This window comes from Sturnira hondurensis, unplaced genomic scaffold (genome assembly GCF_014824575.4).
Source record: "Sturnira hondurensis isolate 20B ecotype Veracruz unplaced genomic scaffold, ASM1482457v3 Scaffold0020237, whole genome shotgun sequence".
NCBI lineage: Eukaryota > Metazoa > Chordata > Mammalia > Chiroptera > Phyllostomidae > Sturnira > Sturnira hondurensis.
The window spans coordinates 5,915,495-6,059,673 of NW_028092868.1; the positions used below are offsets into that span (position 1 = coordinate 5,915,495).

Genomic DNA, 144,179 nt, shown 5'->3' on the forward strand with positions numbered 1-144,179 from the left:
AGGGCACTTCCCCTCAGTACTTCTGTAATTTGGAGAAATAACAAAACAATACAAGGAATCTGCTGGATATTTTCATTCAGTTGCTTTAGTTTGGGAATTGAAATTTTCTAAAAAGAAAAATGTAGACAAATTCTGTAATTGTCAAAAGCTCTAAATAAAAAAAAGTATGCTGAAATTTTTTCTAAAAGAAAAGCAACTGCTCATGCATTTTTTAAAAAACAAAACATCTAAAGACTAGATATTACATTTCTGTTTAGCCTATGCAAACAAGATGAGAATTTAAAATTTAAATTCTGGGTAATATTTTCATTTAAAAACATGTCTCATATATGTACATCTATGTATATGTATAGAAAAGCTACATATGCACACATGTACACATGTACATGTATACATACAAATAGATATACAGATTCATACATATATTTTTTAATATGGAAAGATATAGTGAAGAAAAAAGAAAATAATGAAGAAAGATGCTAAGATGTTGCTGGAATTTGATAGTCTGCTAGTCAACTAAGGTTCAATATTAGTTTTCTTCCTTTGGAAATTAGTTATTTTTCGAGAGGTTGTTTTTTCCTGGTCTTGGAGCTACTACTCCTAAAATATACTTCCCGCTGCATGCAGAGTGGCGGTAGTCTTTTCAGATAAGACATTCTGTATTTCATGTATTGTCAGGGTGTATCCTTTGATAGTGTTGTGGTCGATTAACAAGCAACGGAACATACAGTATTTTCTAGTGGAAAAACAGGTTGCCTGAATCAGGGATACATCGTTTTACGTAGCTAAATTGGCCTGAGCCCAAGGTGAGAGAGCTTGCTTTGCTCTGTGTAGCATCACTCCACCTAGTTCAAGTTCAGGCAGCTTCCCACATTTTGAAATTCTCCTGGGAAGTGAGACCCTGCTTTAGCCTGAGGCTAGCTCATGACTGTCACCTTTCACCTACTTAACGAAATGTTTTGCTTCCCAGAGTCGAGATTTACTATTCAAAGTCGCTATGTCTAGCCCCAACACTACTTAAAAAAAAAATTCAAAACCCTCCAAATCTGTTTTACTTCCTGTGCTACCAAATCTGGTTTAATGTTACAGTTTGGATCATAGACTAACTAAATCATATGTTGGATTGAAAAAAAAAAAGCCAAAACCTACTGCTACTAAGGTAATGAAGGTGGTCTTTCTTACAGAGCACTGCAGTTATGGTTTTACTTGTTCGTGATTTGGTTTCTGCTTTTTCGTTTGAGGCAGTCTACCTGCCTTCCACGTCTTTATTCCTTTCTGTAGTGTCTAAAATATGATAGAAAGGCAAACTCTTAATCGGAAACACTTTTAGATTCCTAAGAACATCCAAAAACAATAATTTGGAGAGTAAACTTTATCCTTTGAAAACAAGTGCCAACCTTGCATAAATAGTGAGTGCATTTAGGGGAAATGGGTTATTTGCTTGGTTAGACGAAGCCAAAACAAAAGAAATAATAAAGCAACATGCTTTGAATTTTTTAGCCCCTTTCGCTTATGGCATTTCCAAAAAGTCATTTTATTTCACAAAAATGACAGAAATTTGTGCAAAAAACAGGATACCGACTCTAGTTTAAAGTTTGAAAATAATATGCATATTACTTCACGATCTGGACGAATTTATATATACATAAAAGTGTATTTTCCGTTCTGCTTTTTTTTGCGGGGGGCCGTGTGCGAGTTGGTTCCCGCAGGAGGGACGGCCCTTTCCGCAGACTCCGCGAGACCCGCCTACCCTCACTCCCAGTACCGGCCGCAGAGCCCGACTCCCTTCTCTCTGTCGCGGTTCAGTCCCTCTCAGCCAACCCCGTCCACGCCCGGTGGCGGCCGCAGCCGGATCCTCTCCGTGGCTGCTCCGGCAAATGACCCGTAGTAACCCCGCTCCACCCCCGGCCGCCCGCGCCGCCGGAATTCGATAGGCCCAGTCCTGCACGCGCCACCGCCCGCGGGCCAATGGGCGACGGCCGCTTTGCATATGCAACGAGCGCCGGCCCGGGAAGCGCGTCCCGGGCGGTTCGGCTTAACAGACGCTGGTGTGCCGGCGCTGTAGAGAGTCGCTGTAGTTGTCGCCGCGGCCGGGGCTGGGACGAGGCAGCGACAGCGGACCGGACCGACGACGGTCGCCCGCTCTCTGTGCGGCCGCTGCGGCTGCGCCCGGGTCTCCAGGAGACAGCGCGGGGCGTGAGGGCGCTGGTGCGCTGCCAGGCCTGCGGGGGCCGGAGGCCGCGGGAACCGGAGCCCCGGTGCCGCGGTGAGTGCGGCGCCCATTGTGGAAATGGCAGGGGCCGGTTGGCTGTGCGGCCTCCGCGTGCGACTGGGGTGGGCCCCAGGGCGGCCCCGGCGTGGGGGATGAACGTGGCCGCCCTGGGGGGCCCCGACTCCCCGATGGGCCCGCGGAGCCCGGCTCCGGGGACGTGCGCGCAGGCAGCCGCGGAGTCCGGAGCCGGCTAGCGGCGTGGGGACTAGCCGCGGGCAGAGTGGGAGGCACCGCGGTCGGGTCTGGGAAGTGGGTGACGTGGGGCCTCGGCCGAAGCGCCCACGTGAGCCGGGGAGGGGTGGGGGGACACCTCGGACGGAGGGGCGCCGCTGTCCGGGGGTGGGAGGATGCACGGGGTCTCCCGGCGCTTTGGGGGCGGGGCGGAGTAGGGTGGGCGCCGGCAACTCGGATTGGTCGGGCTCTGACGCGGTCCTTGGGAGAAACTGAGTCCTACGAGTAGGAGAACCCTGTGGGAGGGATGGGTGGGGATGTCTTGCTGCAGGGTGTGAGGAGAAATTGGGTGTGTGAGGTGGGTCGACCTTGATATTTGTTTCGGCCAGAGTCTGTGGTGATGGGACGGGGGTTAAAACCGACTCACGTTTTGGGGTTGACAGAGAGTTGGTTTATTTTTCTCTAAATGCGTTTTAATTACAAGCCAGTAATAGAATGTGCTGCACGGAGGGCGTGCTTACTACCAGCAGTCCTGGGGGTAGGTATTATCAGGCCCGTTTCAGAGATGAGGAACCCGAGGCAGTGAGTCTTTGAACAGGTTTGCCCAGTCAGGTTTTAAAAAATGTGCTCTCAGCTACTGTATATATGGTCCCTCAAAAATTAGAAAGGTTGGAACAGTGTCTGTAAAATTATATGTAAGCAGGTGGTGATGGAAGGAGATTTGACTTGAGGGGTCGAACACACAATACATTGTACACATGATGCATTGTGGAATTGTGCACCAGAAACCTGTATAATTTTGTTAACCAGTGTCCCCCCAATATATTCAATAAAAAGAAAAATTTATATAGAAGCTAGAGAGGGACTAGGCCTTGTGAAAGTGATTGCAACTGAGTAAAATGACAAATAGTTAACATTTATTGAGCCTTTATTACATGCCAGGCACTGTACTAAGAGCTTTTTTGTATGGTGTCTTTGTACTGTTAACAACCGTCTAGGGCAGTGGTTATTCCAGAACAGCCGGAGGAACTGTAGTCTGGACATGGACACATTAACTTGTCTCAGATCAGAGCAAGTGAGAAGAGAAGGTGGGATTCCAAACATCTGTCTAAAAATCCGCAGCGCTCAGAGTATTCTGCTGACTCTCCGTGGTAGCGGTTGAGTTTTTTTTTTGTTTGGGGGGCCAGGAGAACTGTGGTTTGGTGATACAGCCCTTCATATCCCCACTAGCTTTCATTCTGTGGGGATAGCTTCCAGAGTTGGAGGGCGCTGCTGAGTTGCTCCTGCAGCGTTTCGGGTTATCACTGGAAGGGGTTGTGAGTCTGTGGCAGAGACTTTATTCCTTTGTTTATGTATCTTCCTGTGCAGGTCGAACCCTTAGGGATGAGTAAGGCTTCTGCAGTCATTCTGGCCTTTTTTCATCAGACTTTTCCTGGTTTCTCTCTACTACAAAAAGGGTTGGTTCTGCGGGATGGCATTGTTAATGGATGCAGGGCAGAGAGGTGGAGGGAACAAGTCACCTAGTGTCTTTTGGTTTCAGTTACTGGATTTATAAGACACTTGGACTGGATGATTTAAAGATGGGCTATTCTGAGTCTAAAAAGGTCCTCCTTTCAGGAGAAAAGCATGGGAGAAATGAAGGATGGGTATATTATGGAGAAGATCATGCCCTGTCAGATTTGGGAGAGTCAGATCTTAAAGCTCTTTCTCATTGTGTATGTGCTTTCCTGCTGTCTGGTTCTGCTTAAATGGTTAGTTCACCCCTCATTCAATTAATTGCTCAGTTAGAGCCTTTTGCCTCCTGGTGTATGTCAGGCACCATGTCAGGTGCTGGGGTATAGCAGTGAACAGAATTGGTGTGATCCTTGACCTCATTGAGGAAACCACAAAACCAACATGAAGCAGATCATCATATGAATAAATTGTAAGTTAGGTTATTCAGTGAAGGAAAAGCGAATGAAGATTATAATGAGGATTGCGATTTAGATGGGAATGTAGTCTAGGCAGTTTTTTGAACTGATATGGTGAGATTTTACTAGAATGACAATCGTGCATTCTGAGGCTGTAATGAAATGTACCTAGTGGGTCTGAGAACTTTTGAGCAACATTTCATTTCACAATATCTGTTCCTAATCAGAATATCACTCATTGCAAGATATGAAAATGAGATAGAGAACTTTTTCAAGTAGTTATTCTGTCTGCCTTCAGGGTACTTAAAACTTAAATATTCCTGTAATGCTTAAGTTTTCCTCTCTCAAAATTCACCATTGGGAAGGAAGCAAGAATCTTTATGTGATTCGGACTTGAGGAGGGGATTTGGATATTTTCAGCAAAGCAAGGCCCAAAAAGGTGACAGGATTTTCTGACTTTAGATAATAAGCATCATAATTATCAAAAGTATCCAGCATAGTTTACAGTTACAGAGTAATTCTCACTTCAAAGGAGATAAAAATGATGACATGATTTGAGAAATATAAGCTGTTAAATATGTGAATATTTCAGTTGAATATGTATTAAAGCAGTACAAACGATCATTGCAATATATTTACTGAAGGTCATTTCCATACAAATTACTGTGTTAGGTGTGCCATATGGAATAAATAAAAAATGAACTTGAGAAAGTTCTTCAAGGCTTCTATTAAAAAATACTAATACTCAGACTAAGTGTTTTTCCCCCCTTTTTCAGAGTACTATCATGTTGGCTCATTTGATTCTCCTTAATAGCCTTATATCGTGAGCAAGAAGATGGAGATTTGGAGGTAAAGTCTCAGACATGGGGATTAGCAGGATAGGGAAGGGAGAAGGAGATGTTATTACTACGTTGCCATTTTGGTGCCATCAGTGTAGAGGTGATGGCTGAAACCCGGCATGGGTGAGATTGTCTATGGAGAGACTAGAAAAAGAACAGGAGGAGGCCTGGCATGGAGCTAGGGAGAAGAGGCTGAGCTTGCGAAGGAGCCCAGAGGAGTGGCCAGGGAAGTGAGTGGGCAGCCAGCAGCAGGTGCCCCTGTAGCTAGGGGGAAGCGGTTAGTACTGTGGAATGCTCCTGTGAGAGGAAAATTGAATCCAGTCCGTTGGATTTAGTGACTGGGAAGGTGTGAGTTGAGTGGGAGAGGTTGAATATGGATGAGAAAAGTGTTAGTCATTGATACTAAGTTCCTGAGAGGCTGGGAGGGGATGAGATCCAAAGCACAGGCTGGGGGGAGGGACACTTCTGCAGTAACAGGAGACAGGCCTGTCGTTGAACTGATAGAAATCAGTATGTTATCATGAAGCCCTAAGCAATTTCCATAAAGTTGCCAAGAATTGTTAAATTCTCATGGAAAGCAGCCCACTGTTAGTTCACTGATGACAGTCTTTTTGAACACCTTTCTACAGAATCACTTCTCTCTTCTTCCTTCATTCTTTCTCCTTTCTCTGTCCTTTAACTGATACATTAAAATGTGCACATATTTAATGTGTACAATTTGATGAGTTTGGACATGCATACACCTGTGCAGCCATTACCACCATCAAGGTGTAATAGACAGGGTCATCACCTCCAAGTTACCTTGTGCCTCTTGTTTGTTTTTGTTTGTTTTGTTTTTCTCTGACCCTCAGAAGTAGTGTTTTGGTAAGTGGTAAATTCTGAATCTGGTGTATGAGTAAAGCCATTATATAAATAAAAGCATACATCACTTAAAGGAGGCTGAGAAATAGTAACCATTTAAGGACAAGTAGTGAAGCTGTAGGAAGATGCATACAAGATGTGGATAATGAGAGCAGTACAGAGGACAGAGTAGAGTAGCCAGGGAAAGGCCAGTTGAGCAAAACGAGACAGGTTGAATTTCAAGAAAAAGTTGAGTTTGAGGAAGGTAGTCAAATGGAGATGTCCAGGGCAGTTGGGGAAGAACAGGATTAATGGGTAAAAGTGAGGCATCAGCTTTTTGGGAGGACCAGGGAAGCTGTGAGGATAAATCACATCCCAGGAGGGAAGCGAAACACGAAGCTTGGTTTGGAGGACAGAGTTAAGTCCTGGCATAAACTCATGTATTTATTGATTCCTTTGAGTCAGAAAGTAATTGTTGAGTGGATGAAAGGTCCTAGTCTGAGCAGCCAGCAAGTGAAGACAACCGTATGGGCTCTGAGTTGTTAGAGAAAGGGCACAGGGGTCTGGCCCAAGCTCTTTCCAATCCTGCCGCTGTGACTGCGGGTGTGGCCCCGCCTTGTGGCGCTGCGCACAGCAGGCCTGGCAGTTGGCGTTGTCTGGCTGTTTAGCTTGCCTGGAGCCCTGTTCCCTTGTCCGTAACACTTTCTTGCTCAACAAAATTAGGATCTGCTTCTCCATCAGTGTTTTTGTCTTCACCTCCCATTCTACCTTTTCATTTTACTTGGTTGAGGCTTTTTGTTTTCTGTGCCACATTTCCGTCTTAGGTTTCTTTGAAATTTTATTAGTTAGCTTTGTGCATTTCGCCCTGTGTGTTCACTGATGTGTTTGTTACTGGAATTCACTGGGGTACTTGCATAGGTTTTATTGGATACTAACTACCCTGCTGCAGAGATGGTCTTAGCTTTTTAAATATTATTTTAGTTCTAAATTGGTTTTGTAGATATGTAACCTTTTCTGCATTGCTCTTTCTGGGTTTTTAACTATTCAGTATCATTTTGGCTAAAATTATAAAGAGTGCCCACTTTAACTACAAAAGTTTGTTATTTTTAGTTATTTTACTTTTATTGGGATTTCAGTACTCTCGTTGTGGACTTTCACTTTGGTGTTTTTACTGTAAGAATGAAACAACTGGAAACCTTCTCCCCTTGGAGACTGACTTGATCTCTGGACTTGATAACCTCTTGTTTGGGGGAAGGGTGGGATAGTTACCTCTTTCTAAGGTGAAGCAAGGACTTTATTTTAGTTCCATAGAAAACCAGAATGAATTAATCTTAGAACTTAACAATTTTAATATAAACAGAATTAACACTAATTGAAACTATACCAGATGAAGCATAATACATGGACTCATTTTTTACATACTCACAATTACTATTTTTCTAAGTCATTTTCCTTTTGTATTATAATTTTCCATATTGTTTATATGTTAGAGTCTAAGAATTTGTATTCATCATTTACTCTGAAACTTGGTCTGACTAATAGGCTGATGCCCACTTATACAGCATAGTACCTTCATTAGAAATTTAAAATGTTTAGCCTGTATATCATTTTCCTTTTTTTCAGTTAATTAAAAAATTTTGATTAGAGAGGTTGATTTGTTCTTGCACTGATTTATGCATTTATTGATTGATTTTTGTGTGCACCCTGACTTGGGATCGAACCCATAACCTTGGCATATCATCAGGATGATGCTCTAACCAACTGAGCTACCTGACCAGGGCCTGTGTATTATTTTCTGAGGCATAGAAAAAACACCTGCTCTCTCCAGCAGCACCTGGAGTGGGTGGGTTGTGGGAGGCAGTGGCTGGCGGGTAGTGAGGTCAGAGAGGCAGTGTAGGGAGAGATTGGCGCAGTCCAGAGGAGTGACAGGGGGCTTGTGCTTTCTGACCACAGAGTTGTTTGAATCCCCAGATCACCTGGTTCTACCTCATTCTAGTTTTGTGACCACGCAAATCACATAACCCCAGAGCTTCAGTTTTTAGGATAAGGATGATGTCTGCTTGTAGGGTACCTGTGCTCTGGGGCATGCGTTCAACCCATCTCTGGGTGCTGGAAGAAAATGGTAGAACTTTTATTTCTTATTTTAAAAACTTTCTCTATTTTGTGCACAATCTGGTGGAACATTAGCATGTATGCACAGTATTGAAGGCTCACATGTTTGGAATGCCAGTGGTTTTTACCAACAGGGTTTCGTGATCTTAGAGTTTTGAGATGGTGAGCTACCGGATGAAAGCTAGGCCCGTGCTTGGAGGCTTATTAGCTTGGGGACAGCTTTAGAGATGAGCTGAATTTGGGATGGAACTGAAGGGCTTGGGTTACTTGGCTCTGGGGAATCAACTGAGGGGTGTTGGATTTAGGGAGCGTGTCTCTGCAAGTTTGTTTGAAAAATGGTGGGCCTAGTAAAACTGGCATGTATAATGATTTGAATTCTTTTGTGAAAGTCTTAAACTGTGTATTCTTGCACTGTATCATGTATTATCACACAGTAGAAGTTTGGATGGGGCGTAACCCAGAAACATGAATCAGTATTAGGGAATTGCTCTTGATGTATGGCTACTTTATCCACAGATGTCTGAGAGCTGTCTGTATGATAAGTTAATAATGTTTATATATATAGTATGATGCCAAAGGACAGGCATGTTAACTGTAGGTGACTAGTTTTGTGCTTCTTGTTGATTCCAAATAGCTTTATAAATTACTAATTGTGTTTGCTATTTTTCTTTTAAGGTAAGTCTAAAATATGGTGTGTTTCTTTTGGGCTCCTTCTGGGAAGAGTAGCTGGTGTAAGGAATTCCTCCAGTGCAAAGGTGGCTCTGTGGGGACAGGGACTTTGTGCTTTCATCACAGGTGCCCACCCAGGGCCCAGCGCACAGAAGATGTGAATCAGTCGTTGCATCTCTGCCACCTACAACCTGACATCAAAATGACCAGTATGTGCTTACTAGTGGGAACTCAGGAATTCTCTCAGGGTAGACTTACTGTTGATACAATATGTATTTGAATAGCTAGCAGGTTGAGTAACATGTGGAGATAAATTTAAAAATTATGTGATCATGAATGCAAAAAGAATGATGGATTGTCTCAGGCCAGACCAACTGCTTGGGCTTTCATGTCATACCCACTCGTCGTCTTCTCTGTAGCCTCTGACACTCTCGACAGTGTCCTCATCCATCCTCCTGTCTGTCTTTGGCTTCTAGGACACTGCTCTTGGCTTCTTTACTTCTCTTAGCTGGCTTTTGTAGTTTGTCCTTAATCCTTTTATGTTGCAAGTGGGTATACAGTTGACTCTTGAACAACTTGGCAAGAACCCTGCTGCATAGTTGAAAAGCCTCATATCACTTTTGACTTCCCCCAAACGTAACTATGAATAGCCTACCTCTGACAAGAAGTCAAGAAGTCTTACCAGTAACATCAACAGTTGATTAACGCATATTTTGTTATATGTATTATATATGGTATTCTTACAAGAAAGTAAGCTAGACAAAAGAAAATGTTAATAAGAAAGAGAAAATAAGTTTACAGTACTATATGTATTTATTGAAAAAAATCCATGTGTAAGTGGACCCACGCAGCTCACTTCCCTGTTGTTGTTGCGGGATTCGGTGGTTTTGACTTTCATATGGATAGAGTCCGTGATGACTCCAAAAGCTACAGCTGTGGCTCTGAAGCCCCAGTCCTGTATTTGTGCCAGCATCCTAACCACCTCTTCTGGCCGTTCCTCACACTTCATAGCCAGCCCTCTGCACGTGCTCTCTCATGTGTATCTGCTCTTTCTCCCGTTCCCTCATATCTGTGTAAGAAGTGTTGGCACTGATCTTCAAAGATTAGTATTCACACGTCCCCGTGTCCTGTTGTTGGTTGTACCTCGGAAGAGTCTCTGCAGTGGGTCCTGCTGCGTCTCTGAGTACCTCCATAAACTCGGGCCTTCACCTGCACTCCTCTCTGGTTTGCTTTCTGTGCTGACCCAACCAATCATTCTGAAAGAACAAATTTGGTCAAATACCTCACTTAAAAACCTGTCTCATTCTATTTACAACATGCTACTGTATTCCATTTGTATTTCTGACTTCCCCCATATTTCCTGCATTCCAGTTATCTCAGGGTACTTGCGGTTTCTCCCTCTGTGCTTTTCTGTGGCACTGTGTGTGAGGCAGGAGTGGAGCGGGGTGTCATGGCACACTGGGGCCCTTCAGAGCCGTCTGTGGGACCCAGGAGGACTTCACATAAAGGCTTCGGCTGAACCTTGAAGTTTGAGTTTACTTTGGCAGTCTTTGTACCTTCTGGGCAAATATGCACTAAGTATTCTAGTGCATATTTTAGTATTCTAGTGCATATTCTAGTGAGATTTTAGCTGATCTTTGGATGTCTTCTTCTAGGGAAACTTTGGGATTGATGTATCAAGTAACCGTACAAAATAAGTAACCAAATCCTAGTAGGATTTTGTGGTTGGGATTGTATTTGGTTTGGAGGTTAGTTTTGGTGGGGTTGTAATAATCCTTTCTACCCCGCAACTAGCCTGTTTTTCCATGTATGCAGATCTTTTAATATCTTTTTGTAGCACTTTTAATACATATGCAAAACACACGTGTATATGTACATGTGTGTAATACATAGCACATTATCTATGCACACGTTTAAAGTGCTGTGTACATTAAGTGTTTTAAAGTTGCTTTTGCTAGTGTGACTAAGATCTTTTCCCTTTTCATTTTCAACTGGTTGTTAGTATATAGGACAACTGCCAGTTTTGAATATGTACCTAATATTGAGATATCTTAGTGATTCTCCCCCTGGTTAGATAGTTTTCAGATGGCTTTTTAAAAAATTTTTTGTCAGCCAGTTAGCTGCCAGCAGTGACGATTTTGTGTCTTCTTTTCCAGTATTCATACCCCTCGTTTCTGTTTCTCATTATTGCATTGGCTAGACTGTGGTGCTCTCCAAAAGAAATGCAGCGAGAGCCACAAATGTGGGCCATATACGTAAGCTTAGATATTTAGTGAGCATTGACAAGGAGAAAATTCTGAGATGTCCTAAATTAAATTACAGTAGGCCAGAGGGTGGAAGGAAGAGTTGAGAGGGGGTAATCAATTAACAACTCTAAGCCAAAGCCAACAAAAGACTGCTCAGCTCCTGAGTGTCTGTCGGAATTTTAGATTAACTTGCAGGCGACTGTTTCCACAGGGAACTAAAGAGGGAATGACCGGGCTCCGTGGAACCCCAGGAGCCCCCTGTTCACTCCCCAGGTCACTGACTGCTGCATACAGCTGATGCAAACTTCTGCGTGCGCCCTGCTGCGCCCGTCCCAGAACTACCCCATCTCACTGTTTCCTGTCTCTTTGTCAGTAGCTAATGTAAATTTCTTCAGAGCGGCCTGCATTTTTCTTCCCCCTCCTTGATGTATAAGAAACACTTGCCAACTCCGAGAGGGGAGACATGCTAGCCTTTCCCACTTAGCCATGCTGCTGGTGCTTTAGACTTCCTGCCCCACAAACTTGTCTTTTTCTTACTAGCAGTGGCCTAATAAACCCTTCCTTTTGATAGACTTCTAGCCATGGTAGTTAAAATTTCAGTTTAAGAGCCTATGAAATAAAGTAAAAAGAAACAGCAATTTTAATATATTTTATTTAATTCAGTATATCCCAAATTTTATTTCAGCATATAATCAATATAAAAATTATTAATCAGATGTTTTACATCTTTTTTATTCATACCATGTTTTTGCAATTCTGTGTATATCTTATCAGGGGTGTCCAAACTTTTGGCATCTCCGGGCCACACTGGAAGAAGAGGAGTTGTCTTGGGCCACACATTAAATATACAAACACTAATGCAAACAAAAAAATCCCATAATGTTTTAAATAAATTTACGATTTTGTGTTGGGCTGCATTCACAGCCATCCTGTGCTGCAGGTTGGACGTCCCTGTTACATTTAGAGCACATTGTAATGCGGACAGACCTCACTAAAAAGTGTTCAGTAGCTACATGTGGCTAGTGGTTGTAGGGCTGGAGTTTTCCTTACGGTCATAGCCAAATTGCTTGTGTTGTTCCTGACTTTAATGGAAAGTACCTTTGAGTATGACATTTGCTGTTGGCTTCTGATAAATATGTATACTTTTATGAAGTTCAAGGAGTTTTTTTTTCTTAGTAAGATGATCCTTTTAAAGTTAATTGATATTTACTGTTTTTAAATACTTAAAAAAAACTAACATGATCACATTACACCTTTCCTTTCCACTTAAACTACTAAAATATGGAGAATGATAGCACTAGAGTCCTGTGGTATTCAAAAATATATTTGGTCTCCATCCCCGTTTTGGGAACAGAGTCCCTAAGTCCTCTGAATTTCCTGATAGGCTTGTCTTTAGTCCGATCGAAGGTGTCACCCCCTTTCCTCCAAAAGTTCCCGCAGGAAGCGGGGTCTCTGTGGCTGCTGTCTGTGAACTGGACTCTTCAAACTATTCTTTTCTGTTAATACCTTGCCTTTGTGTGAGCTAAACAGACAAATGGAAGAACTCCTTTTGACCACATCTGAGTTTGTGCTAATGAAGGGGTGTCGGTTGGGGCTCCTGAACAGCCTCAGGATGGGGTGGTTTCCCCTAGACTCCCTAAGGAGTGAAGAGGCTGGAGGCGGAGCTCTGCACCCAGAGGCAGAGGCGGAGGCTGTAGGGAGGTGGGGCGTGGCAGAGAGTTGGAAGCTCAGCTGTGACCCCCTTTCCTCCATCCCTTGCCTTATGCATCTCTTCTACTAGTCCGTGCCTAAGTTGTATTCTTTATAGTAATTTGGTTAAAACGCTTAGAAAGGCCAAAGCTCGCAATGTCAGAGTTTGGAGTGAGGAAAGGTTTATTGATCGCGAAGATGCCGACAAAGGAAATGGGAGACTTCCTGGTGGTTCAGATCCATCCATCTTAACAGAGTACAGAGTTCAGGTTTTTTTATGTCCAGGGAAGGGAAAATGGGAGGGGCTAGAGGTGAATGATCAACTGTAGATAATCGGCATGCCTGCAAGGGTCCGAGAAAGATTGTGCTATATGACGTGAGTTCAGTCCAAGGTTCCTGCAAATCTTTGATAAACGGGACTTGCTTATCTCCTCAAGCTGCAAGCAGAATTCCTCTAATGTTTAGTGTGTCTACGTGCAGGACTCAGCAGAAGCTACTAGCCTGAAGGCCCTGGGAGCAAGAAGACTCAAACAGGATGCCGAGAGGCCGAGCATGTCACGTCATCCTTTTCAGTAGAGTTGTGGGTTAAAATTCATTTCTGTCAGAACTTTAAAGGCACGGTGGCCCTCTGGCTTCCAGTGTTGCTGAGACGTCTGATGCCAGCATGGTTCTTATTCCTCACAGAAAGGGCGACTGTGGATCCTGGTTTTCTGGAACACGCTCAAATTAGGTTTTCCAGCATGTGCTCTTAAAAAGTATCATTATTTGTTGATGAGTTACAGAATCACCGTATTTGTAGGTGACCTGATTTTTGTGTTTTGGAAGCTTTTATGAGATTCTTACACCTGAGAATTAATTCACAGGCTGTGTCTAGAGGGCAGTTTCTATTTCCCCCTTTCCCTGCTCAGCTGGCCCTTTCATTCTGAAGTCCATAGGCTCTGGGATATTTTAGTGCAGAGTGCTTCAGGAGTTTCTGACTCTTCATTCTCTTGTTCTTTCTAGACCTTCTTTTAGTGGAACTTGGTCTTTTGGATTAATTTGACATGTTATTTTTAAAAATCTTTTTGACTCCTGTTTTTATTTTTTGCATTCCTTTCTGGGAAAATATCCTCAACCTTATTTTCTAATATGTTTATTGGCTTTTTAATTTCAAGTGCTATTATTGATTTCCTAGAGCTTTTTCTTATTTTCAGTCCTTAGCATAGCATAGCCCATAGCATCCTTGTTTCATCCATATAATAGCCTCTCATATTTTGAGAATATTAATTATATATACATATTTAAAGCATGTTGCTTTTATTTCCTACATTGTCTATTTCCATTGAGTTTTCTCCTTCCCCCTTTAAATTTTTTAAAAATTGTACTNAATTTCAAGTGCTATTATTGATTTCCTAGAGCTTTTTCTTATTTTCAGTCCTTAGCATAGCATAGCCCATAGCATCCTTGTTTCATCCATATAATAGCCTCTCATATTTTGAGAATATTAATTATATATACATATTTAAAGCATGTTGCTTTTATTTCCTACATTGTCTATTTCCATTGAGTTTTCTCCTTCCCCCTTTTTCTTTAAATTTTTAAAAAATTGTACTGGTACTAGAGAGAGGGGAAAGGAGAGAGATATTGATTTTTTTCCACTTATTTAAGCATTTATTGGTTGTTTCTTATATGTGCTCTGATGGGGGATTGAACCCACAACCTCGATGTATCAGGACAGTGTTCTAACCAACTGAGCTGCCTGGCCAGGACCTTCTCTCCTTTCTCCTTTTTGTTTTTGTCTTTGTCTTTGTCTATCAGTTGGATGGGCTTTTCCTCAAATATCTGCTGATCAAGAACTACATTTTCTGTCTGGACTTTTGGTTTGGATACATCCTCTTGTTTCTAATGTCTTTTTCCGTTAATGAATTCCCAATATTGGCACTAGGTTTAACATTGTGAAACAGATGGGGTTATGCTGTTCTCCTGTGTAAAAAACCTGAGTTGGTTCTTCAGAGACCTGGGCGATGCTTGACCCCCTCAGCACTGAACTCAGCCCGGCGTGCAGGGCAGTGAGACACTGTGTTTGTTTCCTGGAGCTGTTGTAACGCCTTAGGTTTGGTGGCTTGAAACAACGGAAATTTACTCTCTCACAATTACAAAGGCCAAATGTCGAATCAGCATTAGTGGGCTGAAACTGAGGTATTGGCAGAGCTGTGGTCCTTCCAGAGGCTCTGGAGGAGGAGCTGTTCTTGCCTGTTGAGCCTCCGTGAGGGCCGCATCCGTGCAGACCCGGTCTTCCAGGCCAGCATCTTCAGGTCCCTCTGTTCCGTCTTCACCTCTTCTTCTCTCTGTGTGTCAGATCGCCCTCTGCCTGCCTCTTAGAAGGACACTGGTGATGGTGTTTCAGGCCCACCAAGAAATCCAGAGTTGCCTGCTCATCTCCAAATCAATCATACGGGCAAAGACCCTTTTCCCATTTTGGCAACACTTACAGTTCCAAGGATTGGGCCTCTGATACCTTTGGGTTAATTTATCAGCCTACTACAAGGACTTATGGTTGTCTTAAATGCCCCCTTTTTTTGATAATATCTCTGTACGTTTACAGATACTGTTACTACTGCCTCCAGTTCTTTCACGAGATTGACTCCTTGGCCAAAAACGTATGGATCCAGTCAACTCTTCATAGTCACTCCTTTTGACTTTCTCTTCCCCTCCTAGACAGAGGACTGTGTTTGCCTTTTTAAATATAGTCTATGCGCTTCTCCAGAAGCTTTTGACATGTCAAAATCCTGTCTGTCTCTACCACTGGAGTAGGAACTTTTCGAGTACCATGGAATGAAAATCATTAGGTATGGAGCTGAGTAGGGTAGGCATTTAGCAAATATTTGTCCGGGAGCTGCAACGTTTATTGAGGGCCAGTTAAATACTAGGGCCTGTCATGTTTCGTCACTGCTGAAGTTTCTCCACGGCCCACTTCTTAGAAGGGATTTGCTAGGTCATAGGAATTTACATTTTCAGCTTTTGGTAGGTGCTGCCAACTTGCTTTTCAAAGTGGTTGCACTTTCCCAATGATGGCAATAGCTGTCTTGTTTTGTCTTGTTTTGTTTTGTTTGAGTTATTTATTTTTTACTTATGGAAGTTCTGCAGATGTTACGGATATGAATTTTTGTGTATGTTCTAATTTCTGTAAGATCCTTGCCCCTCCCCCCCCATGGACAAATTGATAGATAAATAAATGAATGAACTTGTCTAGAGCAAAGCTAGATGGATAAATCAATGAACTTGTCTAGAGTCATAGCTACTAAGAAACAACAGGGATTAAGGCCTAAGAAACAGCAGGGATTAAGGCTTGTTTTTATTTTATTTTTTTAAAGTATATCTGGCTGCCTTCCAAGGGATGAGGAAATTAACTCTACTTACTAGCTCTGTGAGTTTAGGCTGATGTCAATACGTTTTTAGGATAACTGTGTTGACAGCTATCTGCTTCCCACTTGACTGAGAAAATCATCAAGATAACATGTGAAAGTGTTGTGTATACAGTGAAATAACTGTTTATAAATATTGGTAATTCTTTTGACCGTCATCCTAGTGAGTGAAAAAACTTGATACACTTAAAAAGTTTTGGACGTACATTTAAAAAAATAGACTTTTTTGAGAGCAGTTTCAGGTTCACAGAATGATTGAGCAGATACAGAGATTTCACCTATACCCCCTGCCCTCACATATGCGTGGTCTCCTCCATTATCATCGTCCCGCACCAGAGTGGTCCATTTATTATGACTGATGAATCTACACTGAACCAACGTCAATGTGTCTTTATCACCCAGAGTCCTTGGTTTACATTAGGGTTGACTCTCGGTATTATATATCCCATGGATTTGGACAGACATGTCATGACATATATCTACCCTACATAGTAGTTCCACTACCTTAAAAATCCTCTGTGCTCTGCCTTTATTTGCTTCTTCCCCAACCCATGGCAACCCTGAACTCTCCATATCGTCTCTACAGCTTTGCCTTTTTAAAAATGTCATATAGTTGGAGTCATACAGTATGTGGCCTTTTCAGACTGACTTTCACTTAGTAAAATGCATTTAAGGCTCTTCCATGTCTTTTCCTGACTTGGTTGCTTGTTTCTTTTTGGCACTGAATAGTATCCCATCGTCTGCATGTACCACAGTGTGTCCTGTCACCCACTGAAGGACATCTGGGTTAGTTTTACATTTAGGCACTTATGAATAAAGCCACTGTAAATATTTGTGTGCAGTGTTTTCTGTGGGCATCAATTTTCAGCTCCTTTGGGTAAACATCAAGGAGCTTGATGGCTGGATCCTACGGTAAGGGTATGTTGAGTCTGTCAGAGACGGCCAGCTGCCTTCCAAAGTGGGCGAGCCTTTTCGCATTTCCCCAGGGGTGGATGGGAGTTCCCAGTGCTCCGCCTGCTTGTCAGCATTTGGCGATGTTAGTGCTTTGTGTTTTGGCCATTCTGCTAGGTGTGTATTGGTCCATGGTATGCTTTTTGGTCAAAATTGTGTGATAAAATGTCATTTGCTAATATGATGTGTCCAGAAAAACTCAGCAGAAATTCTTTGTTGAGGTTTGGAAGTAGAAATGTCTCCAGGAAAAGGCTCTAATTCACCAGACTGCGAGCAGGGATGCTTATCTCGTGTGTTTGTTTTCGAAGGTGTCGAAACCAGGGTGCCTATCGTGAAGACGCTGCCAGTACCTCCTGCCATTGTCAACTGGTAAAATGTTTTAATTACAAAATATCTCTACTAGGCATAAAATAATATCAAGTTCAAGTGTGACTGAACTCAAAGTTAATTATTCCCATTTTGTGATAATAGAATTATGAAGGTACGAGATGGTAGCTTTCATACCAATTTTAACTCTGACCCCATTGGGACATTAAGCCATGTTATTCAGCAACATAATTTACCTTCCTTTCCTCAGTTTGATTTCATTATGCATCTGTGTTCCGTTAGAACTCAGCAGCCTCTTTATTTTGCAAAGGTTAGTGCTCACTGGGCTGGTATTACTGATTCAGCATGTGATGGTCATTTTAAATTTATGTATTATTTTAAGTTTCTAACTGGACATTTTAATGGAAGCGGGTTCAAGGCCAGGAAAAGGACTGTGGGCTTTTTGTTAACCTATAGCAAATTCTGCATGTTAATTATAGTTGCACGGTTTTATTCTTTCCTTGTGAAGTGAATTATAGCTTGTGAGATTTGGGGGCAAGAATTTAAGGATCAAGCAGCTTGAAAGATTTTTAGGATTCTGAGAAGCAAAAGAAATTGGAAAGAACTGTTACCAGGAGCAGTGTTGGTAAAGCTCTTTGAAACTGTAAAACAATAAATGTAATTGTACCTACTTTTTATCTAATTTTATCTATTAGGATCAGGATTGTTGATATTTGTCTTGTTTCAGAAAATCATTTCAAAATCTTTGCACATGTTAGTTGAATTTATTAATCCTTATATTTTCTACTGATTTTAAAAAGAAACTACTCAAGAGTGTATTTATTATTAAAAACTATAAATAGTATCAAAGTGTAAACAAAAGGGTAACCTTGCCTTTCCCCCAATTCTTTTGCTAGGTACTACCCCCTACCAATTTGGAGTGGGTTCTTCCGGGCCTTTCCCCCAATTCTTTTGCTAGGTACTACCCCCTACCAATTTGGAGTGGGTTCTTCCGGGCCTTTTGTGTACATATCCAAGGTTACCATCTTTAAATGAAGCGCGTGTAACCCTAACCTTGCCCATTGGCATGCTGTCACTTTATTTTAGACAGTTCTTTCCTATGTCTTGGGTGATGTCCTTGGCCAACGGAAAAGTGCTTTGAAGTGACTGAGTACATCCACTGGGACACAGTACTTTCCTTGCGAATTCCACTTGTGATTCGTGGGTTATGGAAATCCCAGACTTCAAATTTCTACCCAAGAATGAATCAGCAGAGTTTAGATTTACATGAAACTGATATTGCAAATATAATTCACTGCATATTAAACAGTAGGTATGGCATTTATGAAAGTGACTGCAATTAGTATTACTTTATAGAGGGTCGGCTAGATTGGGATAGATGGAGAAGTGGTTTTGGAGTTGAGTACCTCTGCCTGGGGGCTGGGCTGGGAGGCGGTGTCTGAGAATCAAGTGACAGAGCTACCTGTCTCGGGATTCTGCCTAGACTGGAGTGGGCAGCCAAAAAGGGAAAAGAGGTTTGTGAGTTTTATACAGGGTAACAGTATTAGGAAGCAGAGTGAATTTCATGGACTGTTTGAGGAACCCCATGACTTGAATTCTAAAATGTAGCATCCCTTCTCTTCGCATCCGTGAACTGCCCATATTCCGAGTCTTGTGACTAAAGAAATGGGTGAAAAATGGAACCGATTCACTTGTGTGCGTGTCCTTGGTGTAATTGTTAAAAGGGAACCGTTTAAATTCCTTAAACATCTGGAGAAGGGGATTTTGATACAGTTTATTTTAAAGCTCCTGGTAGTTCATCTAAAAATGTAGAATTAGAAGGGGAGGACATTAACAAATGGAATTGTATATGAATAAATTTAAACCAATATCATAGATACTATGTAGTGTTTTAAGTCTGTTACAGATTTATAGCAAGTTCAATATTCTACTTTTTTCTTAATTATTTTGACTAAAAAAGTGTGTTCTGGTATCTGACTTTCCCTGACTGGCTTATTTCCCTTAGCATAATAATCTCCAGGTCCATCCATGCTGTTGCAAAGGGTAAGAGTTCCAATGCCGTATGATCTCATGTACATGTGGAATCTAAATGAAGAAAATAAACTGATGAACAAAGTCATGGAGACATGGAATAGGCTGACAGCTGTCGAGGGGGTGGGGGAGCGGAAGAAATTAGTCAAAGAACATTTGTACGGAGCCTGTGGATGTAGTCCGCAGTGCGTTGGAGGTGCTGGTGGGGACAGGCTGGCTGGAGGAGGGCAGAGGAGGGGAAATTGGGGGCATCTGTAATAGAGCCAGCAGTTTGTTTTAGGAAGCACATTCTGTCCGTGATACTAGGAACTCATATTTAAATACAAAGTTGACAAGATTTGACGGCCTCAGGACTTAACGTCACTCTTCGCGAAGGTCCGCATGCAGGTGGCCGTGCGGTAGCGGGAGACTCCTCAGAGGGTTTTCATTTGCCTGTGGTCATGGTCTGTATTAGAAGCTTGGGGGGAGGGGCAGCAGCCTGCTTGCTTGGTTAACAGAAACAGGTTTCTCAGAGTTGTGCCAAGTATTCTCTTAGCTTTTGAAGAAGGATTTCTTTCTTTCTTTTTTTTTGTGCCTTCTATTTTTAAAACACAATCTAATTTCTGAACTTTTAATGGAAAAGCTGCAGAGGCTGTAAAACTGGGCACACTGGAGAATGGAGGACAAGAGAGACATGACAAGTTTTTATCATGATAGCTTTGATTTTGATTTTGAAACCTGTTTCTTCAAAGAAGCCTTATTAGTGGTAAAATAATTGCGAGTTTATGGGAAGAAGAAAGTATTTAATGTAAAGAATTTAAAAGAAAAATAAAATTATTAAGATTATATGAATAAGATATAGTAGAAGACTAAGTATTGACTAAAGGGAACAATCACAAGTTTAAACCTTACTCTTAACTGTTTAATATTTGGGTAGTACAAATAATATGTTCGTTGTGAGGTAGGTTATTTATTCTGTAGTTACATGTATTTCCACGATATACTTAAACTTCGAATTAGGTATGTATTTGCTTTTTTTAACCTTTGTTGTGACTGACAGGGCAGATACAGTGAGATGGGCTGAGGAAAAGATAGGGAAGCATCCCAGGCCTCCTACTGAACAACTTGTAAGTCCTTTGAATTGAAAGAAAAGGTATGGCCTTAGATTGGATGGTCTCTGATGGACTCAGACTGCAAAATTATCCTAAGCGCTTGTAGCTCTTACTTATAAATGGAATAAGCATTTTTGAAGTTATCTTGAAAATTATAAATAAGATAACTTCAATCTCTTTACATCCTCAAAGGCTAAGTTTACCTGAAGAACTATTTTTTTCCTTCAAACACAGATACGATGCTCTCATTATAGGCACATTTACGTTGGCTGACAATATTTTGTATGTTTAAAACAATTATATTCAGCCTCTTTTTTTTTAAGATTTTATTTATCTTTAGAGGGGAAGGGAAGGGAAGGGGCGAGGCAGAGAAACATTAGTGTGGGGTTGCCTCTCTTGTGTCCCTTCTGGGACCTGGCCTGCAACCCAGGCATGTGCCCTGACTGGGAATCGAACCGCAATCCTTTGGTACACAGGCCTGCACTCAATCCACTGAGCTACACCAGCCAGGGATAGCCTCTGGTTTTTGAATTTTCTTTAATTTTTTTTAAATTTTAATATGGGAAAGAAAATAGGCAAATTTGAAAGTAAAATTGTTAATTCAACGAAAACAACCTTCACTTAAAAATTAGGCTGCCTGTTCAGTCTCCTAGGTATAGGTTCATTCTGTATTAATTACAGTACTTGGCTGGACTGAGTTGGAATTACTAAGACCCTCAGTACCAACTAGCCAGGAGGATGTCATTGTGCAATCTAATAGTTCATGAAATGTTTATGTAGTTAACTCTCATTAACCATTTTTAGGGGCTCATTGGAATACATAAACAGTACTAAGGGGGTGAGTAGTCTAGTTCACATTGTCTTGGTACAGTAAAGCCATTCAGTGGTTGGCTGGTTAGTATGAACTGATACACATGTCAGATGGTTGCACCAAGTAGGGCTCCTGTTCCACCGTTTGGCTAACGTTGTGGGTAGTGGTGACTGAACGTGCCATTCCCCTGTTCTTCAGTGAGTCAGCCCTGAGTAAAAAGCTCAACTCTGGCTTGGGAAGGTAAGTAGAGAGTAGAGTAGCATTAGGTTTTTCCATAGATGAGGAAGCTGAGGCACAGTGGCTCAGCACTTGAACTCAGTGTTGGGGGATGTGGGGGGGAGGGGTTTCCCTGGGAGGGGGTGGTTGGGGATACACCACGTGACTAGGTAGGTGAATGGACTGTGGAGCCACCTCTGAGTGCTTCCCTGTGTGGCACTAGGTCTTGGTGTGGGGTTGTTAAGGGTGGACACAAGACTAAAAACCCTGAGAGTTAGGAAGCCTGTGGTGGGTCATCTGTTTTAGATGTGTGGAGTCTGTAAGTTGAACTGGTTAAGTAGACTTGGTTCTGAGTTATGTTCCACATGTATTCTCTACCTTTGGGACAGGAATGGGATTTGGAAAGTGGGGTTCAACAGTTCTGTATCATAAAATCCCAGGACATGTAAATTTTACCCTGGGGTAAGGGACATGAGAAACAAAGATGCTTACTATATGAATTTTCTTAAAAATCAATTTGGAATCATCTGACTGAAGCTTATGGAGAAATACCCGGTAAACTGACTAGTTAAGTAGAGATGCTAAATGGAACAGTCCCAGATTCATATACAAGATGTGTTAAGTATCATTCTTTAATATTTTCCTTACTGTTACTGTATGAGGGACTTCATGGGTAGGTGTATGCTTTCAGCCTCCTGTGGCCTCTGAAGTCGTAAATGTATTAAACGTGAATAATAATGGTAGTGGGGAGATTTGAGTTTATTATTATAAGGCAAGAATTACATTCTGTATTAACTGTTTAATCCTCTTAATAATCTTATGATGTGGATATTATGCTCCACATTTTACAGATACGGAAGTTGAGGTTAGAAAGGTAATTTGTCTAAGGTGACATTCAGTAAGCAGTAGAGCTAAGTGTCAGACTCAGTCTGTTTGGCTCTAGGGCCTGAGCTCTCAGGAAGAGTCCACTTAAATTGACTTTGGTATCAGCAGGATATAAGAAATACAGGAAAACAAAATATTAGTATACATAGTTTTATATACACAACAAAATTTTAAGTATCGTTAAAGCATACATTGTGTTTATATAGAGTGCTTTCACCTACCTTCCTTATTTGTCCCTAACGGGGGTTTTATGAGGTACTCACTGTTATTACCCAAGTGTTACAGTGGACCTGAAGCTGGGGTGTTCAGGGACTAGTCCTGCGTGACATGGTGAGTAAGTGGAGGGGGCGCGTCAAACCCAGCGCTTATTGCTGTAGTTCTAAAAGGAGCAAGTTTATTGAGCATTTTTTATATGCAGTCAAACCAGTGTTGCAAGTAAAGAGGACCTTCAGTAGATCACATAAAGTACCTAAGCAAAGTAAGTACCTGTCAGCTTTGAAACTGTGCTCGAAACAGAACTTTGTACTCATTCCAGCTATACTAACTTGCATTTATAATGCTTTTGCATTTTTCCAAAGTCCTTTATATCTACTGCATTCCATTTTATCCTCACAGCAAATTTTGTGCATTAGATAAATGATGACAGATATGTGAAAATAAAGTACAGGAATGCCATTTCAAAGGAAAAGAGCAAACTTAACCACTGGTGGGGTTCAGGCTACAGTTTGCTTGCTTCCTCCGTGAGATTATTGACTGTAGGGTGATCAGGTTGTCCTAGTTTGGGACTTTCCTGGGTTTTGTAGTGAAAGTTCTGTGTCCTGGGGAGTCCCTCGGTCCCAGACAAACTGGAGTGGTTGTTCATTCTAATAACTTGCCACATGTGCTGATGGACTGGGTGTGGGAGTAGGGTAACCATATGGAAAATACAAAGCACTCATGCAAATCTGCGTCCCAGTCAGCATTGACTAATTTTTTGCTGTATGTCCCAAATATTGCATAGGACATGCATACTTTGAAATTTGTTCATTATTAGAAATTTACATTAAACTAGGCACCCTGTATTTTTATTTGTTAAATCTGGCGGCCCTAAGTAAGAGCAAAGGGAAATTCTGGTGTGTAAAAGTCCACGCTTTTTTGGTGAACACATTTATCTTTGTAAGGAAGCTCCACCTGCAGTTTACTTCTGTGGGGTCCGACTCTTGTCCTTTCAGCCACGTGGGCAGGATAGCTACCTGAGGTCAGAATGAATATGTGAAGCCACACTTTGCCTGGTATGTCAGATCTGGTCTCAGTGTGTTGGTTTGAAGCTGTTCTCCTTTACTTGTCAAACCGAATGCAGATCTGAGCCCATTTCATCTTTGTGGGACCAGTCTGTCAAAAACCAGCACATTCTCACAGACCACCCATATACTGTCTTCAGATCATATGTTGAAAAGTAATTTTGTTGTTGTTAAGATTCGAAGTGAAAAGGAAGTAAAGGCTTTACCCATTTGGTTCTTGAACCCATTATTCAGTTACCTTCTGTGAAGGTCACCTCGTCTGATTGGAAGATGTTTCAGGTTTTGAAATGGACCTTAGGAGTCTTTTCGTTGAATGCTTTTTTCTTTTTTAGAAGTAGGGGAGCTCTTCCTACCTCCCTACCTCCTAAAAGAGAGAGTGTATGTGTGTGTGAGGAAAAGTACTTTATACAGAAGAAAGAAGTGGGTTCTTTGGTTTATTTAAATCCTTATTCTCTGATGATTGTCGCTACTTTTAAATTGATCTGGGAGTCGTCCAAAGTGTTAGTAGAATAGATTTAGTTGAATTGCATCAACATTAATGGAGAGCAAATTATGAGGGAGTGACTTGGACAAGGTCTCATGGTAACTAGTGGCGCGGCAGAGACTAATGTCTCCGTGTGCGTGTGTGTTTGTGCACATACACATTAAAATTTCTGTTGTGTGTCAACCTGAAAGGGGTATAAATTTCCCTGTTTAATTTTCTGTTTTCTATTTGATTTTATGTAAACACCTAGCATTTGTGTGTGTGTGCTTTCTTTTGTTGTTTTAAGAACATCTGTCTTGGAAGTAGATTTTAAAAAAAAGGTGCCTGGATCAAGGGAGTCCGGGGACCATACTCGTGGTTCAAGGAGAATACTCTAGAGTTGTACTGTCATTTCAGCTATTATAATAAAAGGACTAAAAGGGGTTTAAAAGTTACAGTAGACAGCTGAAGATTACAGGAAGTTATTTAGCTCTGTTCAGTTGATTTTCAGTTTTTAATTTAAAATATTCATGGCAAGAACTTTCTGGCTTTTCTTCCTTCCTCCTCCATTTCTCTGTCCCAATATATGTCTTTATGGCCCAAACTTTATTTTCTGAGGTTAGAATAAATACAAGCTTCATATATAGTTTTCTTTAAAAAAAAAAAAGACCAAACTTATATCTTTATCAGATTTTCCAGTTGTGAATTGAAAATTTATCTAATCCAGATGGCACTATGACCCAGTCCTGTAATAGTGTCTTTAATTGATGTTCTGGTCCAGCATCTCTGGACCGTTTTTTTTTTTAAAGATTTTATTTATTTATCTTTAGAGGGGAAGGGAAGGAGAGAGGGAGAAAAATATCAATGCATGGTTGTCTCTCGTGCTGGGAACTGGCCTGCAACCCAGGCATGTGCCCTGACTGGGAATCAAACTGTGATCCTTTGGTTTGCTGTCCTGTGCTCAGTCCACTGAGCTACACCAGCCAGGGCTCTGGACCATGTTATTTGTTGTACAAAGGAAGAACTTACATGGATTAGTGGTCTTGATTTTCCAGCCGTGTACTCTAATTTTTATTCATAGAGAATTGATAGCTGTGGGATCAGAGTTGAAATCTTCAAGATTTTATAGATTGTATTAGTACTTAGGGTTTTAAAAAGGAAAAATTCTTTTTCTTTTTTTCAGTAAAAGGGAGAGTGAGAACCACTCCATTACATAGTACTGAGTTCTTATTAAACCCAGGCAAATAAAAATATTGCAGTGAAAATAAGAATATTCACTGAGAGTTTTCAAATTCTGGAGGGATTAAGTGGGGTAAAAAGATAAGTTTCAGTTGTGCTTATAAAGATATATCAATAATTCACCAGATTGCTCTAAGTCATACCTGGCTTAAGAGAAAAGGTTTCCTAATATCTGGAAAATAAAATATTAAAGAACCAGTACTATTTCAAATAAAAAGTCATAAAATTGTGATCATCCTTAAATTCAGTCTCAGTACGTCTTATTGATCTTAATCTTTTTATTCTATGAATCCAATTTTTCAGTTCTGCAAATCCTTACCCAGTTCAAAGGTATGATCTTAAAATTTGTCAGAAACCTGTTTTTAGCATATCAGAATCCTCTTCATGAATCTCTGAAGATAATATGTATTTGCAAAAAAGTACAAGTAATACAATGACTCTGTAAATGAGAGGCTTAAAATGACATGGTTCGAGATCTCTGATTGCATTGCAGTTGACAAAGAAATTTGCTTTTTTCTGCAACACAGCATTTTCAGATAACAACTAGAATTACATTCTGTAATTAATATTACATTCTGTCAAGATACTGTAGAGTATTAGAAATTTTATATAATTTCTGGAACCTTCATTTTTAACAATGTATTCTTACAAATACAATATTTATTCATTCATTTATTTATGTATGTATTTATTTTAGAGAGAGAGGAAGGTAGGGAGAAAGGGAGAGAAACATCGATGTGCCAGAGAAACACTGATGGGTTGCCTCTTGTGTGCCTACTACTGGGGACCTTTCCTGCAACTCAGGCATGTGCCCTGACTGGGAATCGAACCAGGTACCCTTTGATCCGCAGGCTGGCACTTGATCCACTGAGCCACACCAGCCAAGGCCAATTATTTCTTATTTGACAAAAATTTCCATGTAATTTAGCACATCAAATAGGCCTAATTAATTTTATTTTCCCTTTTATAAAGACAGAAGTGTCCTTTGAAATTTTTCAGAGATGTTTTAAAAGACATTTTTATTTATTGATTTTAGAGAAGGGGAGAAGGTGGGGGGAACACTGATTGGTGCTTCACCCATTTATGTGTTTGTTCATTGGCGGTTTCCTGTATGCGCTGCGTGGTTGGGGGAGTGAACCCCAAGTATCCGGATGGTGCTTTCACCGAGGGAACTCCCTGGCCAGGGCCAGGCATCTTCCTGAAAAATTTCAAAGTTATTTTCAGGCTAAAAACACAGTTTAATTTTTTATGGGGAGTTTGTCAAATATATCAGACTTTTAAAAATATTTGGTAAGATAGGATAGTAGGTCACTCTCACTGTGAATACTTAGTTCTTAATCATGGTGACAAAGACTTCACAGGCAAACACAGAAAGTTGAATAGTTATAAGTAAAATTTAGCTTTTTAAATATTAGGACGACTTGATTGACCAAAGTAATCAAAGACCTGATGATATATAGAGCACAGGAAATCGTTTTAATAAAGCACAGAATCTTTACTTTTTCTTTATGACGTCTTACTAAGAGCAAACCGAAAGGTAGCTCAGCTTCTCTGCTGGACTCTCCCTGAAAAGGACGACCATTCAGTGCTTGGCTGCTCACCACAGGTCGCATGACCCAGCTCCAGGTGAGGAAAGGCACCCAAGACAGGGCTGTAAACACCATCGGAACGCTGAGAACCCCCAAAGTTACCTTTCACAAAGTTGAACTCTTCTTTCCCAAAACCCGTTTCTCCCCGTCTTTCTCAGTAAATGACAGCCCTTTTTTTTTCTTTCAGTGTCTGAAGCCAAAATCCTTAGTCCCTTAGACTCTTCTTTCTCTCTTGCTGCACGTGAAGCTGCACTTTCAAAAACAGTCAGAATTGGGTCATTTCTCACTACTTCCTTTGTCCTTGCTCTGGTCCAAGCTGCTGTCACCTCCCATCCAATCCCGGCTCAGGCTCCCAACCAGTCTCCTTGCTTCCTCGGCACCCAGAGGCACCCTTTCCGTGGTAGGTCAGATGAGTTCATCCCTGTCAGCACAGTTCTCACGGCGGGCGGGGGGACCTTCAGCATTTGGCCCCCTCTTCCCGTACGCTCTCGGACCTTATCTCCTTTCTCTGTCTCCCGTCCTTCCCGGGCTCTGCTAGAATGGTCTTCTCCGAGATGCCCATGCCGGCCCTCTCTCACTGTCTGCTCCTAACATGCAAGATGCCTTTGCCTGATGCCCTACAAAGCGGCAGCCTCTCCCCTGTGGTATTCATTCTCTTTAGCCTGCTCTGTTAGGGCGCGTTGGTCTGTTTACCTCTCATGTTTGGGTCATGGCTGTGACTTGTTCTCTGGAAGAGTGCCTGGTGTGAAGTCTGTGTTTAGTGTTTGGGGAGTAAATGAATAGTTGAATTCTAGTTCATATGTGCTTAATATGTGCTTGCTTTTCTGCAGACAAGGATTCGGAACGTGGGTTTGCTGAGTGTGAGTGTGTTTTAAATATTGCCAGGTTGCTTCAGTGGATTTGGGGTATTGCAGTCTTTTACATGTCTGTGAAACTGTTGGATGGAAATTGGCAGGACTTCGGTTTAATCTCAGTTGCAAGTTAGGGAGAACAAATTGTCAGTATGTAGTAACCATCTGCATTTCCTCTTTTTTGGCTTCTCTGTACACAAGTCTTTGCCCAGTTTTCTGTTAATGAATTTTTTAATTTTTAGGAGCTTTTGTAGATTTTCTTACTTTTTTCCTGAATATTGTTTTCCTTTTGATATTTTAATTGTTTAATCACAAAAATGTTAAGGTTCAAAATTAATGTGGAAGAATAAATCTTTAAAGATTGATAGGGAAATTTTGAAAAGTGGATAGTGAGAGTCTTACCAGATATGTAAAGCAGTAACTTCTTAGGCATTAGTATACATAAAAATCACATGGATGCCATTTAAAAGTGAGCCTGCCACTTGAGTTTTTAACTTATAAGTATTGGGGAGGTGAGAGGAGGGGGTAAGACATGTCTGAGGGATCATCATTTTAAAGATTCTCTACTATGATTCTGATGCAATCGGTTCACGGTCGCAGCCGAGAAACACTGCTGCAGACCTGCCTGGTGCGGCATTAGCGCAGCAGTAGACCAAGGGACCCGAGAAACTAAGAGCATCCAGGAAACAGATCCAGGTGTGAGGGAGACCTTATTGAGGGTGACATTTTGGTTGAGAAAAGTGAGGCTTATTTAATAAATGGTTTCAGACAGTTCCTTTGAAAGATGAGCTTACACTGCATAGATAAATAAACTCCATGTGGTTAAAAAATATGCAAAGCCTATGAACAATATAGGTGACTATTAGTTTAGCTTGGGATGGAGGAGGCCTTCTTCACTATGGGAACCTAGAAGCTGTGAGAGAAAAGATTAGCAGCAGATTTAATTGTCCGACTTTACTTTCTGAAAGGTGATACTCATTCTAAGGTGTGACAACATCATAAAGTGCCTATGACTGGTTTCCTCCTTCTCCAGATTTTCCATACCCACTCCAGAAAGTAGGATGCAAAGATTTATTTAACTTAGTTTACGTAAGACGTGTTAGATGCACAAATGCCTTACGTGCATGTGTGGCTAGTGCACCTAAGTTGCATCTGATGCCGCTGAACATTTACTCCTTGGCTCTCCTTTCCTGTAGCGTTTGTGGCCCTGTCCTCTCAGGTTCTTACTGTCTTGTCTGGTCAGTGGGGTTTGCCTCCTCTCAGTCTTGGCAGTGATTTCCCTTTAAAGTTTTCTTTTTCTTTTTTCTTTTTTGGTCTTTTAATCACTGTGCTAAGACTATTCACATTTATTTACTTATTATTTTTATTCCTAATCCAAAAATATGTTTACTGATCTGAGAGAGAGACATCAGTTGGTTGTCTTGTGTACATGCCCTTACTGGGGATCAGACTGCAACCTACTTAGGTATGTGCCTTGACCAGGAATCGAACCCACAACCTTTTGGTGTACGAGTCTATGCTCTAGCTAACTGAACCACCTAGTCAGGGCCCCTTTAACGTTTTTCTGCCCTTGAACTTGATCTTGGAGATGTCCTAAAGGTTGTCACTGGGCACTCTCATTTTCCATCTCATTGTGACTCCAATATGTGTACTTCTAGCTCTGACCCCTTTTTAAATTTCAAACTTTATGTATTTGAATGACTCACTGGCATCTTAAACCCATTATTTTCAAGAGTTATATTCATCTCCTTTTTACCAACCATCTAACCACTGACCAAATGTTCTGTCTTGGTTGAAGGCACCACAGTATTTTTGTGTCTGTCACTGCCATTGTGGTCATTCGTGACTGGATTCCATCCAGGACTCAGGTATGTACAGAAGGCCCTGTGTATCACACAGGACGATTCCAGTCGTGGGGAAGGGCTGGAGCAATAGCTGCTGTAGGTGCCCTGCTCTGGGCCATTAGGCGTCGGGGAGTCCCCGCTGCTGGCTCCACGCCTCGCCCCTCCAGCTTCCTCACTGATCTAGGAGTGAAAGGTTTTTCACTTTTTTAAAAATCGAATTTCCTTTCCTTCAGTTTCTGCTGCTTTCAGGTTAGTTTTCCTCTGTATACAGTATTTTCTAAAACTATGCATCTGTGTACATTAGAGTCCGAATTAAGTTCCTTCCCCAGCCTCAAAGCCACAGCAATTGGACCTTTTCCGTTTGGGGCCTTAAACACCTGCCCTCATCTCCTCACCCCGACCCTGCTCTGCTGGGTGGCTGAGGACTTCCTGAGGCCCTCCTGCTTCTGGTCCGGGTCAGACTGTGCGGTGCCGTTTAGTCAAAATCTCTGTTCTTCTCTCCTCTTCCCCCTCAGCCTTAAAGATCCTAAGTTGCTAAGACTCAAAATTGTGGAACTAGCCTCTGCCTTTTCCTATACTGTTCCTCAAGTGCTGTTTATGCTCAGTGATCAGTACCTAGTTTGATTAGTTTTATAGTTTTAGCCCCTGTATGGTCCACTTGGAGTTAATTTTTTTGTGTGGTATAAAAAAGGGGTCTGTTGTTGTTGTTTTGCATCTGGATATGCAGTCGTTCAGCGTCATCTGTTGGAAATGCGAAGACCATTCTTTCACTGTTGAATTCTCGTGTCACGTTGCTGCAGGCCGGGTGTCCGCAGTGCGAGGGTTCGCTTCCAGGCCCTCAGCTCTGTGGTGCTGATCTGCACCAGTGCGGTCTGTTCTTCTGCCCGTGCCAGGTGGTTCTGGTCACTGCTGCTTTACAGTGAGTTTGGAATTCAACTTTGTTGTTTCTCAAGATGAAATTTTGTCCTTGCTACTGGAATTGTCATATGAATTTTAGTATTAGCTTATAGATTTCTGTACAAAGGCCAGCAAAATTTTGATAGGAGTTGTGTTGAATTTATGTATCAATTAGGGGAATGTTGACATTTTAACAATATTGTTTTACAAGCCACAAACAGGACACTTTTTTGTTTATTTACATCTTAGTATCTTTAAACAGTTTTCTGTGGTTTTTACAATACAAATTTGTACTGCTTATTGTAGCTAATCTTAAGTGTGGTAAATATTCTTTTCCTAACTTCATATTCTGAATATTCATTGCTAGTGCATAGAAATACAATGTATTTTTGTACACTCACCTTACATCCTGCAGCCTTTGTTGAATTCTTTGTTGTATTCGTTTTTTAGTGGGTTACTTAGGATTTTCTTTCTTTGTTTTTTTTTAGGGACATTTGAAAACCTTTTTTATTATGAAGAAAATTAACCATATAGAAAAGTAGAGAGAATAATATGACTCTCCACTTACTTGCTCCTGAGGTTTAACAATTATTAATATTTTGCCATATTTGATCTACATATTTTAACTGATGTGCCGTGATATAAAATTATAGACATCATGTGATGTTACCCCAAAGTAGTTCAGTGTGCATCTCTACTCTGCCATCTTGACTGGAGGGCCCCTAGGGTTTTCTGTATGTATAATACCATCTGTAGGTGAAGATACATTTCTGTGAAACGTCTTTCCCCTGGATCATTAAGGTGCATCTGTTCTTGCAGCTCCAACTTCCTGGAGGTGGCAGGGCCCTTTGTTTTCATTGTGCCCTTTTCCTCTACAGAAACCTTCAGTGGCTCCCCATGTCCTTCCTGGTAGAAACCCAGACTCTTCTGGACTCATCCTCCTGAGCACCACTCAACACACCGGCAGGACGCAGCGTGGTGGTGAACAGGGAGCAGTCGGGAGTCTGGGCTTCTCACCTGCTGTGCATGGGCAGATTTGCAGCTGTTTTTATCTTATGAAACTGTGGAGCTGGACTTTTAATTTTTTAAGCCTTATTTTAGTTCTTTGAACATATTATAATAGCCGTTCTGATGTTTTGTCTGTTAAATTTGACATTTGGGACCTCTGAAGGATGATTTCTGTTGCCTTTTCTCCCTATGTATATATGGGTCAAACTTTCCTGTATTTCCCTGCCTTGTAATTTTTTGGTTTAAGCTGGATATTCAGATGTTTTATAGCAATATGGAATTCTGATTCTGAATTCTGATTCTTTCCTCCCCTTTTCCACAGCCTGTCATCTTGCTGGTGTTTGCTTGCTTGTTTGTTTAGTAGTTATTGGCTGGCCTGTTGCAGTGAAGTTTATCTGTTCAGAGTGTGCATCCTCCGTTGCTCTGCAGAGGGCACAGCCTACTCTGCGTGCTATGCACAGTGGATTTGTCTACCTCTCTCAGTGACTGTGTGGGTTTCACGAGGGAAAGGACTTAGACTTTTGTTCACTGTTAAATTCCTTGTGCTTCCAGTTGTAGCTAACACATAGTAGACTCTCAGAAAATCTGAGAATGCAGTGTAAGATGACTGAAGTTGACTGCCTTCTTGCTTCACAGTTTAACAGCTTAAATTGAAGAATACCCAAAACCACTATGGGAAGTGAAGTTCACATTTGCTTACTCCAGTTGACTTGTTGCTGCCTAGAGCGAGGGAGTGGGGGCTCATGGGAAAGAACACAGAGATGGGCAGTAGCTGCTCTGGGCACGGGAGCGGGGAGCTTGGTGGGTATGCCAGGTGCTGCCGTCCTTAATGTAAAGAGACTGAAGAACTGGAAGTGGGCACAGTTTTGGTCTGCATTCTTCTGCAGGTCTTCCGGCTTGTTCTCTCCTCACCCCTGGGAAATGTTTGTGGGTACTGGGGGTTAGTTTGGAAAAGCTGCCTGTTCACAGAATGATGTGGAAACATTCTGTGGCGACTCCATTGTTAATAGGTGTGGTGCAAGTGAGCCTCTTAGAAACACCAGGCATTGACAGACTGCACTGGGGCCGGTATGCTAGCTGCTGCTTGATGGGAAAAAAGAGATTGCATCTGCCTGCCTAATAGGAAGAATCTTTCAGTAAAATGGTTTTGAACTAATATCTTTCCTTTTCTTCCTTCTAGATTCTTATGGAATTCTGTTAATCCTACTTTTTGAGCGCTTATGAATAACCACATATCTTCAACACCATCTACCATGAAGCTAAAACAGACCATCAACCCCATTCTTTTATATTTCATACATTTTGTAGTATTACTTTATACTATTATAACATATATTCCATGTTATTTTTTGTCCGAGTCAAGACAAGAAAAATCAAACCGAATTAAAGCAAAGCCTGTCAATTCGAAACCCGGATCTGCATACAGATCTGTTAACAGTTTGAGTGGCTTGGCCTCAGTGTTATACCCTGGATGTGATACTCTAGATAAAGTTTTTATGTATGCAAAAAACAAATTTAAGGACAAAAGACTCTTGGGAACCCGAGAAGTTTTAAATGAGGAAGATGAAGTACAGCCAAATGGAAAAATTTTTAAAAAGGTAAGGTGATGTTTCATTGTCTTTGAATTGTTTCTGTAAAATGTACTTTTAGAAGTGGCGGCAAGGGACAGGCCTGGCCTGCTTCTGCTGGATTTGATGCCGTGACAGGAGAAACAGAGTGGGATGGGATAGACTGTGTTCTTACCTCTTTTGTACTTTCCAGCACTGAATTGTCCTGAATTTTCACAAAGATGTTGAGAACACCCCCTGGTGTGGGGCACTTCTGAATCTGAATGTCCGGCAGGGCTTGGAAGAGAATGTCTAGGGCAGTTTGGGGTATATAACCCAGAACTCCTGGCAGTTACAAAAGCACCTGTGTGTGCTTGAGATCTCTCTGGCTTTTAGGGTGGGTGGGAACCCCCGTTTCTGATTGTGATGTAGTCTCCTTTGGAACTTACAGTGTCTTGGTTCCTTGGTTGTGGCAGTTGCGGGAGTTTTCAGAATGTCTTTTCACAAACACGAAGCACCTGCCCTTGCCGATTTGAAGTCAGGTCCGACATCCTCTGGGGCAGCGCGACGCAGTGGGTGGGAGCCCAGACTCCGCAGCCAGACTGCATATGGGTTTGCATCTTGGCTGGTTTACTTAGTAGCTGTGTGACAGTTAAAAATTTGCCTGTTTTTTTTTACTGGTAATGTAGGGATAATGATCGTTGCTGATGTTCATTAGCACTTCTTCTAGCCAGGCTGTTGTAAGAGCTTTGCATATATCAACTTAGTTAAGACTTACAATAGCTGAATGAGTCCTTACCATTATAGACGACCACAGGGAGGTACAGGCAGGCTGGGTAACCTATCCAAGGACATTATAGTTGCAGGTGGTGAAGCTGGAAGTGGAACCCAGGCTGTCTCCCTCCATCCCCTTTAAACTAATCCCCACTCTCACAGTGCTGGAGAGGATTAAGTGAATGTGTCACACATGCACGCACACAGTGTGCTTACAGCAGTTTGTGGCATCTAGTGTAAAGGCTCTGTGTTTTACTATAGCTGGGATTTGGAAAAACTGAGTGAATACAGACTAACATAATGGGGTACTGCAGCACTGTGAAGGGTAAGTATAGAAATGGCATGAAAATGCTGCTTTTGAACTTGGATATGTGACTTTGTTACAAGCCGTTCTTGAAGTCCCTGTAGGTAAAAAACTGAAGATAAAATTTTTTTAGAGGCAGTAAGGTGATCTGTAGTAGGTTGATGATTTGATCAGGTTATAGGTTCAGTACCTGTTTGGCCAAGTTACCTTCTACCCCTTTTCCACAACTACATCCTGGCTTCAGTGGCTTTTTTTAACTCAGTCATGAAGGAGTGCTCAGGTCTTGGAGGAAAGTCCAAGTAATCACACTAGGGAATAAAATACTCAAGAGTTCTTCCTGTTACTGCAGGACCAAGGGAATGTTGTCTAACCTAATTCATGGTTCTTTAAACTTGGCACTTATCATATGAATTCCATCGTCCTTCTAAACATAAGGGGCGACGACAAGCAGGTTAATGTCAGTAACTCCTAGAAACTGCAAACATTGCTTAACTCTAGACAGGAGTCTGTGAATATTCCTCAGCTTTAAATACAGTGATCTTTTCTCTCCTGCTGGAGCAGGCCTGGTTCATGCTCATTCTTCTGATGTTGTTAGTTCCCCTTACAGTGGAAGTGGTTTGGATAATTTTGCAGTCAATCCACTTTTAAGACGTATTACCCGTTTCTTTTACTGACTTAATTTTGACTCACTTAAATGAATTTTTTCTACTAAATTAACCCAAGATCTAGCTGGAGTTTATAGCACATTTCTACAAATTGAAGTCATGTGGTTAAGCGTGCTTGATTATTCTGTAGCCTATAGGTTATAATTTGCAAAATGTATTTTATCATAATGATATCTGCTTTTTGTCATATTTAGTTGCCACGTTTTATGGTATATTAGCCTTGACTCTGTCTCTGAGAGATCTGGAAGTTATAAGTGCTGTTTGAATTCAAAGATTCGGTTCTTTTATTTTTAATCTAAGCATGTTATAACAGAAGTCATATTAAGTAGGAAGCTTATTCCACACATTATAGGCTTGTATGAAGCTAGTACCATTTTTTTAGTCATCAGTCAATACTTAAATACTTATAACAGCAAAGTATTTTCCAAATTTATAAAAAGGAGAAAAATACCGAGTATGAAATTTCTTCGTAGTTCAGATAACAGTATCATTAGGACAAAATAAAATCCCAGCGCTGTCCTACTTATTCATAAATGTTGACAGAGAGTACACCAGACACAGAGGAGTCCTCCCCCGAGTGGGTTTGTTTACGTCTGTGTGTGTGTGTGTGTGTGTCTCCTTCTGCCTGCTCTCCACCCTGTGCTTTCGTAGTCGTCGTTTATTTGGTGAAAAAGGATTTGAACTCAAATAGAAGAGTTAAAAGGGGAGGAAAACTTCCTAGTCAGCAATGTTTTCTTTTTGTATCACATTACTCTCAGGTCTGCCTACCTGCTGTTGACATTTGCTATCAGGTTCAGAAGTCGATATAAACAGATGCAGAAAACATCACCATACTATACCAAAACATACTGTATTTTCCTTGTTTGAAATTAGGCTCATGAGACGAGATCAGGCTGGTTCAGGGTTGTATGGCTATAGATACGCATCATTAGAAAGTGAATTAAGTTAGGGTTCAAGTGTACAAAATGAGGCAGGTATTTTTGGTTAGACTTCCTCGGTGGGAAAGGGTGCAGTCACCGGTCCACTGAGGCTGGCGTCCGTTGGTCTGTGTGGCAGTCCATTGGTCTGCAGACCGGACCATGGTGTGTGTCTCCACTGGGTGTTAAACAGCGAGGCTTTTGTGTCCCTCTGGGCTTCTTCCTCCCACCCATGGTGCTGCAGCAGCAACGGCCTCTGCTCCAGCAGGCTGACGGAGAGGGGACCATTCACGGCTGATGTGAGAGAAGGGTCGCCTGGGTGGTGCCAGTGTGGAGTGCAGATGTATTTGGGACAGAGTGTCTTCATTTCATAGTTTCCCTATTTGAAGACAGTCCTTAATTGGGAAAGAAAGCTAATGTAGCAGTATCTCAGAGTTTCCACCCTGTTTTGAGGGGCTGAACTTTGGGAATCAACCCTAGAATGTATCTGATATGGTTGTTGCACAGTTACTCACACCTTTATTTCCAATTAATAATTCTGAAGCCTTCTGTCCATCTTATTTTACAAGTCTATTTTGAGCTACCAGGGGAAGGAAAGTGGAAGAAAAAAGGCAGTGTGAGGATTCTCGTCTTTCCCATCTGTCTCCAGGGGGCACAGATAAAAAGACAGAAGGCGGAGAAGCAGTGGCCGCAGCGTTTGTTCGAGGCTCAGCAAGCTTTTTCAGGTCTATTGTCATATTATTTTAAGTGTCATCTGGCTTTGTAAGACTGGCAGAGTTAAGCACCTGGACTGTGTGTCGGTACCTCCTGATCGCAGCCTCCCCCCCAGCGGCAACTGCTCTGTCCAGCGTCTGTGGAAATGAGGAGCAGTGAAGCTGTCGCTTCCAGAGCCGCTTGGAAGTGCCTGTACCTGAAATAGAACAGAATGGCAAGGAGTAAAATAACTTTACAGAGGAGCGGAAAAGAGCACAAGGCCGGTTCAAACATTGTGTTCTAGCTACCAGCAACACTGTCAATTTTTTCATACATTTTATACACATTAGATAGGAGAAAACAGAAGCAGTTATGTAATGAGTGCTTAAAAAGAGATTTACCTGACATTCCTTCTAGACTGATCCCAAAAGGTAACAGAAATCCTTAATTCTTTGCTTTCTTTCTGCTTCTTAAATGTCTGCTTTTTTATCATTTCTTACTGTAGCATCACATTTCTTATCCTGTTTGCATGCGTTTATAATGTTCTTGGTCTGACTTACTAGGACACTGACGTTGTAATTAACGTGTACAGTGGTTGGTCTCTTCGCTGGGCTCTGTGTGGTCATTACGTTCCTCTCCCCTTGTTCTCCCCAACCAGAACGGTGGGTTTGTCTTTCCCTCCTGTTCGTCTCTGTCAGCCCCTTTGTTAGAGGCTCCATCTGCACCCAGCGGCTCGATTCAGATAATCAGGAGTCTGTTTTCCCCTTACAGCCACCCCCGCCCCTCCTTTGAAAACAGGTCTCGTGTTTCCACTCTTGTCCCTATTCCAACCTACACACACCAAGCCACTGAAGCACTCTGTCGCCGCCAGGCCACTGCCCCCCACTGACATCTCAGCTCCCTTCCCCAGTGCAGGTGGAGCAGTGTGAGTTAGTCTTTAGTTCCTGGAATGAGTCTGCCCGGGTCGTATTCTTAATATGTCACTTGTAATAGCTGTGTGATTTCAAGAAGTTAACAGTTTTTCTGTGCCGTAGTATTCTCGTATGTAAAATAGGCATAGTACTAGTGGCTGTCTCTTCGAGTCACCGTGAGAGTCGAGGGAGCTAATTCTTGCAGCACACGGAACACAGCAAACGCTCGTGCAGGCTACCTTGCCTTCGTCATTACCGTCACCATGACAGTTACCAACCATCCAGATTTCTTGAATATTTGCACATTCTGTGCCTCCCTCGTAATAATTTCATTATAATCTTTATTTGCAGAGAGAAAGGTTATATGGAGCCTGCTGTATTTTGCTAAAGAACACAGAAAAGTATATGATTTTGAATTATTTCTCAGGTTAGGCTCTCAGAACTCGATCTTAATAGACTGTCTCATTCTTCAGAATCCTAAATTGTGAAGTATGTGTGCTTTTATAGAATGTTCTATATGTTATCTTTATTTATTTTTATAGTTTTTTTTGAGATAACAGACATCAGTGTTATCAGATGTGTAATTTCACATGTTCTTGAACAAAGTAAACTAAGTTTTTGTGTCCCAGGCAGTGATAGTCTGAATGGTAACATCGGTGTTACACACCTGTGTGTCACACCTGTCATGGAATAAAAATCCAGCCAGTTAAATGGGAGATAGGAAAGTGGCCGGAGGGACCATCCCAGACCGCCCCTTAAGTTTACAGACAAGGAAACCTCTCAGAGACTCCGCCCCCGGCATGTGTTTTCCCGACTCTCAGGAAAATCCAGCATACTGCTGTCTCAAGTGAGTCACGGGTGAGAATATTCAGGAAGTCATAGGTGAAGGAAGTGTGTGATTGAGTGGTGTCAGAACAAAAGTAGCTAAATAATCCGATGGATATGGCTGGTTTTTAAAGCATTTTTAAAAAAAATGTGGCTGCTGAAGCAGAGAGCAGTCGAAGACTCCCTCCAGGCTCGAAGTGAACTGAAGTCCTGTTTGACTACACCACCCATTCCGCACACTTAGCAGATAATCGCCAAGCGCCTGCTGTGTGCCAGGTACTACTGTGGGCACCGGGGACGGTGGTGAACGAGGCACACAGGCTGCTCCTCGTGCATCTTACTTGTATGGGAGGGAGAGAGTGTGTTTATAGACTTACCGAGTGACCGTGAAGAAATGAAGCTGACTGGAGATTGGATGTAGCCTCTCTCTGTAGGCCATGGAGGGCTAGGTGGAGGCCTGAGTGATGGGGAGGGTCCTGGCAGTGACCCTGTGTGCAGTGGGACAGGGTCGTGCCGTGGCTCAGAAGCAGGAGTGGGCCCAGATGGCTGTGGCACTTGGTGGGCAGAGTCTAGGAGGCACTCAGACGTGGGGAGAGGGGGCCTGCTCCAGTTCTGTGCCCTGGCTGCCTTTCTTGTCTCCTCGCACTCTTGCCCTGGCCCATCCAATTTGAAAGACAGAAAGGACAAAGTTGAATTCACAGGAAGTGAGTCCGGGCAGAGGGCTTGAGATGAGCACGAGGACACCTGCAGCACTGGGTCCCCCGGGGCCTTACGGGCGAGGGTGAGGTTTGTGGACTCCACGCTAATGGACAGGGAAAGCACCACAGAGTATTCGGCAGAGCAGTAAGTTCACGTGTACATATTTTTAAAGAAACCACTTACAAATTTAGTGACAATGGGTTGTAGGGGAATAAGAATGAAAGCAGGTTGGCCAGTCACATTCATCAGTTCAGCGGAGAGATGGCCTAGGGTGGCCAGGACTGGAGATAGAAATTTGGGATACTTTTCAAGGCACCGTCCTTGTGAATCTGTCTTTTGTCCGGGAAGCCTCCGCCGTTGTAACACCAGAGGGACTCTGAGAAGAGTGCGTGTGAGTTACCGAACTTGGTGGCAGGAAGTTGAGGGACTTTGTGTGGAATTTCTGATTTCCTGGTGGAGTGTGAAACATTATCATCACCTGAAAGTGGAGAAGGGAGGTGGGGCGTAGAGCATGTTTGAGAGAGAGCAGGTTTCGAAATTGCATTTCAGAGAGTGAGAAAATGGATGTGCCAGGAAGTGTGGCGGGGTTGCTGGCTGGTGGGGTCTGTGATTCTGGGTTTGAGGCGGTTGGCGCTCTTCAGCAGTGCTCGGAGGTTCAGGGCAGGGGTCAGTGAGTTTAACCTCAGACTGGGCTTGCCACAGGGACAAAATCAGGGTGAAAAACCTTTACAGCACAAGTCAGAAAAATTATGGGAGTCCTCTAACTGTACTGTGTATGGGAAAGATCACTACCAGGAGATTCAGTGTTTTAAGGAATTAAAGTCAGACTTTGGTGATACTTGAATTAAACTCATGATTTGATTTCTTAGCCACAAGGTGGCACCATCACATGGCTTTACATATTTGGACAGTGTCTAATGCCTTTTAGAAGCATGTATATTCTCAGAAACTTATAAAGCCAGTCATCTAGATTTTAGAATCTAAGAGGAAGCTCATGCTTACCTTTGGAGTGTAAAATTCTTAATGATTGTAATCCAGTGCCTGCACACTTCAGCCAAATTCTCATCTGTCTTCCCACCCTCACAGAGCTCCTTTTGAAGTCATTGGAGCTCCCCGTGCTGAGCATTTCGTGGGGGTGCAGAGCAAGGTGAGAGTTTGGGACCACTGAGTTAAATATAAGTATATTAAATACAGGGGCATTGTACATCAAGTAAGTATTTGTTTGTTACGAAATAAAACACTAGAGGGCAGCATTTACCCCTTTTTCATTTTTATCTTAATCCAGGCTCTGGAAATCTCTTCAATGTTCTATGCAGTTTTGAAAATGAATATGGTTAGATAGTTTTAAGGCACGGGACATATATTGATGATAAAGCCATGTTTGGGAACTGTCCATATTTTTTCAGTGAGAGGATCTTGAATTCAGTTTGTGTATAGTTGGGGACTTACAGTCTGATCTCAGTTGGAGAAAATTCCTAAAGACAAAAATACGTTAACCTGCTTTAAAAGGAGATTGTTAGTCATGTAGAGTCGATGTTACCTGAACTTCTGGTAAGCACAAATAGAATGTTAAAATCTAGCAGTGCCGGTGAGTATTTAAGGCTTTGACAGAGGGACTTAGAAATACACAACTGGTCCCCTCCTGGTCATAGAAATAGACTGGTTTACTTCGCTTCGATTGAAATCGAACAGTTACAAACATTTCTGTCGGCCTGGGTCTGGCCAGTTCTCTGTTTGTGAATCATGTTTTACTATCTGATACTGAAATCCAGAAATTCATAAGTAAAGGGAAAGTAAAATTTTGTATCAGTAGTGCTTGATACTAGGCTACACTTTCAGCTAACTGACAAATCCTTTAAGTAAATAAAATCTATACATGGATTATTAGCATATGACCCTAGGGTCAAAAGGGTGACTTTTACAATCCTATCAAACACAGAGTGTTTTTTAAAACAACAACAAAAAAACCCCTCAACTCCCTCAAAAAACTGTTTTTGAAGATTTAGCATAAAATTTGAATTGTTGTAGAAGATACCACAAAATAGCTAATTTTCAAAATAGAATTTTCACTTGAAAGCCACTTTCTGGCTTTTTGTTAAAAATAGTTTAATTATTTGCAAACATAACTTCCTGATTTGTCAAAATTTGGAACACATCCTGGCTTTCTAGAAATTGGTATTTTGGTTATACTGAAAGCTATTTGTATGTTATTGTTTACTTTATCAGGTTATTCTCGGACACTACAATTGGCTCTCCTATGAAGACGTCTTTATTAGCGCTCTCCATTTTGGAAATGGCTTACAGATGCTGGGTCAGAAGCCAAAGACCAACATTGCCATCCTCTGTGAGACCAGGGCCGAGTGGATGATCGCTGCGCAGGCCTGCTTCATGTACAACTTCCAGCGTACGTGCGCCGCCGGCTCCCCCCGCTCCCCCGGCTCCCCCCGGCTCCCCTGGCTCCCCTGGCTCCCCCCGGCTCCCCTGGCTCCCCTGGCTCCCCTGGCTCCCCCTGGCTCCCCTGGCTCCCCTGGCTCCCCCCCCACTCCCCCCGCCTCCCCCCGGCTCCCCCCGGCTCCCCCTGGCTCCCCTGGCTCCCCTGGCTCCCCCGGCTCCCCCCGGCTCCCCCCGGCTCCCCCCGGCTCCCCTGGCTCCCCCCGGCTCCCCCCGCTCCCCCCGGCTCCCCCCGGCTCCCCCCGGCTCCCCTGGCTCCCCTGGCTCCCCTGGCTCCCCCCGGCTCCCTTTCTGGAGGAGCGGACCCACCCACACTGTGGTAGAAGATATGATGCTGACTTTTGTTAGAAATATTTCACTCTTACCAGATTAAAGCTCCCATGTTATTTTTCACCTTGCATTCAGTCAGTGAAGAACTTGTTATAACCTAGAGTTAATGATGTGTTTTGGAAAAGCAGCCAGTTGAGGAAAAAGTGAAGTGGTACAGTCACTGGTAAGGGGACTTCCTGGGTATAGGGAGCCAAGCCTACACATTGGTGCCATCTCCCAGGGTTTCCCCTCTGAAGGAAGGTAGTGGCATTTTGTTAGGCCACCTCTGTCAGGAGTGACAGCTGGCCTTGAAACACTTTCAGTCCTCAGACCCAGGTGTTCGGCCAGGTGGTGGAGAATTTTTGTGTCGTCGCTGTGTGAGTGGTGTCCACGGTGCTGCAGTCTGGGAGGTGGTCCTGTGAGTGGCGCTGAGAGGTCTCGGGGCCAAAACGTGGTGCCGGCTGCGGACAGTGTCTTGTCCATGAGATGAAGCAGAAAGGGCAGTTTACCAGACTTCTTGGTGTAAATGCCTTCACTGGGTTTTTTAAAATTGGCACACCTTTTAATTTTCAAAGGTTTAGGTTTACAAAGTGTTTTTTTTTAGAAGCTTTAAAATAATTAACTCAAAGCCACTTTAAGTCTGAACTCTTGAGTTAGGCAGAAAGCAAAAAACCCCCAAAACCTCACCCATTTAATTTCAACATTTCTAAGAATGTTTTTCTTTAGATTTTCTGCTTTAGAATAAGCAGCAAGACTCTTGTTCATGCTATTTCTATAATGTGTAATATATTAAATGTGATTTCCAATGACTTTATCTTATTGCTTTATGTTTTTCTCATATTTTAGTGCCAAGTCGTTAACAACTAAAATTTAACATTTAAGAAGTTGTATGTAATTCCGATATGACAGTCCTACAGAAACATCTGTAGGTGAAACAAAACGAAATTAAATTTTTTTTTAATTTTAAAATACTGGGAATCTTGAGGGAAATTAGGGAAGGGTGAGTTGGCATAATGTTAGTTAGCATATTAAAATAATTTGGGAAAACACAGCACAGTTAGATCGTAAACTGTGGACCTAATGACGTAGGATGCAGTAAGCTCCGCTATTCCTGTCCGCTTCCAAAGGCCTTGCCTACGTGTAGCAGGCCCGTGCGAGAGTGTTTGACCTGCCCTTCTTTCCCTACAGTCGTCACTTTGTATGCGACTCTAGGAGGTCCGGCAATTGTCCATGGACTGAATGAGACGGAGGTGACGAACATCATCACTAGCAAAGAACTCCTGCAAACAAAGTTGAAGGTGAGGACAGGAGGGTTTGTTTTTTTTAAAAACTGTTAAAACAAACTGTTTTAAAACAAACTGTTCCATACTTTAGAATTTTCAGTGTCATGAGCTCTATTATTGATACTTATTTTTTTTATGATGTTTAACATCCTTAATGTCTTTGAAAACTGATGGGACTATCATAATTTTATTCCTTTAGAAAAGGGAAAGTAGGTCTCATATACACATACAACTAGTGTAGAGAGTCAACAAATTAATTGTTAATAGGCCCATTTCTAAGGTGAAGGGATTATAACTTTACTGTACTCAAGCATTTTCTAGTCTATTTTTAGTAAACTTGTAATTTTGACAGGTTGTTTTTAAACTGGTACTTTTATTTCTGAAGCATTGAGTCCTTATGAGTTCTCAGGATTTTTTTAAATGGGGAAAAATAAAGACTTCATGAAGCTACAGGGAAAATGGGTTTCTTTAATATCTAGACATCTCCTTGTGAAAACAGTAATCTCTGATGTTTTTTTTTTAACATGCAAGTCTGTAAGTGCATTCTGTCCCCTTTCCCTATATCTTTATTACCCCCTTACTCCCTAGGGGAGTTTGGCTTCCCTGCAGTGCTTACATGCCTGTTCCTGAGAAAGTAACTTCGTTGATTAAGGTTTTACCAAAGAGCAGGGATACAAACAGTAAATCTAATGCTGTAAAACTGGCATTTAAATTTCAGACCAATATTTCTCTATCTGAAAAAGTGGTGTGCATGCCAGTGTGCTCCCTTCCTCCTTTTTTGAGGCAAGAAGCTAGTAATGCACCGAATAGGGTGAACTGCTTTTCTTGTGTCTCGGACCATTTGCTAAGCTGTGTCATGAAGAATAGTGACTATGATGAACACTGTTGTTTTTCCAGGATATAGTCTCTTTAGTCCCTCGCCTGCGGCACATCATCACAGTCAATGGCAAGCCGCCCACCTGGACCGAGTTCCCCAAGGGCGTCATCGTGCACACCATGGCTGCAGTGCAGGCTCTGGGAGCCAAGGCGAGCTCGGGTAGGTGGCAGCCCCCCCGGGCCCTGTGTGTTCTGCAGTGACCCAGTTCTCCAGAATCATTTCTCCACTTCCGCTTTGGGAAGTTCTTGAGAGAGGTTTAGGAAGTGTGCAAACGTTAATTTATGAATGTTCTAACAGTAGTATTTATTTGAAATTACTTTAAAACACGTTTTACTTTATACAGCTTTTCCGTTTCCTTTTTCTGATAGTTTTGGATGGTTTAAAGTTAGTTTTATAAATAATGGCATGAAACTTGTCCTGTGAATTATCTGTAAGTATTAAAAGACAGCTGAACCTAGATCCCTCCTTTACTCGCTTTTCCAACTGCACCTCTTCCGGAGGGGGCATCTTTTTACCCCACAGCGAGCGGGCACACCTGGGCACGGTGACCCTGGAAGTTCCTCCCCTCACAGCATCAGAAAATGTTAGCACACTGCCGTTTGTGGATATCTCAGCCGCTGGGGTGCTGCGGTTGTATTTCCTTTCTAGTTGGAAATTAGTGACTAATTTACTGTATGCATTGACATCGGCTCTGGGGTGGGGTTATGCTGACGATGATTCTGGGTAGGTTGAGGTGCTGGTGGGACATTCAGAGGTGGATGTCTAGTGGGCAGTGGCCTGTACAAGTGTAGTACTCTGGACTTGAGTTTGGAGTTGAGATTTAGAAGCCAGGAGCAGTTTTTTTTTTTCTTTTTTCCACCTCCCAATTTTCTTCAAGACACATAGCCACAGCCCCCAGAGGTGACACAATCCCCTTGCTGTCAACCCCTCTGTTTAAACTGCTGCTGCGGCAAACAGCTTAGGGACCGGCAGTTAGATTATCACTGTAGCTGTGACACAGGCGAGGTCACCCACAGAGAATGGTACATTCAGACGCCACCCAGAACTTGGCAGAGGGGAAGGAAGAAAAATGTGTGTCAGCGAGGCAAGGCCAGGCGTGCTGGCGGAGTCAGGTGGCACAGGGACTGCAGGTCCATCTGACTTGGCGCATCTCACCTCTGAGACAGCCATTTCCGAGAATTGGGGGGATGGAGGAGGGAGTGCACATTAGGAGGGAAGGGCTTGAATGAGGACCGCTGTGAGGAGGTGTGTCTGGGCAGGCTGGAGAGAAAGGGCTCACCAGGGAACATGTCGAACATCTGCCCCCACTCATTCTAGAAGTCCGCATTTGGGTAGGTCCAGGATACTCCAGGCAGATCATCGGTGCCATCCTCGACCCACTTCCCGGGGTCTCCTGTGTCTGCTCTGTGGGACGTGGCTGCTGGCCACAGGCTTGTGCACACAGAGGCCACTATCTTTTAATCCAGGGTTCCGAGTGTAGCCAGGTCCACTTGACCACTAAAGCAGAGAACATTTTCAGCGAATGTTTAGGTACCCTTCTTTGTCCAGCCATGCTACATTTTATTTGAATTGCTAGAATAGCTGCTTGTCTTTGTGCCTCTTTTCTTCCCCTTTTTAAGTTATGTAGCCATTCATAGCCAAAGCGATCCTGTCCGGGATGATGACGATTCCCTGTTGAAAACAGCATTGCTTTGCACCGCAAAGTACAGTCCTAAGTCCTTGGTGTGGCCCCGAGGGCTCTGTGTGACGTGGGCCTGGGCGCTGCTCCACCCTCGTCCCCTGCCACCTTGCTCTTGCTCACTGGACCCCACCGCACTTCCTGCTGCTCCTCACGCTGCCAAGCACATTCCTCCTCGGGGCCTTTGCATGTGCCCGTGTTCTGCTTGAAACAGTCTCCCCGTCTCAGGGTGTTCCTGGCTCCCTCTCACGCTTTCTTCAGATCCTTACTAAAATATCAGTGCCGCAGAAAGGCCTTTCCTGACCTTTGCAGCTACGTAGCTTCTACTATATCATCTTTGCACCTTGTCTTGCTTTATTTTTCTTCACAGCTCTTATTGTATTATAGATTTATGTGTTTGTCCCAATGGACTAATATGCAGGAACTTGATCTGTCTGGTTGACCTCTGCGTGATTACAAGGAATAGTTGTTGAATTGAGTTAATAAACAAGTGACATGAAAAAATTGGTGCTTTGGCTAAATTTCTTAGAAATGTGTGTGTTTTTCCCCCTCCAATATAGAAAACAAACCCGAGAGCACCCCAGCACCCTCGGACATCGCCGTCATCATGTACACGAGTGGGTCCACGGGGCTGCCCAAGGGGGTCATGATCTCTCACAGCAACATCGTCGCCGGGGTCACTGGGATGGCGGAGAGAATCCCACACCTGGGGTATGTCGTAGTGGATAAATAGCAGTGCTTGCGTCGTTTAGTCACGAATGGTTAAATTAGTCCTGCAGAGTCTGTTTATGGTAGGCATTTCCTTAAAATAAGAAAGGACATTAAAATGAGAAAATAGTCATAGTCATGAAGTTTTACAGTATAGTTTATAGATATTCTTGACAGTTAACTTTTTTACTTTAAAAGTGTGAGTTTTAACTGTGGTCATTTTTATACCTAGATATGTTCTAGCTCAGGTGAGCAAATACCTTACTCTGTCCAGTTAGTGTTTATTGATGTCTGAAGACAAATTCCCGTAGTAGCGGGCGGGGCGGGTGCACTGCAGCGGGAAGACTGGTGGAGGGGCCAGATGGGGCTGCCAGGGACTGACTGTGAAGGAGTCATTCCCAGAGATGGAATCAGCTTTCTGACGACTGATCTGGGCAGTGGCGGGATATTTTTGGAGCCCTGTGCACAGAAATTGCACACACATGCACTCAATTCTGTGGAAGTGAGTTTGGCCATGGGGAGGGAAACTTCTGTTAGGCATGCATCATTTTCAGAAAAGAATTAAGAGGAACACTTTCTCGTTTGCCTCAGTTGCCTTTCCTAGTTTGGAGAGGGGGCAGTTCTTGAAATTTTAAATGTGTACTCTCAGATGCCCATATACATTTTCTTATGCAAGGCATAATTTATTATGTATAATTTAATGCAGCTCTCAGAACAGGAATCTCGTCTGTAAGATTTCTGGCAGACTGTGGATTCCCTTTGAACTCTGTGTGGCAGCCCACTAGCATTAGAGAGCGTTTTCTCCTGGGATTTCTTCTGTCTTTCTGAACAACCCTTTCGTTTTCTCACCCGTCTTTTATTTCTTCTGCCTGGTGCTGCACTTCTGCAGCACTTAGAATTGATCGGCCAGCGCCCTCCAGCAGGACTGCGCTCAGAGCAGCTTACCTAGGTGTCTGCCTCCTCGGTTTTCGGTTGAGCTGGACTCACCCGTCCCCGACACCCCCCAGTGTCTGTCTGTCCCTGTGTCTCTGTGTCTGCCGCTCTCCTCTCATACCCCACCAGCTCAAGCAGAGTCACTTGAATGCCCCGAGGGCCCTTCCTGTGCCCTCTCAGGCTTGGTCCCACGGGTACCACTTTCGGCAGAGAGAGCTCCTGACAGTCTCTTCTGCTCTTTCCCTTTTCTTCCAGGGAGGAAGACGTTTACATTGGGTACTTGCCTCTGGCCCACGTTTTAGAGTTAAGTGCTGAGCTCGTTTGCCTTTCTCACGGGTGTCGCATAGGCTACTCTTCACCACAGACGTTAGCAGACCAGGTAAATTAAATGTCTGGGGCTTCCGATACTGAAAAAAAACCACAGTCATTTTTAACATATTTCCCCCATCAGTTTGACAGTATGTTTTGAAGATGATGGTTAATCATCTTAAAATAATCACTTGCCTTTGAATTGCTTTATAGAAGTAAATTAAAATGATGAATTTATAATAGGCTTTTTTTATTCCACTGAATTTTTAAAATAAGAATCACTTTATATAGTTCCCTTTTTTCTCTCTGTAGTCTTCAAAAATAAAAAAAGGAAGTAAAGGGGATACATCCACACTGAAGCCAACACTGATGGCCGCAGTTCCGGTAAGAACTGACCACTGATTAATACTGCGTTTCAGAGAAGGGTCCTCGCAGAGCACGGTGCGAGTGGGAGAGATGCTGTTGTCAAGGGGGTTTATGTAGGGTTTAGTGCTTACTGATTTTCTGTATTGCTCTAAGCTCTACGGGTTTATTCCGTGTTGTTTTACCTTTTGTTATATTTTCAGTCTCTGTATGTATTATATTCTCAACTGTTTCCTCTAAATAGCTTTTGCTCAAATTATTTTCATGCAGTTCCTTTGCGATTAGTAGAAACCTGAAGCTCAGCAAGAGATAGAGAGGGTTCAGGAGCAGCACTGCCTTCTAAGCAGAGTGTAGTTACCTCCCGAGTCCTCAGGGAATGTCTGGCCTGGACACGAACAAGAGTGGGGAGCAGTCAGTGCCGCCTGGCCGACCTGCGCATCCTAGTGTAACGCCAGGTGTGGGGAGGGGCCCGGGTGTGAGGGCAGCAGGGATGAGCCTGGTGGCTTTCGCTTTTTACAGCGAGTCGTGTGTGGCTTTCTGATGAGGTTTGAAAGTGTTGGGAGTGGTGATCGGATACCTGAGCACTCACATCTAAGCATACTTACATGGTTATTCCAAAATCAATGTAAATGACCAGCAGTTCTCTAGCTACATAGTGTTCTTAGTAGTACCTTATTTTAAATTTTCAGTTCCTATAAAGTTTATTATTTAAAGTTGCAGAGGAAAAATCGTGTGAAATCATCGGAGTATACTTCATAGTAGTCATAGGCCAAGCAGGCAAATGCAGCACAAACACAATTTCCCTGGCGCAGCCCTGAGAGACAAGCACCACCCGAAAGAACCCCGAAGAGTGTCATACTCTGTAACTAAAACCTTTTCATATAGTTGTTTGTTTGTTTATTTAGTGAGTTTAGTTTTTAATTCAGAGTAAATGAAGAAAAGTAACATAAGAAATCTGTATTGTAATGACATGTTACTGCCCCAATGTTACGTCTTTTTTTTTTTTTTTACTGCTGAGCATCTAGATACATTTTTGCTATTAAAAATTTTTACAGATCCTTCGTTTTTGAACTAATTTTTTGGCTGTAGTTTAAAAATGTGTTCCTGATAAAATGTCTTTTAAAATGTCCCAGTGTTGATAGAAATGTTAATCTGATATGGCGCTTTTAATGGGTGTAAGGCAGCTGGTAGCATTATTAACTGCATTAACTCGTTTTTATACATGCAGGAAATCATGGACCGAATCTACAAAAATGTCATGAATAAAGTGAATGAAATGAGTAGTTTTCAACGTAACCTGTTTATTCTGGCCTATAATTATAAAATGGAACAGATTTCAAAAGGACGAAGCACTCCGCTATGTGATAGGTGAGTCAGGGCTGTCCCTCCTGGTCATTTAGTCATCTTTGTTCACATTAACAGCCCTGTTAAGTGAGGTAGTTGTAGGAAATAAATTTATTTTAAAAGTCAGAGGGACTCTTTAAAAAACCCATCTTGCATAAGAATATGAGCAATTTAAAAATATTGCCATTTTAGTTGAAAAAAATTTGCACTTACAATTTTACTTGATTTGTGTGCTTATATTTTATATAGACCCGTATATGATTTTAATTATTTTGAGCAATAGTTTCTCTTTGCTTTTAGACTTATTTCATATTAAGTGGCAATCAAGTATGATTAAGTGTCTTCTGTTTAAACAGACCTATTAATTTTTTGTTTTTGTAGTACTAATAGAGTAAGTAGATGTAATTATAAAATAGTTTAGAATTTAGAAAATGAAAGTATGGCATTCACATTATTTTTCTGGGAATATTAATAGATGGTAGTTTTCAAATGCTTCATTTTATTTAAAACTTTATGTTTTTTCTACTTTCTAGTTATCTCTTTAGCGACATATATAAACTGTTTTGTAAAATGTTTAATATATATTTTTTTAATGATTGTCATTTGGTCTTTGCCTTTTTCAAAGTTACTTAACAAGAAAATCTGTTCCTTCTTTTGATTGAGGTAGTGAGTAAACTTTTTAAATTATATTTTCAGAAACGTTTCAATTCAATATTTAAATTTTTTAATTCACCAGATAATTTGTAAAAAATAAACACATTGGAACTTGAATTAGTGTAATTTTTTTCAAAAGTTAGATTGCTGTGTATAAATGTGTAGGTATTTCTAATGAAGTAAGCTAAAGCAAATAATTTGCTTTTAATACCCAGTTTTATAAAGATATAATAGGGTTATTCATTGTTAGTATAATATGTATTATAATGATGTAAAAGAAATTGCTGTGCCCATTAGTAAGCATTTTCCATTATTCTGTAATATTAATCCAGACAATTTTGAATTCAGCTATTAGTTGAAAACTTTTAAAGAGAAGATCATTTCTTTACTTGGTTGAACTTTTAAAAATTAAGACTTCAGTAGTGGTTCAAGAGAATCTCTTGAATTAGGTGTATGGCCTTGGGTAAGTCACTAAATATCAAAACTAGGAGATTAATGTTAATGATTTGGGAAATCCCATTCAGCTTTACAGTCCTGTGATTCTCTGATTATTTTATTTTATTGTTTTAGATTTATTTTCCGGAAAGTTCGAAGCTTGTTAGGTGGGAATATTCGGCTTCTGCTGTGTGGGGGTGCTCCGCTTTCTGCAGCCACACAACGCTTCATGAATATCTGTTTTTGCTGCTCCGTTGGTCAGGGCTACGGGCTCACCGAGTCTGCTGGGGCCGGGACGATTACAGAAGGTCAGTGCCACCCAGAGTGGAGCGTCCAGCCCAGGCCGAGTGCGGCTTTGTGCACTTTTTGGTATGGGTGGTTTTCTACAAATATGTAGGAGAACAGGGGTCAAGATACTTGTCTGACACAATAATGGTAAATTTCATGTTCTGTGATTACTTATTAAGGTTTTAGAATGTATTAAGTAATTAAATATGTCTAATAGTAATTCATCTAGAAGAGCATTTCATATTAAATTAGGTAATATTAAAAACTCGCATTTTGGAAAAGAAAGTAAAAAGTAGTGGCTGTATTGTATACATTTGTTACATCAGTTATTAAGTTCTGCTTAGGTAGAAAATGAACGTATTTTGTTTAGTTTGTGTGTTACATCTCAAATTCAGATACGCTTCTTGGGGAAGGGGGTGTTTGCAGAACTATGGAATGAGAAAGGTATGTAGAGAGAGAGGTCTGGACAGTACCATTTTCAGAGTTTAGCACGATGACGTGGTTGGGGATTGCTCTGCTCCCCGGGTGGTGCCCAGATAAATCGCATAGCACCTCATGTGCCTCTTCTGTGGGACGCAGTCACTTTGCTTTCTAGTTTCTAGTCCTAGGAAAAGCTGTGTTTCTGCTCTGTATTTTCTAGATACTGACAGATATTAAACCCCTTCATGGCTGATTTTTTCTTATTTGCCTTGAGTGTCTCTGTGTACTATTTACCTCTGTGTGTGTTTTTAGGCATTGCTCCTGTATTTTTCTGTTTTCAGTTATGTTCTCTGTATTTTATATATTTCTGGAAGCTACTTCTAAGTTTTGTAGGAAATAAACAAGTAGTCTTTAAGTACATGCATGTATGGTTCCTTTTTTCCTGAAGATCTTAATTTCTTCTGTATTTAAGATTCACCTTGAAAGTGTGATGAATCAGTTACAGTTTGTTGTAACTAGAACTCTCTACAGTGTTAAATTGTGGCAACGGCCTTTGAAGAGGAAACGGTGCAGTTTCTAATGCTGGGTTCTTTTCCCAGGTTCTTGGACATTAGCAATCTTAATCTCCAGCCTGGTCTTCGAGCCCTTGTGGCAGGAATTTAAATGGGGCATGATAGGATAACTGATGTGAGGGAGGCTTCTGAGGTCTCATGTGGAAATAGTGACACATGGGAGAAAATTGGAGCGCCCGTTTCTGCTGCAAAGTTGTCGTGTCTGATAGACAGTGGAATGAGGTGTAAACCATTCTGCTCCATCATTTCGTAAGACGGGGGCAGGTACTTAAGTGAGAGGAGCAGGCCCTGATGTAAGGAGATGAAATGGGCAAGGAGCCCGGGGAACTGGGGCAGCAGGCCTGTCCGTCTAATGAGGACCCCAGTTGTTGCTGAGCTGGGAAAGGGGTTCCTGGAGATTCCACCCTGTGGGAAGTAGCTTGATGTTTTCAGTGTCAGTAATCAATTCAGATCAAAAACAAAACAAAAGAAAAACTCAGGGTGGGCCACACAGCCCATGGTTCACTAGGGTGTGACTTCTGCTTTTAAGGATTCTCTGGGGATAGCTAAGATTTAGGATGAATTACTGTTTCTGGTAGTTTACAAAGACGAAGCAGTTTATTTCCTACTGTAATCAAAGACTTCTCCTTTGCCTCTTAGTGTGGGACTACAAAACTGGCAGAGTGGGGGCGCCGCTGGTGTGCTGCGAGATCAAGTTAAAGAACTGGGAAGAAGGTGATGGCGTACTCTAGTCACGGCCTTCGCGTGTCTAGTGTTAAATTGTGAAAATAGCATTGTGCTTCATCTTCGCCTTTATTTTACAATATAAGATAAATGCAACTGCTCACTCTGGTCCCTTATAATACATACATTTTATCTGCCTTGAGAGCCATATGAATGCATTCACTCTGCTGGTTTCAAAGATGATTGTGAAGAATTACAGTTGTTTTTATTTTGCTAAAAAATACAAGTGAGTAAATTATGTCACTTAATTAGGAATTATAACTTTTATTTTGTAGAAGCAAACTTGCAAGGTTTGTTCTATAAATCCAAAGATTATTACTTTTTTTTTTCCTGAGGGCTTCAACGAAGAATTAACAGGAGGAAATTTTTATTGTAATTTCATAAAAATCTGTTGTTATATATGCCACTTAAATACTAATTACTCTTAAATTTAATTTTATCTTGTTAACATGTACATATTATCAACGATTTGTTTGGATGCCCTTTCATACATAGTAAAGATTCTAAGGCTAAGATACAATTTTTCAGCTATTAGCAGAATTAGTGAAAATGTTTAATAAATTTAAACTTGGACTATTCTGAAATTATCTGTAAAAAATAAATCTTAAATATATAGTAACCTGATTTTTACACTTACTGTTCATTTACTGAATATATGATTTAATGCTTTAACTAGTTCTATTAGCATAATATTTAAGAATCTCTACAGAATTCTTAGAGGGGTTTACTTATGAATATGTGTAATTATTTTATACGATAGATGTTGGATTTTTGAGTGGAATTTTTTTAATTGTAGTTTAAAAGCATAAATTCTGTAGTTAAGTAGTTGAAGTTTTGTACCTGTTTTATGTTGATAAGTTTTGTTAATTTATAGCATCTGCCTTATTTCCTTTGGGAAACCAGAACCGGATTGAAGTTAGGTGTCCCTGTTTAGAAAGTTAGAAACCAACAGTTCTGAATCTTCACATGGTGCGTATGGGGGTAAAAACACTGGGTTAACTCTAAGTTCCTCTGTTGTTAGGTGGGTACTTCAATACGGATAAGCCACATCCCAGGGGTGAAATCCTTATTGGTGGCCAGAATGTGACGATGGGATACTACAAAAATGAAGCAAAAACAAAAGCTGACTTCTTTGAAGACGAAAATGGGCAGAGGTGGCTCTGTACTGGGGACATTGGAGAGTTTGACCCCGATGGTTGTTTGAAGATTATTGGTGAGCTGGCTAATGTCCTCTTTTGAACGTGGGTGTTTGTGAAATCGTTTTACAGAAGGGGTACTGTGTATTTAGAGGGGCTATTCAGTCATGTCCAGATCTCTCTTCATGTGATGTTGGCGTGGTCTGTTGAATCATCCCTGGAATATAAAAGTTTACAGTAGGGATGGTGCAGAATTGTTGGTGCAACAGATATCTATGGAGGTCTCAAAATCTGTTAAACAGCTGTATACTATTGTACTTACTACTGGCTAACCTTTAAAGAGTCATATATTTTTTAAAGATTTCATTTATTTATTTTTAGAGAGAAGGGAAGGAGAAAGAGAGGGAGAGAAACATCAGTGTGTGGTTGCCTCTCACATACCCCTTACTGGGAACCTGGTCCACAACCCAGGCAGGTGCCCTGACTGGGAATTGAACTGGTGACTTTTTGGTTTGCAGGTTGGCACTCAAGCCACTGAGACACGCCAGCCAGGGCGAGAGTCATATTCTTAATAAAGGAACATTCATTTGTGTGAATTCTTTGATGTCTTGAGGTTATAAGACAGGGCTCTCTCCTGTCGGAGCCCTGTCCTTGCTTTGCCTGTGAGAACTAAGGAAGGCCTGGTGCTCTGTGGGGTGGCAGGCACCTTCCCCTGCTCCTCCTCAAGGTTCCCTTTCTCAGTTAATGTCATTTCTGTCCCAGTCAGGACAGAGACCTGGGAAGAGATGCCTCTGTCAGTTCCCCATATCTAACCCACAGTCCATAATTCACTGTACGAAGTAGGCCTTGAGGTCCTGCTCCTCCCCCTCTCTCGCTCGCTCTCTCTCTCTCTCGCTCTCTCGCTCTCTCTCTTACTGTGTCCTTGGGTTCGGCTGCACCTTCTGTCACTCTGTCACAGGAAATTCCTCTCAGTTGCCACAGCTGCTCCCTTTGCACACTTTCATGCTGCCACTGTGTGCTTCTAAACACTGATCGCATTGGGCCACTTTCCTGCTGAAACCTGTTAGTAGCTCTTAGAGGCTCAGTTCAGTGCTCCTCTGTTGTGTGGCCTGACGCACCTTCACCCTTACGTCTGGTTGGTGCTTTCTTCTGTGCTGCCGGAGTTTGCTAGTTGGAGCTGGCCTGTGTCTGCGGCTCCGCTCTCAGCAAGCGCTGGTGCACGAATCACTCAGTCTTCCTCCAAGACTCAGCTCAGGCCTTGCTTGTAGGAATTCTTCCCAAAACAGTAGGTTGATAGTCTTGACACTTAGCACTACCATAGTGTATTGCAGCCACGTGGTTTCGCATGATGCACCTCTCCAGGTAGAATGTCATCTCTCTGGCGGCACTGAGTATGTTCTTCACCTTCCTGGATAACGTATACCAGGGACACACCTGTTGAGAAGAACAGAACTAAAGCTCTGATGAGGGGGGAGGTCCCTTCATCAGAAGCTAGTTAAAAAAATGTATTTAATACTATTGAAATTAGGGCTTATTTGTATTACGTACTTGTAATTTTAGCATAACCATTACAGTGATCCCAGCTGATAGAAGATTGCTTAGAGAATGGCCGATATTTTTGTGTATTAAAGGTGTTACTAGTGTTATCCACTAATGTAGTCCCCTCCTGGCCTTTGTCTTGCACAGATCGTAAAAAGGACCTTGTAAAGCTTCAGGCTGGAGAATATGTTTCTCTTGGGAAAGTAGAGGCAGCTTTGAAGAATCTTCCATTAATAGACAATATTTGTGCATATGCAAACAGGTAAGAAAGTAGAACTCATGCAACTTTTACTTAAACCATTTAGTGTGCTATTATTAGCATTTCCTTCCTGTATGGGTCTTCTTTGGGAAATTATACCAAGAACCCTTCCTTCTTATCTGTTGTCTCATTACAGCCATGAACTGATTCTTTCCCTGTCATGACCCCCCCCAACCTCCATCTTCCTGTGTCAACTTTCTGCTTTCTGTCTCACTGCAGTGCCCTTGGCAGTGGGGAGGTGAAGACAGGAAAGCCCTCCTTCCTGCAGCCTTGGTAGCCCTAGCTGCCTGCCCTCTGCCCGGGGACACTTCCCAGAACCAGTCCAGAGAAGCTTGAGTCAGGAAAGAAGTTGGGTTCGGGGGAGGGTCCCTGCTCTAAAAGGGAGCCTGCTTGGGACCCTGGCCAAGGCCAAGGGCTTCTTCCTTAAGCTGTTAAGCCCATGATGACTTAGAGGCAGTCGAGAAGGAGAATTTAAAGTTAAAATCCGAGAAATGCATTCTTGGGAAGTGAGTTAGAATTTTAGATTGGCACTCTGATACCTTTTCCCAACAGTACTGCGTGGGATGGAGCTGGTCTCCAGGGTTGCTGGTCAGATGTGTTGTGGTCAGTCCAGCAACCTCACCACAGCAGTTGATATGATAATTTTGGGGGAAAAATAGGCCCTGCTTTCAGAAGAACCGATTTAGAAACAGACCTTGAGGTGCAGCCTCAGTTAAAGATTGATTACATTTATGTGTATAAATGATTCGGCTCTTTAATGACATATTTTTGTTAGTGATGCCACGGTTCTGGGTTTTATAAACTGTGATGTTAACCAGAACGGCCCTTCCGTTCCTGCTGCCGCCGCGTCCGGAGGCTCCTGCCTTCAGCAGCAACACAGCTCCTCTCCTGACCCAGATTCTCATGAGAGCGAAAGGAGCGAATCAGATCCCACTGCTTTGGTTTGCTGCCAGATTTCTTTAGATACAGCTTTTTATTTGTATTAGACTTTGTTTCTGTTTAACCTGTTGAAATGAATTACTGATTTTTTAAAGGTGAGTTTTCTGATATTTGTGATTTTCTTTTTAAAAATGTGTGCCTGACACTATTCCTGTGTATATTTGAAATCGATCATGACATGTCAGATTAAGGTTTGTGTCACAGTGAGCAAAGCATCGGCACCTGCTGTGATCAGACAGCAGAGTGGCTGCGGCGTGAACTCGGCGGCCGGCACCCCGTCTGCCTCCCACAGTTCCTGGGAGGCAGTGCAGGGCCGCCCACTGAGGTGTCAGTGTGCTTAGAGCTGCGGGGACCGGTGGGCCTTTCCGTTCTGTTGCTGAGCTGCCCTCTGACTCTTCCAGCCACCACTCTTACGTCATTGGGTTTGTTGTGCCAAACCAAAAGGAGCTGACCGAACTGGCTCGAAAGAAAGGGCTGAACGGGACGTGGGAGGAGCTGTGCAACAGTTGTGAGATGGAAAACGAGGTCCTCAAAGTGCTGTCCGAAGCTGCTGTTTCAGGTGAGCGGTTCTTACACGGGTTCTGGGAACCGAGATGGGAAGAGAGTCCGTAAGTCCTGTCATGTTGCAGGGCTCAGGTTACATGGTTTCCCGCTCAGAAACCAGTCGACTCTCCCTACTGTTAGCAGGAGAACATTCCAGTCCCCCGTCGAGCCCTGCCATGGGGCACGTGGGTCATCGGAGTGCTCTCACCCCTGCCGTCGCCGCCTTCTGAGCCGGCCCTCTCTCTGTGTTTCTCAGCCGTTTCCAAGACCCTGCTCAGTGTGCCGGTCACCCCAGCCCTCATGTCGTCTGTGGTTCTTTTCTGTACTCTCTGTACTGCGTTGTCCTGGGCACTGGTTGTACTGATGTGTCCTGTGCCCGCTCTGTGTGTTTGGGGAGGGAGACAAGGAGACTAGATTAACGTGTTAGTTTGGAATCATCAGCGTTAAGTATAATACAGGTTTGCCCTTTTTTCTCCTTGCATATGTTATTCAAGTGTGAAAAATGTAAATTGCACTTAACCTGATGGAATCATTGTTCTGACCCTTTATTTCAACAGTAATATTTATTAGTGTGTCAGCTTGTGGATCATTTCCAGTAGTTTTTTAGGAACTTAAAACTTTGGACCAATGCTAAATTGAGTTAATAGATATTCACTAGAAACCAACATAATTTCTAAGTAAGAGAATACTGAAATGATAATCAAGCATAATTTTAGACTTACACACTTCTTTGCTTATTAATTTTATTTATAAATTCACAGCTTTATTGGGATGTATTCCTATACCAAACAACTCACTCAGCGTGTACTATTTAAGCAGTTTGTCATGCACTCATGGAACTGTGCAGTTGTCGCCACAGTCAGCTCGTGAACATTGTCATCACCCCCAGAAGGAACCCGTGCCCACTCGCCCTCACTCCGCAGCGCACCGCAGAGCTCCTAGCCCTTGGCGGCTGCTAATCTACTTTATTTCTATGGATTTGCTTCTTGGGGCAGTTTTGTATAAGTAGAATCATATAATGTATGATTTCTGGAACTTGTTTCTGTCACTTAGCATGATGTTCACCCGTGTATTAACACTTCATCCCCCTTTTATTGCCAAATAATGTTTCACCATATGGATGTGTGTATCGCATGTTGTTCCTCCATTCATCCTTTGATGGGCATTTGGGGAGTTTCACTTGGGGCTGTAACCGAGTCATGAACTCTGCCACGAGCATTCACACATGAGTTTGTGTGTGGACGTGTTTACTTCTCCTGGGTAAAAACGCCTAGGAGTGCAATGCTGAGCCTGTGCTATCTTGATATTGGACCTTTTCAGGAACCGCCAGACTGTTTTCTAGAACATTTTTTCCCAAGTATTTTCTAGAATGGTGGCCCTGTGTTACATTCAGTTCTCCTGCCTTCCTGCCGACTTTCGTCGTCGTCCATCGTTTTGCTTCTGGCCGTCCTAGTGGGTGTGGAGTGGCACCTCATTGTGGTTTGGCTTTGTGGATTGCTGGTGGCTGATGGTACTGAGCATCTTTTCACACACTTTACTGCCCATTGTATAGCTTCCCTGGGGAACTGTCTACTCAGGTGCTTTGCCCATTTTTTAAAATGAGGCTGTCTTTGTATCACTGAGTTTTATGAGTTCCTTATGTAGTCTAGATATGAGTCCATTGTAAGATCTGTGACTTGTAAATATTTTCTCCTGTCCTAGTTTTTACTTTTTAATGGTGTCCTTTGAGGCACAACAGTTTTGATTGGATAAGATGCAGTTTATTTAAAATATTTTTCTTTTGGTGCTCATGCTTTTGGTGCCACACCCGAGGAACTATTATTGCCTAACCCCAGTCTCAAAGCCGTTGCCCCTGGGTTTTCTGGTTTTCACGCTTACACCGTGGTCTTTGATACATTTGGAGTTCATTTTTCTATGTGACGTGAAGAATGCTTTCAAGTTCATTCTTACCCCAAATCTCCATCAGTCAGGCTCACAGCACGGGGAGAACCAGCAGGTTCTGTAGATGATGAAGAAACTTACTGCGTGGAGCTGGTGTGTGTGAATCTCGGGCTGGCTGGGCGGGGCTGGGGATCTGTGGGTGGGCTGCTGGGGGGCGGGCCGGACCTCTCAGGTGGGAGCTGATGCTCCTGTCCCTGTCCATGGTGGAGCTGTTTTGCGGGGGGCGCCTCAGCTCTGCCCTTAAGGGCTTTAACTGACTGAATCAGAGCCACTAAGATGATCTAGGATAATTTTCTTATGTAAAAATAAACTGACTGTGGACTTAATTGCATCTACAAAACACCTTCCAAGCCACGCCTACACTGGTGTTTGAATAGCTAGGAACTCTAGCCTAGCCCAGGTAACACATAAAGCTGACCAGTGCAGTCCACCCCTTACCAGCTCGGCGTCGTTGTCCACCTCCTGAGACGACAGTTAATTTCCAGGTGAGGGCAGTGGGCAAGTCAGACGCCTGCCTGACGGGATACAGCTGTCCTGTCTGCGACTGCAAGGAGTGATTTGTACTCTCCCCTTGGGTAGGCTGTGACTTAATATGGTGGTACCAGGTAAACTTACTCATACATATTACGGTAAAGGGGGAAGAGAACAAAATGAGGAAGAAGTAGTTATTACAGCCCTCATTCCTGCGTTTATTTTTCTAAAGCAAACATAGTTTAGATCATGTCACCGAGTAAGGCCTTGGAGTGCAGTGCCAAGCAGTTTGAACTCTAAAACTTAGCTGGTCTCCCCCGCATCTCAGGAACGTCAGACTCCTCCCGCCCCGTAAGTCCTGTGGTCCCAGCCTTGCCGCTCGACTCGTGGGGGGTTTCCTCTTGGACGTCGCTCCTGGCATTCTCTGTCTCTGAATAAAACCTCGCTCATCATCTCTGCTTATATTTTGATGTGTTAATAAATCATTGGTTCTAAGACACTTGAACCTTCCATTTGGCACATTATAGATTCGTACCTTATTGTGGCTGGTGTTTACCTATTCTCCCTGGTCAGACTGTGTGCCACTTGAGAGTAGGAACTGCTCATTTTTGTGATTTTAAAGCCTGCTTGGCCAAGTGCTTTACACAGTATGTTTCATTAACTATTTGTTGAATGAATGCTGGACAAGGCAGTCGGTCTCACCAAGGAAGTGTGTTTCTGCCAAGCTCGGCCTCCCTGTTCTCTCTGCTTTCCTCTGCTGGTGAAGTTCTTCCCAGTGTCTGTGTCGGGGACACCGCAGTGGGCAAGCATCCTGTCCTGTGTTCTGGTCCAGCGACAGATTCTCTTTAAACTTGACACGTTTTAGTTTCTGACATGGTTATGCCTTTATAATGAGTTTAGAGAAAACAAATAGGTGTAAAGTAGAAAGTGACCATTCCTGTCTTCTTCGCCCGGGGTCCCAACCCCCAGCGCTGTATACAGGTTACAGTTCACTGTGCATCCTCCTTGTCCTCCACGTCTAGCTGCGTTCAAGTTTATCTAACATTACAAGAAACTTGCCCTGTTTTTAACCTAGTAATATGTTGCAAAAATTTCACACATCTATACCATGTAGATGTAACTCACTCTTGATGACCGAATTGCATTCTTTTTTATGCCCATAGTATAATTTTTGTACTCCTTCTACTGTTGGACATGAATTTAAAGGTTTTTTTTGCTGTTCTTATTCATATATATTGAACTTATATAGCATTTCTGAGGGAAAGATTGCTTGGCAGTGAGAATCTTGGGCTGTGGGCTCTGCATTTTTATGGGTATTCGAAGACTGTTTGCTAAGAACTTCACTTGTACATTTTTCATGACTTTGCATTTTTATTTTTTCCCACACCACCTCAGCAAGCCTGGAAAAGTTTGAAATTCCAGTGAAAATTCGTTTGAGTCCTGAACCATGGACCCCGGAAACTGGTCTGGTGACAGATGCCTTCAAGCTGAAGCGCAAAGAACTCAAAACACACTACCAGGCGGACATTGAGCGGATGTATGGAAGAAAATAGCGATTCTCTTCTGCATCCGTCTGCTGCAGGGGGCTCGGATCAAATAGGGAAATACTTGAAATGCGTGTCTCAAACAGTGAGGCGAACTCCATTCCTCATGTTAGACCTGAACTGTCGTTTCTCGTGACGTCGCCACTTCGGACAGGGCGGGTGAAAGACCGAGACGGCTGACGTGTGTCTGTCTCGCCTCCCCGTCTGCAGGTCGCGTGCGCCGGACTGCGCCTGTCCACCTAGGGCTCCTCTCCCACACCGCGCTGGGGAGCGGCGGTTTTAAAGCCTCGCGTTTTTAAACACGATTTGTATGTTCTGTATAATGTTCGGTTTGTAACTTTTTAAAGTTTGGATGTATAGAGGGTTAAATAGGAAATATAAGAATTGGTTATTTGGGGGGCATTTTTACTCACAGTATTTAAAAATGTAAGGTTATGTATGATGTGAAATTATGTAAATTTCAAATGCTTATGAATCAAATCATTGTTGAGCAAAAGCTTTGTTGCTGTGTAATTATTGTCCTGTATGCATTCGAGAGAAATAAATACACCCATACTTACGTTTTAAGAAATTGAGACTTTGTGAATATATGCCTGACAATATCTTCTTTTATACACTTGTTTTTATTGTGTAAAAATGAAGTTGGGTTGGTGCTGCATGGAACGAAGTCCCAGTAGAGGTTGTGATTTAACAGTAAGGAGCACACAGCACAAGCAGCTTCAGGGGCTGGCTGGTCTCCGGTGGCTCACCACCGAGGTGCTCGGTCTTGTTAGCCGTCGAAACCAGGAAAACTTGCAAACTCTTAGAATTGAAGGCACTTCTAAAAGTTAGATGGGGCAGAACTTAAAAAACAAAGGGTAGAAAGTTAGTTATTCTTTATTTCATTGATCGTGTGCACATTGAATTGTCTGTATTTATGACACATTAATTATGGAAATGTATTCTCTGCCACTCTCCTCCTTTTCATCTACACGTTTAACCTATTTCTCTTCCAAGTTAGGATTGTTTCCCGATGGGTTGCACTTGTGTGTGTGCGTGTCTCTATTTGTAGCTTATTGAAAAAGCACCTTGCTCTTTCTATCTTAAGCTTTCTGTACTAGAAAATTAAACAACTTGGAATGCTTCAGATAATAGTATTCTTACTGATTTCATGAGAACCTAATTTAATAAGTTTTAATTTGTGGATTTTCATGTCATATTTTCATATTTGTGATTCTAAAAGCTTTGCTTGTATGATACACAGTCTTTTCACGTGTGTTTCTGGTCTACTGTTTGAGCATTAAGAGTGATACTGTACCAATTCAGATGTGTTCAAATCAAGACTTTAAGGAAACATAGGTACCGTGTTTTTATGTCATGTTGGTTATTTTCTTGATTCTCACTTTAGGCATCAAAAGGCAAAAAGCACCCTGAAACACAACCTGGACGTGGGTGTATGTGGGGGGGTGGTGTTGAGGGCCCCGGTGGCGGGGGTGGGGGTTGTTTCTGGTCGCGCCAAAAACGTCATCTTTAGCTACATTGCAAACGGTGTTTTGTTTGGTTTTGAACTTGACTTGTATTTTTTTATATTTGTATTATGTTTTGAATGCTTTTCTCTTCATAGTTAATCATAAATTTTGGAAAAACTGCTAAGAATTTAAAATATGAGGAAAATTAAGTGGAAACTCCATCAGGATGTTGTGATCCAAAAGTTAAAACAGGGTGGGTGGTGTTTCTGATGCTTTATCTTCAGAGTACTTGTTGGCTTTCGAATGATTTTTTAAAACTTGTTCTTAGAAAAAGAAGGTTCATTTCTTCGAAGGAGAGATGTTAGCGATACCACTGAATCAGAGCAAAAGTTGTTTCTTTTCAGAAACATCTCATAAGGCTGGTTTAATTCGTATCTAATTCCATTTTAATTGTTTCTTTGTAATTCCTTTCAGTCCTAAAATAATCAGATGCTGAGTGTCAGGTGTCACAGCAGAATCTGAAATTAAGTAGAATCTCTTTTCAAACAAATTACTTTCTAGACCAAACCACCCATACTGACTTGAAAAATAGTATCTCTTAATACTACCCTTTCAAAAAGAAAAAGGGGGTTGATGGGGGAAAAAAAAACTCCACCATAGAAACTGTGATTCTATTATAAGAAGTACTGCTTTAACTAGAAGATACCAGAGGAAAATGAGGAACTTCAGAGTAGATTGCCCTGTCTGACGCACGTCATTGTATGGCTCGCAGGTCCCGAGAGGATGCTTGCTGAGGGCTCCTGGAAAGAGCCCTGGAGCTCAGCAGCTCACCGCTCTGCGTGGGGGCTCCCCTCCCTCCACTCTCCCACATCTGCATTCCCCGATAGGAGTTTTTAGCTTAAACTTCATCAACAAGTTTTTGCCGATAATAACTAAACTTTCTAAGGTACTACCTTGTTTTTAAGGAATGGGTTTGCTATCCACAATTTCTCTAAAGTTTGCAATTTTTGCAACAGTGTTTAAAAACATGAACTTGGCCTATGCCCTTGAGGCTAAAATTCACAAGATTTTGTAGTTTTCAAACGATGAGTTTCTGTGATACGACTTGACAGCTTGAGCAGAACACGGATGTGTGGGTTCTTTTGTAAAGAAATTCTGTGCATCTGTGATGTGTTACCGGGGGACCCGCTGTTCAACCGTCCTATGAGGCGACTGAGACGGGACGCACTGCACTTGGTTGTTTACCGTGAGTTCCTCTTCCATGTTCTCTTGGTGATTGCTGTTTTCTGCCCGGGGAGTGTAGAAGCTACATGGTATAGACTACTTGTAATTTGACATGAAGTTTGAAAAATAAAGATACATAAAAACAATTCTGACATTAAAACTCAGTATTTGTCCTAGGAAAAGAAAAGGTCCCTCCCCCCCATTTTTTTTCCAACCCTCGATTGACATTCCTGAAATCCTTGTTGAAAAGGGAGTTTGGGGGAATTTTCTTCTTTGGCCTAGCTATCCACTTGAAGGGACATTTTTGTATTCCAGAAATTCTGTTCTTACTCTTCATTTCTCAGCTTTCTTCTTAATGTGGGGTATTTTGTGCCAAACTTTAATTGTTTGTGGGGGAAAGAGTTCTATGTGGTGTCTCAGAGATCAACTGTAACAACAGTTTTTAAGACCTAGCAGCTTCAGCATGGTTTCTTTTTTTTTTTTTAATCCTCATATTTAAGATTTTGATTTTAGAGGCAGGGGAAGGGCGAGAAAGAGAAACATCACACAGTTGCCTCTTTTCCGCCCCCTGAGTAGGGACTGAATTAGAAACCTAGGCATGTGCCCTGACCCTGAATCAAACTCGTGACCTTTTGGTTTACGGGAGGACCCTCCAACTGAGCCCCACCGGCCAGGGCCGTGTGGCTTTTCTTGTTATTTGTGCCTCATTTCTCTAACTTTCCTCAGTTATTCTAAACACTGGTAGCTCTTCCAACTACACCCAGCGCACCTATAGCTTGGGGTTGAGGCTGATCTGTGTTGTCATGGACCCCCAGCTTCCTCCTGGGGAAATTGGAGCTGTCAGGAAATCAACTTCGAAAGGTAGTGTCCTTTGATACTGCAAAGTTCCGTATTCTTCATCAAAATAGGAGGAAAAAACCTGCCCAGCTTTCCAAATTTTATTCAGCAACTCCTGTGGTGCCAATGCCCCTTCCTCACCATTAGGGTTAGTAATGCCCCCCCCCCATTTTGGAATTTGTCACCTCCCCCACCCCCACAAATACTCTGCAATCCGACAGTGGGGGCTGTTGCTAAACCCCTGAATGAGAGCAGAGAACGGCCTTAACAAGGAGGCCAGGACAGGCAGCAGGCTCAGTGTGGCTTCCAAGGAGGGCTGGGGTGGGAAGTGTTCGTGTATGAAATGCCCAGCTCTGATCTCAGCGGTTGCTGTCTTGGATGCCTGCATATCTGGTGCTGAGAGGTGGACCCTGTGACCCCTCAGCTGCCCCACCTTGCTGTGGGGCTGCTGCCGGCCAGCCCAGGACACTGCTGGGAGCTTCGCCCACCTTGCACAAGCTCCTGCTGAGCCTCAGTGCTGACACCATCATCACCAGCCTCTCTGGGTTTGGAGGATTTCTGCCTCAAGAGGAATGCAGCAAGACTGCTGAGAATAAAAAGAAGGCTCCACCAATGTCAGGAGACTTGGCTGTCTCACAGCTGTGTCACCGGGAGCCGCCAGAACCTGTCTGAAACCTTTTCGGGTGATCAGCAGCTCACCTCATTTGGGACAGCAGGGTGTGTCAGGCTGAAAAGGCGTTTGTGTGTGTTGCCCAGGAATTCCATTGCTGGGAGTCTAGGAAATCCCAGCAGATGTGGACGGAGATTTCTTGCACAAAGACCATTGTGAAGCTTCTACTAACCATCTGTTGGAAACAACCTACGAGCCCTAATATCTAAACAGTTAAATGCCCCACTTGATATGTAGGCAACAAATGTGTTTACACAAGTGTTTGTGTTATGAAAATGATTTAACATGAATTATTTGGAGGAAAATGGGAATCAAAATTGAGTAGACACTGAGGGTTATGGAGTGCGTGTATGTGTGTGTTGCGTGTAATTTACAGAGAAAAGCCTGGAAGGGAATTTACTGATGTGGTGGTTGGTGGTTATGAAATTGGGTCTGACTTTATACATTTCATGCTTTTCTTATAAATTATTTCAATAATGATAGCACTGCTGTTATAAAAATCCAGACTTCGGAGAGCAAGTTGTTGAAAGGTTTATTTTCTCACCCTGCCAAAATGAACAACTTTTTAAGAAAAAATGACCTTCCTATTGTCTCATGTTTTGGTAAAGAAGGAGCTGGAAAGAAAACCTTTCATTTTCTAATCACATTGCATTATATGGGCTTCCCAGGGCTGCCTAAGGTAACGCCACGGATTGAGTGACTTCAAGCAACAGGAATCTGTTCTCTCACAGTCCTCGGGGCCAGAATCCCTGAATCCCGCGGTCACTACGACGCGCTCCTCCGACACCTGTAGGGAAATCCTCATCGCCGCTTCAGTTCGGTGGTTTGCCAGGATCTTTGACTTTCCTTGGCGTGCGGACATATCTTTCCAACCCTCTGTCTCCGCATGGCATTCCTTGCCTGTCTTCACATCACCTTCCCTCTGGACAGATCTGTGCCTGAGCGTCCCCTTTTTATAAGGACACAGTCATCTCGGGTTAGGGTCCACCCCAATGATCTGCTCTGAATCTGACCATCCACCCTGTCTGCAAATCAGGTCACATTGTGAGGGGCTAGGAGTTAGGGTTTCAGCATCTTTTGGGGCGGGGGCACAATTCAGCCCCAAACTGAACTTGTATATTTTGGAGGCATTTTTCCTGTGTTAGTATACCAAGTTGATCTAACTAATTAATAAAGTGACTTTAGTGGCTACCTTGTGTCCCACAACACGGTGTATCGCCATGTATTTAATCATTCTTTCATTGCTGGGCATTTAGGTTATTCCAATCTTTGCTGCCAGAGTTTGTGTGATGACGAATAGCCCCTGTGAACATTTTTGTGCCTAAGAGGAAACTGGAACATCGATGGGACATTTCCCTAATAGTGGCCCAGCCAGAACACACCTTCAACATTATTCAGGCTAGGTAACTGACACTTTGTTTTGAATGTATGTATCTTAACTCCTGGGGTAAGTTTAAATTCCTGAGGCGTGCTTTAGCGATTCTTTGTATCCCCACGTTTAGTAGAATATGTCTTTCTCCTAAGAGATTCGGAGTGTTCGCTACAGTATCATTTTAATCCATCATCAATCATTTCATCCTTTAATCCAAGCTCGAATGCGGGGAACAGGAAGGTGTGCAGTGTGACCCAGGCAGGCTCCGTCCTGGGAGCTTATGTGGATTCCGTGTCAGGTGAGGGTTTTGTGTGTTTGTTTATTTTTTTGTTGCGTATTTTCCTCAGCTATCTCCATCCTCCCTCCCTCCTTTCCTTTTCTTTCTGATTATAAACAATAATTTCATATGCTTTTAAGTCCTCTGAGGAATTGTTTTGTTCCACCCCTTCCCAGGAATACGCAGACATGAATAAAAATGAGGACAGTGCCATCACTCAATCAGAAGCTTCTGCAGGCATTTGACGCACAACCTGGAGGCAGCTGTGCCTTTGTGGGTCTTTGTGTGTGCCCTCCTCCGCAGCCTTTAGAAGAAGTGGCAGGGACAGTGGGCATAATTGATGTTGTCTGCCCCCGTCGGCCACCCACGCCCCTTGGGTGACTCACCAGCCCCTGATGCTGCCCACCGTGCGCGCTGACGCTCACCGCTGCGTCTTCTCAAAGTGGCGCACAGAGCCTCTCTCACACAGCGTCGTGACAGGCTGGCATGGCAGGAGACCTGCTTTCTAGGCAGAGAGAAGGATGCACAGAGACTCGCCCCCGCCGCACATGCGTGATTGCGCATCACCTCCGTGCGCTTCATGTTGAAACAGATTTTGGATCACGGAAAAAAGGATGGCTTTTGCCCTGCAGGACTGGTAACAAGACCTGCCTTTTGAATTATATGACTGGTCTCTCCCTTTTTTTTTTTTCTGAGTCCTTCCTGCTTTTTCTTTTGCTTCAAAGATACAGAAAAATGACCTCAGTTTGATTGGGAAAACCTCCTGAGCAGCCCTGTTGTGTAAGACATGAACGATTCTCATGCTTGCGACTTGTGGAATACTAATAATTGTAACAGCTAACAGAATATTCCAAGTATTTGGTGCACATTGCCTCTGTTAATGCCCATGTCGGTGCCATGAAAACCCTTCTTTACCGACGAGGAAACTGAGGCCTGTGGAGGTTAAATGCGTGTGTGACCGAGCTGGGGGGAGGGGGGGTAGGCGGGGCAGAGGCAGCGCACAGCAGACCCAATGGTGGACTAGCGTCTCCTAGACCCTGGCCTTTCGGTACCACCCTGCGGGTCCTGACTTGTGGACTGGCTGTGAGCTCTCCGAGACCCTCCTCCCTGCACGCTGCCTGCTGACCAGCGATGCTGACCAGCGATGCTGACCGCACTCTGATGCTCACAGCATCCTCACTGCTCTGGGCCCACCCTGCATCCTGCCTGGCCTGGACCACCTGCCCTGAACAGTCCAGGAAGCACCACTCAGCTGAGGTGTGCCCAGCTGGTGCCAGGTGCTTACATATGACCAGGGATGAAGGAACACACGGACTGTGTACAAACAGGGCGATCGCTAAATTCTTAGAACAGAGTTTTGTAAACTGTGGCTTAGGGTGGGCAACCTGCTTAGTTACTGGCTCCTGGCCCGAGACCCGTGGTGGCAATTTCTGTTTTGGTTTGCAGACGACAATGGCACCACATTTTCCATTTGAATTTTCCATCTGGTGGTTTCCCTTCTCTTTTTGTAAACAGTTTTATTGAGGTATAATTTATATACCATAGAATTCCCCTGTGTTAAGTGTGTAATTCGATGATATTTAATGAATTTATAGAGTTGGCCAACCATCGCCGCAATCCAGTTTTAGAACATTTTCCTGGCTCCCAAAAGCTGACTCCAGCCCATCTGCAGTCACTCTGGGGGCTTCTTTGCCGCCCTCCGCACCCCCCGCCCCCGCCTGTTTCATACTTTCTCAGGGAGGGGGTGGGAAGGGATTGCCAGTCTGGGCTCCCTGGGTCTGTCTTCCTTCCCTGTCGTCAGCTCCAGCCATGGTGTTGGACACCAGTGCTCACAGCATGGCTGTTGGTTCCCTGCACCCAGGTAGCTCTCAACACTGGCTCCTCCCGGAGACCCCAGACACCTGCAGTCTCTCTCGGGGCAACTTCACCCAGAAGTTTGGGAGGCCTGTGGGGACACGGACACCCTCTGTAGCCCCGACAGGGTTCCCCTCAGTCTTTCTACGGGGCCTTTTCACTTCAGTGGGGAGGTTGTGCGGAGAAACCGAGAACTTCGTTTCCACCGGCAGCTTCCCGGCCCGAGGTTAGCTCTGACCTCCCCACTGAGCCCCCCAGCTGCTGGGGGAGAGGGTGGGGCTGGGTGGGGCTGCTTCCACGGATCCTCCTGACTCACGAGGCTGTGTTATTGTCTTCCCAAGGCCCTATGCCCTTAGGTTTCGATGACACTGGAGCAGCTTGCCAGTCCAGCTATTGAGCAGAGATGCTGATGAGGTATAAGCGCACCCCCACCTCGACTCAGGGGACAGTCCAATGACAGCCTACTGTGCTCCTACGCTCCTACATCCTCTCCCTCTGTCCCACTGTGTGTCTCTGCTTGTTTGCAAGACACGAATTGCTGTGTAGACTGAGATCCTTCGGCCAGGAACTGGGCTCCCTGAACTGAGCTGCACAGAACACAGAGTCCTTGCTGTCACCAAGCACTTCGTCCACAGGGGACCTTCCCTTGTGTTTGGGTACTTCATATACCAGTGTCACGTGTCCATGTACTACCCTAAGGTGAGGAGATTGAGGCTCAGAGACATTAAGTAAACTGGATGTCACACAGCATAGACGTACATAGACTGGGTCTGATCCAGGAGGAAACACAGTATCCAACCCCAGGGCAAGAGTCAGATTCCAGTGGTGGTACAGTCCCGGGATGGACTGTTCTGCAGCCGTGCAGAGATCCTTCCTTCCTTCCCTCTTTCCTTCCTTCCTTTCTTCCTTCCTTCCTTCCTTCCTCTCTCTCTCTTTTCCTCCCCCCTCCCTTCCTTTCCTCCCTCCATTCGTCNCAGTCCCGGGATGGACTGTTTTGCAGCCGTGCAGAGATCCTTCCTTCCTTCCTTCCTTCCTTCCTTCCTTCCTTCCTTCCTTCCTTCCTTCCTTCCTTCCTCTCTCTCTCTCTTCCTCCCTCCTCCCTTCCTTTCCTTCCTCCATTCGTCTCTCTCTCCCTCCCTCCTCTATCCACCCATGCACTCATCCATCCATCTCTGATTGGTATTTTCTTGGAGCATTTTAATCAATCACGTGCACTAGTGATCTTGTCCCAGAGTCTGCTTCTGGAGACCTAACCCCAGACACCCGATTTCCATCTCCGCCCCTCCCATCCACTGTTCACTCTCCAGCCCGTGCTGTCTGGCTCTGGCTGCATCACTCCGATGAAGGCGCTGTTACGCTGCAGCCCGATGCCACTCTGCCGCTAAACTCAATGCACACAGACTGGTTCTTGTCCTCCTTGACCTCACGGCGTCATCTGATGCCGTGGACTCGTCTTGAAAAATGACTCCTCTCTGGCACTATTCCCCTGGCTTTCCCCTTACATTTCTAGATCTTTCTTTGGCTCTCTTGGTGTGGGGGTGTCCGCCTCTAGTCAAGCCCCAGGTGATCTTCCTTCATTCCTGCAACATGCTGGTAATCCACACTTTACCATCCTTAGCTTGGTCTTCTCTGAGTGGTAATCCGGTGTCTCTTTCCTGAACATCTTTACTGAATGTCTCAACAGTGCCTGAACACTAGACCCATGATGACCCCGCCCATACAAGCAAGCTCAGTCCTCCTTCAGCTCCATCTCAGTGACCGTAGCCACTTACCCATCCAGCCAGGACCTGGGTGCCACCCTGGACTCCCTCGCCCCCCGCCCTTATTCCCAGGAGCCAACCAGGCTCCACCCGCTGTGTACCGTGCCTGCGAAAATCTCTCTTCCGTGGTCTGCTTCCCCCCTGTCTCCACCACGACCCCTGAGCCCACTCCGTTACCAGCACCCGCCTGGCCTGTGCTCACCTTTTACGCCCCTTTAACTTTTCCCACACTGCTACCAGACAGATTTTTCCACAACACAAATCTAATCATGCCTGAAAAAGCCTTCCTGACATATAATTCACATACTATACAATTTACCCATGTAAAGTGTAAAATTCATGCTTTTAGATATATTCTCAGGGTTGTGCAAACATCTTCACAATCTAATTTTAAGACTATTCCCATCACCCGCTAAAGAAACCCCGGACCCATAGCAGTCACCCCTCATCACCCCATTTTCCTACCCCTAGGCAATACCAATCTTTCTGTCTCTATGAGTTGGCCTATCCTGGACATTTTCTATAAATACAATCATATAGTATGTGGCCTTTTGGGACTAGCTTCTTTTTCTTAGCATAATGGTTTTGAGAGGCATCCATTTTGCAGCCTGGATCAGTGCCCCCTTTCCCTTCGGGGGGACCGAGTAGTGCCCCCTGTGGGTGTGTGTGCCGCTCACCACTCGCTAACCCACTTGCTGAAAACTGGGGCTGTGTCCCCTCTGGACTCTTATGGATGCTGCTTGCATGGCTGTTTGCATACGTTTGTGTGGACAGATTTCGCATTTTGCTTGGATATAGATCCGAGAATGAACTGGGTCGGATGGTGAGTCACACCTCTTTCATAAAATTTTCAGGGACTTCCTGTGGCTCTTAGATGAACGTGGTCGCCTCTCCTTGGTGCCCCAGCGCTCACCTGTCTTGCCAGACTCTCTCTCTGTGCCCCAGGATTCAGTCAGTGGGCTTTTTTTTTTTAGTCTTGTGTCTTCACCCCACTGTAGGTCTGGAAATCTCTCTGGACCTCCATCCATTCCTCCTTCACTTAGTCACCTTTCTGCAGCGTCAGATCCCAGTTTCATCGGCGTTTTCCTCAAGGGAAGCCGTTCCCAACCTCCCCGTTGAGACCACGCTTCCCTTTCTGCGCCGTAATCCCAACGAGTGTTTATTCCTGCTTTGGCGCTCTTGTCACAGGTGATTTGTGTTGTCTTTCTCTTGGAATGGTGTCATGGTCGTGGCCGGGTCAAGTTTTTGTCCCATCTTTGAGTCTCTAGCATCCGCACAGCACCTGGCTCGTATTTGCTGAGTGACCGGTTTGGTACATGACTTCAGGTGTGCTGGGGGAATTTTTAAACCACACAGTACCTGATTATTTGGTCAGGGACACTGACTTCCTTTCCTTTGGAGTACCCCCCGAAATGACAGCATCTGATACAACAATAGCCACCTAGTGTGGACGAATGAAAATGACACCTGTTTTTCTCGCCAGATTGACAGAAAGTATATTTTTCGCATGCCACAGAACTTGAGTAAAGAGTTTGTGTGTGCCCGGTGATGAAGAGGTTGAAAATGGCCGATGTGTTTTTTGACTCAGGGCTTTCTGACCTTCGTGTTATGAAAACAGGGTCATCAGCCCAGTGGCGGTCAGCACTGTTCTGGCTAAACGTGTCACACGTGTTAGCGGTGAAATGGAGTTGTCTTCTGCTGGAAGACCCCGGCCAGAGGCCACGTAGCGTCTCCTCGGTGGGGAGTGACTTCTCAACAACCTTTTTGGAAAAAGACCTCACCAGGGAGGAGAATATTGTTTCTCTTGGAACAAGGACCGCCCCTCCCTCCCCCCCCACCCCTCAAACCTACCAGCCCTCCAGCAACAGCAGATGGCGGCGTGGGGTGGAGACCCACCGACTTCCTGGCCGAGGCCCACGTGGGCCTTGTTAGAGGAGAAGGAGAGCTGAGCCCTCTGATGGGGGGAGCCCTTGTTAGAGGTGGGCCAGCTGATGGTCGCAGGAGGGCTCTCTGACCGTCAGCCCCCGGAGCAGAGTGGGTGGGGTGATGTCTGGCGCTGGTGCGCAGGGTGCGGGCAGTGGGGCCGGGTCGCCGTCTGCTGCCCACCACCCCAACCTCACTCCCTCCCTCGCTCCTGCGGAGCCCGCAGTCCGGACCTCACCAGGCTTGGGCCAAGCAGACGGCGATTCTTCTCCAACGCATTCCCTCCCCGCAGACTGCAGGCTGCCGTTCCCTCTGAGCTTCCCTTTGACGGGCCTTCCCCGGTCCTCCATCTTCAGGACGGTTGCTGAATTTCCATCCACAGCCTTGTTTTGTTTCCTTTACCACTGTGGGTTTCTGTGCATCAAGTCTTCTTACTGCCATTTTACGGGAACTCAGGAGGGGGAAGAGTTAAGCACACTTCCAGCAGGACTGAATTCCCGCTTCCTATCTACTTATTTAATAAACAATTCAAGTCAGGGTGGCTTTCTGTTTATGGAATTCGATTTTAAGCACGATCGAGAATGGGGAAGGAATCACGTTTTGGTCTTTATTTCTGGGAGCCTCGCCCCCTCCGTGGAATGCGGTGGGTGCTCAGTGGAGTCTGCGGCTGCGACATTTACGCTTCTTGACTTTTATCTGTTTCACATTTGTATCTGTTTTCGAAAGTATAGTTCCTCATAGCATGGACTCCGCATCGGGAGAGCCATTGAGATCCCCATTTTATGGCCTTTTCTATGTTCAGTCTTGACCGTGCACTTCTGCAGGATTTGAAAGAGGTGAGAAAATACGGTAAGTGCCCTGTGTGGACAGGTTTATGCTCTATAACTTATCTTCAAAGTTATAGTTCCCTCGACTTACTTTTCTTCCAGTGAAAAGTACAACGCGGGTATTTTTATAGCTCCTTGCTGCTTGTGTTCACTAAGAAGAGAAGGTTATTTCTTCGTGTAAGTTCCAGAGGTCCCTGAGTTAGGGGGACCCTTCCCTCCTCCTGCTGCCACATGGGGACCCGTGCCCCTGCCTGTCAGCTCCCACCCTCCTACTCCCTGAACATTTTTCCCCTCCACAGGAAAGCGGATTAGTGGTTTCATTTCATCCAGATAAAAACCACTGAGTGGGGCGGCATGACAGAGTCCTTAAATCCCACAGGTCACATTCTTGGGCAAATAGCTGTGTCCTGTGACTGTCATTCCCAGGATGTCTGGCCTACTCACCATCTGATGCATGACATTTTCCTGGTCCTGGAATGTTCCATCTCAATTAAATTTGGAGGGGAAAAGTTGCCTGCATTGCAAATGGAAAAAAACCCCAAAAAACCCTGTACCATAGAGCCTTTTCTCATCGCCCTGTACAAGGTCACCTGCCCTGCGGGGGTCTCCCTGGGGAGACAGCTGGTCCAGGCGGGATCTGCTCAGGAGGGAGCTGGAAGATCCCTTTCTGCTTTGAATTTTGTACTTGAAAAAGTTTACCGTCATATTTTTCCCTTTTGTGCTTTAGGAACTAAAGCTATCCCAATTAATTCACAGTGTCTGTTAGCATACTTTTTGCGTGTAGTAAAACTTAACAAAGCCACAATTCAACACTCTTGGAATTAGACAACGTCATAAAAAGACATAATGCTGGGTAACTGAGCATCCATCTATCTATCTATCTATCTATCATCTATCTATCTATGATTGCAGTAAAATATATCCAGGGCCATCCAGGAAGAATCTAGCCAGGTAATATGAAAAGCAGAGAAATTTATCGAAGAAGGTACAAGATACATGAGACATTGTACATAGGACAATGACACCTTAGTCCCCTTCAAAGTAGGCACCGTGGGACCTCACACAGTTCTCCCAATATCCATCAGCTACCCTGTCATATTTTCCTGAATCCTATTAATGGTCTGAAATCTCTTCCCTTTCAAAGGTGATTTTAGTTTTGAGAAAAGCCAGAAGTTGCAGGGAGCCAGATCTAGGCTGTAGGGGGGCTGAGTCCCCTGGGTGATTTGATGTTTCGCCAAAAATTGCACCAGATGTGAGGCATGGGGGGTGTGTTGTCACGTTGAAGCTGCCGATCACCAGTTGTCCATAGCTGTGGTCTTCTGAGTCATCCGAATAGTTTCTGTGGAGGAATGTTCAGGCTGAATGCAAAGTCTGATGCAGATTCGTTGCTCTCTTGCTCGGTCATTTTGAGTGTGAGGAGCACGCAGTGCACATGCTCCCTCAACAGTGTCTACCACCTCACTGACGAGTACAGTGAAGTCGTCATTGTTCACGCATGTGCATTCCAGTCCACTCTCCTTGGCTGCCGTGTTACATGGATGTTGTGCAAACCTTTCTCGTTTCATTGACAAAGGTTGGACTTTCTGCAGACAGACCTCATATTCACAGTTAACATAAAAGTTACCACTTTGACCATTTTCAAGTGTACAGCTCAGCTGGACCAAGCACATTCACAATGTTGTGCAACCATTCCCACGATCCATGTATACAACATTTCATCTTCCTGAACTGAATCTCCACCCAGTAACCCCAGCCCCTCATGTCCCCCTCCCCTGGCTCCTAATAACCTCCACTCTATTTTTTCATCTGTATATTGACATTGTTTATTCTCTGGACCTCGTATAAGTGGACCCATACAGCATTCGTCCTTTCGTGACAGCCTTATTTCACTGAGCAGAATGCTTTTGGGGTTCACACATTCTGTAGGACGTGTCCGAATTTCATGTCTTTTTTAAGGCTGGATCCATTGTGAGCAGGTACCACGTGCTTATTCATTCATCGGTTGATGGATATTTGGGCTGCTCCTGCCCTCTGACTGTGGTGAACCAGGCTGCCTTGAACATCGGTACATGAATATCTTTGTGAGCTCCTGTTTTTCCTTCTCTGGGGTTTATACCCAGAAGTGGAATCGCTGGATCACGTGGTAATTCTAATGCTCACCTTTTTGGGGATTTAGCGAATGGCTTTTCCTCTGCATGATTTCACAGATGAGAAAACGAGGCTCCAGAGAGGCTAAACTACTAGTTCAAGGTCGCATAGCTGGCCTCTAAAGAGAATTATTACATTTAGATAAATAAGTATGCAATATGCCTACTTGGTGCTTTCCATAAATAGACTCTCAAGGAATGTTTATTTTCCTCCATTCTGCTTCTGAGGATCCCTCAGATATACTGGCCTAACATTTACATTTAGTTCAGACTGCACATTCTCTCATTTTCTTTATAGATATCACAAAAACTAACAATTCTAATGTTGGCTAAAGTGATGTGAGCGACTTCTCACACCTCAGAAGTGCAAACTCCTTTCCAACAATCCATGTGCTGCTCACAAGTCCTGGACTTCTGTCTGCAGTCTTTTGCCAGGCACACTTTGGTGACTGTGGTTAATATTGTTTGGGGTTCCCCAGGGTAATAGAATTGCTTTATAAATTAGTTTAATGCAGAATTTTCACAGGAGATTGATCTGCCGCTTTTTTCTTCCCCATCCCAAACACACAGTCGTGACCACGGTGTGACCTGCGGCTAATCAGGCTTAACAGGAGGGACACTGCCAAGTGTGTGCAGTTGAATTCGGAGGCCCAGGTGGCCTATCTTTGTCACAGGCTCCGCCCTATAGTGTCCGCTGTTAGGCCCTCCTTCTGGGTGACAAGCTGCCTTTCTTTTCAGCCCTCACTCTCTGCCACCTGCCTGTAGGTCAGCTATGGGTTGTGTAAGTTGGTAGGACAGGAAATCAAGCTGTTACCTTTCCCAGGAATAAAAGGCACAGTACAGACTTCCCACCAGACTGGGGTATTAAGTTTTGGGAACAGCTTTTCATGATGCACTGAAAGCATGCCTCCTGGGATAGCCACTTCCCATGATTGGATGAAGCTGCTAAGCCAGGCGCAGCTTGAGGGAAGTCAAAGCCTCAAGCAGCCTTGGTTCTCTCCTTGCTGGGCCAGGAGGAAGTTATTTTTTCCTGAAGAAGAGTGAGAGTCACTACCCTAACACACTTGTAGTGAAGGTAAGTTATGGAAGTCAGGGACTGGGGAGGAGAGGAGGACTGGCCTTGACTTTGGGGTGGGGAGGAGAGGAACCAGCACTTCTTCGCACATACGCTGGGACGCAGGAAGACCACTTTCAGTAAGTGTAGTTCCCAAGACATCCACAAGATGGTGCAGGAACTCCGCTCACACCGGTCCTCCCAGGAGGACTGAGGCTTCGCCCCCTCTCCTGGTTAAGACGGTGTGATGAAGCCTTCACGGTGGCGAAGGTACCCGCGGACATCTTAAGCATTCAGACTGGGTGTTCCATTAAAAATGGAATGAGTTCCTAATGACTAAATGAAATTACTGATGTGAACCAAAGCTCCCTGTACAGTGTGTGCCTACACAAGAACGCATGTCAGGCAGGGAGTAGGAAAAGGAGACAAGAGCAAGACGCTGTGTGAGTGACGGGAAGCCTCCCCTGTCCCTAGAGGGTCTGGAAGTCCAGCTGGGACTGCGTGTGTCCGTCGCAGTGGGCACTCACGGTGCTCAGCGCTAGTCTGGGGGGCCAGACAGACCGCAATGAAAACGGTTTCCGGCCTCTAGAGGGCTGGTGTCCCATTGAGATGATTAGACAACAAATTAGATAGGAGTGGTCACATGACCTATGGAAAAAAATATTAAACTGGACACGTGGAGGAGCAGGGCTGAAGTTCCAAATAGTGTGGCCATGGAAGGCCTCTATGGAGAGATGGCATTTCAGTAAGACCAGAAGGACTAATAGGGGACGCCATGGGGATGTTGGGGGAAGATTCTAGGCAGAGGCCATACAGCAGAGGCAAGAGTCCGGAGGTGGGAGTGTGTTGGGCAGACTCCAGGAGGCGTAAGGGGCCCCGAGAAGACGTGGAGGGCAGGGCAGTGAAGACGGGGCGTGCAGGGCAGGGGCCATGTGGAGGGGAGGGTCGGGAGGATGCAAGTCAGGGGCGTGTTGTCCGGAGAACATCGAATTTTGAAGCAGGTGGTCGTATAAAATGCTCTAAGATGTTGTAAGAGCTTTGGCTTTTATTTTAATGAGAGTACCAAATATTAACTGCGAGACCATCCTGGAGACACAGGGCTTTTACTTTGGAATGCTAGGAACCGTTGTGGATTCTGAAAAGAAAAGGGACATGGTCTGACTTACATTTTATTTTACTTTATTTTAAAATCAAAGTTATTGCAGTGACACTGGTTAATAAGATTATATATGTTTCAGGTGCACAATTCCATGATACATCATCTGTGTACTTCACTGTGTACCCGCCACCCAAAGTCGGTCCCCTTCACCCTTTACTACTCCCAGCTCCCGAGCCACTATGGAAAGCAGTATGGAGGCCCCTCAAAAACTTAAGAATACATTTAACATGTGACCCAGCATCCCCTCTTCTAGGCATCTTCCTAAAAAACTTGACAAAGTGTATTCATACCCCTCTGTTCGCTGTAGCATCAGGTAGCGCAGCCAAGGCATGGAGACCACCAGAGTGACTTTGGTAGCCGAAGAACATGCGTGCCTGACCCGTGGGCACAGGTGTCAGTGGGGGGACTGCTCGAGGGAGCGAAGGGGTGCCTGAGTAGAGGGGCAAAAGGGGGAAAACTGGGACGACGGCGATAGCACAAACAACAAAATGTAATTTACATAAAAACAGAAATAAAAAAGAAGATGTGGTATACCACGGAATGCTACTCAGCCATAAGAACAGATGAAATATTGTCATTTGCGACAACATGGATGGATCTTGATGATATTGTGCTAAATGAAATAGGTCGGTCAGAAACAGGTGAAGAACCACGTGATTTCACCCCTATTAAAACTGAAAGTGACAAACGAACCAACAAGAAAAGCCACAAAGAGAAACTCGTAGACCCAGACAACAGTGTGGTGACTTGCATTTTCAGGGGCCGCTCTGGCTCCTGTGTTGTGACGGGGAGACGGGTAAGGCAGAGGGACCAGGTGGGACAATTGCCATGCTGTACATGAAGAGACGATGGTGGCGTGGGCCGGGGAGACAGCTATGGAAGTGGGGACAAGTGGTCAATGGTGGATAGGTTTTGAGTCAACAGATTCGATGGTAGATTGAATGAGTAGGAGAGAGAGAGGGGTCAAGGATGACTGCCAAGTTACTTCCTTGAGCGATGGAGCAGATGGAAGTGCCATGAACCAGGATGGACTGAAGGAGCAGGTTTTCTGGGGAAAGACCAGGAGCTCAGTCTTGCATATGCTGAGTTCAGGAAGCCCTGGAGACGTCCAAGGGGAGGTGTCTAACACCTATGAACCTGGAATTTTAGAGAGGGGTCGGGGCAGAGAATTTAGGGAATGGATTCTGGTGGGTCTAAACATATTTAAAGTCATAGACTGGAGTGAGAATGGTGGGGAGAGGGAGTCCAGGGACTAAACCCAGGCAGACTCTAGTGTTTAGAAGTTGGGGAGATGGGGGGGGAGATGAGGGGGATGGTGGGTGGCAGAAGTGACAAGAGGTTGGACCTGTGAGGCTGGAGGAAACTCAGAGTGTGGTGTCTTGGAGGCCAAGGAGGAGGGAGAGACCAGCTGTGTCACAGGCTGCCACGGAGCCAGCACACAGACCACTCTCAGCAGGATTTCCCAACCTCAGCACTGTGGACGTCTGGGGCTTATCTTCCTTCGTCGTGAGGACTGTTCTGTGCGGGGTAGCACCCTTGACCTCTACCTTGACCTCTACCTGCTAAGATGCCAGCAGCACCGCCCTCCCAGTGTGACAACCCAAAATGTCTCCAGAAATGGCCGCAAATCCCCCGACACACAAAATCTCCCTGGTCGGGAACTACTGCTCGAACTCAGGGTCCGAAGAGCTAACAGTCAGGGGAAGGAAGATCCCTTCTCACTGATGGGAGAGGAAGCACCTGGAGACATGGACACCTTTGAAAGAGGCTTTACAAACTCAGCTCAGATTGGAGGGAGAATGCAAAAGGGGAGATCATCGAGGGAGAGGAACGGGGCCGAGTGGCCGAAGGCATCTCGGCCAGGGCAGGATGCCTGACACTTGGAGATGGTCTCTGTGTGGAGACGGACATTGCCTTTTGGAGTCATGGAAACGAGGTATCTTCCTCATCACTCGCGTTCGGCACAGACAGGGTTTCCATGACATTTTCCTTCCCATTAATCAAGACGGGAGGTTAACAAATGTTTTTCTCTCTGAAATATGATTTGTGGGGGTTTAGGCGGGACAATACAATGTTATACCATTTAAATACTGTGACTAAAAACAAAACAAAAAAGCCCTCTTCTCTCACCCTTTTTACCTCTCCTGCCTCCTCGCTCCTGGCATTTTTTCAAAATGATAAAGGGGAAACTTGTCTTCCTTTCAGTTTCCAGACACTGGACCAGATTTTCCCCCTCCCATTGGGATATTTACAAGAATTGGAATATGAACAAGATGAACTTACTGCTGTGCTTGAATCTGACTCAAGATCTCTCCTCTACAACACACACAGAGTTAACATGCAACCCCCCCCCTTTTTTAAAACCGATACTCGCTCCATGGGCTCATTAGGAATTTTACTGAGTACCTATTGGAGTAATTATCTTTCTGGACATTTAGCCAATCTGTTCAGAGGGCAAACTCAGGTGGCACTGACAAAACTCTCAACAGAAAACATCTTCAGGGGGCAAAGAGGCAACTGGATTCCACTTTGGGGGGGCGAGTTCAGATATGGCTTAAGGTAAAGACCAATTTAAGTGGAAAGTTTTAGGACTTTGGAAGGAGGAAAAAACCCTGGGTAAGTAGACTTATCCAGTAGACCGACTGTTGACATCGTGTTATCCTCTTGGAACTTGCTGGGCAAGCTTCCCAATAAGGTTATAAGGAGGACCATTAACGAGGGCCGGTAATGACGTTCAGGTGCAGACTCTGTACAGCTGGGCGCACAAACGGCCTACTCCAGGAGTTTCCCACACTGGTCACCCACCACAGTCATCAGGGACGCTTAAAACAACGCGTTCCACTCCTGGAGGTTCCAGGTCAGTCCTTTCGGGATGAGCTCACAGCATCTGTCATTTGCAAATGTGCCTCAGTTGATTCTGCCCAGTCCTGGACTTGACATTGGCATTTCAGGGCTCATTTGCCCATTTAGAGATTAGGGAGTTCTACATCTTAGACAGAAAAAAAGTTCTGTGACTTAGTGAACTTGACTTCTCCATTTCAAAAAAGTTAACAAATTGGTATTTAAATGAAGATAAGATCAGAACAAATCTGTAGCTGAGAAAAATATTATTTTGACTTTTTGTTTTAAGGAGACTTGTGTTGAGCACATTGCAAACTTTTTCCTTCCTTTTTTTATTCTTTCACTTCATCTTGGTCATGAACACTGCCCTCTGTTTGTGCTTTTGTTCAATAATCCTGGTGCCCAGGTCAGATCGGTCATTGAGACTCAGCTAACCAAAGATATGTATGACTCTCCAGTGATAACAACATCTCAGGAGACTGACTTCACAGAGGCATGAAGGCATGAAGTCACATCACTTCAGGTGAGTGTGCCATTATATATATATATGTGGGGGGGAAATATATATTTAATATATGTGCACCCAGTATATATAATATATATAATATATAATGTATATAATATATAATATATATTATATATATAATGGGCACACACGCGCGCGCACACACACACACACACACACACACATATATATATATATATATATATAATATGTGTTAATTTAACAAGAACAGTTTGCACAACATCAGTGTAACCTGGAGGCCAAGAAGATTGCATGTGTGTGAACAGTGATGACTTCACTGTACTAGTCAGTGGGGGCAGTAGAAGCCATTGAGTGAGCATGCGTACTGTGCGCTGTCGCATTCAAAGTGACTGAGCAAGTAGAGCAATGGATCGGCATCCAACTTTGCATTCAGCTTGAACATTCCTCCACGGAAACTATTTGAATGACTCAGAAGGCTGCAGCTATGGGCAAATGGTGACTGTCACCCTCGTGACAATGTGCCTGCTCATGCATCACATCTTGTACAGGGTTTTTTTTGAAACATCAAATCACCCAGGTGACTTAGCTCCCTAATGGCCCAGATTTGGCTCCCTGTGACTTCTGGCTTTTCCCAAAATTAAAATCACCTTTGAGAGGGAGGAGATTTGAGACCATTGATAAGATTCAGGAAAATATGGAGGGTCAGCTGATGGTGATTGGGAGAACTGTGTGAGGCCCCGAGGTGCCCATTTTGAAGGGGACTCAGGCATCATTTTCCTATGTACAATGTTTCTTGTATCTTGTATCTTCTTCAATAAATGTCTCTATTTTTCATATTACCTGCTGGATACCTTCTAGACAGAGTAATATTTTTCAATGGGCATTTGTCATTCACCGGAAGTGATGTGACTTCATGCCTTCTCTCTCTCTTTTGAGGTCAAACAGCCTCAGAGAAATGCCCATCTTCCATATTGTCCTCTTCAGAGTATTCTTGGTAAATGAAGTTGAATAACTCCATTTATCACCAGTGGGGAAAGCCAATAGTTTCCCAATGAATGGCCAGTGCCCCTCCATCCCCCTTTTAGTAATAATTATGCAAACTCTGTCAGTCCCATTAAGCTCACAATATATTTCTTGAATGTCTTGTGTCTGTCATCTTTATTTTTATGGCAACATCCCAGCAACAATCCCAGAGACCCTTCTCACCAGCAGTAGAAAGAACAAGACTGACGAAGGACCACTCCTCAAAGATCTTGGTTTACCTTGGAACGATAAACACGCAGCGATGTGCATTATTTAAGGAGTGTCTCAGCTGCAGGATCTTACAGACTCTCTGTGAGGTCCTAACGAGCCTTGATCAAAGAGCTGTCTTCTAAGCGTGAAGGTAGAAATCTGTACACATGACTAGCTTTTTTGTGATTTTCATCTATTAGCGGGAATCCCTTCTTCTTTCCCTGGATGGTGTGAAGATTGCAAAGGGGTCAGACTCTGTAACAAAAGGTGGTTAAATTGTAAGACATTTTCAGAGAGTGATAAAAATAACAAGGGTTCTGTTAGCACTTGCCAGGAACTACATGCAATGATGACTTCACTGTACTAGTCAGTGGGCTGGGTAGAAGCCACTGACGGAGCATGTGTGCCCTGTGGCCCTTGCATTCAAAGTGACTGAGCGAGTAGAACAACACTTCACTGAGCCACGCGCATGTCCTATCCCACCAGTTCTCAAGACAGTCATTAGCTAGGTACCCTGGCTACTGCTGTTTTACTGATGAGTGGAACTCAGGCTCGGAGGGGGTGAAAGAGCTTGCTGGAAGTTGGTGAGGGACAGAGCTAGGAGCAAGCCAGGTCTACTGGACTTGACTCTGTGTCCATGCTCTCCAAACACCTTTGCTACACTGTGATTTTTGAGCTTTTGAATGAGGTCTGTACAGAGAAGGCCTCGGGTCCACAGACTGCCTGGCCAGGACGGATTCCTGCACTTCTTACTGAGAACACCCATCGGTGTGTGAAGACGGCTGACCGCGGCTTGCTTGCTGACCGGTGCGGGTGCAGGAAGAACTCATGAGGGTAAAGTTCTTTATTCTTCTGGTTTCACTGCATTTTCCGTATACTGTAATAAAGGGTCTACCAAAGGATAGCATGACCGGTCTCTCGGGGCATTGTCTGATCACCCCAGGAAGTCAAGTTAGAGATTCATTTCTTAATACACTGATATTATTAGTCATCACCCTCCAGAGTTTTAGCCCATTAGGTACCATTAAAAAACCCAACATGTCGTGGATTTCCTAATTAGCAGCTACAGAAGGGAAGAAAAGCTCCCGGGCCCTGCATTGTGCTAATTGCTGATGGAGTCAGGTTGACCTCAGAGGGCGCGCTTTGTGTATTGTGAAAACCTCATACCTGCACCGGCAATTTCACCAGTGCAGAAAACCTTCCAAATGTCTTTAAAAGATGTTACTTTCTTGTAAGTGTTATTTCCACTAATGAGCCCCGAGGCCAAGGCGACCGTGTCTCTCTCCTTCAGAACTCAGACTCCATTTTTCTGCCCGCTCTGTCTGCTGCCAGGAGGCTGTCTTCTCTTCTCGGAGGCTGGGTGTCTCTGAAATGCCTTCTTGAATTCTAAACAGTTTGTTTCTACTTCTCTCAGAGAAGCAGCAATGCCTCGGGCTCAAGGGGGTTTGTGCCAGTGTATCTGGGTTTCTGCAGGGTCTGTCTTCACAGGAAGGCGCTGCTCAGGCCCCACACACTGGCTGCCCGAAGGTCAGGGAGGTCCAGGCAGGTGCAGCCCTGGGGCAGGGGGAGGGAACACGATGAAAAGACTCAGTGTCTGGGCTCAGGGAGTTGACAGTCTAAGATGGAGGAGAAGAAAAGTATATAAATAAACGAGATCCGAGGAAGCACATAAAAGGTGTCTGGAAGCTTTTCACCAAAGGCTCCGGAAGTCAAGAGAATGGGGTGGTGTTTCAGACGCGTCCTTCAGGTGTGTTGCTGAAACCCCCCACTCTGCAAAGTTGCCTTCGGCACTGTGCTTAATACCCTCCGACCCTGAACTCAGCCTGACTCGGACGCTTTCCTGTGCGTGATCCTGGGGTGAGCACCTGAAGTGGTTCCACTGAATGACAGGTGTCTATCTGTGCAGCTTACTCTTCATCTGGCTCCCTTCCTCTCTGCATTTGTCTAGGTGCCCCTGGAGGCCACCCGGTGTCTGGGTCAGGGTGGCAAAGGGTCTTCTCTGGGGGCACATGGGCCATCCGTGGCCATTTCTGAGGGGGCTGGAAGAATAGGTCCCCAGCTTGCTCTGGATTCTGCCTGTGGCACCTGGATATGACTGTCACTTCCATTCAATGGAGACATGATGCTTCTCCAGCAAGATCTGAAGTCACTTCGATAACTTCTTTCTTTAAACTTTATTTAAAAATACTTTCAATGATAGTTTACATTCAGTATTATTTTATCCTAGCTTCAGCTGTATAGCAAAGTGGTTAGAAATCCGTGTACTTCACAGAGGGCTCCCAAAGCTTCACGCACCCACCTGGCCCCACGTATAACTATCACGATATTATCGACTAAGTGCCCTGTGCCGTGATCTGCGTCTCCAGGACCGTTCTGTGACCACCAACTGTGACTGCTGCTTCAGCCCTTTGCCTTCTCGTTCCTACCCTGCTGGAACACCACAAAGGTATGCACTTGATCAGAGAAGCACGTTTAAAACGCATGAGGTTATCGAACCTTCTGCCACACTCTGCAGAGGACTCTGCCAGTTCCCCAATCGACACCTTTTAGCACTGCCGCCTCCGGTGGGACACGCACACCTCAACAGCAGCGTTACTGTTTGCTAAATAAGCACACAGGGCAGGATCCCTGACCTTCACAGCTGCCCAACAGGTACCGAGAGTCCCTGTAACTGGTAAGGATGCAGGTCCAGGAAACGCAGAGGAAACCCTTAGGAGCTCCAAGTTTCATTAATTTCTCCATATTTTTTGCAGCTGTGAGGTTTCCATGCCCTGGTGTCCAGATTGTCTATTTAAGCACCTGAGCTCTGTGCAGGGCTCTCATGGCCCGTTTTCATTTCACACTAATGAAAAGATGCGTATTTTTTTTTCTTTTGCATTGTGAGGAGGCTGATTCAATTCAATCGCATCTTAGTATTTGTCTGATTAGAGCCTGGTGTCCTTCCAGTTAACAAAAAATAAGACGCATGTGCATGCCCTTCACCTTTTCTACCCAGCCCCCAAGCCCCGCCCGTCTGACAGCTTTTGGTCTGTTCTCTGTGTCTGAGTCACTCAGGTAACTTCTAAACCTCATAAAGCGTTACGTCTTTTCTGTGGGTGTATGTCCACAAATGAGGCTGGAAGGCCTCCCCCCCAATCACCCTATGTTCATCTTTCTTTATCTCAAGTCAGTCAGAACCTCTCTCAGCCAAGCTCGGTGTCCCTCCCTATTCTCTTCTCCCCCTCCCCTGCCTCACGCGCCCTTCTCTGCTGGTTGCCTCGTCCTTCTCCTTCCAGCCTTCAGGGCTGGGTCCTGAGGACTTGCTCTTAGACTCTCTGCTAAGTGAGTTCTGACCCTGAACCCACCCGTCTCTTCCAGCAGTTTCCCTGGGTTCCTTCTCCATTGCTCTCCCCATCATTTGTAAAAAGGGAGGCATCGTGTGCTTGCACTAAAGTGCACATCTCTTGACCGTGCAGTGTGATGAAGTTCACGGTGCATGTGCACCCAGGTTGCCACCACCGACACCGAGGGGGAACATTTCCAGGCCCCAGGAAAGCTCCCCATGACCTTCTAAGTCAGAACCCCACGAGGGAGCCTCTTCCTGGCCTCCATCACCTTTGCTTAGTTTTAAACTTGAGATGAGTGAAATCAGACAACATGTGCTTTTCTTTCCTGCTTAATCTCTGTCCCTCATCGTTGTGTCTGTGAGATGTATTCATGTGGTGTGCATTAGTAGCTTGTTCTTTTTATTTTTCCTTTCTTTTTTATATATTTGTTGTTGTTTGTATTTTAGTAGCTTGTTCTTTTTCATTGAAGTGTAATATTCTGTTATAATAATATTTCAGAATTTATTTAGTCCTTCTGCTGTTGGAAGACATCTGGGCACTTCCCAGTTTGGGCCTGTTCCGAACAGAGCTGCCGCGAGCACCGTTTTGGTGGACACGGGAGTTCCTGGGTCACAGAGCACACACGGCTTTCATAGGCATCGCCATTCATTCCCCAAAGTGACTGTGCAAGTATTCACCCACTCTCCAGGAGTGTAGGAGTATTCCGGTCACCTCCTACTCTCACCGACACTACGTACTGTCACATTTTTAATTTTAGCCACTCTGGCGGCTACATAGTGATATTTCATCTGCTTTAATCTGCGACTGAGGGTGTTGGGTGCCGGTTCTTGTATTTGTTGGCCATTTTGATAGCCTCTGTGCTATGTCCGTGCACACAATTTAGCTGCTTTTAAGTTAAGTTGTTTGTTTATTCTAGGGTTGTAGGAGTTTTTCTTTTTTAAATTTTTAACTATATCTATTTGTTACTATTTATATCCCCCTCCTCCTGCAACCCCCACACTGTCGTCTGTGTCCATGAATCCTTTTTTCTCTTTGCTCCATCCTTCCAACATCAACCTCAGCCCTCAACCCACCACTAGCTGTCATCCTGCTCTCTCTCTATGAGTCTGTCTCTATTTTACTTGTTAGTTTAGTTTGTTCATTAGGTTAGGAGTTTTTCTTTAGTACATATTTTGGCTATGAAGGTTCTATTGCTTTTAAAATAAAATCCAAAAATCATCAAAATGCTCTTCGGGCACTGCCTATGACTTCGGCCAGGCCTTGCACCATTTTCTCTCTCTCCCTTTGCTTCCTGTCCTCTCTGACCTGCCTCTGCAGTCCTTCCTGCCCCAGGACCTTTGAATCTGCTGTTCTTGCTGGTCCATTCCGCTGCTGACACACACTTAGGTCCTTTTCCTAAACGACCAGTCTTTCCTTCTCTTGTGACCCAGTACTGACCTGCAAGGTCTCAAACTTCACTTTCTCCCAAACTAAGCTGAATTTCTCTGTTATATATTCTTATCCCCACCCCTGCACATAATCTTCATATTATTTATTGGAAGTTTCAACAATCATTTACTACATTCTTTGGTAGATCTGCCTTTTCAGTTCTACTGGAAACTTCCAAAGGGTTAGCAGTGAATCTGTTTTGCTCCCTATTATATCCACACCACTTAAAACAGCGCTAGGCCTATGGAAGTTGCTCAACAAATATTTTTGAGAAGATGCAAACATGAGAATATGCACAAAGAAACATTTGATCTCAGCTCTGTTAGGTTCCACAATTTGGGCTATTTATCTTTTTTTTCACCAGAAAGCTTCCCTTGCTGCGGGGTACTATACCAGGAGCAAAATCTCTAGAATTAGGTGTGGGCCAGAACTTCTCTGATCCCGAGTGTGGGACCATCCGGGCCGTGATGGTGCTGGCAGCAGAGCTGGGGCCTGGGAGAGGCAGAGTGGGGGGTGGAGGAATGAAGGTGCCAGGAAGGTGCTGTGGTTGAAGTGGAAATGGGAGGGAAGAGGGGCAGAGGGGAAGGGGGAGAGGGGAGAGAGAGAGAGAGAGACAGAGAGAGTTGCAGCTATCATGAGGAATTGCAGAGGCCACTTCAGTCATTCCCCGTCGATGGCAGTGTCCTGTGAGTGCGCGGGAGGTCTGCGGCTGAGGGCACAAGGGGAATTCCAGAATATGCAGTTGCATTTACATAAAAATATAAATAATGCCAAGTTTGCTGACTATAATGGCTTGGGAATTCAAAGATGTTTTGAGGATTTTAAGATGATCTCAGGCAATGATGCATCTGTAGGGGTTAAAATACAGCCCCAGAGTGTTCCCAGAAAAATGGCCCTTTGAGTCCAGTGGTCGTTTAAGTCAGGGGCAGTGGTTTTCCTGGGTTCAGATGGACAATGTCCGCAGCACAGGGCCTGGAGCCCTGGTGTTTGGTGTGATGTGGGTGAACTGTTGGGCGCCTAGCCCCACACTGGGTGTTTCGAGCAGAGATGGGCCGTTGTGGCCCCGGGGAATAGAGTTTCTCTGAGAAGCCAAGGGATCCGTTTGTGCACCAAGCATCAGACTCGTGAATACTGCATCCTGCAGTTGCAGTTACTGCTACTGTTCCCGTCGGCATAGGTGCTCTTCTGCTTAGTAAACACACATGTACTCAGAGTATCACCAAGTCCATTGCTTTCTGCCCTTTAGATGGTTTCCAAAATGAAGCAAGAGGAAACTTATGACCATGTTCCTGTGGAAGGGTTTGGGCAATGTTCGGGTGCTAAGGTTGGTCTTTTGTAACAACCGTATCGGCTTAGTGAACCTGGACATTTTTAGGGCTCGAGGTGCGCCTGTGGGTGTGGAACAGACGAGGACATGGTGCAGCTGGGAGAGTTTCTGATGAGGCGGAGGTCTCCCTGCAGGGAGTGGCGAATTCATGGTGGGCACCTGGCTTCATGAGCCTGGGAAGGTAAAACCTTGGTTTTACTGTTAAGTTTCTCCATGAATAGTTATTCCTGGGGAACAGCCCTCACACCATTATGAGTCTCAGTCTGCGTAGTTAGACTTTTTCCCTTGGATACCACTGGAATCTTCAAAAGAAAACCACGGAAGATTTTAAGGCTAAAGTTGAAAACAATATGCCATTTTGTCACAGTGCGAGAGGTAGAATTTGGGAGGAAATGCTGTATTTTAAATAGAACAACATGATTACATTTCAGTGATTTGATTTGAGACGGTTGGGAGGTTATTTATGCACAGGGTGCTTCACCCGTGGCTACCTGGCAGCCTTGTGTCCCTCCAGGTCCCGCTGTAAGAGCTCCNCATGAGCCTGGGAAGGTAAAACCTTGGTTTTACTGTTAAGTTTCTCCATGAATAGTTATTCCTGGGGAACAGCCCTCACACCATTATGAGTCTCAGTCTGCGTAGTTAGACTTTTTCCCTTGGATACCACTGGAATCTTCAAAAGAAAACCACGGAAGATTTTAAGGCTAAAGTTGAAAACAATATGCCATTTTGTCACAGTGCGAGAGGTAGAATTTGGGAGGAAATGCTGTGTTTCAAATAGAACAACATGATTACATTTCAGTGATTTGATTTGAGATGGTTGGGAAGTTATTTATGCACAGGGAGCTTCACCCGTGGCTACCTGGCAGCCTTGTGTCCCTCCAGGTCCGGCTGCAAGAGCTCCGTGGGGCAGCCGGACCTGACGGACGGCTCTCCAGCCACGTGGATGCTGTGTCTGTCGGGAGCTGCTTTGCCGCTCCTCCCCAATCTGCGGAGTCAGTCTCCTGAGATGTGGCTGTCACTGGGGAGGCTCTGTTGGGGCTCCTGCAATGCGCACGTTCTTCTGGGACAAACCTTAATCCTGCTCTAGTTCCTTTGCCTAACTCGGCCCTGAAGTGTGTGCCGCACACCCCTGGCCCCCCAACCCCCACGCCCCGGACCCGGAGAAGTGGGTGAGGTGCCCAGTCTCTCTCCTGCACTAAGGCCTTCCCTACCTTCCTCCCTTCATGCCCAAGGGATTGATGAAGTATCCTGAGACCCCTCTCCCTCTCTCTAAAGAATGCTGGTTATCATTTTAAACAGGTTTATTGACCTATAAAATCTTCATAGGTTTAACATGTGCCATTTGACGAGTTTGGACACATGCATACCAAAGTATAACACTCACTTTATAAAGGGAAATACGAAGACAAAGAATACCGTGTTGGTGTAAAGGTTGGATGTGAATTACTCTTAATTTTAGTGTAAAAGTCACGAGAGCATAGAACTCAGACTGCCTATAACTTCAAGAGTTGGTTAATCGTAGACAATAGAAAAAGCTGTAAATTATCACATCAGTTACTCTCCATTCATTAACTTCCCCGGGGTCCACAGTAGGCCGACATGCTCTCTGTGCGGGAAAAGATCCCATTCTCAGCTTCACCTACAGCACTGGGCTGCTTTCACCTTTTATGAAATGGATTATAAATAGAAGTTGCCTGAAAAAAAGATTTAGAAGCAAGGACCAAAAAAAAACAAAAAACCAAAAAACCCCAAAACAAACAAGAGAAAACAAGACAAAATAATCCAAGACAGATCTATGGTTGTTTCTTGAATGGAGCAAGTTTTTATTTCTTATCTATGGCTCAAACATTCATTTAAGGGATTTTTAAAAAGCTTACAATAAATCTCTTGGTTGTCAGAGTAAAGAGATTTGCCCATAAATAATGAAATGAAAAACTTAGATTAGAGAAAGTAACATTACCCGCAAGCTTTCTCCCGTTGGCCACATGAACCCCAGGGTCTCAGAGGGAAAGATGTCTGAAAACACTCATCTTCTCAGGTCCTGGTTCTGCATTAACACTTAGGGCACTTTAGCTTCCTGCCCTGGGTCTAATCACTTTGATTTTGGTGGTGATATGACAGAACTAAAGGCAGCCGCAACGAGGAGCACATCCTACACAGACAACTCCAACTGCAACAAAACAGCTGTGCTTTTCATCTCTTTCCGCATTTGCTTTTTCCTCTAATCCTCCAAGGTGGACTGGCCTGTTTGGAAGCCTGCCATTTGTGCTTTGAAGTCCAGGAGAGCGAAGGAGTCTTGAAGTCACGGCAAGGTGGCCTTCAAAAGCATCAGGCTTTTGATAAAAAACGAAGATTTTAAGACATTGAAGGTTTGTTTATTTACTGAGGCTCCGATTTTAAAAATGTCACAGTCAGTAGACCTCTTCTGATCTCAGGAAGCTCATATTGTAAGTTCTGGGTCACTCACCTTCCCACGGTGTCCGCGGCTTTCCCAGAACCTTTGTTGCTCTTAGCGAGCCTTAATGAAAACCACTTCCTCTGGATGTCTGCCCCTGTCTCCTGCCTGTCACAGTCTTCCCAGCCGCCCTTCCGTAGTGCTCCCACCCGTCGTCACTGTCCCTGCTGCTTGCGTCTCTTTCTACCTGCTCTCTTAATAACTTGATCTTGCCTATTCTCCTCTTACAGGAGAAGAGCAAAGGTGGAGAAATGCTCCTCTCAGTCATGTTTCTTTGGGGGACTCCCAGGAGCTCTGAGTGTTTCGTTCCGGAAGGACATCAGCTTTGATTTTCCCTCTCTCAGCAACATGCTTTACATAACAGCCTTTTCACAGATCTCTGGCTTCCAGGCATCACGGCCTGGGAGCTCTTCCCAAGTGACCAGGGGATGGCCCCCTACCGTAGAGTGAGCACTTTCTCTTGGAAGCTAGTGCGTGCCTCTGAACTTTTGCAACCTTGAACTTTCATCGCTGCCTCTTTGGCTGGCCATCCTGCAGCTCAGTTGTCTGACTGTAGATGCGTATAAAGGTTCTGCCCATTGGCCTGAAGCCCACCCTTACCCTGCACTGGAGCAGTGATGATGGTGTTGAGGAAAACAGTGGGAGCTCTGGGCTGACATGCCTGAAAGAAACCGTGGATTACTAGCTGTGTGACTTGGAGAAAGTTAATTAATAGCTGTGTGCCTCACCTCTCACCTCTGCAAAATGGGGGTGAGTAGCGGAAGCTACTCAGATCACTGAAAGGGTTATTGGTGATAGTATACCCGAGGAGCTTAGAGTAGTCTGTGGCTTGTAGGAAATGGTCAAAGACGGTTAGCTAGTAGTCAAAATAGTAGCAGAGGGAGATTTCTTACATTAAAAAAATCACTTGGTTTGCAAACTTGATGTCCACTTTAGAGAGGTGTACCATCATCGTCGTCATTATCCACATCTCACTCTTGCTCTACCAGGTAAGAACACATCAGGGCCCACAGCTCTGTCCTTCCTCCATTGGTGAGGTAGATTCGTGAATGCTTTTCTCCCTCTCCTTTCTTCCAGGTGCCAACAGTAGGTAAAATATTCTACACCAGGATTTCTCAAACATTTACGTGCACAAGAGTCACCTGGGAGTCTTACTGAAATACAAGTGATGATCATGTAGTTCCGGGGTGGGGCCTGAGACCCTGCATTTCTCTCACAAGCTCCCAGATGATGCATCTGCTTCTGGTCTGGGGACCACATTTTGAGTTGCAAGAACCTATACAATGATCTGACCTGGAGGAGGGACTTTTGGGTGGAAAGGAACATCAGGAGTTCACGGCTCTGGTTTGGCATGGTGTTTCGGGCTCTGAGTTTTCTTTTTCTGGAAATACAGAGATGGACTTTAGCGGGGAGGTCCAGAAATGGCCATTAACTACATCCTGTGGCCAAGGCCATCTTATTTTTGTCTCAATTTTTTTTTTACATTTTTAAGATATATATAATACGCGCACGCACACACACACATGCACACACACACACATATATAAGCACACATATTTATAGTAAAGATCTAGGAAGTGTCTCAAATATGCATTTTGAAAGCAAAGGCAACCCCTGTAAATGCAGGTAAAATATGATTCAGATATGCATGTCCAAAAAGTAAGTTCTTTTCCACATTTTTAAGTTTGAGGAACACATGATATAAAGTTCTTTCGACTCTGGCAGCTTACTTTCCTCATTAGCCCCCTACTGCGTGTGGATGAACCACTCATTCGTACCTATATTTTCTATTTGGCTACTATCGTAATTTGCAGGGATTGCAATTCTTCACCATTATGCTGTAAGAAACTGGAGAGAGGTGGTCAAGGGAGGGGCAGGGAAGGAGGCCCTTCCTGGGGGATCGAAGGAAACTACAATTGGAGCAAGGTCAGGACTTTCCTATGTCATAGTTAAGTCGTCAGCTCCGTGGTTTTCCAGGATACACCAACAGTACTGATACTGTCTGTCCTGTGTTGCCTCATGGCTCTTTGAGATTTAATTTTGGTCAATCAGAACACCTCAGGGCACACACTTTTGCATTCTAGGCTAAGGCTGCCACAGGGAAAAGAAAACCAAGGATCCCCTTTTAGGTTGTCAAGGTACCTGTGACAGGCAGGAGAATCAAGCTTGTCTTCCTTGGATAAGTTCTGTGGCCCACGGGCCTCTGGTTTATAGCACATAGATGACTTGTAAGTGGAAGGGAGGCTCTATCCATGAGGAAGGTGGGGAGACTATCACAGGCCCAGACGGTGTGGGTGCAGATGGCTCTGTCTGCAGACCTCCTCTGCGTGGACCATGCTCCTGCTACGCGGAATATGCTGGTGTGAAATTTGCCATGGGCCTGGCAGTCGCATTGCAGCAAAGCAAGGGCAGCAGTGTGTCTCCTGGGTGTTGGAGGAAATAGCTGGAAAAATACTGACTCTGCCTTGGGATGAACCCTCTAGTCCGTGGTCCTGCAGACCATGTGAGGACAAATGGAAAGACCTTGCACTTGAAGTTTTATGTTATTGCTAGAAGAACTGGGGGCCAGGAGGGTATCTGGATTCTTGTTTGTGAACTTGAGGGTGTGTGCTGACCTTATTTATTTATAATGTCAGTGATTCCTTGACTTAATGAGGAGTCCACTTCTGTGAATGCAAGTTCCACATGTTACCTAATTATTCTGTTTTCCGGGAAAGGCTCATGGCTCCCACTGAGCTGATAAGCTCTTCTGATATGTGCGTGTCTTTCTCCTTCTGTGTCTGACTCTTTGAATTTGGTGGGATCTTCAGAAATGTAACTGCATACATTTTAGAATCATTATAACCATTTGTAATCTTAGAACTGACAACAATTATATCTTGTCTTTAGATAAGACACCTAAAGTTAGATCCCATTGGATTTTTGGATATGTTGTATCGCTTTGCCTGATTTGAGACTAGAACTCTTTGGATCATTTCTGTTATTATTCCCTTTCAAGTTCAAAACTGCTTTTTAATTGATATATTTACATTTACTATTTCTATTCTTTGCTGATACACTGAATGAATCAATTACGTAAATATGATTGAACAAGATTCAACAAAGAAATATTGGAGTATTTCACTTCTTTCAGAATATTTTAGGTTAACTCTTTCTCACATTGTGTATGACAAGTATCCTTCTAACCACTACTTCTCAGACTCCTTTGAGAATCTGAGAAGCTACTGACCCTCTCTCTAGACAAATACACATATACACACACCATTTTGTCCTGGTTCTTAATCATTGGTCGTTACTGAATCATACTAACTTTTTAATCTGTACTTCCCTGTTGGTTGTACCATTACAGGGAATCTTCTGCTTCCCTGCAATCTGATGTCTTCTGGTGATTACAGTTTCTCATTAATTCGTTCATTCTTTCAATCAGTTTTCTTGCTCTCAGTGTGATATCTAAGGACACTAGTGGGTTTGAGCACAGTATCAAGGGTATATGAAGTACTAAATGACCAGCCCCACTCTAGGATAAGAGAAGGGTGAAAAGAGGCAGTGATGACCTTGGAGCTTAAAACTGAGAGATGAGCTGAACTTTCCCAGGCAGACTGGTTGGAGGAAAAGACTCATAGTTATATAGAACAGCATGTACAAATGCAGGAGGTGTAGAAAATTCAGTAAAAGTTTGGTGTGAAAGGGCAGGGTAATTCAGGAGTTTGGGAACGTGGTTGGAGCAGTAAAGAGAAGAGTAAACATCAACCAGCATGTATAGAAGGAGGCTTCTCATTCTATATTTAACTTGCAGAATCATTAAATAAGTAGATGCTGCTGTTGTTTGGTTTGGATGTTCTACAGTTGTTCTACACCTGGGGGTGTCCTGGTTGAAGGCAGGAATGGCCTCAACCAATAATGATGACTTTATCTCTGAAGATAAAGCCTCCAACGTTTTGTGGGAATAATTGTTCAGTCTAAATTGAGGAGAGCTTGAAGTTTAACTTCACATTCTACATGGGTTGTCATTATCATCATTGCCTTTATCGTCATCATCATCGTCATCAAAGGACAACCCACCACCACCACCAACACTTACTCTGTGTGGAAGAGCTTAGTTCAGGCTCACAACAAGATAATTTTGAATAAAAGTGAGCAAAGAAAGAAGCAAAGAAAATACTCGATTCTTGACTTAGAATGCGGATATTCTCTTTTCTGATTACAATATTAGGAAAACATGGTACCTTGGGAACCGGATGACAAACGACATGAAGCGCTCTTCCCCAAACTCACGGCACTGTCGTCCTTCAGGCCCTCATCATTGCGGGTCTTCTCAGTGCCGCCTCACTAGTTTTCCTGCCTCGGATCCAGCTCTGTCTGCATTATCTCCAGCGCCATAGCTAGAGGGGTCTTTTTAATATGCAAATTTGATCCTGACACTTCGTAGCTCAAAACACTTCAATCTGTCTAATTTCCATGAGAGAATGTCCAAAACTCTAAATGCAAAGCGTACAACCCTCCTTGCTCTGGCTTTCGCCCACTTGTGTGGTCTCATCTCTGCTATTGCTGTTGAATGTAGTCTTTGGAATACATAAGTTGTTTTCCATCCTCTCATGTTTTAAGATGATTTTTCTTTATTCTCATAAGCTCTTTCTTTTTTTGACTGCATAGAGAATTAGTGTTCATCCCTTAAGAGCCTGCCCCTTCCAAATGTTACCCCTTCCAAAAAGCCTTTCTTAATATCTCTGGGGACAATTAAAAGTTTATTCTACTGTATTCCCACAATGCCTTACTGCTATCTGTACAAAAACCTCAGGGAACAGACACAAATTATTGTAACACTGAGCTTCCTAGGCCAACAAGTTTTGTATTCACTCACCTTGATATCTTCTGCACAAAACTGGGTACAGAGTTGGTGTTCAAGAGTTATTGAAAGAGTGAAAACACGTATGTTATTGAAGAAAATCTCTAAGGAAAGATCTCTAAAAGTTTAATTTTGTGATGAGAAAGTTATACTTCTTTTTCTCTCCCGAGAATTCTTTTCCCATTTACTTCAGTGAGAATGGGATAAAGGCTAAGAGCAGAGCTATGGAGAACAGAGAGGAGGAAATGAGAAGAGATTAAAGTGTGGAGAGGGATATTTGAGACAGGAGGGAGTGAAAACAAGGCTGTACCTCTTTATATTAGTCTATCAGGTTCAGGACCAGAGAGAAAAATCCCCATGGATTTTCAAAAAGTGACCCGGGGTTCCCAGTCTGAATGTGTGGCGGGGCAATGCCCATCTGTCCCTGCTTCTGAGGGAAGTGAGGAAGGAGAACATGTGAGGTCTCCCTGGACAAAGTTCAGAAGAGACCCGGATGTCCACACACCAGCTGTCCCTCTATTCTGTTTATTTTCCTTTCATACACTCTTCCAGCACTTACGAACCTTCCCTTTCTGCCTGCTCAGCTGAAGTTCACTGGAAAACATAACCTTGGCAACCCCAAAGGGCCTGTGGGGCCCATTCAGGCTTTCTCTACTCCCAGTCCAAGAGCTAGATATTAAGTGTCTTCCACTGATGATGCACTTTGCTTAAGAACTAAGTGTCCAATGTCTTGGCTGTACTCAGTAGCCATATGAAAATATGTTGGCTTCTCTCATAGAAGGACTGGGTGGCTGTCCATGTCGGTGAAAGGGCAGAAGCCTGGTTGACATGCCTGAATGGGGGTGGCGGGTTTACATGAAGAACATTTAGTGCTGTGTCTCTTCACCCTTTACGTATGAATACAGTCCAGAAGAGGTGCTCGTAGAACAGTCTCCTGCTCAAAGAAGAGAAGGTCATGGTAGAGACAAGAGTACCTGGGGCCTGGCTGCTCATACCATTGATGATGACCTTCCCAGGAAGTTGTGATACTCTGGCTCTGGAAGTAGAAGCTACCTCACTCACAGTAGATTCTACTCAGAACGGGGCCAAAGGCTCAGAGTGGTTCTTCTTCTCTGCTCTGGAATAGCCAGACCGATTGCCCTCCTTTCAAGGCCATACCTCCAAAGGGCCAGAGGAGAGGAAGCAGTCCTTCCCCTGAACCTGGCATATGGGCAGAACTGGTTAATGGGAATGTGCAGAGTAGACGTGATCAATAGAATGAAAACATTACTATCGGAGAGTATAGCTGATTGGAAGAAATGTTTCTGAGAGGAGGCGCCAGGGAGGGATAACGAGTACCCTGAGGGGTTTACAAGGAGACGGTGGTAGGGTGCTGTGGAACATCCAAACCAAAAACCAGCATCTACTGATTTAATGATTCTGCAAGTTAAATATAGAATGGGAAGCCCTCTTCTATACATGCTTGTTGATGTTCACTCTTCTCTTTACTGCTCCAACCACATCTCCAAACTCCTGTGAAACCCTGCCCCTTCACACCAAACTTTTACCGAACTTTCCATTTTAGGGACTAACAAACAGAAGTTTTATTTCAACTGCCAGTGGACAGTTGCCTGCTTCTCTTTCTATAGTTCCACTGGTGCCCAGGACTCCACTCCCCTGGACTATTGATCTTGGTACAATTGTCCCTATTTGCCCTTTGTTGGGAGTGACTCAGGCTCCTACCCACAAAGATGAAGATTGAATGTTAAGATATTTAAATACATGGTTTATCCATGGGATCACCAGACTCAAAATCTCCAGTAAGTAGGACATTTTGGCTGGACTATATTCTACTTTCGTGGTCTAACATGCTACCCATAGACTAAGACTGCGTTTCCCTGTGGGCTTTAGTACTTTGGAAGCTGGGATTCAATGGAAACACATACACCCGCACACACATGTACATGTGCACCCCCACACATACACTTGTCAGCTTTTTTATGACTACAGTTGGTCACGGTGGAAAAGTAGGTAACATTCATTCATTCGCTTAATATTTTTTGAGCACTTTTGTGAGCGAGTTTCTCTATTAAGAGCTGAAATGTCGCAGGGAATAAATCAGGGAGTCTTGCTTCTCATGGGGCTCAAAACTAATACAACATTAGGTAATACGTTGAGACCTCTATCGTCTCTACAATATAATACTTCAGTTGCCTTTTGTTTTTTCTGTCACAGGCATCCCGTGGGTCCTAGCAAGTCTGTGATCTGGAGCAGATGTGTGGAGGGCCCAGTCTGCATGTACATATGCCTTGACAGTGAATCGTGTCTGACAGGTGACTGGATAAGCCAGTGGTATCTGAGGAGCTTCTATATCCAGAACTGTGTTAAGAAAAAGCCAACACCCACCCTGGCCATGAGGGCCATTTTGTTGACTTCCAGAGTTGCTGCTCTTCTAGAAAGCACTGTGATGTTTTTGCCCTTTAGTGTTTCGTGCTGTCTGTCCGATGTCCCTGAAAGTGATGGAGGACCACTGGTCAGAGGTGGCCTGCTCTGCCTCAGAAGGCCCCCCGCCCCGCCTGGCTGCTCTCTGCTGCTGGTTTGTAAAGCTCTGTCTGCACAGTCTCAGAGCGGAGGGGCATGCGGGCAGCTCTGCTGCAGATCTTTGCTTACAGAGTTCTGGTAATTTTCCTCTGTGAGAAAAGGGGCCAGTTGCCAGCCTCCAGTGTCAGCTTATGAAATCAGGGCTTTTGATTTTCTTTTCCGTTATTGTCTCTGACATGGAACCACCAGGGAAATGAGGCTGAAAAACTTTCAGGCGATCCTAGGCAGCTGAGAAATAGCACAGAAACAGAAATATTAGACTCACTAGATCCCATAGCTTGAATCACAACGATATGCTAATGCTTATGGAGATACACCCATGTGCTTTTGTGAGTATGTTGGCGTATGTGTATTTTTCCCTCCAAAAGTTTGTATCAGACAGGAAAGAATAACACTCCCTTGGCATTGTCTTTATTTTTCTGGATGAAAAGCAAAAAACAGCATTCAGCCCTTGGCCAAAAAGGGTTTCTCTCCTGCACATTTTTGGGGCAGGGTTTTGTAGAGAATCTGGGCAGTCCGTTGTGTTTTTTTTAGATCCCTATATTCCAATTACAGTGGGGACATTCTTCCTGGAAAAACGTAGTGGGCTCAGGGTGTCTCACATTTCACACATTGGTTGAAACACTACCCCTCGACTTTCCAGTATCTTTCAACGTAGACAGTGTGTGTGTGTGTGTGTGTGTGTGTTTCTTGTTAACAGTTCAGTCTAGTCTCATACAGGGAGACCCTTATTCTCTTACTATTATGACTTTAATTCTTCCTCCCTTTTCTAACTACTGTAGTCAAGTTAAACTTTTTTCTCTAAGGAGCTTTGATTCTTGTGCCTGTTTACCTGATAAGCAGCTACCAGGGGCAGAGAATGGCCCTGTGGGAGCCTTCCAAAGCCAGTGGGTGGACCCTAAATGCATTTATTTCTGATTCTCAACTTTCTCCTTTGATGGAAGGGGAGATGAGTCTCAGTAAATGCTGCCAAGGGCGTTTAAATTGTGGACACACCTGCATGTATACAAACAGTTTAAACACATTTGTTAATTTGTTCTGCTCATTTGAGTTGGTAAAGTGCACACTTAGATAATAAAATATACGCTTAGATTAATTCTCTCCACAACGACTTTGTAATGAAACGAGCCATTTCAGGGCAAAGAGCAATTTGGTTGGTTGCTGCCATGTACATGGGAAAACTCACGTATTAACTACATTTTCCCCTTTTTGGGAGTGGCCACAGCTGGCATTAGGGAGCCTAAAGCCATTCAGCTGGCCAAGGATGATTAGCACCGCATTTCTAAATGGTTGAAACAGCAAAAGTCGAAACATTGCTTTTATGAGTTATCTAGGGATCATTTTACCACAGTCTGTTGGGATCTAGAAGAAAAAACCCTGAGAAGACCCTGTCACCTGAGGGAACATGGTGTCCCTTTCTAATAATCAGCTAAGGTGTCTTATGGGATCATTTAGCTAAGCGGTGCACAGTCATTCCAGGTTCTGTGATGCTCTCGTTTCAGGAGCTGCACTTGTTGTCATGCCTTCCGGGTAACCATGGCAACAGACACTGTGCTGACAAGCCCTGTGCCTACCATTATTAGAGATGTCATAGTCCTGTCAACTACAATTAATTGGAATTTTTCCCCCTGGTTTCGTAAAGCAATTGACATCAACATTTCTAGGGTGCAAAATAAAGACATTTTGGATGTGGAAAAAAACAGACTTTGTTTTACAGTCTCAGCACTCGGTCTGAAAGACAGCTCAGGGAGGCAAATGCAAACGAGGAAGCACAGGTCTGGCCTCCCCCTCTCTTTTTTAAGAAAGGGAACGTGTCCAGGCGTCTGAGTGTGAAGTCTGAGGCCACAGCCTTAGACACATCCATGTGTGAAACTGCTAATTTTTTTCTTGCAGTATTTAGAGAGAAAACATCCCAGAGAAAATTTTCAATAGTGATATAATATTTTGGACAGCTCTCAAGATGGCTTTGTCTCAGCTTTTCTAATAAGTTGCTTGCAGTTTTATTTCTCCCGGGTTTGTGGGAAAAAGCAGTCTGATGATTTTGACTTTCAAACTCTACTTAATGGTATTTTCTTTGATATTGCAGAACTCCTTAGGCACCGGAATAGGGCTTCAGAAGAGGTCTGTTTTCTGGTATGTTTACGACCATGATAGGGTTAAAGGAAAAGTTTATCTTGGTGCCTGTTGATGGAAGCTAACAGTTTCCCAGAAAGAAATTTCAGCAGATTCCTGGTTACTAAGCATTTATTGAGTACCCATCCATGCCTTGCGTGGTGCTAGGGACTTACACATTCATTTCCTTAATTAAGAATTTAGTATATTTATTCAGGCAAAAAGAACTGTTACAATTATATACAGTGCTTCTTGACTTCAGGAGATAATCAACAAAGGACAAAAAGGAAAATGACTTCAGCCCATGGAATCTGAATAGAATTAGACACAGAAGAAATAACATAGAAACAGTCCCGCAAGTGCTTGGATGATCTGATCTGGTCAAGTCTAGGGCTGTTACATCTAAGACTTTATTGTTCTCTATTAAAGTGATAGACTAGTTCACCATGTCCTCAAGGTGGGAGTTTTTTTCTAAGACGTTTGTTTCCTAAAGATTGGACTTTACTCAGCTGAGTTGTTCCAGGAAATTCCTACGAGGCCAGTGATTAATTAAAATCTTGAAACCTCAGGCTGTCTTTGTCAAGTGCACATTGATTTTTTTCTGTAGCTTAGCCTCAGAGTGAGCAGAAATCAGGCATCGGACTTTGTCATACCCAGGCTGAGAGACACTCAGAAATGTTATTTTCTCTTACTGTAGAAATTTCCAGAAAGTGGCTCATAGACTGGAAGCTATAGAAGGTTGGGTTTGAAGCTGGAAGGTGTGGATTTGGTCTTGGTCCTACCCCTCACTCTCTGTGACGTGGGACAGATCATATTTCTTTCATATGCTCCAATATCATATTGAAAAAATGTTAGAATTAGGCTGATACAAGTGTAGAATGAGATTGAGTTAGTACAAGATTTCTGTAAATTCCAAAATGCTTTTGGAAAATTCAGTATTGTGTAAAACTCACAAGCTCATTATTGGGAAAAATTAGAAAATAGGATCTTGGCATTGGAAAATGAGGCCAAATGATTGGTATTGGTGTAGATTTTTAAATTTTTACCATGCATTCTTGTGCAAGATACCTGTAATGGAGGCAGAGTATTCCACCCTCTGCCAGTTGAGGGAGGAGTTTGGGAAGAAAGATCTGCATCGTCAGAGTGTTTTAAGTGTATTTTGATGTTTTTGGCATAACATCTCTGGTGGTGTGATGTCACTCCATAGTTTGGGCAGAGAGAATGAGAGTGACACTTAAAAGCGGCCCCTTTTGAGACCTTACTGTGTGATATGCACAGGGCAAAATGCTCGACAGACATTCTCTTGTTCGTAACAACAAATCTGTGCAGATGGACTCCTACCCCTAAGCCTACCTGTGGGGAGACTCCAGTATAGAGAATGGAACTAACTTATCCAGGGTGTCACCTGGAGGAGGTGGCAGAGCCAGCCTGTGCACCCACACAGGAACCCCAGCCTGCCAGTTCTCCAAAAAAAATCCTCTGAGTTGAGTTGAATGGAGTCAAATTATAACTTGACTTAGATAAAATAAATAATGTGTCGACTATTTATTCACTAACCAGTCATTAACAGAGCCTAGGGACATAAAATCGAACATATGGGTCACCTGCATCTTCTAGTCTATTAGAGAAGACCCAGGCATATGAAATAAATACTTACATATTAATCAATTAATTTATCGATTCAATGCAACTGCAATAAGTGCCATGCAGAGAGTGGGGGGTGCTCCGAGAGTGTGTGCAAAGGGCAGAAATGCAGCCAAAGGTGTGGTCAGGTTTGCTTGACCATCATGGGGAGAAGAAGCAGGGTGATCAGGAGAAGGATGGGTACCTGATAGAGTACCTGGCACACAATGAAGGCTCAAAGAATTGTTGAATGAATAATTGTGTGAGTGACTGTTGGTACTGTACGTGTTCAGAAGAGAAAGAGGTCAATAGGGGTTGGAGTAGCGGAGGAGAGACTTGTTGGAGAAAGCGGGCTGAAGGTAGACCAGGAGGGTGGGTGGATTTTAGGTGAGTGGGTAAAGCCGTAGAGAGCATGAATAAGGAACGCAGGGGTCCCCTAGAAGACACCTGGTGCTCTTGTCTGCTCAGCATTCCCTCTTCCCTTTGTCAGATCAACGACACTGTCTCTGGTGCCTTCGGGCTTGGAGAAACTGCCAGTCAAGGAACTCTGTCGTGTCTGGACAAGAACTAGATGGGTGATCCAAGCTACAGTGGTAGGAAGCTCTCGAACAGACTGCCCCGTGGTTCCTGTCACCTAGGTCTCTGGAGCATCCCTGAAATTTTGCTTTTGTAAAATTTTGATCACCCCGCTTTTCCTTCAGTTCTGTGAGTTATTCCATCGCCCTTTGATGTTTTCTTTTTTAACGAGATGTAGCCAGAGTCCATTTCTGTTGCTTGCAGCCAACAAACCCTGGTTGATTTAGGCAGTTTCCAACTTCCCAGTCCCCACGAGTTTTTAGGATGTCCCGGCTGGTCCGGAGCTGATGACAGAATACTTCTGGATGCTTATTTTAGAGAATGAAATTCCCTACACTTTCCTTACGAGCAGAGCATGTGGATCACGACTTGAGTCATAGACTCAGATGTCTGGAAATCAAACGTTTTTCTGTATGACTCAGTTTTACATTTTGCTGCCCCCAACCCCCTCAGGGGTCCCACTCAGAAGGCTGCTGAGAAGATGTGAAGTTAATACCAATCATTGTGTAGACTCTTGGGAATGAAGACACAGTCGGATGAAAAAAAAAAAAGGATTCTTAACTCTACAGCTGGAGCAAGTGCCTATTTTGTGTTTGTTTTTGACTCACTTCATTCACCCATTTCTCTCTCGACAAAAGTAAATATTTCCCCGTATCTTCCCAGCTCCGTTTATCGGTTAACCTATTGCCGTGGTGTTGCTCCCCCAGCTCCTTTCCTAACCGCCACTCACTGCTCCGTTAGCTTCATTTCTTGCTGCCTTCTTGGAACACTCCAGTACGTTTCTGCTTCTGACAACTGCTAGTTGAACTACACTCCTCATTTTTTTTCTCATGAATCCTGGGGAGAGTAGCATTTTTCTCCCCAAGGGAAAATAAAAACACGACGGAAGACTGAAGTAGCGATTATATAAACAGATGGGAAATCATAGAACAGAGTTCCGTGGCCTCTGGGCACAGGGAGAGCAGGAGGGCCCAGAGCAACGGGAGTCCAGGGCCGGCACGTGGCCCGGACTTCGCAACGCTAGCACGGCCTGAGAAAGAGCAGGACCCATCCCAGGAGCGAGTGCGCTGTGGGAAACGCTGAGCGAGTAGCCGTGGTCACGGACGATGTGGACTCGGGATGAATGGAAATAAAGCTTTGAAGGAACTGAAAGCGAATGAAAAGAGATGCTACATTTTTATTTTTGAGGAAGTAGGAGTTGAGTTTGCCAAAACTCGGGAATTGGGCAGAAATGAGCTTTTTTGTGAGCCAGAAGTGGGTTTGGGGCAGATCGCTAGCAAAGAATGGTGATTTTATTTCATTTTTTACTCTCTGGAAGAGGTGATATTAACATTTCAGAAAGTGAAATCATGTTTCTGAGGTTAAAAAATCCCTTTTATTGCACCTAGAATAGTGCTATGCACAGAGCGGGTGCTTGAGTTGTGGGTTAAAAAATGTAAACTGGTGAATTTTGTGCTCATCTTCAAGGCTGGCTTAAATATAAAATTGACTTTTTAAATGAAATGAGTGAGTCAGAGAAAGACAAATACCACATGATTTCACTCCTATGTGGAATCTAATGATCAAACTGAACTAAGAAGCAAAACAGAGCCAGACTCATAGGTGGAGAGCGGATGACAGCTGGTGGGCGGGGGTTGGGGGCGGAGGGATGGAGCGAAGAGGAAAAAGGACTCACGGACATGGACAGCAGTGTGGTGACTGCTGGGGGGAGGGGGGTATAAGGGGATGAAAGGGTATGGGAATATACAGTAAAGGTTAAATTTGAAAAAATTACAGTAAGGGATATTATAAAAAATAAAACTATTCAGTGCAAAAAATGAAAAAGTAAAATTAAAGGATTTGTTTTCTATTATGGTAAAAAAAAAAAAAGGAAATTAAACATGGTACAAATTCAGGACACTCTGTCTGGGAGTGTATGTCTCCGCTCGCAGCACGCTTCAGTTTTGACCAAGTGAATGTCAGGTGCTCAGTAGCGACATTTGCCAGGGCTACCGTCCTGGGCAGTCATAGTTATACGACTGTTATAGGTCGTATAACTTCGTTGTGTTATAGGTTACTGTACACTGGTCTCTCCTCCGGTTCAGGGATGCATTTGGTGAGGGGTGTGTGTTATTCATCCTTTGATATCTGATATCCGGTTTCATGTCAGGGGCATAGCAGCTGAATGTGTGCTGAAGAGAAGAATAATTTTTAAAGTCTTGGAAATCTATGAATGTGGGAACGACAAGTAAACCATTATATTTCCCTTTTTGTCAAACTCGCTTGGTGGCCTCAGGTCCATTGATAAAATAATGTCCAACAATTCCCTTCAATCCATTGCCAAATAGTCAATGAGGTGGGGCATTGCAGAAACAACCTGAGAGGAAGATTATTGGTGCTGTTCGGATTCTATTTGGCAGTTGGGAAGTTATCATAATAGTTTGAATATATTGTGACTACAAATGATTAACTTGTAATTGCACATTTTTTGGGTATTTTTCTACCACACTGGCCTGGTTGAATCCACCACGCACACATGGTCTAACCAGTCATAGGAGGCACACCTGAATGTATTTACACAAGAAGGAAATGGAAGAGAAAAAGATCAATTAAATCCTTAAATAAAATGGTTTTTGATTATCACCTCCTCTGAACTCCTGGAGCACTTATTAGCCACACCAGGTAACATGTATGTACCATGATCCAGTGGGATTAGGGTCACAGGAAAGCCTGGGAAATCTCTGAGGTCATTGGTTACACTTCATTGGTGAACAGCCTGTTCCTTAATCCCACACTGTTACAACCTCCCCAGTATCATAAGGACCGAGTCTGTGGTGGGTACTTGAGATTCTGGGATAAAATGATACACTACAAAGTACTGTAACATATATCTAACATATTATAAACAACATCTCTTCTTGCCAGAATAAAGTCCTTGAGAATTAATGACTCAAAACACAAATAATGACTGCATCTGAAAATTATGCAAAACATGGTTGTTTGGTATGACTTAGCTAAAATCAAATCCTACTCTCTCCACCAAAAGATGACATTCAGATGACCTTCTCGTCATGTCTGTCACCATATTTACCACTCTCTTTTGACTTTCCCCGTGTTTTTATGTCTTATTCTGTCATAGCATCCACTCATTCATTCAAACACTTTTTGTGTCAAAGTATTAGTCTTATCGATTGCACTGTGATTTGCATTGGCCATGGAAACCATGACAACTATTCTAGCTAATATTTTGGAGGGTGTCTGTTATTGTTCAACATATAGACATGACTCTGAACAATTTCACTTATGCTGTAAAGGAATCAATAATGGTAGTCAAAGGAAAGGAAGTTAAAAAAGAAGCAACAGCATTAGAACTTTGGCTTTCTACTTCTCTCTGTGGAGGAAACTCCTGGATGCTGAGAGCAGGGATGGGCAGGGTCATGGTGGATGAGAGCCAGTCATGTGGGACTGTCTTGTCTCCAGCTGTGCAAAAATAGAATCAGATTGGCATTTTTTGAATGATAAGAGAAAGTTTATTTAGAAAGTCACAGAGGTAGAAAAAGTGAGCGGTAGAAGTAATGAAATCAGGGAACAAGTTATAGAGGCAAATGAAAGGCCCCTGGAGCTTAGGAGAAAGAGAAAGACTGAGAACAAAGAAATGAACCTTGAGGAAAGAAGAGAGGGAAAGATTTTAGTGTGTTCAGGACAGAAACAGAGAGCACATTTGAGAGAGAGGGAGGGAGGAGGAAGGTACAAAGAGAGAGAGAGAAGGTTGTGATGTTCCGCTTATTTACACCATCACTGATTGATGTTTTGGATGTACCCTGACCAGGGACTGAACCCCGAATCTTGGCTTTTTGGGTGGCACTCTAATCAGTTGAGCTATCTGGCCAGATCTGCCCCCAATGTTAGAAAAATTCGTAACAAAAGTAAAACGTACCAAGCAAATAAAATAGGGGGTAGTAATTTTCTCTGATGAGAGAAATATTTAGATTATGATTTCTACTTGAGTTCCTTTAAGCCACGCATTCTCATGGGGCCAGTTCTGCCCTCCAGGGAGCGTTTTGCGTATCACAGTAATTGGAGCAGTGTCATTGGCATTTAGGAGGAGACACTGGTGGTGCCTGGCTGTCTCAGAGCCCAACAGCCCTGCACGAATGGCTGGTCTCTTGGCCTCCACAATTGTCAATGCCCAATCGGACATCCATGCAGGTGTAAAACCCATTTTTAAGGGTCTGAGCCTGGAATCTACTAACTCTATTTTACATGTAAACATAGTGTTACTTTTTGTGGGAAGATATAGTTTTAAAAAATACAATAACTTTCATGGGGATGCAGTTACTTTGAAAACTGGAGGAAGATTATACTGCTTTGCTTTGTTCACAACCTTAGCAGGAGCTGGTTGCCGTTATGGACTGAATGTGCCCCTCCAGGCTTTACGCTGAAACCCGTACTCCTGGCACTTCACCACGTGGCCGTCTTTAGAGCTGGGGCCTGGAAAGAGGCAACTGAGTTAATGTGGGGTCTTTAGGGTGGTTCCTAGTCCAAGGTGACTAGTGTCCTTATAAGAAGAAGAGACTAGGACACAGGCACACAGAGGAAAGACAAAAGTAGTAGATGGTTAAGGAAAGAGGCCTCAGAAGAAACCAAAGCCATCGGCGCTTTGATGTTTTATTTGGGATTTTTTTCGCCTTGGGTAGTTTCCAGCAGTAACACAGCCCGGCACTCAAGGTCAAGTATCGAGTGCAGTGATACTTTGCCCCCAATTTTAGAAAGCCTCATAACAAAACCCAAACTTAACTAGGCAAATAAAATAGGGGGTGGTGATTTTCTCTAACAAGAAAAGTATTTAGTATCCAGCCTCCAGAATTGTGAGGAACCAGGTTTCTGTTTTTAAGCCATCTAGCTCGTGGTGTTTTATTACAACGGCCCTGACACATCCTCACCGTTGCTTGGTTTTTGGAAAACCATGCCAGTGATGTTAAAAGCTGCAAACTGCATTTGGGTCCCCTAACACAACGTATTTGTGCCAGGCTGCATTTGTCACTGTCACGTTCCTGGTGATTCAACCTACAGTACAATTATCTGAGTGTGTTACACATAATATTGTCCTGTCTGGGCATTAACTTAATGATGTTCCTATTATTTTATTATAAATCATCATTCTGTGTTTTGTCTTTAACGGTAAATTAATGCATTGATATTTCTGGAAATTATGTTATAGGCAAATTATATTACATATCGATTGTAATTCAGAACATAAGGAAGACATTAAGAATGTTTATTACAGGGGCTGAGGAGTGGTCAAAATGAATGAGGGGGGTCAAAGGCATAAGCTCCCCTTACAGCGTAAGTTGATCATGGAATGGAATGTACAGTATGGTGACTATAGTAGAAAATAGGGTGTGACAAAACAATTTAATATTTGTATGTACTGTAAAGTGATCACCAAATCCAGTTAACATATGTCCCCACAACACAGTTACAATTTTTTCTTGTTATCTACTCTTCAGCAACTTTCAAATGCGCAATGCACTGTTATTAACTACAGTTGCATACTGTGCTTCACGTTCTGTGACTGATGTATGTTATAAGTGGAATCTGTAATATCCAATTTGGAAATTGGATACTCGAGGTACCCAGCTGGGCTTGTTCTGTGCCCTCACTCTTGTCTCCAGGTCTGAGTAGGGCGAGGGGCATCTGTTCTTCGCCACGGTGAGACCACCGAGTCGGCTGGACTGGTGTTTTCCCCGCAGTTCCGCTTACCAGGTCTCGTTGATTTATTGCTTGTTAATTGGAGAAGTGGCAGTTGTCAGCCCAATTCAGAACAACTCTGAGTAACCCCAGCATGGAGGAGTACTGTGGGGTAATGATGGTTAAAAGGACACAGGAGTGGAGAAGCTGGTATTTGCTTGGCTGCTTCACTAGTTTGTGTCTTACACTCTGCATTTGCCAAGCTTCTTTAAACCTTTTCCCCCTTCCACATATTTCTGGCACATTTGGGTGAATGCCAACTAGTCCAGTTTGAGGCAGATAAGGGCTAGAATTTCAGGTCTCCTCCGGTGATCTTGCTGCAAGCTTCCTGCTCTGACATGAGCAAAGGCTGAAGGTCAGGTCACCATTGTCAGTTGAGTTGGAGTGACAAATAAGCACAGTCCTTGTTCACCAGTAGGCCCTGAGCACCCTGGCTGAAACCTGGCAGAAACCTGGCAGAAGAAACGGGACAATGTGCCTAATGTCATAACTACGTTATGTGGCCCACTCCTGAACAAATCCTGTGACGATGGTTGGTGCACCCTGTCTTTTTTGAAAGCACTGTCCTGTGTCAACTTCCACGTATTTCTTTTCCAAATGGTAGCCCTCTGCAATGCCCTCTTCTCACCCAAGTTCAGTTACAACCAAGGTGAGCAGGAGATTGGGTGGTCACAGCAGTGACAGCTTTCTAAAACATGATGAGTCATTTTGTTTGAGTCTTTGGAAGTCTAGGATTCAGGCTCACTTACATCATTTGTGCGGGATTTGGGAGCCTTGCACACACCTTCCCCAAATAGCGTTTTTCACCAAAACTGATCTCCTGGAGAACCCAGCTTTAAGGGAAGAACTTCAGTTACCCAGACTAAGAGATGCCAGGCTACGAGGTTCCCATAGTCTAAGAAGGCCTACAGTCCTCCTTACAGAGGATGCTGGAGGGAGGGGACCCTCTTTGCAAGGGAAGGAAATGGTTTTCTCTAGGGGTGAGTGTGAAACAGGGTATCTGGAGAACGAAAACTTGATAGGGGAAAGAAACCAGTGATTTGGGGAGGATGGAAGCCGCTGGGGAGGGTTTTTGGAGAAGAAAACGGTGGGGCTCCAATAAGCTTTGCCTGAAACTCACTTTCTGAAATCGGTCAGGCTAGACTGGTGTGGCCTGGAGTGGTGCCCAGAGATGGGCACTGAGACAACATCACTTTGGAGACAGAAAGAGACACTGCCAATCAGGTGGTAGAAGGGCAGGTGCGGGAGCAAGAAGGCTCTGGAATGCACCTGGCCAACCTCAGCCCTTGCCCTGGGGGCTGAAGGGGAGAGCTCAGCGTTGAATTTTCTGCTAATATCCACCTGTGGGAGGTAGGCCCTTCTCTGTAGCCCTCGCAGAGAACAGGGGCACTGTTACCTATACATTGGTGTATTCCTCGCCCTCTACAAACGGATTTTAAATCCATGTGTCCACTTTGGATATCACAAAATTCTGCTGGTGCCTGTAGAGTAGGCACCGTGTTGTGTTCCCATTGTACAGATCAGAAAACCCATCAGGGTCACCCAGTTGTCTGTCCCGATGGCGGGCCCTTCCTGAGAGCATGCGCTCTGTGCCAGTCACTGCCTCGGGCATTTTCTTACATTTGTTCATTTATCCTCCCCACAATGGTCTTGGTGTTATTCTTTCCTTTGTTCTATAGAGGAGGACATGGAAGCGCTGAGAAGTGAATGGCACACAGAGAGCCCTGGTCTGAAGCCCTTGTTGTAAACTAGGCGGTCCGGTTCCTCATTTTGAGAGGCTGTGACATCTAAACCTAACCCCTGAGCAACGTCCCGGACCTGACGCCCAGGGCTGCTGGGGGAAAGCGGGTGAGATGAATCAATGTCCATTATTTTACCTGCCGACTGCGCCATTTTTCAAATATTTATAACAAGAATTGGGATAAGGAGAAGTGCATCAGGCTAAAAGGCTGGGAATCAGCTCTCCAGCTTCCAGTTTCGCGATGTGTCACGGGAATAGCCTGGTATTTCCCAGGAGAAGAGAATCACTGGTCCTTTCATTTAGCCTCCATCCCTTTTGCCAGATGGAGCCTGCTGGGATCAGCGTGACAAAGGCGTTATAATGAGCGTTTTCAGAGTTTCTAGACCAGAGTGAGAACTTTAGGAAGGTGCTCCCTGAGATGAACTGTGAGGATGGAAAGAGGGGACACTCGATTGGGGGTTCAGCTCACTCACCTGCTGGGATTTCAGGGGGGCGCAACGCTGCAACAAGGGCTCTGGGCCAAAATGCCAGGGTTCAGATGATGGCAAGCTGATTAACCTCGGTGCTGGCCTCAGTTTCCTGATTTGCATAATGGAATAGCGATGTCAGATCCTGGAGGACTCTGGGAGAAGTAGATGAGAGACTGCATGCATAGCCGCATTGCCTGACATCAGGGCTTCTCAACCTCGGCACTGTTGACGCCGGGGCCTGGATGGCTCTCTGCTGCCGGGGGCTGTCCCGTCACTGCCAGCACCCCTGCCTCTCCCCACCACATGAGAGTAAGACCCCTCCCCATCAGGCAGTGACAACCAAACCTCTCCAGATATTGCTAAATGGAGAATCACAGATTTATAAGTTTATGTAAATGTATTCATTTACTAGGCTTGCCAAAGTACCACAGACCGACTTAATAGATATTTATTGTATCACAGCTTCAGGGGCCAGAAGTATGAGGTTTGTGGGGAGGCTGGCAGGGTTGGTTCCTTCTGAGGTTGTGAGAGAATCTGTTCCAGGTCTCCCCTGGGTTCTGGTGCTCTGCTGGCAGTCCTTGGTGTCCCTTGTCCTGTAGACACAGGACCCCAACCTCCGCCTTCATGTACACACAGTGTTCTCCTGTATGTGTGCATCTGTGCTCAAGTTTCCCCTTTTTATAAGGATTCCTGTCACATTGGGTTAGGGCCCATCCTGATGATCTTAACGGATTACATATACAAGGACCCTATTTTCAAATAAGGCTGCATTCCACAGGACTGGGGGTTAGCACTTCAACATGTGGATTTTAGGGGGACACAGTTCAACCCGTGGCATCTGTAAATCTGTAAATGTAGGGACTGCAGACTCAAGAGCCCCCACAGCAGGAAGCTGACGTACAAACAGCTTGTGACCTGGCTGCAGGCCCTGCTGGACCTAAGCCAGACGATCGCTGCGCCGGAGAGATCGCTGGGCCGGTGGCCCCTGCTCGTGCTCTGGGTGCTGGTACTGTGCTGAGTCCCTGGCACGCGGCAGCGTTTCATAGGTGCGAGCCTCTCCGTGCTGGAACACCTGGATGCTTTTGACAATTGCACAGTTTTGATGGAAGAGAGGCAGACTGTGGGGGCATGTGGCCCAAGAATCTGCCCTTTAAAGTAGTTTTCCTCTCCCCAAATTGTTCTTAGATACACAAGGGTCTGAGAGTCACTGGCAGATGGAACAGACTGGTTGGCCTCCTGTGGGTGGGGGCTAAGGCATCCCGTTGGAGGATCACTGCATGGATGCCGACCTCACATGCCGCTTCGCCGATACCACTTCACAGGCAGACAGTGGAGCCCTGGCGTTGATACATTCCACTGGAATTCCGGGTTAATAATACATTGCCAGTGGAGGAAGAGGAGTCCCCACTGTTGTTATGAAACAATGCAAATATTTGGAAAACTCTGGAGATGAAATGAACAGATCACGAAAAGACAACACAACTCTCAAACCAACAAATCCAAACTTTTATTCCCACAGTTTTGTTTTTGAGAAGTCTAGGGTGTTAAAGTTCAATTTCCCACGCCCCCTCTATTACCTACAGGGTTCAAACAGCGACAGGTCTGTTTGCCCAGTGCTCTGCGCACAAGCCCCCTGAGTGCTCACAGAAACTCAGCGTGGCGGGGCCGTGACATTTTTATTCCATGGTTGAGGAACAGACTTACAGGGCTGGGCGCCTGGCTCACCCCACAGGGTGGCTCTCCGCCCCCATAATCCTGGCCCACCCTACCACCAAATGCACATCCGTTACCACTCCCCAGAGGAGCTCCTTGGGGCCTCTTTACTGGCTTTGAGTCTGTTACGGCCTGCCTGTTTCTGTCTCCCCCCCAATTTGTAGGTTGAAACCTAATCCTCAGGATGATGGTACGAGGAGGTGGGGCTTTGGGGAGGTCAGTAGGTCATGAGGGTGGAGCCCCCATGAATGAGTTTAGGGCCCTTATTCGGAGATGCCCTAGGGTGCACCCTTGTCCCTTCTGCCATGTGAAGGAGATGGCAGTCTCCAACCTCACTCGGCCATGCGGGCCTCTTGATCTCAGACTTTCTCTAGTCTCCAGAACTTTGAGAAATAAATTTCTGTTGTTTATAAGTTACCTAGTCGATGGGATGCTATTACAGCAGCCTGGATAGACTAACACGGGCTCCAAGTCAAGCTTTTGTTCAAGCCGATCTCCTTGCTCAGCTGCCTCCTTTTTTGACTTTTCTGCAGATCCACAGCTGCCTGGTGACACGGGCCTTCCTGAACCCACAGCGACTTTGCACCGTTACCCGTCTCTCCCTCTTCGACAGGGACTCATGCCGGCTCCCATCTTAAATGCTGTCTTGAACGTGGATCCTTTCTCTTTAGCTGAGCTGTAAGCTGACTCTTACAACTCCTTCAGGACTTACAGGAATAATAATAGTGCTTTACATTTGTCTAGCATTTCACTGTTTAAAAGAATGTCATATTATTTTTAAAAAGTTAGCAGGAAGAAGAAAGAGGCTACCATGGGCGGCAGAGAAGAGGCTGCTTTTGTCCATCTACCCTCGTAATGGTGAGGCTGAGTCAGAGGGTCTCGGCCTTGGGACTGTCCCCCTGGGCTGCTGCGGGGAAGCTGATCTGTGATGCACAGGTATCACAAAGACCAGAACTGGTTCAGGGTGTTTGGGAAGGGGCCACAGAACCCTTCCGGCAGACACGGGAGCTTCTTCCTCTACTTCAGTGTCTTATTAAAAGTTTACTCACTATTGCCTCCCAGAGCTAACACACAGCCATGACATGGAAGACAAGGGGGGTTAAGGGGTTTGCTCCAACATATTACTTAGAAGACTGAAGACCTGGGCTCTGCATACAGGCCTCCTCGTGTTAATGGTCATGCTCTTCACTGTACCAGCACTATGTGCAGGGTATTCATGTGGGCTGATGGGTAAAAATGCAGGTTCACGTTTCATCCACGAATCTACACTTTCAACTAAGCACCCCTAGTACTTCCAATAAAGGTGGTCCGTGCATCACACTCACATCCCAAAAGCCTCTTTCTGTTCCTAGTGGCCTCACAGGTGTGACTGTGTAGCTCTCTGAGGAATTCTCCAGGTTATAAAGTGTCAGGACATGCTTTCCCTCATTTGTAAACGGGGCAGTTGGCGCAGAATGTAGATGGCCTCCTGAAGCCCGTCCATCTCTGCACATCTCTGGATGTGCACAGCAGAGGGGGCTGTGTGTGTGAATGGATCTCAGACCCAGAAGGTAAGTATCCGTGGAAGTGCTCCCAGGGAGGCAGGGAACTCACAGACTGAGAGATCAGTGAACACATCCAAAGGAGAAACACCATGAGCAGCAGCCTGTTGTCTGGAAAGGGCACCGGATCGGGAGTCTGGAGACAATTTCCCATCTTGGCCCAGCCATTGACTTGCTTAGTGGACACGGGCATCTCACGGTGCCTCAGTTTCTCTCTTGGTAACAGGAAGGTAAAGACTACATGGATGGTTTCATAATACACACTTTGGACCCCAAGGGTTTGTCAGAGGAGCCCTGTGGGTGAGTAGAGAAAGGGGAACAGTGGTGGAGGGGCTCTGGGACCCCCAACTCTGCTTTAATTGTGGCAGCTCAGAATTTGCTTTTATTTGGGTTCTCTGTAAGCTCTCTTTGGATCTATGGGCTCCAGTGCTAAAACATGTTTGAAAAGCCCTGGGCTTTGCTTCAAGGCAGGCTGGAGCTTTGAGTCTCTAAGGCTAGTGCCTATGAAACACGGGACAACCTTCTGGCGATTCACCTGAGTTTAAATGCAAATAAACACACCATAAGCATTTAAGTTGTTGGTCCTACTTCTCTGCAACTAAGAACCCCAAGTTCAGGTGAGCAGATGGGGGCTGAATAGTAAATAGTGAACCTAGCTAAGGCCACTATTTAATTCAAATAAACACAGCTGAGCAAACAGTGAGCTTTAAGCTAGGGCTGTGTTTACATAGCCATTTCCTCAGAGGGTCACGTGCCCAATGAATGCAATGGCTTTTTGACTTTGTTCTTTCTGATCTTACGTGTGACCTGTGTGGCCAAGTTGATGAAACTGAATGAAAAGTCAAGGCACGGATAATTGGGAAGCCTTTTTGTAAAGGGCATTTTTACCTAGGCCTTTCATGATTTAGTGAGGGTAAAACAAAAAGCTTAAGGGACTCTTATCAATTTAAAACAGAATGACTTCTATATCTTCATATTCTCTGCATTCTTTTATCCCACTTAAGAAAGTGTAGAGATTATTTGGGGGTTGTCCGGGGCTGTATCCTGGGTGACTCAGCTGAGTCGTCCTAGGGGTAATTGTAGGTTTTCCTGGGGCTGACCTGAGTTGGATCATGGTTGTTTCTTAGGTGATGACACTGATGTCACAGCCTTGGGGACTGCAATCTCGTCACTTAATTAATAAGCAGAGCATACAGACAGGGGCTCCATGTAATTGACTTACTTTCATGTTTTTGCGATGCTTCTCATTTGATCCATGTGTTGATAAAAGTGTGAACCTCTATAACAGCTGACCCCCTGACCCTCAGTGGCTTAATACAATGGAAGTTACTGTTCACTCACATGAAGTTTGGTTTGGCATTTATTGACTACCGGTCAACGCGGAGGTGTCATGAAACATGGCTCACCTCCTTGCACAACTACGTCAAGGCTACGTCTAAACTATAGAACAACCATCACTCAGGACTGTCAGAAATTGTGTTGCGTGAAGTCTGACAACTACAGAATTAAAGAAACCACATCCATTCAGACTGGTGGGAGGCATGGAGTTGTGGAATGGCTGGCCCCACATCCATGCGAGGTGGATAAAAATTCAGAGGGGCTACTTCGGGAGTGAGGAGACACCAGGTCCCCCAGTCTAGGGTTCCAGTGTCAGTAAGATAAGTCCCGATAATGTCTGGGTATAAAAACCAGTGGGCATTGAGTTAGTGGAAGAAAATTCTGGATCCCCAGGTAGTTCCTCTTAAAGAACCCATATGTGGACTCACTCAGACTCAATCCCTCAGAACGTCAGCACCGGGGAAGCAGCCTGAAAGGTATCAATAGCACATGTACAGGGAAGAACTGAATCTCTGGCCTAAAGGTGAGAACTGGAGGTCAGCTTTCTCCCAGATGGAAAGGTGGGCAGAGGCCATTGCCCCTCTCCTGAACTTTCCTCCCATAGGGCCACAGAGCTGGCAGGCTGTTGCCATATCTGAGGCTCCACCAACCTGGCTAACACTGTTGACCCTGCTTGTGTCTCTGTTCCACCCAACTTATGGGCCACCCAAGCTGTTAAGAGTAGCTTTTCCATATGAATGGCTGGTCTTGGCTCCGGCTCCACAACTTTCTAAATCCTTTCAAATAAGCAACAACCAGCCTAATGAGCTCCCACTCTCATACCTCTTGCTAAGTGGCCCCAGGTTCAGTACTAGCAGCAGCCAACCTAGGTTCACAGCTTGGCTTTGCCTGAGAATCTTCAAGCCAAGCACAAGTAGCAGCCATCTGCAGATTGCTTTGTAGCTCATGCAGGGTGACCCTGGGCAGAACACAGATGGGGGCTGATCTTGGCCTGTACCACCTGGGAAACCTCAGAGCCTATGTACCCAGTGGATAGCTACAGGCCATGTCAGAGTACTACCACACTGCCCTTGCACAGCTGATCCTCTGCAGAAGGTGGAAGTTGGTGGTAAGTGGTCACAGCTAATCCTTGCAGCTGACTGGCCTAAGTAAATTACTCCCATTGATCTGCCAACAGCAACCAAGGCTCAAGTACAAGAGGAGGGTATACTCAGTCCACACAAAGGGTGCACCTTGAGTACCCAGCTCAGATGAGAGGGGAGGCTGTGCCACTGGACCCTACAGGGCACCTACTACATTAGGCCACATTACCAAGGATGAAGTCAAAGCAGCTCTACCAAATACATAGAAACTAACACAGGGAGGTTGCCAAAGTGAGGAGACAAAGAAACATGGCCCAAATGGAAGAACAGATCAAAACTCCAGGAAAAGAGCTAAATGAAATGTATATAAACAATCTATCAGACAGCAGGGCTCAAAACACTGGTTATAAGGTTGCTCAAGGAATTTAGTGAGGACCTCAACAGCACAAAGAAGATCCAGTCAGAAATGAAAGATACACTACTTGAAATAAAGAACAATTTCCAGGCAAACAACAGTGGCGTGGATGAAGCTGAAAATTAAATCAATGATTTGGAACATACAGAAGCAAAAATCAATCAGTCAGAACAACAAGAAGGAAAATAATCCAAAAACATGAGGATAGTGTAAGCAGCCTCTGGGACAACTTCACATGTTTCAACATTTGCATCATAGGATGGGGAGGTGAGAGGATTAAGTATAAATTGTTAGTTACAGAAAAGCCATGGGATGTAAAGTGCAGTTTAGGAAATGGAGTAGCCAAAGAATCTATAGGCATGACCCTTGGACATGAACAATGATGTGGGGATTGCCTTGGACATGAACAATGGTGTGGGTGTGGGCAAAGAGGGAAAAATTGGGACAACTGTAATTGCATAATCCATAAACTATAATTAAAATACATAAAACATGGGAGAAATGACTGTAAACAAACAAACACACAAATAAACATGCCACAAAAAAGTGGATTTGGCGTTCTGACTTTCACACAGTGCTTCAAGGATCCAATCCCCTTCAACCTTGGCAAAGGCACACTGGCTTCTTCCCCAGACCAGCTGTGATGTTGGTCACTTTTGTTCATGTTCTGTTGATGAGAACTAACCTTCTCAAGTGTAAATAGACCAAGAATATCAGTTTAAGGGGCTGCCTCTGTTCACAACCCTTTCCCAACCAAAGCTATACAATGAAAAGAAAGCACTCTTTTTGGCGAACAACTAGTTATTTTTGTCACAATTGGCAACAAAAAACTAAGGGATGTTGGATAATTATCAACTAAGTAGGCAATTTTGACTACTTAAGTCCTAAACAGTCAAGTGGATGACATTTTCAACCTTAGTCAAAGCAAGAGGAGAAAAATGCCTAGGGAAATGACATGTTTTGAGGCTTATAGAAATGTCCCACCCTTTCCAACCTGGTATTACTTTGGGCAAAAACTCGTCTTTGTGAGCAGAACAGGAGAATGTGTACAAGCAAAGCTAATTTTCTTCCATGTAGGTCCAAGGAATTCCTTTGTGCCTTGAAGGTTTTCCATAGAATGAAATTATTGGATTAGAAGACCTCTAATACCTACATTCTGTCAATATGAGTTTCATTTCTCATGTTTTTGAGATCATTGAAATGAACACATCTGTCTTCGGTGTGATTGATTAAATCATCGAAGGAAGGACATAGATAAAAGCGTTCTGGAAATTAGTCAGAGGAAATGGAAAGCTAAATGTTTGCTTTCATTTTTTTAATGAGTTTTGCTCATGTTTCCAAACACTTAAATGTAAAATATGCATCATTTAACCGCAACTTCAATGCTAAGAGCAAACACACAACAGATGGTTAAAAGGCACGTATCTTCAAGGTTTAATTCCAAACAACCTACACATGCAGTTTTCAATTAAGAATAAGCCTGTCTCCACAGATATGAATTTTAGCAATTATTTGATCAGTCTCAGATCGATTTTTTCTAAGTGAATTTTCTCTCCCAATACTTCATATCATTGTTAGTTTTTAAGAAGACACGTAACTGCAAAGGTACCCAACAGTGAGCTTCCCTCTTGAATCACAACCCAGAACAGCTTTTGATCACAGGCCGCTGGGCAAATGCAGTAAGTTATTCATTGTGGCACCAGAAAAGTACAATAGCTTTTCATCCAAATAGGCCTTCCCAGCTTGCTCATCACTGTTCCCAGGACTTTGGGTTTTTAAATGCAGAAAAGCATCTATGCTTTGGTGCTAAAGGTTAATTAATATGACTTAAAATAGGAGAGAAGATTTGTAATGCACAACTGTTGACAAATAAGATGCTCTTTGCAGGGATTTGAGTCTTTTCCGTGGGACAGTGAGGGGAGGGTCAGACTGCACTTAGCTGCAGGCAGAAGTCAGGATGACAGTGTGTATATCATCCTGGACAGTTTTCTTGTCTGCCCTCAGGACAGCTGGTTTATAAGAAACATACTATTTATTTCTATTTACTTGTTTTTTCATTTCTGAAGCTCACCAGCCTCTGGATTTTTAAAGGCAGGAGTGGAACCTTGAGTACTACCTGGCCTTTTTATTTCAGGTGGCATCCTGGTGCAAAAAATCAGCAGAGTACTGGGGTCAGAGTCTCCTGGCCTTCATTTGGGTGTCTGCTACCCAACAGCTTCATGAACATAGGCTCTCTGTGCCTCACGATCTCATCTGTGAGATGGGTCATTGCAATGGGTAAATAAGAGAGTTGATGAAAAGCGCTGGGCACATAATAATTCTATCTATCCTATCAATAATCTAATTCGCTTATTTATCCTCTCACCTCTCTGTTACACATACATGTAAAATGCAGATAATAGATAGATGGATAAATAGTGAGAAGGACAGAAAAGAGATAGATAGGGAAGAGGCAGTGGGGGAGGTGTTTTGATTCCTTTGGAGTAACTTTGACTTTGTTTTATTTGTGGAGGGGCATTTCTATAATATTTCAGGCATACCAAAAGGCATAATAATAATGTTGCAAACATGAATATATTTACCACCCAGCTTAAGAAACAGAATCATACATCGTCAGCGGAAACCACCTTCGTATTATTTTCTAATTTCTCCTTCCTTCTCCCCAGAAGTAACCACTGGCTTGATGGGGCGATTGCTACTCCTGTGAAAGTGTTTGTACTTTTTCCATAATGTCTGTATCCACCAATAACTTATAGTGTTGCCTTGCATGTTTCTTTAGCTTTAAGTAAATGACATAACACTGTATGTATATTTCTGTAATTTTCTTTCAATGTCTCGTGTTATATTCTTGAGATTTAGGTTTTTGAAACATGCCTCTCTACTACACTCATTTTAACTGCTGTGTACTATTCCAGATTTTTTTTCTGGTGGAGTTTCTTTCTTCAGGCTTCCCTCCTCCCATCCTGCTTTAGTCCATTTGTTCTTTTCACTTTCTCTCCTCAGCTGTGCCACCCAATGAGATGCTGCATCGGCAGAAGGGAACCAAAAAGGCCATCCTTGGTTTATAGCTGACTTGTAATAAGAACTCTTTGTTCTGGTCTCTATGATGTATAAACAGCAATTTCATGTGGCTTAAATGTGCATGAAATTTCATGTGCCTCATTCACCTATCAGGCATTAAAAAATTCTAAGTAACATGTGCAAAAGATATCTTCACTCCTGGAGGAGGAGTTTGAATGGATATTGTGCACATCGTGTGGCAATAAAAAACAACTGCAATAAAAAAACAGTGCTCAAACAGACTCCCCGGTGCCCTCCTTTGATAGGACAAACCCTTATAAAATTTCTCAGGATGTTTTTGTTCTCTGATCTCCCTGTCTCTTCTTTGCTTGAAGGAAAGAACATAGATGGAAATCACTCACATGTTGTTTCCTTTATCATCTTTTAAAAATATTAGATTTGATACATAGTAAAATGATAATGTATGTATATATTATACATAAAATAACATAACATTCACGAAGCTCTTGGTCTACTTGAGAACTAAAACATACAGCAAATTGCATCCACCCACCCAAATTGCATCCACCCATTGCTCTACCTTGGAGCACCCTGGAGCTGAAGACCTCTTTAAGGCATGCCTCAGCTCTTGTCTTGAGCATCTGCACTTTGGTGAAGATGTGAAATCTCAGGGAGCAGGTAGAAGAAAAGCCCTTCTGTTTTTGCCTGAAATTTTAATCGCAGAGGATGGGACGTGAGCCCAGTCAATGACGTCGCAAAGTTAGATCTGTGAAGATACATTTAGGCGACTATTTACTTCATTTCCTCTCTTTGAGCCTCAGATGTTTTGTCTATAAATGGAAAGTGCTGCATGAGATGATCTCTGAGGTCCCTTTTGTATGTTGAGTAAAACACGTGCTTCTGTGGTCCTTCATGGCTCCAGTAAGGTAGTAATAGTCTGCAGAAAACCTGCACTCATCTGCTGGGGGAGGAAACAATACTGACCTCTGTGTCCAGTTACAGAATGTCCCTCCTTGGGTGCCCTTAGAGGGAGGGACCAAAGTCCAGTCTTTTCCCTGAGCATTCCAGGAACTTGTGTCCTTCTTCCCTGAGAATGAATTGTGGAATCATCCCATTGGATGTCATCCAAACCTCAAATCAATCCAAACCATTCATTGTCTTTGAACTCAGATCCCTCCCTTCCCCCACCATGTCTAATTACTGAGTCAACATTATGACCTTCAGACTGTATGTTTGAGAAGAGAAAGAAGAGCTTTTAGTGGCTGTCACGTTGAAGATGGAGGAAAATATTCTAAGAGAGTCACAAGAGGAAGCTATGACTAAAGGTCAGAGGCCATAGAGACACAATTTAGGCTAATATAAGAACTTTTTGACAATTCCAGCCATTCTTGGAGGAAACTCTTTGTCCAGAACAGTATCAAATACTGAATAATTAATTAAGTCAATAAATATATACTATTGATATATTTGGGCTCTGGGCTGGAGTTCTTGGAGACAAATAAACATGAATAAGATGTTCCTGGAGTTAGGAGCCTACAACCTGGTAGACATGTACCATGTTTTGCTTCACAAAATAGTTAGAGATCTGTCTTTAGAGCCACAAGTCAGCCATAAGCAGAACACCTGGAGAGCAGAGGGAGGAGGTGTCTCCTTGGGCTAAGGGAAAAGACATGGGTTTGGGGGTTGGCACAAGGTCCTTACACTTGAATTATGCTGTGAAGGTAGAGAGAAGATGAAGCTGTGATGGGGTGGGGAGGTGTGAGGGGACAGAGACAGTGCTCCAGAGTGAACAGATTAGGGACCAGGGAAGTGGCCGCCCAGAGGAACGTTACTATGGAAGAATACTCTGCACAGTACATTGCTATGCTCTTAGACACTTGAACCTAAAGGGAACCATCCATTTCTCTTCCAAAAGAGCATATCCTTCCATCATGTCTTTTCATCCAGGCTAGCAAACTTTAATGTTTCCTTAGACTTTCTTCTTCTCTTCCTACCTTCTTTGGGGTACCCAACTGTGTCCTAGTCCAGCCTCAATGTAGGTTAACAGATGACTTCTCCCGCCACACTACCCAGCTCCAGGTATACAGTGGGGGGATGGAAGTAGTTTGTGGAGGCCTCACTGAGTGGTTGAGTAATTTGAGAAAAAAATCTTGAAATGCAGATGGCAATTATCACCCTTCCTAGAAGGTGCTGGTGAGGAGCCAATGTGCAAAGTGCTTATACAGGAATTCATTTAATCCTAACAATAACGTCAATCAAGACACAGATGGGGGGAGAATTGAATATGGGAGAGGGGGATGTGTAGGGCAGGGGAGAGCAATGGGGGAAAATGGGGGCAACTATAATTTAGCAACAATAAAAAAGTTTAAAAAATAACAGGGAGAAATGGAAATAGGGAGAAAGAAAGTCACTTGTACAACATTATTCTTGTCTTAAATTAAGATAAGATTTTTTTTACTTACCATTTGCAATAAAGAACCAAGCTGGAGGGACTTCCAGCCAAGACAGAGGCATAAGTAAATACATTCTTCCACCTTGCACAACAAAAAGAAGGATAACAACAAATGTAACAACAAAACCCAACCAGAACCGCCAGAAAAATCCAACCATATGGAAGTCGGACAACTAAGGAGTTAAAGGAAAAACATTCATCCAGACCAGTAGGAGGGGCAGAGACTAGGAGCTGGGGTGGGGAAGACAGGCAACAAGGCGGTGGCTGGAAGACCTGGGCAGGTAAGGTGGTGGCTGGGGGGCTGGAAGAGGGACAACGTTAAGTGTCCCAACATCTGAATCATAGGGATGCCAGAAGGAGAAGAGGAAGAGCAAGGAAGTGAAGACTTATTTGAAACCTAACGAAGGAGAATTTCCCCAATCTGGCAAAGGAAATAGACTTCCAGGAAGTCCAGGAAGCTTGGAGAGTCCCAAAGATGTTGGATCGAAGGAAGCACATACCAAGGCACATCATCATTAATTTACCCAAGATTAAAGATAAGGAGAGAATCTTAAAAGCAGCTAGAGAAAAGGAGACAGTTACCTACAAAAGAGTTCCCATTAGACTATCAGCTTATTTCTCAAAAGAAACCTTTCAGGAAAGAAGAGGCTGACAAGAAGTATTCAAAGTCATGAAAGGCAAGGACCTACATCCAAGATTACTCTATCCAGCAAAGCTATCATTTAGAATGGAAGGGCAGGTAAAGTTCTTCCCAGATAAGGTCAAGTTAAAGGAGTTCATCATCACTAAGCCATTATTATATGATATGTTAAAGGAACTTATCTAAGAAAAAAAGAAGATAAAAATATGAACAGTAAAATGACAACAAACTCACAACTATTAACAACTGAGCCTAAAAAAAAAACAAAAACAAAAACAAACTAAGCAAACAACTGAAACAGGAACAGAAGCAGAGAAATGGAGATCACATGGAGGGTTAACAGTGGGGAGGAGGAGTGGGGAGAGAGGGGGAAAAGGTATGGGAATAAGAAGCATAAGTGGTAAGTGCAAAATAGACAGGAGGGTGTTAAGAATAGTATAGTGACAGTGACCAGAGGGAAGAGGGGAGGGAATTTCAGGGGGAAAGGGGAAGGGTTTGCAGGAACAAGTATAAAGGACACATGGACAATAACAAGGGGGGATAGGAAATGGGAGGGAGGGGGAGGGGTGGGATGGGGGTAAAAGGCAGACAACTGTACTTGAACAACAATTTAAAAAAAGAATAGTATAGGAAATGTAGAAGCCAAAGAACTTATATGTACAATCCATGGACATGAATAAGGGAGGGAATGCGAGTGGGAGGAGGGGTGCAGGGGAGAGGGGAATAAAGGGAGAAAAAATGGGACAGCTGCAATAACATAATTAATAAAATACGTTAAAAAAGAACCAAGCCGGAGATGATAAACACACACACACACACACACACAGATGGGTAAATAAGTTGCCTAGGGCTACACGCTGGTGAGTGACAAAAGATAGCATTTGAAGGTAGGTATTGGATTCTGAAAATTGCGTTTGCATTATTCCACTCTTCACCCATGCCTGGCTACTCTGTGGTGATTATTTTTCTTGTTATGCCTACATGATTTGGATAATCTAATTAACTTTTCATAGAGTGATCTGAGAAGGGTAAAATTTGCCCTCTCAATCCTCAAAAAACAAGCAAACAAACAAACAAGAAACTTATCTCTACACCAGAATAAAGCCCAAGGCATAGAGTATTTACAGTTGCAAATGAGATCCAGATTTTTTTCTCTTACTGGAAAAGGAAAAAATTTCCTTCCCAGGAGACTAGCCTATGGGCCTGCTTTTCTGTAAGTTGGGTCACACAGTTCAAGCAGAGATGAGCCCAACTCCATCCATGTTAGGCAGTTGCTGGGAGGTCCAAAGGGTGGGGGCCGTGGCCACACAGTGCCACGAGGAGAAGGTGGTCTTGCGACTACCAGCTGGGGGCTGGATTGTGTTCCATCATGGACACACATTCAGTCCCATTCAAAGAGGGAACCAGGGGCATTGAGCAAGAAGGTGGGATCTGATGAAGTTCCAATGCCAGCCACAGTTATGCAATATACATTTTTATTTTGACTTATTTTCTTTGCAATCAACCATGTCTTGTTTTTATTTTGACCTTTTAATTTTATAAAATATCAGTTGGCTTAGGCTGTAGGATGTATGTATTTATTTGAATAAATGAATCAGTGAATGAATACATGAACTGATACAGGTCAAATGAATATATCATTAATTTAAGTTCTGTACAGTGGAGCATGGGGCCACGATAGTGACAAGGGTTTGGCTGAAATTTCTGGAAATACTAATCGGAGACACCTAGCTCTGGTGATAATAGCCAACCAATGATCAACGACCAAATTATCACATGACATCCTCACTCCGAAGGATCCCCCTGGGTGGGGCGCAGGTACATTTGCCTCAGGTTCACTACTAAGCACCGGCCAGCATTCCCGACACTACTTTCTTGCCTGTGTGCAGGGGTGAATTATTTCTTGAGCTCAGGAAATAATTGACCTCAACCTTGCAGGGCCTGGAACTTTCTTGGTTTTGGTTACTTGTGGGAAGAGGCATTCCACTCTTTGCACAAAGAGCTGGGTTTGTTCCCTTTGGGTCCCAGTTGTGACAGATGCTACAGGTCAATCCTGCCTGCGTGATGTCAATCGGTGAGCCATCCTCTGTGACTGCCCATCTCCCTGTCCAGCTGAGCTCACCCCGAAGGCTTGTACGATGTGGCAAAACACAGACTCTTCAAGGCGTGTTGATCTTGGGTTGCTCTGTGCTTTAGAACCAAGCTCTCTTAGGTTTCTTTTAAAGGTCTTTTGAGGAATAATTGACAAACATAATTGTATATATTTAAAGCTCACAACATGATGACTTGATATACGTGTCCATTGTAGAATGATTGCCAAGAAAAAAATGAACACATCCCCAATCTCACCTAGCTAAGCTAATTAACTTGTTTTTGTGCTCAGAATGCTTAAGATCTACTTTCAACAACCATCAAGTATACAAAACTGTATTAACTATCGTCCATCTCTCGTTCTTATCAGGTTCTGTATTATAGTCTGGTAGTCTGGTGCTTAGAAGTTTTCAGAAAACCTTTTAAGGGCTTCAAAACTTTTTTTAAAAAGAGAGATTCAGCTTCCCTTCCTCAGCTGGAATCCCCAAAACTCTCCCTCAGCACCCTTTTCCATGGTCTTCCAAAGCTGGTCCTGACCCCTGGAGTCGCTGGGGCCAGAGGAAGTGACCAACAGCAGCCCAGCAGTGTGCAGCCCAGGCGTGGAGTACGTGCCTGGCGCCCTTTCAGCAGGAGGGAGGAGGGACGGTCTGTCCCCGGTGGGCTCTGTGGCGCTGGCTAAGCACTGCTCACCGTTTCAGTCCCTGATCTCCACATTTGTAAAGTTCTGCTCATAGTAGCTCTCATTTGACTCTTGTAAAAATTAAATAAGAAAGTCTGTAAAGAACACTTTGCACATTCTATGTTATTCATTTAACAGATATTTTTTGGGGGGATCTCCTGTGGGCCAGTGCCATCCTAGGTGCCAGGAACTACAAAGTGCTCAGTTGTTTATGGTTCCTCAACATAAATTTCAGAGTGATAACACCATGGAGCTCCCCAAATACTGTCTTTTGCATTCTTCTAACATTGTTTAATACTTGTGAAAAATGAACTCTCACTAATTCTAGGCACTGTTCCAAGCATTTTGCATGTGTAGTCTTATGATAAGTATGTAGCCCTTGCAGGGAATCATCATAAAGCAAGCCTTCATAAGGAGTCCTGATACTACTTCAGACTCATTCTCTGGGGCCAGTTCCTCTTGTCCTGTGTGGTTGAAATCTGGGGGCAGGCCCCAAAACTTTTGTATTTACCCTTGAGAAACAAAAATCCCCAGGCTGTTCTAGTATCCCCAAACAGCCTCAGTTCAGTAATTGAAATGTCCATTTCACCATGATGGTCAAACCTTCTCAAGTTCACCTACAGTTAGAGCTTCTTCTGCCATACCTCCCCCTTCAGTTGCCCCACCGTCCGACCCTGGGCCTTGGGCAGACTGCAAGCCACTGGAAGGCAGGGCCATGACTGCTGACTTTATTCCAGCATTGGACTTGGGATAAAGTCCCTCCTGTGTGGCCTACATCTGGCCTCTTGGAAACACTTCAATGTCATGAGTAGGATGATTAATAACAAACTTTCTCCTGACAAACTCTGGGAACATGGGCTTCCCTAACTCAGCAGCCTTTTTCCAGAGCTGGGGCTGGACCCAAAAATCTCCCAGATTTTTCCAAGTGTGGGTATGACCTCAGTCCTCTGTGTCCAGCAGGTTGCAGCTTGCAAGACACACAGACTCTCCCTGCTGCCTTCACCGTTCACAGTTCCAGGGCAGAATGCTGTGCTTGAAACACTCAGCACTTAGAAGAGGCCACATGGTGTAGCAGCGAGACCCAAAATCTCGGATCTGGGTTTGAATGCCTAGGCCAGTTCGGCCATGTACTTACTAGCTGTGTGACCTAGGATAGGCTACTCCAACCACTCTGTGTCTCAGTTTCCTAATCTGTAAAATAGGGATGATAATAGAGGCTACTACGTAGGATTTTTAGGAAGATTAAATAAGATAAAATTTATAAACTGCTTAGAACGGTCCCTGGGACACTTTAGGCACCACATAAGTATTTGTTAAATAAATATCAGGTGAAAAAAATGTTTGAATGATATAACGAAGGTCAGCTAATGGCAACTTTAGCAGGCACTCTTTAATTTCAGGAGTTCTGGGCTTTCCCACAGTAACCAATTGTGGATGCTGTCCAAGCAGAGCCTGTCTAGAGCCACACGCCCCTGAAACATCGCTGGTGTCCTAGCAAGGTCTGCGGGTCTTGTTAAACCCTTGGAAGTACCCAGTCCGGTTTTATTCCAAGTGTGAGGAATGCTAACAAGCATGAGTCTAGGAAGGTGACTCAGGGTGCTAGAAGGGATGAGCACAGCAAGGGTTCCCAGACGAAACTTTTCAGAAAACTTTCTGGGAAAAATAAAACCCAGGGTAGGCATCGAAGGTGCCTTTTCACATCCGCCAGCCCAGCAGCCTGGCTCTCCCCCATCTTGTTTTGCTCTGCCCTTTACCGTCTATGCAGGAAAGGCATCTCCGTGTGGGTTATGGGACATTCTGAGTATCCCGAGACGATTAATTATTCTATGCTTGACATGCATGCCTGAGGAGGCTAAAACTGAAACAGAGAGATTATGTAACCCAGCCAGTCACGTAGCCTGGGTGAGGCTGAGCTGGGTCAGATATGCAGACTGCAGATTTACATTTAATCTGATGAGATTCACTGACATGCTGCTATCCCAGCACAGACTTGGTTTAGTCACAAAACCTGGTAATAGATTTTCAGAAATGTCCTGCAGGGACTCCTGGGTCATCTGCTGAAAATGCCATTACCCGGAAATTAAAACATTCAAAGTTTTGGAGAAAGCTGTGTATCGGGGTCAAGTAGGGAAAAAAAATTAAAGCAAGGCCAGAAATCAGCTGTGTATATAAACAGCAAGGAGACTGATTTACTGAGGAAAATATGGATACAGGACAGAAGTATTACTACTTCATTGATACCTCCTAGAACACAGTGAGGTTAGTGCAGCCTCCAATGTTTAAGATAGTGTGAGTTCAAAAGAAACAATTTGTCATTGCATGTTTGTATTTTTGTTTGAGTAACTGGCCATTTAGGAATGCACTTAAAAATAGTTTTATGAAGACTCAAATGAAGTTGGAAGATTATCTACCTTTTATGTTTCACTCTTTCCCAGTTTATTGGTTCCCACCAAATGGGACAAAAGGTGGTGGAAGGAGAATGGGATCTGGAGTTGTACAGACCTGGGTTCAAATCCAACTAATAGCATGACCTTGAACAATCTGCTTAGCTTTCTGTCTTTCACGTTTTTTCCTTAGGAATGGTTAAAAAACTGACCTCACAAGACTGAAGTAAAAAGAGCATCTTCCAAATGCTTGGTATATAATAGGCACTCAGTTAGGTCTGTACTGTAGTGTATCTGAGACTTACTGAAAATACCAGTTCAGAATGAATTTTTCAAAAGCACGATCTTGTTGCAAGGATAGACAGATAGGTCAGCAGAACAGAATAAAGCACACGAATAGATCTGCACATATGTGGTTAACTGATTTTCCCAAGGTTCTGAGGTTATTCAATGGGACAAAGAGAGTCTTTTCAATGTCTAATGCTGCTGGAACATTAGACACCCACATGCAACAAACAGAGGAAACTTGGCCCATGCTTTGCATCATATACAAAAATAACTTGAAATGTGTTATAGACCTAAGTGTATGAGAAAAAGCTATAAAACTTCTAGGAGAAATACGGGACAGAATCTTTGCCTTGGGTTAGATAAAAATTTCTTAGGATACCAAAAGCACAAAAATTAAAAAAAATTAATTTGACTTCATGAGTATCAAGAAATGTTTGCTTTTTAAAAGACATTGTTAAGAAAATAAAAATGCAAAGGAAATAGACTTCCAGGAAATCCAGGAAGCTCAGAGAATCCCAAAGAAGTTGGACCCAAGAAGGAACACACCAAGGCACATCATAATTACATGAGCCAAGATTAAAATGAAGGAGAGAATCCTAGAAGCAGCAAGAGATAAGGGGACAGTCACCTACAAAGGAGTGCCCATTAGACTGTCAGCTGATTTCCCAAAAGAGACCTTACAGGCAAGAAGGGGCTGGAAAGAAGTATTCCAAGTCATGAAATCCAAAGACCTACAACCAAGATTGCTCTATCCAGCAAAGCTTTCATTTAGAATGGAAGGACAGATAAAATGCTTCTCAGATAAGATCAAATTCAAGGTGTTCATCATCACCAAGCCCTTATTATATGAAATGCTAAAGGGACTTATCTAAGAAAAAGAAGATAAAAAATATGAGCAGTGAAAGGACAGCAAACTCACAGTTATTAACAACCACATCTAAAACAAAAGCAAACCAAGAGGACAGCTAGATCAGGAGCAGAACCATAGAAATGAAGAACACATGGAGGGTTAGCAACAGGGGAGTGGGATGAGGAGAAGGGGGTAGAAGGTACAGAAAATAAGTAGCATACATGGTAGGTAGAAAATAGATAGGGGGAGGGCAAGAATAGTATGGGAAATATAGAATCTAAAGAACTTGAGACACATGGTCATAAACTAAAGGAGGGAAAAGGTGGGGGAGGGGTGTGCAGGGTGGAGGGGAATGAAGAGGGGAATAGAACAACTGTAATGATACAATCAATAAAATATATTTTTAAAAAAGAAAATGAAAATGCAAGCCACAGACTAAGAGGAAGTATATGTACAATGCATTTATTTCCTTAGCATCGCTGTCTCCTGAAACTGGCACAGAGCAGCTCTAATTCATAGTTCTCGTGCATCCCCATTCTCTCCCTCATAGAATGACTTTGGAGATACTTTTCCTTCCTCTCTCACTATTTATGCTATTGTTCGCTCCATACTTTTCACAATACTGTTATGAGTGAGGGCTGGAGAGATTGAGCTATGCATCCTGACATTGCAAGCCCCACACCTTCAATTCCATTTCTGGCAAAAGAGAAAAGAACAACAATGAAAAATCTGGAGAAAGGCACGTGCTCAACAGGCAGCCACTGGAAGCCCATGGTAGCAACAGGACACTGTCAACAATGACAACAAAACGTGTAGATTGAACACACACACACACTGCCAGACATGGCACTAAGTGCTGCCCTTGCCTCGTTTCGCTGAACTGCAGGAGAAACTCCTGATCTGTGCGCAGTCAGCACAGAGTCCCAGAGGAAGCAGGGTCACCACACAGGCAGCAGCAGGGTCTCATTCGGGCTGTTCCTCCCCTTAGACCTGCGATGGGTTTTGTTCTTCCTATTTCTCTGAAGTGCTTTGTCCTTTGGACTAGATTTATCCATGTCTTGTCTTGGTTTTACTGTCTTGGGACTGTTGACTCAATTTAGGAAACTTATTTTGTGTGAAAATTCAGCCTGTGTTTGGCTTCCTGGCACCAGGCTTTGTACTTCCTCGATCCCTAATTCCGGTTGCTCCTTCCCCCATCTCCTCTTTGCTACCTCTAGTTTGCTACCTCTCCTCTATTTGCAGTGCTTGGCCGTACCCGGGTGATGACGAATCTCATATGTCCTGGGTCCATAACCAACGTTATTGGGATGAACAGTCGACAGGCATCACGCTCCTAGGTCTCTCTCTTCCAGTGTCCTTTTTAAAGTATCTTTTTTCTTTTTCTAGTGTTCTTGACAAACCACTGCATGCATAGCTGAAGATGGAAGTCTTCAGACACTTAACATGAATACAGTTGGAAAGGTCATGTTTACTTTTGCCGAGATACCTGTGGAGATTTTTAAATAGTAACAAACTGCGAGGACATCTTTGTTGTGAGCAAAGTTCCAGTGTGTGGGTGTTCTTGGTGATGGATTGCCAAGCCAACACCAAGCCAGCTGGGGACTTCTGGGTGAGTGCAATCCACAGCGTAAGGAGGTCGGACCAGTGGTCACCACAGCGGCAGGTGCTCCTAGTCCTGCTCTTTGCACAGGTATCCCACGAGAGTCTGGGCCAGGTGCTAACCCAGGTGGGTCTATGCAGCAGCACTAGAGGTCCCAGTGACTGGGCTACCTATGTCCCAGATGGGGCAGAGGGACATTACCATGCTTCCCCTCAGCTTCAGTCGAACAACAGCTGAACTACAAGAGATGCTTGCTCTAGAGCTGATTCCCCAAGACAACCTGATGGGCCACAGACAACTGGGGGCAGATCCACCCTCCCCGTTCATTTCAACTTAGAACAAGAGGCTCTCAGAAAACACAGCCCAGGAAGCGGATGGACTGACATCGACATCTTCAAGTCCTTTTCCAATTTTGATCACAACAAACCTTTTCACACAGGTCCACGTAGGTTTTCAAAGCTCAAACTGTGCTCCGTTGCTCCCCGGAGGAGTTCTGCTCCTCCGGTGACCTGCCAGAGAGGCAAAGAGAGGTATGAATGGTGTCTGTGTGATGCCGCCAGGAGCAGCTGTGCCCGCAGGGCTGGCGTGAAGCCGACACAGAATCTAGCACGGTAACCTGTGTCCACTTCACGCAGACTATTGAAAAGAATCTAAAAGACACATATTAATTTTAACAATAAAAATAGATTAATGAGCTTGATGTGAGAGACAGGGAGAACCTCTCTGTATTTTTAAAGGGCTAACCTGCACCAGCCAGCCTTAAATCTCTGAATGAGTAAGCTGACAGGTTACACAGTGCCTATAATTCTGGGATTTGAGGCCCCTCATGCCCCCGGTCCAGGCATTTTACAGACCAGAAATCTGAGGTGCAGAAAGCATCAGTGATGGTTTTAAAATGTGAGTAGTTAGTGGAAGGACAGAAACGTCAGCCTTAGTTTCTTGACAGGAAATCCAGCCCGTGCCTGCAACTGCCTTTTATCCAGATTGTATATGGTCTTTGTCTCCAAAAACCTGCCAACAGCCCAGTAGTTATTCCCCAAGAGGGAGATGAAACATGAACTAAGCCTCAGTGAGACTGGATTTGGGGGTAAGAGCTCTAACCAGGCACTTTTTCTTCTCCTCTCCTGACTCATTTTCATGGCCACCTGGAAACTCTGGCTCCATGCTGGGGAGTGAGGGACCCTCCGCGGTTCCCAGTGTCTTTCTTTTCGCAGCTGCAGAGCTCCGTCCAGGGAGCTGCGGCGCTCTGAGTTCACTGTGCACTCTGCCACGACCAACCTCTGTTGTAAATTTTCCTCCCGGAACACGTGACGATGCATCTCTTGACTATATATCCCAAGTGCAGCAGCCGAGTCGTCAGAGCGCCGAGCCCCGCGCGGAGGAACGCTCTTGGACTTGGCCATCTGGGATCAGGACTCCGAGCAAGTTTGCCAGCGTTTGGTAAGTTAGTGATGCTGCTTGGCTTCAGGAGCATTTGAAGGAAGGTTATTTCTAGCAATTGACAGATGAAGTTTTCCGTCCCTTTCCTTTTTTTTTTCGTCCTAAGGAAACTTTGGTTTGAACTAAAAATAGTTTTGAGATGGAGAAGTAAAATGTAAACTTTCTCTTTTCTACTCGGCCAATTAAAAAAAAGTTTCCCAGGGATCCCAATGTACTTTATTTTTCTCTAGGCTCACTTGTCTCACCTTGATTTTTTCCTTTGGTTTTTAAGGTTGTAAAAGCAATAATGCTTTTTTTTTTTTACACGCTTGCAAATACGATGACTGTGTATAGACTAAAAAGTGAAAGTCCTTCTATTCCTCCCACTCTCCCTGCCTCCTTCCCCGTGCAACTCCTACCCCGTTAGCTGTTCAGTGGGAGCTCTTTCTTTACTTTTATAAGCTGTTTGATATCGAGACTCCACAAACCTCGGGCTCACCCTCCGTTCTCTGCCACGGGCTGGGGGAGAGTTCTAACCTGCAGGTTTCTCCCCAGACCCTGGCCGAGGGACCAGCGCTTCGATGCTGAAGATGGAGCTCCTGAACAGCACGTATCCCAGCACCACAGCGCCCAGCCGCCCCCTCGGGTCCCACGACCCCAGCGATGGCGGCAGCAACGGTAATGAATACTTCTACATCCTGGTGGTCATGTCCTTCTACGGCATTTTCTTGATTGGAATCATGCTGGGCTACATGAAATCCAAGAGGCGGGAGAAGAAGTCCAGCCTCTTGCTGCTGTACAAGGACGAGGAGAGGCTGTGGGGGGAGGCCATGAAGCCGCTGCCCATGACGACGGGGCTGAGGTCGCTGCAGGTGCCCACGATGCTGAACATGCTGCAGGAGAGCGTGGCGCCCGCCCTGTCCTGCACCCTCTGCACCATGGAGGGGGACAGTGTGAGCTCCGAGTCCTCCTCCCCCGACGTGCACCTCACCATCCAGGAGGAGGGGGCCGACGACGAGCTGGGGGAGACTTCGGAGACACCCCTGAACGAGAGCAGCGAAGGGTCCTCAGAGAACATCCATCAGAATTCTTAGCACCCCCAGGGCCTCTGGAGGCGGCCCCATCAGCCTGCACCCTTGGGGAGAGGAAGGACACTTACTGTGTCTGGTTTCACTTTTTGCAGTGCAGCGGACACTCTGAAGGGACCCCCACAAACCCCTGAATGGGGCGTGGTGGGGACCACGCCCAGCTGGAGCCAGCAGCAGCCAGGAGTCCGTGAAGCGCCTGTGGTGCCCACGCACCGCTGCAAAAGCTCTGAAGACGAGCAGTGTGTACATTTACTTTGGGGCCCGGGGCTTGGGGTTCCTGTTCAGAATTTGGCAGGCCAGGGTGCTTGCTCTTGTTTTCTCACTGGATGCCACTCCCAGGCCTGCCAAATGCCCAGGACGTGCTGGGGGACGAAGTTTAATTTGCTAATTTGCCTAGAGCTTTGTTCTCCTAGATATGATTGGCTGTAAGTACCCCATTGTTTACCTGTGGCGTTAGCCCATCTTTTGGAGGTCTTTTGGGTTGGGAGGGGGACCTTTAAAAGAGGACTTTCCGTGGGAGGAAGCTGGAGATCTGAACCTGGCCTCTTTGCATACCATACAGGGGAAAAAATGCAACCTTTAAACTTGTTAACATTGGCTGGGATTGTAAGACATGACCCTTTCTCTAACCTAAGACCCTGAACTCTGATCAGGGACCATCCAGCATTTCATGCTGGCATGAAGTTTTTTCAGTGGGAGGGGTTTCTCTCGAATCTGAGCTGCACTCCTGATGACCTTGCAGGGAGGGGACTCTTCCCGACCTTTTCAGAAGAGGTACTGGTGGGGGGATGGGGAACAAAGCCAACCTTTAGCTCTGCTGCTGCTCATTTCCCAGCCTAGTTTTCTGAGCTGGGAGAGGACACACCGTGGGCCTCTGTGGTGTGGCCTTTCATCATGTCGCTGACACGTAGAAGGGCATACTCAGGCAGAAATTGCACAAAGTGGGGGTCCAAGTTCTGTGTCCCAACCCCACCCCCTGACACTGATGCGCTGTGTGGTCCTGTGCGTGTCATCGGTAGGCTTACAGCCTTCATGAGACTCCTGATGAGCCACATTCCCAGGGGGCGGGAAGGATGTCTTTAACTTTTAAGACTCTGATAAATCCTGCATGGCCTGGTGTGGGGAAGCTTGGACAAAATACTTCCCTTTTGGCTGGTTAGTCTGAAATAAGATCTGTTTTAAAGGAGCAGTTGGAGACCAGGAACATAAGTAACTGGGAAATTCCGAGCGAATCACCAACTCATTCAGGCTGTCGTTTTTTCCCAGCTATGACCCAAAGAGGCAGATACCGCATTTTACTCTGCAAAGTTCTCTGGGTTCTGGAATGTTAACCCTCCAGCCAAGGGAACGAGAGACCCCAAAGCAAACATTCAAGAATGCTTGCCGACGTCTCCCTGTCGTCCTGGGGTCCACAGCATTGCAGCAGACCCTCCAGGCCCTTGATCACAAGGAGGAAGAGAACCACACCGAAAGGTCAAACTTAATTCTAGTCAAAACAAACAAAAAACCCCTTAAAAACCAAACAAGCTCACTCTCCTTGGATAGGAGACAGAAACAACGACTGTTCCCACGGAAGGGTTAACAGTGCAGGAACTGGTTCACCAGCTTGCCTTGACACAGTGCTAGAGGACACTTACGTCTGGGGGGGAGAGGGGCCTCTGTTCACTTTAAAATTCGGAGTGTGGATTTACTCCAAAGGGGCTGTTTAAGGTGAAAGAAGCCAAGTTAAGCTGGCCCCTTGCCTGGAATCACTTGAATTCTGAAACTTTACTGCAACGGACATGTGCGTGGTCACATTTTCCATTGCTTCATCCTGAAATTTGGTGCAGACCTAGCTGTGCCTATGAAAAAGTGCTGTACATACTTCCTTCTTATTCTATTAAGTTGTCTGAAATTGTCCTCTGTATTTAATAGTTTGTCATTTTCACAATATTTTTTAATTTAAATAAACAAACACATTTCCCTGAGGAAGTTCTGAGTTCTTTTCTTTGGTTCTTCCATGTAGTTCCTAGTTTCGGACCCCCCAGGCACATTCTGCCAGCTGTCTCTAGATTTGGGTCATTTTCCAAGTTAGGCTCCCATGAAGACATGTTTTATTTCTGCCTACATCATGGACTGAACAGGGCTGGGCTTTTCCATCTTGTGATATGCTTTGCAAGGAACGGAAAACGAGTTGCAGATAGTCTTACATCAATTCTCTTTTTTAAATTTGGTGGCCATGGGGGCCTTTGAACTTGAACGTGCAACTGCTGCAAGGATGTTGCTCCAAATGTGGTGGCAAGAACACATTTGATTTGTGCGTTGGCTTGGCGGGTACTATCCACGTGTGGGGGCAGCAGCACAGACTTAGGAAAATACTGGAGCACAAAGGCTAGGATTTGGGCTGGCCCCCTACTCACTTCTACACAAAGACTGACTTTCTAAGATCCTCCCACCTGGTCCAGCTGTAGCCCTGGACTGCAGGCTTTAGGACCTTACTTATGCAGTCAGAGGTGCTAGAGAAAAATGACCCAAGCTGGTGACCCATTTTGAACGGAGCAGATGGTACAGAAACACCCTTCCTTTCATGTTTCTCTGTGTCCTGTGAATTTGGCTTTTCTGTTTCAAGTAAGTGTTTCCATTAGGCTCACAAATAAATGTCTCCTGAAAGGATTTATCTGGTGAAGGTACAACGGAGCCTGGATCGTTCCCAAAACACATCAAAGATCTTCATCCATCAGTGGGTACTTTGACAATGTAAGATGAGAAAATTATTTTCAAAGGCAAGAAAGCCCTTCTATTTACCTCAGCCTAATGACATTCTTGGTAAGGAAATAGTTAAGGAAAACATTTTTTACCACAGGCGGAAGAAGAGGGAATTCTAGAGTCTAATTGTCCTAAAAATATGCAGAGTACACTATGTCGTTTTAATGGAATATTTGTTTTCTTAAAAAAAAAGTTCTAAGCAGAACCTAAGCCCCAGGGGATTTAATCTGTGTGGATTTACTCATGCATGTGAAAAACAGAAAAGGGAATTTGGCTTCGTGTGCCTAGGATATTAGAAACATATTTTAAAGCACTTAAATGTTAGGGATGAGGTAAATGGATGGTCCATGCTGTTCTAATTACACCTTTGTACGTCAAAGTCAGGCAGGGATGCTGTAGAGAAAAAGATTTCTTTCTCAGACAGAATCGCGGGCTCAAAACTACTGGGAAAGGCTGAGGTTGTGCCAAGGAAGGAATGCTCTTGGCTCATAATTATGACTGGAGAGCAGACCCCATAGTACATTTCAGAGCCGCAGTTGGAGGGTTTTGTGGTCAGGCATGCACTTCCATGGCTCAGCTGGTGAAGGGTCACTCATTATTCTATAAAATGCTGCTCTGATCCTAGACATTGTAGAATAGACAGAAAATGGAGCTTACTATGCAATTGATACTCCAGGTTTAGACAGAATACATGTTTGCCTTACTCCTAATCTGGGTACCCTGCTGGAGGAGATCACTGGGGGTATTGTGGGTCAAGAGGCAGGAGGCGGCCTCTGTGGTTGGAGGGAGACAGATCAGCTGACTGACCAGGAAAGTGGGTCGGGCAGGGGCTGCACCTCGGGAGGGCAGAGTGGAAGTGGGGTGTAGTAGACACTCAGTCTTGTCATGTCCAGCTTTCTAGACTAACTCTGCAACCGTGTTGCTCTATAGCTCTTTCAAAATGTGAGGACATGCTGGTCTTGCTCTCGGGGGACCTGTTAATGAAAAGAATGGGGAAACTTTGAGAGATACTGAGCTATCTTGAGTCTAAGGAAAAGTCTGCTTTCAGCTTCTTTCTAAAACGTGTCCTGGGCATCCGTCTGCAAGTAAAGTCACTGAAACCACCTCTCCTGTGGATGGTTTCCTCAGGAGACTGCGATGTTTAGGAAAAAGACATGATTTGCCAAAGGAGAAGGGTCATAAGAGAGAAAAATCACAGTTCACTTCTGCTTTTCCCCATTTCTGAAATGTTTCCTCCCACACAGGAAGGAACAGTTTGGGATGTGAGCAGTTACCATGGAGATAACCAGCCAAGGTCACTTATTTGGAGGAGCCCATGGCCCCACAGCAAGGGATTTGAGCGACTTGATGAAGTTGGGATTTGGTCCTTGACTCAGGCCACAAGATTCTAGCCCATGGCGGTTTCCACCCATGACATGGAGGATGAACTCAGGGAGTCCACTGCCCTCCTTTTGTGCTGGACAACTCAGTCTTTCTTCTCTTTGCACCTCCCCTGCCCCATGCAATACAGGGCTAAGCTTTTGTAATCCCTGCTCTAGGAATTTATTTTCTTACCTTGCATTTTGTTGCTAAGAAACACAATGAAAGAATTCTTCACATCAACAGCTATACTCTTTCCCTGTCCTGAATGCTTTTTCAACTTTTGCTTAAAAATGGTAAATGGCAGATTCTCTCTTGTGTAAATTCTGGCTGCCGTAGCAAAATGCCACAACCTGGGTGACTTATAAACAGCACACAGTTATTTCTCACAGTTCTGGACGCTGTTAAGTCTGAGATCAGGATTCTGGCATGGTTGGCTTCTCATGAAGATCGACTTCTGGGTTTGTAGATGGCTGTCTTTTCCTTGTTCCCTCACAGAAATAGAGCAAACTAGTTCTCTGGCCTCTTCTTACAAGGGCACTAATCTTATTCATCAGGGCCCCATCTTCATGACCTAATTACTTTCCAAAGTCCACATCTCTTAAATACCATCACGTTGAGGATTAGATATCAATATATGAATTTTTTTAAAAAATATTTTATTTATTTATCTTTAGAGGGGAAGGGAAGGAGAGAGGAAGGAAACATCAATGTATGGTTGCTTCTCGTGCATCCCCTGCAGAGAACTGGCCCCTGCCGGAAACTGGCCTGCAACCCAAGCATGTGCCCTGATTGGGAATCGAACCGTGATAGACTGGTTCGCAGGCCCACGCTCAATCCACTGAGCTACACCAGCCAGGGCTCAATATATGAATTTTTGAGGGGGGGGGTCACAAATATTCAGGCCATGACATCTCTTTTCCCAATGTCCCTCCCTTGTTTCCTCTGTCACTTCCTCCTCTTAAACAAAAGGAACAAAAATAATAGTAACCACAAAGCCTCATGCTTGTTAGGCACTTATTACTTGCTAAAGCATACTACAACCAACCATCGCAATCCGTGCTTTGAGCTTCTACTCTTTTCTAGGCCCTTGTAGGTGCTGGGGGAAAATGCAGCCCCTGCCCAACCCCAAAGAGGGCAGTCTTCATATGGACAAGTTCCAATAAAGTGACTCTGTCTCTGGTTCATGTATGGCATTAGTTGAATATTTCTATGTACAGAGCCCCCTGGCTCTAGAAAGATGTAAGAATGCCTGGCTGTTGAACAACTGAGGACACCCTGATGTGATTAGCCAGACAAAACATATTGTTTACCTAATATTTGCTTTGCTCTGTGAGAGGCATTTCCCCTTTGATTATCTTATTTAATTCTCCCACGGAAACTCAGAGCTGGGTCTCTAATACTGTTAGTGTAGATACGAAAGTTGAGGCTCAGGGCGATGGTTGCTGGCCAATGAAATGAATGATCAGGATTTCAGGGCAGGTCTTCTGATATAAAATCTTTATATCTGAATCTCTGTACATCACCAGGAAGCAGAGAACTAAACACACAGAATCTAGGCCCATCCCAGACATCAGGCAGCTCTGTGACATTGCATTTGTTGCTCAAACTTTCTGGGCATGTTTCCTCCTTGATAAGATGGAGATACTAAGAACTTCTCTAGTGACTTCGAAACAATGTCAGAACTGTTTATGAAGCAGCTGGAAAAAGTTTTTAAAAAGTCTTTGTCATCGATAGGGAGTTACGTGTAGACATTTTAGCCTTCACCGTATTGGATATTTCTCCCCTTCTCAAAATATGGACATTGCTACCACTTAGCACCTTCTCCCATCCCTCCTCCCATACCACCAGGGGTTGGCAGGAATAGGACTCATTGTGGTTGAGGTAAATGGAGTGGAAGGGGTGTATGTCACATATAAGCTGAGTCAGTGAAAAGTTCATGTCACCCTCTCTACCTGCATGTCACCAATGAAACCATGTGTTCAATCCACTGAGCTACACCAGCCAGGGCACCAATGAAACCATGTGTTCAAGATGGTATAAATAAATAATAATACAGCTGTGTCAGCCTGAGACAGTGAGTTACTTCGTGGAAGACAATGGATCTGGAGAGTTGCCCAAATCTGCAGCTGGCTTTGCATGAAAGCAAAAATAATATAAATCATGGCAAATATTGAGAAGTTGGGGTTTTGCTACTACAGCATAATGTCACCCATTGAAGTTTTTTTAAAATTTATTTATTTATTTTTAGAGAGAGGGGAAGAGAGAGAGAAAGAGAGGAAGAGAAACATCAATGTGTGGTTGCCTCTCATGCATTCCCTATTGGGGGCCTAATCAGCAACCTGGGGATGTGCCCTAGACTGGGAATTGAACTGGTGACCCTTTGGCTTGCAGGCCAGCACTCAATCCACAGAGCCACATGAGCAAGGGCTGGGTTTATATAGTGTATGACCACGTTAGAGAGGCAGCGAATGTTGGAAAGTGCCTACTATATCCTTAACCCAACCCTTTTGTTTAATAATGGGGAAATTAAGGCTCAGAGTAGCTAAGTACTTGTTCAAAGTATTAGTGGGAGACAGGAGCAGAGCTGGGGTTGCAACTCAGGTTTCTTGGCATCTGGTTCAAGGTCTTCAAAGCTTAATGAAAATAAATGACCTAGAGTGTCTTCTTCCTGAGCTTCTCACCTTGGTCTTCTCTAAGCAGCATCGAGTCACTGGTGTTATTTCTGTTTATGTTTCCATGAACCCTGCTGGGTAGGGGCTTCTTTTTTTCCTGGTTAAATCCCAGTACTTACTCCCCTTTGTGTGGGGATGGATTTGAGTGGGCAGAAGAAAACACCTTCCCCCAAAGCGATGCAATGTGATATTACTGGAAACCTTAGTAAAAGGGAAGAAGCTATAAATAGGAGGAAAATATTCAAACAGGGTTGAATGTAGTTACTCCTCATGCAGGTTTTTGGCTTTCAGTTTTATTTGTTTGCATGTTTTGGCTGAACTCTGGTGCCAGGTAGGGTTACAAGCAGAGCACTGTCAGGACTGATGTCTCTAGATGCCAGGTAGAGATTTTTGAAGGTAAACGCTGGTGATTCAGCTCTAGACTGAGGTCCCAGATGATGCGGAAACCAGCAGACACACCACAGACCATTATTTCCATATTCTTAGCCCTTATGAGGAAGAAACAATCTCTCTCTCACCTCTGTCTTCCTTTTTCACTCAGGACTTCTGCCAGAGAACTGGACATGGTGCTTGGATGGAGGGGTTCTGTTTCTTTTTCAAAATGTTCTCCGTTTTCTTTTGTGTTCCCATCATACTACCCTCATGCCTAAACTGTAGCAGAAGTTATACTCTTTCCCATAGGACTATATCTTCTGAAAAGTCAGAACCACATATATTGTTTCTGTAGTGAGTGCCTACTTTGGGCGGGAATGTCTCAGGGCTCTCACTGTGTTCTTATCCTTGTATTTTTAAATTTTTTTTCTATGGCCGACCTCAAATCTTTATTAACTAGTATGTGAATATTTATAATGAATGCCTGTTTAGTAACCATGTGCCAGACTTTATTCTCATGATATTTAATTCACATGACAAGTTGAGAGATCGTAATTTGTAAGCCTATTTAAATATGAGGGGAGCAAGGCACACAGAGGCTCAGAACACTGATGGTTAGTTAGCAGCAAAACTGGGATTTGAACCTGGCAATCTGACTCCAGAGTCAATACACTTAAATGCCTGTTGTACTGCTTTTGTGTCTCCAAGTCCCAGTTACTCAGCTCTAGCATAGACTTTCCTCATCAGCACCGATGCCTGTGTCTATACCAACTGATGTACCATAAGCACTTCAAATTTCTGACATCAAAACTCAAACTATTATCTTTCCTGCAAAACCAGTGCCCAATGTACACATTGCAGGTGTCAAAAATATGGGTAGAACACAAACTTTTTCTTTCCCTTAGGTCACTAGGCTCTCTTTATAATCTCCTTCCACTAACACGTTCATTATTTACCCCAGAAAGTATTTCTTTAATCAGGAAAATACTGAGGACCAGAGAAGTGCTGGAACAGGGAAAGATAACTGGATCAGAGCTATGTTTCCATAAATAGAAAATTAATATTTAGATGAAGCATGCAAGGCACTGGTTTTCCAAGGATAAAAACCCAGTCTCTGTCATCATGTCGCTTGCAACTTTTCCCACTCTGTAAGATGAACTGAAGAAGATAGAGGTGAGAGGTAAAGAAAGGATTTTGGTGACTGGTGAGAAGGGGCTGGACTAGGGTCATAGCAGGTGAAGTGAAGATACAGAAGGTAGAAATACTGAGGAGTTGAAATGGACTAGATTTCACAACTAGGAAAATCAGAGAAATTGAAGGAGAGGGTGGGATGAAAGATGACCCTCAGGTTTTGAGTCTGTATAATTGAGAGAGTGTAAGTGCCAATATTAAAAATAGGTAGTGAATCCTGGACAGAATTTATTTAATTTTGAATTTGAGTTGGGAGGCACTTACATGATATCAAGAAAGCATTTGGCAAATCAGTATGGAAACTTTTGAGAGAAGTTGGAACTAGAGGCAAGATCTGGGAACCATGCACATGAATACAGGGGCTTGAAACCTTGAGCGTGGCTGAAACCTTGAGCGTGGCTGAAACCTTGAGCCAAGGAGAAGTGGGAATAGAGAGAAGGGCAAAGAGCAGCCCTTCAGGGACCCGCTACTTCTTGGGGGTTGGAAGAGGAAAGGCAGAAAGAACAAGAACAGCCCAAGAACTAACACCAGGATGGCAGAGTGCCCAGGAGTTGAGCAAACAGAGGCTTTCCAGAAAGAGGAGGTCAACCATTGGGAGATGAAGGAGAAAGAAGCTTCCTTTTGATGACCTGTAGGTGATTAGTATCCATAAGCTGCAGAACATGCAGACTGGGAGGGAGAACGTATTACAAGTGCGAAAGACTATTGGGTCACTCTCATTGTCAACTCACTTCGGAAGGTTGGCTGTGAACAGCCAAGTATAGGGTGTTTAATTCAAGGAGTTGGAGCTACTCAGAGTGTGCGTTCTTTTCTACTTGCAATTAATTGTTACTAAGTTCCGACCGACTTGCACTCCTGTCAGTAGTGAGGTGTGTGTGCTTCTGTGGGGGCTGATGTTTTCCCAGGTTTATACAGATCTCCATGAAAGACGCCCAGGGCCGGTACCAAGACAGCCTGGAGATGCGCGACAGGGCGGATTCAGGGATGTGGCAATAACACAACATTCCCTTTCTCAGTGCAGATAACAGGACACAAATAGTTTGCTGTTAAATCTGCCTTTCCATGATTTTCTCTTCAGGTTATTTAAAGAAACACCCAAGATAATCGGGTGACCTAAGTTTTGTCCTTCTCTGAAGTGATGTCTATTCAGAAACTCAATATTTGTAGATGCTTGAAAACTGAATGGGTGTGTGGTTTTATATATTTATATATATTTCTTTATACAAAAATATAATAACGTTATTATTATATCTGAGTATGCATAATTTATGGGCATTGAAAAAATGGTTAAGGTGTATTTTATGTATATTAGCTGTGATTCAAGTTATTTTTTATAAATCAAGTTTTTAAATAAGTGAGCAGATAATGCAAAAAAACGTTTCTGGTGGAGAGAGGGCAGTACTCCAGGGTTCATGGTGACATCACGGTCTTCCATCACAATACTGTAAAATGCAACAGTAACATAACTGACTGGTTTTAAACTGGTTTAAACATAACTGACTGTGTTCCTTGGGCCACGAAGGGGCATAGCATACCTCATCCTGCAAACCCACACACAAACGAGATGGGAAGGAGGATGGCTTTACATTACTTGGAGGCAGATGTATGGACTAGAAAAATGATCCTGTTCCAAGAACCATGGAAGAATTCAAATGAGTTTGATCCTCTCTTTGTAATATAATGAATGCCATTATTTTGTGGCTATAATGTTTAGGAATTTGCACCTTGAGAGTTTAAAACCAGATGAAAATCAGAAGTCTAAAGACATATTACTATAGCTCAATTAAAAGATAAAATGAGACAACAGAATGGTGGTTACTAGAAGGGAGGGGTGGAGGGAGAATGAATTGGGTGAAGAAGTCAAATACCCAGTGACCAAGGAAACCAGACTTTGGGTGGTGAACACACAATAAAGTGTATAGATACTAAAGTATAAAGTTGTATACCTGAAATTTATATGATTAAGCAATTTTACCTCAATAAATGTTATTTAAAACATAAAATGCACATGTCTGCAACCCAGGCATGTGCCCTGACTGGGAATAGAACTGGTGACGCTGTGGTTCACAGGCCAGTGCTCAATGCACTGAGCCACACCAGCCAAGGCCATATTTTAATAGAGAGTGGAGTTTGATTTTACTGCAGGAATTAGGTTCCAAAATCAGAGTATAAAGCAAAATGATCCTTTAAAGCTCCTTAATTGCTCTTAAAATGTAAACTTCTGTGGTTTCTCGGAGTGGCCTTCCTGCCCCTGGTTAGTACACTCTAAGGGTGACTTTGAGCAGAAGGGCGTCAGGGGATTTTCACTGCACCACACAAACACTTGAATTCCCATAAATGTTATGTGCTTGGGCTTTGCTCTAAAACAGATGAGTGATTTCTCTGTTGTGATTGTTTTCAGTCTTGGAAGCAATGCACCTTGCGCTTCTGTGCTGCCCTCCCGCACTGCTCCCTAAGGAAGGGGCCCTGCATATCAGCAAATCTTTTTTAAAGAAAAATATAATCCAAGTTATTTAAAAGTATGTATATCAAAAAACGAATTAAAAAATGCACTGCAGAGTTTTCTTCTTAAAACCAAATTTATTGATTTATAAATTTAAACCACCGATTCATGAAATTATGTAGGTTCCAAGTGTACAATTCTGATACATCATCTGCATACTGATCATGTGCTCGTCACCCGAAGTCCAATCTCCTTTCCTCACCGTATAGTTGACCGTCTTCACCCTTTACTGCCTCCCTCCAGACAGCTTTCTCTTTGTCAGCTGCCACACTGTTGTCTGCATGTGAGTTTTCATTCATTTTATTTGTTTGCTCATTGTGGTTTTTCAGTTTTATATCACACACATGAGTGAAACCGTATGGTTCTTGACTTCTGTCTGACTTATTGTGCTCACACAGTCTGGATTGCGGTTGTGTCATGAACATATTAGTGAGGGAGAAAACAAAGTTGCTTTTTGAGACGTAATCCCAAAACTCAACCAGAGATGTCATAGAGTTTAGGTTTACAGTTTCAAGGACCACTTCTTTTTCAGCTATTGTGTATGTGCTAAGTCAATGAACATTGACTAAATGCCCACACGTGCTCTAGTGCCTTTCAACATGTCATGTCACTCAGTCCTTACAACGGCTCTGTCACGTCCATCTCACCCAGGAGAGACGTGGCTCCAGTAAGTGGCCAAGTCAAATTACTATTCAGGACCAGAGTTAGAATTTGAAC

The 144,179-nt window shown here is 44.1% G+C and overlaps 2 protein-coding genes across 5 annotated transcripts; both read left to right on the forward strand.

The window, feature by feature from the left end:
• The first annotated feature begins 2,015 nt into the window (after positions 1 to 2,015).
• On the forward strand, positions 2,016 to 62,769 carry ACSL3 (acyl-CoA synthetase long chain family member 3). Of its 3 annotated transcripts, none has more exons than XM_037029388.1 (16): positions 2,016 to 2,266; positions 17,412 to 17,472; positions 32,816 to 33,233; positions 41,197 to 41,374; positions 42,919 to 43,028; positions 43,911 to 44,049; positions 46,129 to 46,279; positions 47,465 to 47,588; positions 47,831 to 47,902; positions 49,110 to 49,249; positions 50,450 to 50,622; positions 52,234 to 52,308; positions 53,339 to 53,530; positions 55,140 to 55,254; positions 56,592 to 56,749; positions 60,541 to 62,769. In XM_037029388.1, exons 3-16 carry the CDS (start codon positions 32,856 to 32,858, stop codon positions 60,696 to 60,698), a joined length of 2,163 nt encoding a protein of 720 aa, XP_036885283.1. In that variant the 5' UTR covers positions 2,016 to 2,266; positions 17,412 to 17,472; positions 32,816 to 32,855; the 3' UTR covers positions 60,699 to 62,769. The 3 variants fall into 3 exon arrangements, with proteins under 3 accessions (XP_036885283.1, XP_036885284.1, XP_036885285.1); XM_037029389.1 differs by having other exon boundaries at positions 2,016 to 2,208; XM_037029390.1 differs by lacking the exon at positions 2,016 to 2,266 and adding an exon at positions 5,178 to 5,202.
• A 68,583-nt stretch (positions 62,770 to 131,352) lies between these two features.
• On the forward strand, positions 131,353 to 134,121 carry KCNE4 (potassium voltage-gated channel subfamily E regulatory subunit 4). 2 transcript variants are annotated; one of them, XR_005064041.1, is made up of 3 exons: positions 131,353 to 131,550; positions 132,085 to 132,856; positions 133,802 to 134,121. XR_005064041.1 is itself a non-coding variant. In XM_037029311.1 (2 exons), exons 1-2 carry the CDS (start codon positions 131,424 to 131,426, stop codon positions 132,621 to 132,623), a joined length of 666 nt encoding a protein of 221 aa, XP_036885206.1. In that variant the 5' UTR covers positions 131,353 to 131,423; the 3' UTR covers positions 132,624 to 134,121. The 2 variants fall into 2 exon arrangements, 1 of the variants encoding a protein (XP_036885206.1); XM_037029311.1 differs by having other exon boundaries at positions 132,085 to 134,121.
• Positions 134,122 to 144,179: the final 10,058 nt, after the last annotated feature.

Coding starts and splice junctions, on each gene's coding strand:
- ACSL3 (XM_037029388.1), top strand. CDS start 32,856: ATGAATAACCACATATCTTCAACACCATCTACCATGAAGCTAAAACAG. Junction 47,903..49,109: donor CACTGATGGCCGCAGTTCCG/GTAAGAACTGAC, acceptor TTATACATGCAG/GAAATCATGGACCGAATCTA. Junction 55,255..56,591: donor ATTTGTGCATATGCAAACAG/GTAAGAAAGTAG, acceptor TGACTCTTCCAG/CCACCACTCTTACGTCATTG.
- KCNE4 (XM_037029311.1), top strand. CDS start 131,424: ATGCATCTCTTGACTATATATCCCAAGTGCAGCAGCCGAGTCGTCAGA. Junction 131,551..132,084: donor AGCAAGTTTGCCAGCGTTTG/GTAAGTTAGTGA, acceptor GTTTCTCCCCAG/ACCCTGGCCGAGGGACCAGC.